The following is a 144,179-nucleotide window of genomic DNA, read 5'->3' as shown; positions in this document are numbered from 1 at the left end:
GTTACAAACGGAAAGGAAGTTGTGCATCTCTTACACTCCTCTGACCTAGACCGGGTGTAACATTCTTTCATACTTTCCACTGGATCAACACTGGAAAGATAATTCCACTGGAGTGAGGTCGAGGAGAACAGCACGTTCTCGATAAATTCAGGATAACAACAAGGAGAAATGATTTTTAGTCTGAAAATGATGAGTCTTTAGTGCGCACAATGCAACTGAGTGCAGAAGGCTCAGTCACTGAGTGTGTTCAAGAATATGATCAAAATATTTCTATATGTTAATTGCATCAATTGCTGCAGCAAGAGTCCAGGGAACGAGCATTGAAAAAAGGAAAGGCACAATTTTAATTCTGTTGGAAGAGGCTAAATGGGCTGAAGGCCTTATCCTCTTACTGTCACTTATGCTCTTATGGTCATGTAGCAATCCTGACTGCTTTACACTAAAACACACATCTCCAGTACGCTTGGTCTGGAAGTAAAATGGTATCTGTCACAATGTTCAGGAAAGGCTCATTGGCAAGCTTATTACACTGGGACTCTCTCTGTGCTGTGAGGTGAGCGCACAAAACTCAGTCAGAAGCTCTTGAAGCCAACCCCAGAGTTACTGTCAGCAGGTCCAGGCTGAAGGGGCCCAGTGCAGAGGGAGTGCTGCAATATCGACTCTACAAAGTGATATTACTTTGTGATTGCATCCATGGTCTCTTGTGGGAGGATTGAATCTAACTGTGTTATTGGCCCAAAAGCAATTGAACCGTTGATAGTGTCCTGGGCTGATATTCATCCCCTAAACATCATCAAGAAGAAAGTGTATCTATTCTCTCTCATTCTTCCTTGTTTACCAAGAAAACATGATGTTCATAAATTGGCTCCCATCGCTTGCTCTGTTTAAGACTGGCGATACCTCAGAAACTCCTCCCTCTGGAAGTTTCATTGTTTACATTAAATCAGTTATGCTCTCTATTAAAAGTAGGGCAAGACAAATTGCAGGTGAAGTGATCGTGTACAGTTGTACAGAATAATTAAAGTTGGATATGTTCTCATGATAGGTCACAACGTCTGTCACTTACCTCCTGATGTTGATTGATCAGTGGATGTCAGGGTAGGTTTTGAGCTGATGGTTCCCACTGTTGTGTCCACTGAAGTAGACTCCATTGTCGAGTCCTCAGTTGTTGTCTTTGTTTCTGTTTAAGATAATTTTCATGGTGTCAGATTTTATACTGTTACAAATGGAAAGGGACTTGTGCATCTTTTACACTCCTTCAGACAGAAACCCCAAACCCAGACTGAGTTTGCATTAATCCAGGCTGCACTCTCTCTGGAAGTAAAATGGTATCTGTCTTACTGTTCAGGACAGGCACATTGGCAGATGATTACATTGGGACGATCTCTGTGCTGTGGGGTGAGCGCATAAAACTCAGTCAGAACCTCATTAACTCAACGCCAGAGTTACTGCCAGCAGATCCAGGCTGGAGGTCAGCACTGCAGAGGGAGTGCTGCAATATCGACACTCCAAAGTGACATTACTTTGTGATTGCTTCCATAGTCACTTGTTGGAGAATTGGATCTAACTGTGTTCTTGCTTCAGGAGCTGTTGAACCATTGATTGTATCCTTGGCTAAACTTCATCTCCAAAATACCAACAAGAAGAGACAGTATCAATTCCACATATTTCTTCCTTGTTTTCTAAGTAATCTTGATGTTCATAAATTGGCTCCCATCACTTGCTTTGTTAAACATTGGCTATCCTTCAGAAACTCGTCCCACTGGACATTTAATTGTTTACAATAAATTTGTCATGCACTGAATTAAAATTAGTGCAAGGCAAATTGCAGGTGAAGTGGTCATGTACCAGTCTCTCAGAGACAAATTACAATTGGATATGTTCTAACGATAAGTCACAATGTTTGTCATTTACCTCCTGATGTTGACAGATCAGTGGGTGTCAGAGTAGGATTTGAGCTGATGGTTGTCACTGTTGTGTCCACTGATGTAGACTCCATTGTCTCAGTTGTCTTTGTTTCTGTTTAAGATAAATTTCATGGTGTAAGATTTGATACTGAATGCAGTTTTTTCAACCATTTCATCCTGTTTCCACATCGGAATGACATTCTGTTCAATGCTACGGTTTGATGTCAATTTCCATTTGTTACAATCGGAAAGGAAGTTGTGCATCTCCAACACTCCTCTGACCTAGACCGGGTCTAACAACCCCCGAGTTACTTCCAGCAGATCCAGGCTGGAGGACAGCAATGCAGAGGTAGTGCTACAATATTGACTCTCCAAAGTGACATTACTTTGTGATTGTTTCCGTAGTCTCTTGTGGGAGGATTTGATCTAAATGTGTTATTGCTCTTAAAGCAGTGGAGCATTGATAGTATTCTGGGCTGATCTTCATTCCCCGAAACATCATCAAGCACAGAGCGTATCCACTCTAGCAATTGCCACCTTGGTTTCAAAGTTATCTTGATGTTCATAAATTAGCTCCCATCGCACGCTCAATTAAACATTAGCCTTTCTTTAGAAATTCATATCTCTGGAAGTTTAATTTTTTACAGTAAATCAGTTATGCTCTCTATTAAAAGTAGGGCAAGACAAATTGCAGGTGAAGTGATCGTGTACAGTTGTACAGAATAATTAAAGTTGGATATGTTCTCATGATAGGTCACAATGTCTGTCATTTACCTCCTGATGTTGACGGATCAGTGGGTGTCAGGGTAGGATTTGAGCCGATGGTTGTCACTGTTGTGTCCACTGATGTAGACTCCATTGTCTCAGTTGTCTTAGTTTCTGTTTAAGATAAGTTTCATGGTGTAAGGTTTGATACTGAATGCAGTTTTTTCAATCATTTCATCCTGTTTCCACATCGGAATGACATTCTGTTCAATGCTACGGTTTGATGTCAATTTCCATTTGTTAGAAAAGGAAAGGAAGTTGTGCATCTCTTACACTCCTCTGACCTAGACCGGGTGTAACATTCTTTCATACTTTCCACTGGATCAACACTGGAAAGATAATTCCACTGGAGTGAGGTCGAGGAGAACAGCACGTTCTCGATAAATTCAGGATAACAACAAGGAGAAATGAATTTTAGTCTGAAAATGATGAGTCTTTAGTGCGCACAATGCAACTGAGTGCAGAAGGCTCAGTCACTGAGTGTGTTCAAGAATATGATCAAAATATTTCTATATGTTAATTGCATCAATTGCTGCAGCAAGAGTCCAGGGAACGAGCATTGAAAAAAGGTAAGGCACAATTTTAATTCTGTTGCAAGAGGCTAAATGGGCTGAAGGCCTCATCCTCTTACTGTCACTTATGCTCTTACGGTCATGTAGCAATCCTGACTGCTTTACACTAAAACACACATCTCCAGTACGCTTGGTCTGGAAGTAAAATGGTATCTGTCTCAATGTTCAGGAAAGGCTCATTGGCAAGCTCATTACACTGGGACTCTCTCTGTGCTGTGAGGTGAGCGCACAAAACTCAGTCAGAAGCTCTTGAACCCAACCCCAGGGTTACTGCCAGCAGGTACAGGCTGAAGGGGCCCAGTGCAGAGGGAGTGCTGCAATATCGACTCACCAAAGTGATATTACTTTGTGATTGCATCCATGGTCTCTTGTGGGAGGATTGAATCTAACTGTGTTATTGGCCCAAAAGCAATTGAACCGTTGATAGTGTCCTGGGCTGATATTCATCCCCTAAACATCATCAAGAAGAAAGTGTATCTATTCTCTCTCATTCTTCCTTGTTTTCCAAGAAAACATGATGTTCATAAATTGGCTCCCATCGCTTGCTCTGTTTAAGACTGGCGATACCTCAGAAACTCCTCCCTCTGGAAGTTTCATTGTTTCCAGTAAATCAGTTATGCTCTCTATTAAAAGTAGGGCAAGACAAATTGCAGGTGAAGTGATCGTGTACAGTTGTACAGAATAATTAATGTTGGATATGTTCTCATGATAGGTCACAATGTCTGCCACTTACCTGCTGATGTTGATACATCAGTGGATGTCAGTGTAGGATTTGAGCTGATGGTTCCCACTGTTGTGTCCACTGAAGTAGACTCCATTGTCGAGTCCTCAGTTGTTGTCTTTGTTTCTGTTTAAGTTAATTTTCGTGATGTCAGATTTTATACTGTTACAAATGGAAAGGGACTTGTGCATCTTTTACTCTCCTTCAGACAGAAACCCCAAACCCAGACTGAGTTTGCATTAATCCAAGCTGCACTTTCTCTGGAAGTAAAATGGTATCTGTCTCACTGTTCAGGTCAGGCACATTGGCAGCTTATTACATTGGGACTATCTCTGTGCTGTGGGGTGAGCGCATAAAACTCAGTCAGAAGCTCATTAACTCAACGCCAGAGTTACTGCCAGCTGATCCAGGCTGGAGGTCAGCACTGCAGAGGGAGTGCTGCAATATCGACACTCCAAAGTGACATTACTTTGTGATTGCTTCCATAGTCACTTGTTTGAGAATTGGATCTAACTGTGTTATTGCTTCAGAAGCTGTTGAACCATTGATTGTATCCTTGGCTAAACTTCATCTCCAAAATACCATCAAGAAGAGACAGTATCAATTCCACATATTTCTCCCTTGTTTTCTAAGTAATCTTGATGTTCATAAATTGGCTCCCATCACTTGCTTTGTTAAACATTGGCTATACTTCAGAAACTCGTCCCTCTGGACATTTAATTGTTTACAATAAATTTGTCATGCACTGAATTAAAATTAGTGCAAGGCAAATTGCAGGTGAAGTGGTCGTGTGCCAGTCTCTCAGAGACAAATTACAATTGGATATATTCTAACGATAAGTCACAATGTCTGTCATTTACCTCCTGATGTTGACGGATCAGTGGGTGTCTGGATAGGATTTGAGCCGATGGTTGTCACTGTTGTGTCCACTGATGTAGAATCCATTGTCTCAGTTGTCTTTGTTTCTGTTTAAGATAAATTTCATGGTGTAAGATTTGATACTGAATGCAGGTTTTTCAATCATTTCATCCTGTTTCCACATCAGAATGACATTCTGTTCAATGCTACGGTTTGATGTCAATTTCCATTTGTTACAAACGGAAAGGAAGTTGTGCATCTCCTACACTCCTCTGACCTAGACCGGGTCTAACATTCTTTCATACTTTCCACTGGATCAACACTGGAAAGATAATTCCACTGGAGTGAGGTCGAGGAGAACAGCACGTTCTCGATAAATTCAGGACAACAACAAGGAGAAATGTATTTTAGTCTGAAAATGATGAGTCTTTAGTGCGCACAATGCAACTGAGTGCAGAAGGCTCAGTCACTGAGTGTGTTCAAGAATATGATCAAAATATTTCTATATGTTAATCGCATCAATTGCTGCAGCAAGAGTCCAGGGAACGAGCATTGAAAACAGGTAAGGCACAATTTTAATTCTGTTGGAAGAGGCTAAATGGGCTGAAGGCCTCATCCTCTTACTGTCACTTATGCTCTTACGGTCATGTAGCAATCCTGACTGCTTTACACTAAAACGCACATCTCCAGTACACTTGGTCTGGAAGTAAAATGGTATCTGTCTCAATGTTCAGGAAAGGCTCATTGGCAAGCTTATTACACTGGGACTCTCTCTGTGCTGTGAGGTGAGCGCACAAAACACAGTCAGAAGCTCATGAACACAACCTCAGAGTTACTGTCAGCAGATCCAGGCTGAAGGGGCCCAGTGCAGAGGGAGTGCTGCAATATCGACTCTCCAAAGTGAAATTAATTTGTGATTGCATTCATGGTCTCTTGTGGGAGGATTGAATCTAACTGTGTTATTGGCCCAAAAGCAATTGAACCGTTGATAGTGTCCTGGGCTGATATTCATCCCCTAAACATCATCAAGAAGAAAGTGTATCTATTCTCTCTCATTCTTCCTTGTTTTCCAAGAAAACATGATGTTCATAAATTGGCTCCCATCACTTGCTCTGTTTAACACTGGCGATACCTCAGAAACTCCTCCCTCTGGAAGTCTCATTGTTTCCATTAAATCAGTTATGCTCTCTATTAAAAGTAGGGCAAGACAAATTGCAGGTGAAGTGATCGTGTACAGTTGTGCAGAATAATCAAAGTTGGATATGTTCTCATGATAGGTCACAATGTCTGCCACATGCCTCCTGATGTTGATAGATCAGTGGATGTCAGGGTAGGTTTTGAGCTGATGGTTCCCACTGTTGTGTCCACTGAAGTAGACTCCATTGGCGAGTCCTCAGTTGTTGTCTTTGTTTCTGTTTAAGTTCATTTTCATGATGTCAGATTTTATACTGTTACAAATGGAAAGGGACTTGTGCATCTTTTACACTCCTTCAGACAGAAACCCCAAACTCAGACTGAGTTTGCATTAATCCAGGCTGCACTTTCTCTGGAAGTAAAATGGTATCTGTCTCACTGTTCAGGTCAGGCACATTGGCAGCTTATTACATTGAGACTATCTCTGTGCTGTGGGGTGAGCGCATAAAACTCAGTCAGAAGCTCATGAACACAACCTCAGAGGTACTGTCAGCAGATCCAGGCTGAAGGGGCCCAGTGCAGAGGGAGTGCTGCAATATCGACTCTCCAAAGTGAAATTAATTTGTGATTGCATTCATGGTCTCTTGTGGGAGGATTGAATCTAACTGTGTTATTGGCCCAAAAGCAATTGAACCGTTGATAGTGTCCTGGGCTGATATTCATCCCCTAAACATCATCAAGAAGAAAGTGTATCTATTCTCTCTCATTCTTCCTTGTTTTCCAAGAAAACATGATGTTCATAAATTGGCTCCCATCACTTGCTCTGTTTAACACTGGCGATACCTCAGAAACTCCTCCCTCTGGAAGTCTCATTGTTTCCATTAAATCAGTTATGCTCTCTATTAAAAGTAGGGCAAGACAAATTGCAGGTGAAGTGATCGTGTACAGTTGTGCAGAATAATCAAAGTTGGATATGTTCTCATGATAGGTCACAATGTCTGCCACTTGCCTCCTGATGTTGATAGATCAGTGGATGTCAGGGTAGGTTTTGAGCTGATGGTTCCCACTGTTGTGTCCACTGAAGTAGACTCCATTGTCGAGTCCTCAGTTGTTGTCTTTGTTTCTGTTTAAGTTAATTTTCGTGATGTCAGATTTTATACTGTTACAAATGGAAAGGGACTTGTGCATCTTTTACACTCCTTCAGACAGAAACCCCAAACTCAGACTGAGTTTGCATTAATCCAGGCTGCACTTTCTCTGGAAGTAAAATGGTATCTGTCTCACTGTTCAGGACAGGCACATTGGCAGCTTATTACATTGGGACTATCTCTGTGCTGTGGGGTGAGCGCATAAAACTCAGTCAGAAGCTCATTAACTCAACGCCAGAGTTACTGCCAGCTGATCCAGGCTGGAGGTCAGCACTGCAGAGTGAGTGCTGTAATATCGACACTCCAAAGTGACATTACTTTGTGATTGCTTCCATAGTCACTTGTTGGAGAATTGGATCTAACTGTGTTATTGCTTCAGAAGCTGTTAAACCATTGATTGTATCCTTGGCTAATCTTCATCTCCAAAATACCATCAAGAAGAGACAGTATCAATTCCACATGTTTCTCCCTTGTTTTCTAAGTCATCTTGATGTTCATAAATTGGCTCCCATCACTTGCTTTGTTAAACATTGGCTATACTTCAGAAACTCGTCCCACTGGACATTTAAATGTTTACAATAAATTTGTCATGCACTGAATTAAAATTAGTGCAAGGCAAATTGCAGGTGAAGTGGTCGTGTACCAGTCTCTCAGAGACAAATTACAATTGGATATGTTCGAACGATAAGTCACAATGTCTGTCATTTACCTCCTGATGTTGACGGATCAGTGGGTGTCAGGGTAGGATTTGAGCCGATGGTTGTCACTGTTGTGTCCACTGATGTAGACTCCATTGTCTCAGTTGTCTTTGTTTCTGTTTAAGATAAATTTCATGGTGTAAGATTTGATACTGAATGCAGTTTTTTCAATCATTTCATCCTGTTTCCACATCAGAATGACATTCTGTTCAATGCTACGGTTTGATGTCAATTTCCATTTGTTACAAACGGAAAGGAAGTTGTGCATCTCCTACACTCCTCTGACCTAGACCGGGTCTAACATTCTTTCATACTTTCCACTGGATCAACACTGGAAAGATAATTCCACTGGAGTGAGGTCGAGGAGAACAGCACGTTCTCGATAAATTTAGGATAACAACAAGGAGAAATGAATTTTAGTCTGAAAATGATGAGTCATTAGTACGCACAATGCAACTGAGTGCAGAAGGCTCAGTCACTGAGTGTGTTCAAGAATATGATCAAAATATTTCTATATGTTAATCGCATCAATTGCTGCAGCAAGTGTCCAGGGAACGAGCATTGAAAAAAGGTAAGGCACAATTTTAATTCGGTTGGAAGAGGCTAAATGGGCTGAAGGCCTCATCCTCTTACTGTCAATTATGCTCTTACGGTCATGTTGCAATCCTGACTGCATTACACTAAAACACACATCTCCAGTACACTTGGTCTGGAAGTAAAATGGTATCTGTCACAATGTTCAGGAAAGGCTCATTGGCAAGCTTATTACACTGGGACTCTCTGTGCTGTGAGGTGAGCGCACAAAACTCAGTCAGAAGCTCATGAACCCAACCCCAGCAGGTCAGGCTGAAGGGGCCCAGTGCAGAGGGAGTGATGCAATATCGACTCTCCAAAGTGATATTACTTTGTGATTCCATCCATGGTCTCTTGTGGGAGGATTGAATCTAACTGTGTTATTGGCCCAAAAGCAATTGAACCGTTGATAGTGTCCTGGGCTGATATTCATCCCCTAAACATCATCAAGAAGAAAGTGTATCTATTCTCTCTCATTCTTCCTTGTTTTCCAAGAAAACATGATGTTCATAAATTGGCTCCCATCGCTTGCTCTGTTTAACACTGGCGATACTTCAGAAACTCCTCCCTCTGGAAATTCATTGTTTCCATTAAATCAGTTATGCTCTCTCTTAAAAGTAGGGCAAGACAAATTGCAGGTGAAGTGATCGTGCACAGTTGTACAGAATAATTAAAGTTGGATATGTTCTCATGATAGGTCACAATGTCTGCCACTTTCCTCCTGATGTTGAAACATCAGTGGATGTCAGGGTAGGTTTTGAGCTGATGGTTACCACTGTTGTGTCCACTGAAGTAGACTCCATTGTCGAGTCCTCAGTTGTTGTCTTTGTTTCTGTTTAAGATAATTTTCATGGTGTCAGATTTTATACTGTTCCAAATAGAAAGGGACTTGTGCATCTTTTACACTCCTTCAGACAGAAACCCCAAAGCCAGACTGAGTTTGCATTAATCCAGGCTGCACTTTCTCTGGAAGTAAAATGGTATCTGTCTCACTGTTCAGGACAGGCACATTGGCAGCTTATTACAGAGGGACTATCTCTGTGCTGTGGGGTGAGCGCATAAAACTCAGTCAGAAGCTCATTAACTCAACGCCAGAGTTACTGCCAGCTGATCCAGGCTGGAGGTCAGCACTGCAGAGGGAGTGCTGCAATATCGACACTCCAAAGTGACATTACTTTGTGATTGCTTCCATAGTCACTTGTTGGAGAATTGGATCTAACTATGTTATTGCTTCAGAAGCTGTTGAACCATTGATTGTATCCTTGGCTCATCTTCATCTCCAAAATACCATCAAGAAGAGACAGTATCAATTCCACATATTTCTCCCTTGTTTTCTAAGTAATCTTGATGTTCATAAATTGGCTCCCATCACTTGCTTTGTTAATCATTGGCTATACTTCAGAAACTCGTCCCACTGGACATTTAAATGTTTACAATAAATTTGTCATGCACTGAATTAAAATTAGTGCAAGGCAAATTGCAGGTGAAGTGGTCGTGTACCAGTCTCTCAGAGACAAATTACAATTGGATATGTTCTAACGATAAGTCACAATGTCTGTCATTTACCTCCTGATGTTGACGGATCAGTGGGTGTCAGGGTAGGATTTGAGCCGATGGTTGTCACTGTTGTGTCCACTGATGTAGACTCCATTGTCTCAGTTGTCTTTGTTTCTGTTTAAGATAAATTTCATGGTGTAAGATTTGATACTGAATGCAGTTTTTTCAATCATTTCATCCTGTTTCCACATCGGAATGACATTCTGTTCAATGCTACGGTTTGATGTCAATTTCCATTTGTTACAAACGGAAAGGAAGTTGTGCATCTCCTACACTCCTCTGACCTAGACCGGGTCTAACATTCTTTCATACTTTCCACTGGATCAACACTGGAAAGATAATTCCACTGGAGTGAGGTCGAGGAGAACAGCACGTTCTCGATAAATTCAGGACAACAACAAGGAGAAATGTATTTTAGTCTGAAAATGATGAGTCTTTATTGCGCACAATGCAACTGAGTGCAGAAGGCTCAGTCACTGAGTGTGTTCAAGAATATGATCAAAATATTTCTATATGTTAATCGCATCAATTGCTGCAGCAAGAGTCCAGGGAACGAACATTGAAAAAAGGTAAGGCACAATTTTAATTCTGCTGGAAGAGGCTAAATGGGCTGAAGGCCTCATCCTCTTACTGTCACTTCTGCTCTTACGGTCATGTAGCAATCCTGACTGCTTTACACTAAAACGCACATCTCCAGTACACTTGGTCTGGAAGTAAAATGGTATCTGCCTCAATGTTCAGGAAAGGCTCGTTGCAAGCTTATTACACTGGGACTCTCTCTGTGCTGTGAGTTGAACGCACAAAACTCAGTCAGAAGCTCATGAACACAACCTCAGAGTTACTGTCAGCAGAATCAATCTGAAGGGGCCCAGTGCAGAGGGAGTGCTGCAATATCGACTCTCCAAAGTGAAATTAATTTGTGACTGCATTCATGGTCTCTTGTTGGAGGATTGAATCTAACTGTGTTATTGGCACAAAAGCAATTGAACCGTTGATGGTGTCCTGGACTGATATTCATCCCCTAAACATCATCAAGAAGAAAGTGTTTCTATTCTCTCTCTTTCTTCCTTGTTTTCCAAGAAAACATGATGTTCTGAAACTGACTCCCATCGCTTGCTCTGTTTAACACTGGCGATACCTCAGAAACTCCTCCCTCTGGAAGTTTAATTGTTTACATTAAATCAGTTATGCTCACTATTAAAAGGAGGGCAAGACAAATGCATATAAAGTGGTCATTAACCAATCTCTCAGAGAAACATTACAGTTGGATATGTTTAAACTACAGGTCACAACGTCTGCCATCTACCTTCTGATGTTGACATATCAGTGGATGTCAGGGAGGATTGCATCTAACTGTGTTATTGTCCTAAAAGCAGTTGAACCATTGATTGTATCCTGTGCTATGCTACTTCATCAATAAGAGAGAGTATCCATTCTAGCTAAAAGTTGGATATACGTTCGATATGTTCTAACGATAGGTCACAATGTCTGCCATTCACCTCCCGATATTGAAGGATCCGTGGATGTCAGGGTAGGATTTGAGCCGGTAGTTGTCACTGTTGTGTCCACTGATGTAGACACCATTGTCTCAGTTGTCTTTGTTTCTGTTTAAGATAAATTTCATGGTGTCAGGTTTTATACTGAATACATTTTTTCATTCATTTCATCCTGTTTCCACATCAGAATGACATTCTGTTCAATGCTATGGTTTGATGTCAATTTCCATTTGTTACAAACGGAAAGGGAATTGAACATCTCTTACACTCCTCAAGACGGAAACCCGAGACCCAGACTGAGCTTGCACAAATCCAGGCTGCACAGTAGGTTGGCTAAGGGAGGACAACATTGCCACGTCATCTTTCAGAAAAGCCCAATTCGTACATTCTGACAGATATACTTTCCACTCGATCAACACTGGAAAGATAATTCCACTGGAGTGAAGGACAAGGGACCATTCTGTACAAATTCACGGCAAAGAGGCGGAGAAATGTTTTTTTGGTATGAAAACGAAGAGTCCTCAGTGCGCACAATGCAACTGAGTGCAGAAGGCTCAGTAACTGAGTGTGTTCAAGAATTTGATCAAAATATTTCTATATGTTAATAACATCAAGTGTTGCAGCAAGAGTCCAGGGAACTAGCCTTGAAAAAAAGGGAAGGCACAATTTCATTTTTGATACAACAGGCTAGATGAGCTGAATGGCCTCATCCTCCTGCTGGCACTTATGCCCTTATGTTCTGGAGCAATCCTATCTACATCACACTAAAACACACGCGTCCGGTGCACTTTGTCTGGGAATAAAATGGTAACTGTCACCCTGTTCAGGACAGGCACTTCAGCAACTTATTATATTGGGACTCTCTCTCTGTGCTCCATGGTGAGCGCAAAAATCTCAGGCAGAAACTCATCAAATCAACCCCAGAGTTACTTCCAGCAGATCCAGGTTGGAGGACAGCAATGCAGAGGTAGTGCTACAATATTGACTCTCCAAAGTGACATTACTTTGTGATTGCTTCCCTGGTCTCTTGTGAGATGATTGGATCTAAATGTGTTATTGCTCTTAAAGCAGTGGAGCATTGCTAGTATTCTGGGCTGATCTTCATTCCCCTAAACATCATCAAGCACAGAGAGTATCCACTCTAGCTATTGCCTCCTTGGTTTCGAAGTTATCTTGATGTTCATAAATTAGCTCCCATCGCTCGCTCTATTAAACATTGGCTTTTCTTTGGAAATTCATACCTCTGGAAGTTTAATTTTTAACAGTAAATCAGTTATGCTCTCTATTAAAAGTAGGGCAAGACAAATTGCATGTGAAGTGATCGTGCACAGTTGTACAGAATAATTAAAGTTGGATATGTTCTCATGATAGGTCACAATGTCTGCCACTTACCTCCTGATGTTGATACATCAGTGGATGTCAGGGTAGGTTTTGAGCTGATGGTTACCACTGTTGTGTCCACTGAAGTAGACTCCATTGTCGAGTCCTCAGTTGTTGTCTTTGTTTCTGTTTAAGATAATTTTCATGGTGTCAGATTTAAATCTGTTACAAATAGAAAGGGACTTGTACATCTTTTACACTCCTTCAGACAGAAACCCCAAAGCCAGACTGAGTTTGCATTAATCCAGGCTTCACTTTCTCTGGAAGTAAAATGGTAACTGTCTCACTGTTCAGGACAGGCACATTGGCAGCTTATTACATTGGGACTATCTCTGTGCTGTGGGGTGAGCGCATAAAACTCAGTCAGAAGCTCATTAACTCAATCCCAGAGTTACTGCCAGCAGATCCAGGCTGGAGGTCAGCACTGCAGAGGGAGTGTTGCAATATCGACACTCCAAAATGACATTACTTTGTGATTGCTTCCATAGTCACTTTTTGGAGAATTGGATCTAACTGTGTTATTGCTTCAGAAGCTGTTGAACCATTGATTATATCCTTGGCTAAACTTCATCTCCAAAATACCATCAAGAAGAGACAGTATCAATTCCACATATTTCTCCCTTGTTTTCTAAGTAATCTTGATGTTCATAAATTGGCTCCCATCACTTGCTTTGTTAAACATTGGCTATACTTCAGAAACTCGTCCCATTCGACATTTAATTGTTTACAATAAATTTGTCATGCACTGAATTAAAATTAGTGCAAGGCAAATTGCAGGTGAAGTGGTCGTGTACCAGTCTCTCAGAGACAAATTACAATTGGATATGTTCTAACGATAAGTCACAATGTCTGTCATTTACCTCCTGATGTTGACGGATCAGTGGGTGTCAGGGTAGGATTTGAGCCGATGGTTGTCACTGTTGTGTCCACTGATGTAGACTCCATTGTCTCAGTTGTCTTTGTTTCTGTTTAAGATAAATTTCGTGGTGTAAGATTTGATACTGAATGCAGGTTTTTCAATCATTTCATCCTGTTTCCACATCGGAATGACATTCTGTTCAATGCTACGGTTTGATGTCAATTTCCATTTGTTACAAACGGAAAGGAAGTTGTGCATCTCCTACACTCCTCTGACCTAGACCGGGTCTAACATTCTTTCATACTTTCCACTGGATCAACACTGGAAAGATAATTCCACTGGAGTGAGGTCGAGGAGAACAGCACGTTCTCGATAAATTCAGGACAACAACAAGGAGAAATGTATTTTAGTCTGAAAATGATGAGTCTTTAGTGCGCACAATGCAACTGAGTGCAGAAGGCTCAGTCACTGAGTGTGTTCAAGAATATGATCAAAATATTTCTATATGTTAATCGCATCAATTGCTGCAGCAAGAGTCCAGGGAATGAACATTGAAAAAAGGTAAGGCACAATTTTAATTCTGCTGGAAGAGGCTAAATGGGCTGAAGGCCTCATCCTCTTACTGTCACTTCTGTTCTTACGGTCATGTAGCAATCCTGACTGCTTTACACTAAAACGCACATCTCCAGTACACTTGGTCTGGAAGTAAAATGGTATCTGCCTCAATGTTCAGGAAAGGCTCGTTGCAAGCTTATTACACTGGGACTCTCTCTGTGCTGTGAGTTGAACGCACAAAACTCAGTCAGAAGCTCATGAACACAACCTCAGAGTTACTGTCAGCAGATCCAGTCTGAAGGGGCCCAGTGCAGAGGGAGTGCTGCAATATCGACTCTCCAAAGTGAAATTAATTTGTGATTGCATTCATGGTCTCTTGTTGGAGGATTGAATCTCACTGTGTCATTGGTACAAAAGCAATTGAACCGTTGATGGTGTCCTGGGCTGATATTCATCCCCTAAACATCATCAAGAAGAAAGTGTTTCTATTCTCTCTCTTTCTTCCTTGTTTTCCAAGAAAACATGATGTTCTGAAACTGACTCCCATCGCTTGCTCTGTTTAACACTGGCGATACCTCAGAAACTCCTCCCTCTGGAAGTTTAATTGTTTACATTAAATCAGTTATGCTCACTATTAAAAGGAGGGCAAGACAAATGCATATAAAGTGATCATTAACCAATCTCTCAGAGAAACATTACAGTTGGATATGTTCTAACTATAGGTCACAACGTCTGCCATCTACCTTCTGATGTTGACATATCAGTGGATGTCAGGGAGGATTGCATCTAACAGTGTTCTTGTCCTAAAAGCAGTTGAACCATTGATTGTATCCTGTGCTATGCTACTTCATCAATAAGAGAGAGTATCCATTCTAGCTAAAAGTTGGATATACGTTCGATATGTTCTAACGATAGGTTACAATGTCTGCCATTCACCTCCCGATATTGAAGGATCCGTGGATGTCAGGGTAGGATTTGAGCCGGTAGTTGTCACTGTTGTGTCCACTGATGTAGACACCATTGTCTCAGTTGTCTTTGTTTCTGTTTAAGATAAATTTCATGGTGTCAGGTTTTATACTGAATACATTTTTTCATTCATTTCATCCTGTTTCCACATCAGAATGACATTCTGTTCAATGCTATGGTTTGATGTCAATTTCCATTTGTTACAAACGGAAAGGGAATTGAACATCTCTTACACTCCTCCAGACGGAAACCCCAGATCCAGACTGAGCTTGCACAAATCCCAGGCTGCACGGTAGGTTGGCTAAGGGAGGACAACATTGCCACGTCATCTTTCAGAAAAGCCCAATTCGTACATTCTGACAGATATACTTTCCACTCGATCAACACTGGAAAGATAATTCCACTGGAGTGAAGGACAAGGGACCATTCTGTACAAATTCACAGCAAAGAGGCGGAGAAATGTTTTTTTGGTATGAAAACGAAGAGTCCTCAGTGCGCACAATGCAACTGAGTGCAGAAGGCTCAGTAACTGAGTGTGTTCAAGAATTTGATCAAAATATTTCTATATGTTAATAACATCAAGTGTTGCAGCAAGAGTCCAGGGAACTAGCCTTGAAAAAAAGGGAAGGCACAATTTCATTTTTGATACAACAGGCTAGATGAGCTGAATGGCCTCATCCTCCTGCTGGCACTTATGCCCTTATGTTCTTGAGCAATCCGAACTACTTCACACTAAAACACAGGTGTCCGGTGCACTTTGTCTGGGAATAAAATGGTAACTGTCACCCTATTCAGGACAGGCACTTCAGCAGCTTATTATATTGGGACTCTCTCTCTGTGCTCCATGGTGAGCGCAAAAATCTCAGGCAGAAACTCATCAAATCAACCCCAGAGTTACTTCCAGCAGATCCATGTTGGAGGACAGCAATGCAGTGGTAGTGCTACAATATTGACTCTCCAAAGTGACATGACTTTGTGATTGCTTCCGTAGTCTCTTGTGGGAGGATTCGATCTAAACATGTTATTGCTCTTAAAGCAGTGGAGCATTGATAGTATTCTAGGCTGATCTTCATTCCCCTAAACATCATCAAGCACAGAGAGTATCCATTCTAGCTATTGCCTCCTTGGTTTCTAAGTTATCTTGATGTTCATAAATTAGCTCCCATCGCTCTCTCTATTAAACATTGGCTTTTCTTTGGAAATTCATACATCTGGAAGTTTAATTTTTAACAGTAAATCAGTTATGCTCTCTTTTAAAAGTAGGGGAAGACAAATTGCATGTGAAGTGATCGTGCACAGTTGGACAGAATAATTAAAGTTGGATATGTTCTCATGATAGGTCACAATGTCTGCCACTTACCTCCTGATGTTGATAGATCAGTGGATGTCAGGGTAGGTTTTGAGCTGATGGTTACCACTGTTGTGTCCACTGAAGTAGACTCCATTGTCGAGTCCTCAGTTGTTGTCTTTGTTTCTGTTCAAGATAATTTTCATGGTGTCAGATTTTATACTGTTACAAATGGAAAGGGACTTGTGCATCTTTTACACTCTTTCAGACAGAAACCCCAAACCCAGATTGAGTTTGCAGTAATCCAGGCTGCACTTTCTCTGGAAGTAAAATGGTATCTGTCTCACTGTTCAGGACAGGCACATTGGCAGCTTATTACATTGGGACTATCTCTGTGCTGTGGGGTGAGCGCATAAAACTCAGTCAGAAGCTCATTACCTCAACCCCACAGTTACTGCCAGCAGATCCAGGCTGGAGGTCAGCACTGCAGAGGGAGTGCTGCAATATCGACACTCCAAAGTGACATTACTTTGTGATTGCTTCCATAGTCACTTGTTGGAGAATTGGATCTAACTGTGTTATTGCTTCAGAAGCTGTTGAACCATTGATTGTATCCTTGGCTAATCTTCATCTCCAAAATACCATCAAGAAGAGACAGTATCAATTCCACATATTTCTCCCTTGTTTTCTAAGTAATCTTGATGTTCATAAATTGGCTCACATCACTTGCTTTGTTAAACATTGGCTATACTTCAGAAACTCGTCCCACTGGACATTTAATTGTTTACAATAAATTTGTCATGCACTGAATTAAAATTAGTGCAAGGCAAATTGCAGGTGAAGTGGTCGTGTACCAGTCTCTCAGAGACAAATTACAATTGGATATGTTCTAACGATAAGTCACAATGTCTGTCATTTACCTCCTGACGGATCAGTGGGTGTCAGGGTAGGATTTGAGCCAATGGTTGTCACTGTTGTGTCCACTGATGTAGACTCCATTGTCTCAGTTGTCTTTGTTTCTGTTTAAGATAAATTTCATGGTGTAAGATTTGATACTGAATGCACTGTTTTCAATCATTTCATCCTGTTTCCACATCAGAATGACATTCTGTTCAATGTTACGGTTTGATGTCAATTTCCATTTGTTACAAATGGAAAGGAAGTTGTGCATCTCCTACACTCCTCTGACCTAGACCGGGTCTAACATTCTTTCATACTTTCCACTGGATCAACACTGGAAAGATAATTCCACTGGAGTGAGGTCGAGGAGAACAGTACGTTCTCGATAAATTCAGGACAACAACAAGGAGAAATGTATTTTAGTCTGAAAATGATGAGTCATTAGTGCGCACAATGTAACTGAGTGCAGAAGGCTCAGTCACTGAGTGTGTTCAAGAATATGATCAAAATATTTCTATATGTTAATCGCATCAATTGCTGCAGCAAGAGTCCAGGGAACGAGCATTGAAAAAAGGTAAGGCACAATTTTAATTCTGCTGGAAGAGGCTAAATGGGCTGAAGGCCTCATCCTCTTACTGTCACTTCTGTTCTTACGGTCATGTAGCAATCCTGACTGCTTTACACTAAAACGCACATCTCCAGTATACTTGGTCTGGAAGTAAAATGGTATCTATCTCAATGTTCAGGAAAGGCTCATTGGCAAGCTTATTACACTGGGACTCTCCCTGTGCTGTGAGGTGAGCGCACAAAACTCAGTCAGAAGTTCATGAACACAACCCCAGAGTTACTGTCAGCAGATCCAGGCTGAAGGGGCCCAGTGCAGAGGGAGTGCTGCAATATCGACTCTCCAAAGTGACATTACTTTGTTAAAAATCACACAACACCAGGTTATAGTCCTATAACCTGGACAATATAGACTATAACCTGGTGTTGTGTGATTTTTATCTTTGTACACCCCAGTCCAACACCTGCATCACCAAATCATGACATTACTTTGTGATTGCATCCATAGTCTCTTGTGGAAGGATTGCACCTAACTGTGTTATTGGCCCAAAAGCAGTTAAACCATTGATTGTATTTTGTGCTAATCTTCATCCCGGAAATATCATCAAGAAGAGAGAGTATCTATTCTCGCTATTTCCCCTTGTTTTCCACAAAATCTTGATGTTCATACAGTGGCTCCCATCGCTCGTTGTATTAAACATTGGCTATACTTCAGAAACTCGTTCTGTTGGAGATTTAATTGTTTGCAATAAATTACTTATGCTCTGTTAAAATTCAGGCAAGAAAAATTGCAAATGAAGTGATCATGACCAATCTCTCAGACAATAATTACAGTTGGATATGTTCTAACGACAGGTCACAATGACTGCCATTTACCTCCTGATGTTGATGGGTCAGTGGATGTCAGGGTAGGATTTGAGCCAATGGTTGTCACTGTTGTGTCCACTGAAGTTGACTCCATTGTCAATTCCTCAGTTGTTGTCTTTGTGTCTGTTTAAGATAATTTTCATGATGTCGGGTTTGATACTGAATACATTTTCTTCATCCATTTCATCCTGTTTCCACATCAGAATCACATTCTGTTCTATGTTATGGTTTGATGTCAATTTCCATTTGTTACAAATAGAAAGGGACTTGTGCATCTTTTACATTCCTACAGACAGAAAACCCCAGACCCAGACTGAGCTTGCACAAATCCAAGATGCATGGTAGTTCGGCTGAGGGAGGACTACAGTGCCGCATGTCATACTTTCAAATAGATCAACACTGGAAAGATAATTCCACTGGAGAAGGGTTAAGGACAAGGGAACATTATCAAAAATTCAGAATAAAGACAAGGAGAAATGTTTTTAATCAGAAGATGATGAATCTTTTGTGCACACAATGCAACTGAGTGCAGAAGGCTCAGTCAGGTCCTGCATCAATACTCCTGGGAAATAACGATGAAGAATTTAAGACACAGTTGTATTTTTGCTAGAATATGATTGATGGGCTGAATAGCCTCATCCTCCTGCTGTCACTTATGCAGTTCTGTTTTGTAGCAATCCTGACTGCTTTATGCTAAAATGCACATGTCCGATGCACTTCCTCTGGAAATAAATTGCTATCTGTCTCACTGTTCAGGACAGGCTCATTGGCAAGCATATTACATTAGGACTCTCTCTGTGCTGTGAGGATAGCGCATAAAACTCAGTCAGAAGCTCATTAACTCAGCGCCAGAGTTACTGCCAGCTGATCCAGGCTGGAGGTCAGCTGTGCAGAGGGAATGCTGCAATATCGACACTCCAAAGTGACATTATTTTGTGATTGCTTCCATAGTCTTTTGTGGGAAGATTAGATCTAACTGTGTTATTGGTCCAAAAGCAGTTGAACCATTGATAATATCCTGTGCTAAACATTATCTCTAAAACACCATCAAGAAGAGAGAGTATCCATTCTAGCTCTTTCCTCCTTGTTTTATAACTAATCTTGATGTTCATAAATTGGCTCCCATTGCTTACTCTATTAAAAATTGGCTATACTCAGAGACTCCTCCCTGTAGAAGTTTAATTGTATACAATAAATCAGTCATGCTCTCTATTAAAATTATGGCAAGGCAAATTGCAGGTGAAGTGATCATTAACCAATCTCTCAGAGAAGGGTTATAGTTGGATATGCTCTAACTAAAGGTCACAATGTCTGCCATTTACCTCCTGATGTTGACGGATCAGTGGATGTCAGGGTAGGATTTGAGACAATGTTTGTCACTGTTGTGTCCACTGATGTTGATTCCATTGTCATGTCCACAGTTGTTTTTGTTTCTGTTTAAGATAATTTTCATGATGTCAGATTTTATACTGAATACATTTTCTTCATCCATTTCATCCTGTTTCCACATCAGAATCACATTCCGTTCTATGTTATGGTTTAATGTCAATTTCCATTTGTTACAAATGGAAAGGGAATTGTGCATCTTTTACACTCCTTCAGAGTGAAACCCCAGACCCAGACGGAGCTTGCACAAATCCAAGCTGCACAGTAAAATGGCTGAGGGAGGACTACAGTGCCACATGTCATCTTTCAGAAAAGCCCAATTTCCACATTCTAACATTCATACTTTCCACTCGATCAACACTGGAAAGATAATTTCACTGGGGTGGGGTCAAGGAGAATGGTACTTTCTCGACAAATTCAGGACAAAGATGAGGAGAAATGATTTTTAGTCAGAAATTGATGAGTCTTTAGTGCACACAATGCAACTAAGTGCAGAAGGCTCAGTCACTGAGTGTGTTCAAGAGCATGATTAAAACTTTCTATAGGTTAATAACATCATGTTTTGCAGCAAGAGTCCAGGAAACAAGCATTGAAAAATGTAAGAAACAATTTAAATGCTGATGGAAAAGACTAGATGGGCTAAATGGTCTCATCTTCCTGCTGTTACTTATGCTTTTACGGTCATGCCGCAATCCTGACTGCTTTACACTAAAACGCACGTATCCAGTGCACTTTTTCTGGAAAGGAAATGGTAACTGTAACTCTTTCAGGACAGGCTTCTTGGCAAGCTGATCACATTGGGACTCTCTCTGTGCTCCATGGTGAGTACATAATACTCAGTCAGAAGCTCATCAAATCGACTTCAGAGTTACTGCCAGGATCCAGGCTGAAGGTCAGCAATGCAGAGGGAGTGCTGCAATATCGACTCTCCAAAGTGACATTATTTTGTGATTGCTTCAAAGTCTCTTGTGGGAGGATTGGATCTAACTGTGTTATTGCTCCAAAAGCAGTTGGAGAATTGATAGTGTCCTGGGTTGATTTTGATCCCCTAAACATCATCAATAAGAAAGTGTATCCAGTCTATTTCTCCCCTCCTTGTTTTCTGAGTAATCATCATGTTCATAAATTGGCTCCCATCGCTTGCTCTGTTAAACATTGGCGATACCTCAGAAACTCCTCCCTCTGGAAGTTTAATTGTTTATATAAGAAGTTTTGCTCTCTATTAAAATCAGGGCGAGACAAATTGCAGGTGAAGTGATCGTGTACCAATCTCGCAGAGAAAACTTTTTCTAACGATAGGTCATAATGGCTGCCATTTACTTCCTGATGTTGACAGATCAGTGGATGTCAGGGTAGGATTTGAGCCGATGGTGGTCACTGTTGTGTCTGCTGATGTAGACTCCATTGTCTCAGTTATTATCTTTGTTTCTGTTTAAGATAATTTTCATGGTGTCAGATTTTATACTGAATACATTTTTTTCATCCATTTCATCCTGTTTCCACATCAGAATCACATTCTGTTCAGTTCTATGGTTTGATGTCAATTTCCATTTGTTACAAATGGAAAGGGAATTATGCATCTTTTACACTCCTCCAGATAGAAAACCCAGACCCAGAGTGAGCTTGCACAAATCTAGGCTACACAGTAGGTTGGCTAAGGGAGGACCACAGTGCCACATGTCATCTTTCAGAAAAGCCCAATTTGTACATTCTAACATTCAAACTTTCCCCTGGATCAACATTGGAAAGATAATTCCACTGGAGTGGGGTCAAGGACAAGGAAGCATTCTCAACAAATTCAGGACAAAGACAAGGAGAAATGTTTTTAGTCAGAAGGTGATGAATCTTTTGTGCACACAATGCAGTTGAGTGCAGAAGGCTCAGTCACAGTGCGTTCAAGAATGTGATCAAAATATTTCTACATATTAATAAGATCATGTGCTGCATCAATACTCCTGGGAAATAGCGATGAAGAAATTTAAGACACAATTTTAGTTTTGCTTGCTGAATGGCCTCATCCTCCTGCTGTCACTTATGCTCCTACGTTCTGTAGCAATCCTGACTGCTTTACGCCAAAACACACATGTTCAGTGTACTTACTTTAGAAATGAAATGATAACTGTCACTCTGTTCTGGACAGGTATATTGGCAGCTTATTACATTGGGGATCTCTCTGTACTCTGTGGTGAGCAAATAATACTCAGTCAGAACAGCAGCATATCAACCCCAGAGTTACTGCCAGCAGATCTAGGCTGGAGGTCAGCAATGGAAAGGGAGTCCTAGAATATCGACTCTCCAAAAATGACATTACTTTGTGATTGCTTCCATGGTCTCTTGTGTGAGGATTGGATCTAACTGTGTTATTGGTCCAAAAGCAGTTGAACTGTTGATACTATCCTGTGCTAATCTTTATCCCTGAAACATCATCAAGAAGAGAGAGTATCCAGTCTAGCTCTTTCCTCCTTGTTTTCTAAGTTATCTTGATGTTCATAAATTGGGTCCCATCACTCGCTCTATTAAAATTGGCTATACTTCAGAAACTCCTCCCACTGGAAGTTTAATTGTTTCCAATAAATCAGTTATGCTCTATTAAAATTAGGGCAAGACAAATTGCAGGTGAAGTGGTCGTGTACCAATCTCTCAGAGAATAATTACAGTTGGATATGCTCTAACTATAGGTCACAATGTCTGCCATCTACCTCCTGGTGTTGACATATCAGTGGATGTCAGGGTAGGATTTGAGCTGATGGTTACCACTGATGTGTCCATTGAAGTAGACTCCATTGTCAATTCCTCAGTTGTTGTCTTTGTTTCTGTTTAAGATAATTTTCATGGGGTCAGGTTTTATACTGAATATACATTTTCTTCATTCATTTCATCCTGTTTCCATATCAGAATCAAGTTCTGTTCAGTGCTATGGTTTGATGTCAATTTCCATTTGTTACAAATTGATAGGGCATTCTGCATCTCCTACACTCCTCCAGACTAAAACCCCAGACCCAGACTGAGCTTGCACAAATCCAGGCTGCATATTAGGTTGGCTGAGGAGGACCACAGTGCCACATGTCATCATTCTGAAAAGCCCAATTTGCACATTCTGACATACATACTTTCCAATTAATCAACATTGGAAAGATAATTCCACTGGAGTGTGGTCTAGGACAAGGGATAATTCTATACAAACTCAGCACAAAGACAAGGAGAAATGTTTTTAGTCATATTAATCTTTAGTGCACACAATGCAACTGAGTGCAGAAGGCTCAGTCACTGAGTGTGTTCAAGACTGTGATCAGAATATTTCTATATATTAATAACATAAAGTGCTGCAGCAATAGTCCAGGGAACCAGCGTTGAAGAACGGTAAGACACAATTCTATGTTTGATGGACCAGGCTAGATGAGCTGAATGGCCTCATCCTCCTGCTGTCACTATGCTCTGACGTTGTGTAGCAATCTTTACTGCTTTACACTAAAACGCACATGTCCCGTTCACTTTCTCTAGAAGTAAAATGGTATCTGTCTCACTGTTCAGGACAGACACATTGGCAGCTTATTACATTGGGACTCTCTCTGTGCTGTGGGGTGAGTGCATAAAACTCAGTCAGAAGCTCATTAACTCAACTCCAGAGTTACTGCCAGCAGATCCAGGCTGGAGATCAGCAATGGAAAGAGAGTGCTGCAATATCAACTCTCCAAAGTGACATTACTTTGTGATTGCTTCCATAGTATCTTGTGGGACGATTGGATCTAACTGTGTTATTCGTCCAAAAGCAGGTAGTCCACTGATATTGTTCTGGGCTAATCTTCATCCCCTAAACATCATCAAGAAGAGAGAGTATCCATTCTAGCTCTTTTCCTCCTTTTTTTCCATGTAATCTTGATGTTCATTAATTAGCTCCCATTGCTCACTCTATTAAACATTGGCCATATCAAAGAAACTCCTCCCTCTAGGAGTTTAACTGTTTACAATAAATCAGTTATACTCTCGAATCAAAGTAGGGCAAAGTAAATTGCACGTGAAGTGATCGTGTATCTATATCTCAAAGAATGATTCCAGCTGGATATGTTCTAACTATAGGTCACAATATCTGCTATTTACCTCCTGATGTTGATGGATCTATAGATGTCAGGGTAGGATTTGAGCTGATGTTTGCCACTGTAGTGTCTACTGATGTAGACTCCATTGTCAAGTCCTCAGTTGTTGCCTTTGTTTCTGTTTAAGATAATTTACATGGTGTCAGATTTTATACTGAATATATTTTCTTCATTCATTTCAACCTGTTTCCACACCAGAATCACACTCTGTTTAGTGCTATGGTTTGATGTCAATTTCCATTTGTTACAAACAGAAGTGGAATTCTGCATCTCTTACACTCCTCCAGACTGAAACCCCAGACCCAGACTGAGCTTGCACAAATCCAGGCTGCACTGTAGGTTGGCTGAGGGAGGACTGCAGTGCCACATGTCATCTTTCAAAAAAGCCCAATTTGCATATTCTGACTTCCACTGGATCAACATTGGAAAGATAATTCCACTGGAGTGGGGTTAAGGACAACGGAACATGAGAATATGGAACATAGAACATAGAAAAGTACAGCACAGAACAGGTCCTTTGGCCCATGATGTTGTGCCGAGGATTAATCCTAATTTAAAATGAAATAACCTAACCAACGCACCCATGTTCATGTTCAGCAATCGCTTCAATGTCCCTAATGACTCTACTTCCACCACCAACACTGACAACACATTCCATGCATTCACAACTCTCTGCATAAAGAAACTACCTCTGACGTCTCCTCTCGACCTCCCTCCCAACACCTTAAAACTATGACCCCTCGTGGCAGTGAATCCTGACCTGGAGAAAAGTCTCTGGCTTCATTCATTTCAACCTGTTTCCACACCAGAATCACACTCTGTTTAGTGCTATTGTCCATGCCTCTCATTACCTTGTACACCTTGATCAGGTCATCTTTCTTCCTCCTTCTCTTCAGAGACAAAAGTCTGAGCTTAGTCAACCTCTCTTCAACAGATCCACTAATAGCAGTAGGGAGGATAATTAATCATAGGCGGGCAGATTTTGGAAAAATGCAGATATAGCAGGGTTGTTGTATTAGGTGACTTCAACTCCAGTCCAGGCAGCATCCTGGTAAACCTTCTTTGTGCCCTCTCCAAAGTCTCCACATCTTTCGTATAATAGGGCGATTAGAACTGGACACAATATTTCAAGTGCGATCTCACTAGGGTTTTGCAGAGCTGCAGCAAAACCTCGCAGTTCTTAAACTCAATCCCCCTGTTACTGAAAGCCAAAACATCACATGCTTTCTTGACAACCATATCCACTTGGGTGGCAAGTTTGAGGGATCTATGCACTTGAACACCAAGATTCCGCTGTTCCTCCACACTGCCAAGAATCCTGTCTTTAATCGTATATTCTGCATTCAAGTTCGACCTTCCAAAATGCATCACTTTGCATTTATCCAGGTTGAACTCCATTTGTCATTTCTCAGCCCACCTCTGCATCCTGTCTATGTTGCGCTGCAGCCTGCAGCAGATTTCGATACTATCAACGGCGCCTCCAACCTTTGTGTCATCAGCAAATTTATAAACCCACCCCTCAACTTCCTCATAAAGTCATTTCTAAAAACTACAAAGAGCAGAGGCCCAAGAGCAGAGCCCTCCAGGACATCACTCACCACTGACCTCCAGGCAGAATACTTTTCATCTACAACCACTTCATAGATAAGCTGAATAGCCTCATCCTCCTGCTGTCACTTATGCTCTTATGTTCTGTAGCAATCCTGACTGATGTACATTGCAACACTCATGTCCGGTGCACTTGCCCTGGAAATAAATGGTATCTGTCTCACTGTTCAGGACAGGCTCATTGGCAAGCTTATTACATTGGGAGTCTCTCTGTGCTGTGAGGTGAGCGCATAAAACTCAGTCAGAAGCTCATTAACTCAACCCAAGAGTTACAGTCAGCAGATCCAGGCTGGAGATCAGCAATGCAGAGGGAGTGCTGCAATATTGGCTCTCCAAAGTGACATTACTTTGTGATTGCTTCCATAGTCTCTTGTGGGAGGATTGGATCTAACTGTGTTATTGGTTCAAAAGCAGTTGAACTGTTGATATTGTCCTGGGCTAATCTTCATTCCCTAAATGTCATCAAGAAGAAAGTGTATCCATTCTATCTCTTTGTTCTTTGTTTTTGAAGTAATCTTGATGTTCATAAATTGGCTCCTATCGCTCGCTTTGTTAAACATCGACGATACCTCAGAAACTAGGAGAAAGTGAGGACTGCAGATGCTGGAAATCAGAGCTTAAAAATGTGTTGCTAGAAAAGTGCAGCAGGTCAGGCAGCATCAAAGGAACAGGAGAATCGACGTTTCGGGCATAAGCCCTTCTTCAGGACCCTGATTCCTGAAGAAGGGCTTATGCCCGAAACGTCGATACCTCAGAAACTCCACACACTGGAAGTTTTATTGTTTACAATAAATTAGTAATGCTCTGAATTCAAATTAGGGTAAGACAAATTGCAGGTGACGTCATCGTATACAATCTCTCAGAGAATAATTACAGTTGGATATGTTCTAACTATAGGTCATGATGTCTGCCATTTACCTCCTGATGTTGACGGATCAGTGGGTGTCAGGGTAGGATTTGAGCCGATGGTTGTCACTGTTGTGTCCACTGATGTAGACTCCATTGTCGAGTCCCCAGTTGTTGTCTTAGTGTCTGTTTAAGATAATTTTCATGGGGTCAGGTTTTATATTGAATGCATTTTCTTCATTCATTTCATCCTGTTTCCACATCAGAATCATATTCCATTCAATGCTATGGGTTGATGTCAATTTCCATCTGTCACAAATGGAAAGGGAATTGTGCAACTCTTACACTCCTCCAGGCTGAAACCCAAGACCCAGACTGAGTTTGTACAAATCCAGGCTGCACCATAGGTTGGCTGATGGAGGACTACAGTTCATCTTTCAGAAAAGTCCAATTTGTACATTCTAACATTCATACTTTCAAATAGGTAAACATTGGAAAGATAATTCCACTGGAGTGGGGTCAAGGAGAAGGGAACATTCTCGACAAATTCAGGACAAAGACTAGGAGAAATGTTTTAGTCAGAAGATGATGAATGCAATTAAGTGCAGAAGGCTCAGTCACTGAGTGTGTTCAAGATTGTGATCAAAATATTTCTATATATTAATAACATCAAGTGCTGCAGCAATAGTCCAGGGACCTAGCATTGAAGAAAGGAAAGACACAATTTTATTTTTGATAGAACAGGCTAGACGGGTTGAATGGCCTTGTCCTCCTCCTGTCACGTATGCTCTGATGTTCTGGAGCAATCCTGACTGCTTTACACTAAAACGCACATGTCCGGTGCACCTTCTCTGGGAATAAAATGGTAACTGTCACTCTTTTCAGGACAGGCACTTGCAAAATACTCAGTCGAAAGGTCATTAAGTCGACCCCAGAGTTACTTCCAGCAGATCCAGGCTGGGGGTCAGCAATGCAGAGGGAGTGCTGAAATATAAACTCTCCAAAGTGACATTACTTTGTCAATGCTTCCATAGTCACTTGTGGGAGAATTGGATTTAACTGTGTTATTTGTCCAAAAGCAGTTGAACCATTGATAGTGTCCTGGGCTAACCTCCACCCCCTAAACATCATCAAGAAGAGAAAGTATCCATTCTAGCTATTACTTCCTTGTTTTCTAAGTAATCATAATATTCATAAATTAGCTCCCATTGCTCACTCTGTTAAACATTGGCAATACCTCAGAAACCCCTGCCCTCTGCAAGTTTAATTGTTTCCAATAAATCAGTTATGCTCTATTAAAATAGGGCAAGACAAATTACAGGTGAAGTGATCGTGCACAGTTGTACAGAATAATTAAAGTTGGATATGTTCTCATGATAGGTCACAATGTCTGCCACTTTCCTCCTGATGTTGATACATCAGTGGATGTCAGGGTAGGATTTGAACTGATGGTTACCACTGTTGTGTCCACTGAAGTAGACTCCATTGTCGAGTCCTCAGTTGTTGTCTTTGTTTCTGTTTAAGATAATTTTCATGGTGTCAGATTTTATACTGAATACATTTCCTTCATCCATTTCATTCTCTTTCCACATCAGAATCACATTCCGTTCAGTGCTATGGTTTGATGTCAATTTCCATTTGTTACAAATGGAAAGGGAATTGTGCATCTCTTACACTCCTCCAGACAGAAACCCCAAATCCAGACTGAGCTTGCATAAATCCAGGCTGCATCATATTGGCTGAGGGAGGACTACAGTGCCACATGTCATCTTTCAGAAAAGCCCAATTTGTACATTCTGACATACATACTTTCCATTCGATCAACACTGGAAAGATAATTCTACTGGAGGGGGGTCAAGGACAATGGATCATTCTAAACAAATTCAAGAGAAATTCGAGGAGAAATGTTTTTACTCAGAAAATGATTCATCTTTTGTGCACACCATGCATCTGAGTGTAGAAGGATCAGTCACTGAGTATGTTCAAGTCTATAATCAAAATATTTCTATATATTATTAACATCAAGTGTGTATTAATAGTCCAGGGAGGTAGAGCTGAAGAAAGTTAAGACACAATTTCATTTTTGATAGACCAGGCTAGATGGGCTGAATGGCCTCATCCTCCTGCTGTCACTTATGCTGTTACGTTCTGGAGCAATCCGAACTACTTCACATTAAAACGCTCATGTCCGGTGCACTTTCTCTGGAAACGAAATGCTAACTGTCACTCTGGGTTAGGCACTTTGGCAAGCCCATTAAAGGTAACTAGAGTCATAAAGGTGTGAAAGCACATTTTCTATTCCACTCTCCCTGCAGTACTAATGGAATCTACAAGTTTTCCCACGGATGCCAGATCCAGAACTGCCCTCCAAGAACAAAATTTTCAATTTCTTTCCTTCCCCCGTCAACACGGTGGCTCAGTAGTTCGCACTGCTGCCTAATAGCACCAGAGTCCCAGGTTCAATTCCAGCCTCAGGCAACTGTCTGTTTGCACATTCTCCCCGTGTCAGCGTGGGTCTCCTCCGGATGCTCTGGTTTTCTCCCACAGTCCAAAGATTGTGCAGGTTAGGTGAATTGGCCATGCTAAATTGCCCATAGTGTTAGGTACATTAGTCAGAGGGAAATGGGTCTGGGTGAATTGCTCTTCAGAGAGTTAGTGTGGACTTGTTGGGCTGAAGGGCTTGTTTCCACACTGCAGGGAATCAAATCTAAATCTAATTAAAAATTGAGCCAATAGGCCACAATGTCTCCCATTTATGTCCTGATGTTGAAGTCTCTGCAGATGTGATTGAAACCCTGGACTGCTGGTTAATGTGGATACTGTGCTGTTGTCGATATTCCTCTTAAATATCACATTAGTTGTCGTCATTGTGGGTATATTCGCTGAGCTGGGAAGTTAATTTGCAGAGGTTTCGTCCCATGTCCAGGTGACATCCTCAACCCTCCTGTGAAGTGCTGCTGTACTGTGCCTTTTGGAATTTATTTGGTTTCATTTCTGCTGCTTCTGGTTGCTGGTTCTGGTTGTAGTGCCAGTATATTGGATCTATGTGCTTGTTGATAGAGTCCACGGATGAGTTCCATGTTTCTAGGAATTCTCTAGCTTGTCCTATGATTGAATTGCCTTTCTCCATTTCAAGAAACTCCCTTCAACTACAACTCTCTGTCTCCAGTTGCTCAACCAGTTCTTTATCCAAGGAGCAGGAAAATCAACATTTCGGGCAATTCAAATAGCTCTCCACAACCATCGCAAAGGCAGCTAGGGATTGAGAATAACATGTGGCCTTACCAATGTGACTCACAGCCAATAAAAGATTAAGAAAAGTTTGACAACTAATGGACACCAACTCTCGTCCAATACAGTCGATACTAGTATGCAGTATTGTGATAGGTCTGTCTTCCAAATGAGGTGTTAACCTAGTTCCAATTAAATGCTCGGTTGGATCATTTTCTCCAAATGCCCATACTGGATCTGTATTGCTTCCTCTTCTCTTTATGATTCTCAAGCAGGGACCTTTTCCATCTCCAAATCTCATAGTCATAGAGTCACAGACGTACACAGCACAGAAACAGACCCTTTGGTCCATGCCGAACAGCTGTCCTAAATTATTCTAGTTCCATTTACCAGCACTTGGTCCATATTCCTTCTAAACCCTTCCTATTCAATACAGAGAAACCTCAATTATCCGAACGAGATGAGCGGGCACTATTTCATTCGGATAATTGATTATTCGGTTAATTGATTCCCTCTTGGGCTCGGAGTTTTCTGTGAAGTCTGTTTCCCGTTCAGGAGACTAGGCAGCAGCACACAGCACACAAGCCCCCGCCCCCCCAACCCCACCCCTGCCCCCCCCCAACTCCGTCTGCCCCTGCCTGCCCCCCAACCCCGCACCACTATTCCCCCTAAGCCACCGTCCAACCCCCGTCCGCGTCCCTAACCCCAGCTGGCCCCTCCCACCCCCCTCCGGGGCAGCTGGTTTGGACACCAACAGTAATACTGCTGCTGCCTTTGTGGGGTATGTCTCCAAATAGCATATACACACTCACACTCACACACATGTGCACACGCACACAACTTTTTACTGCAACTTTTTGACCGGTTCCACCTATGCCCTGTACAGGACAATGTTGAAGAAATTATCTGGGAAGGGGGGGTTTAGGGTTCACCCCTATGTAGAACTCCATGGAAAGTGTGGGGGGAGAGAGAGAAGGCAGGACATCAGTCATTTAGAGACGGTGCCTGGACTGTCCAGGGCTGTTCTCGACAGCATTTCAGTGACCCAAGTTTGTTTTAAATCATTGTACCTGCAAACAAAAGATGCGATCAGGGTTGAAACAGCCCTTTGACATAATGTTTCTATCGGGACCTTGAGATCACCTTCGGATAATCCGAAATTTGGATAATTGATATTCAGATAATTGAGGTTCCTCTGTACCTATCCAGATGCCTTTTAAAATGACGTAATTGTACCAGCCTCCACCACTTCCTCTGGCAGCTCATTCCATACACGTACCACCTTCTGCGTGAAAAAATTGCCCCTTAGGTCTCTTTTAAATCTTTCCCCTCTCACCATAAACTTAATGTCCTCCAGTTCTGGATTTCCCCACCCTAAGGAAAAGACTTTATCTATTTACTCTATCCATCCTCATGATTTTATAAACCTCTATAAGGTCACCCCTCAGGCTCCGACGCTCCAGGGAAAACAGCTCCAATCTATTCTTCCTACAGCTCAAATCCTCCAAACTTGGCAACATCCTTGTTAATCTTTTCTGAACCCTTTCAAGTTTCATATTATCCTTCCTATAGGAGGGAGGGCAGAATTGAACACAATATTCCACAAGTGGCCGAACCAATATCTTGCACAGCCATAACATGACCTCCCAACTCTTATATTCAATGGTCTGACCAATAAAGAAAAATATAGCAAATGCCTTCTTCATGATCCTATCTACTCCATTTTCAAGGAACTATGAACCTGAACTCCAAGGTCTCTTTGTTCAGCAACACTCCCCAGGACCTTACCATTAAGTGTATAAGTCCTGCTCTGATTTGCTTTTTCAAAATGCAGCACCTCCCATTTATCTAAATTAAACTCCATCTGCCACTCCTCAGCCCATTGGCCCATCTGATCTATATCCCATTGTACTTGGAGGTCACCTTCTTCGCTATCCACTACACCTCCAATTCTGATGTCATCTGCAAATTTACTAACTATATCTCATCCAAATCATTTAAATAAATGATGAAAAGCAGTGGACCCAGCACCGATCCTTGTGACACACCACTGGTCACAGGCCTCCAGTCAGAAAAGCAACCCTCTGCCACCACCCTCTCTCTTCTACCTTCGAGCCAGTTCTGTATCCATATGGCTAGTTCTCCTTATATTCCATGTCATTTAACATTGCTGACCAGTCTCCCACAAGGAAGCTTGTCAAACGCCTTACTGAAGTCCATATAGATCACATCCACCGCTCTGCCCTCATCAATCCTCTTTGTTACTTCTTCACAAAACTCAAGCAAGTTAGTGAGACATGATTTTCCATGCACAAAGCCAAATCAGTATTCCTAATCAGACCTTGCCTTTCCAAATGCGTGTAAATCCTGTCCCGCAGGATTCCATCCAACAGCTTGCATACCAGCGATGTCAGGCTCACTGGTCTATAGTTCCCTGGCTTGTCCTTACCACCTTTCTTAAATAGTGACACCACTTTAGCCAACCTCCAGTTTTCCGGCACATCACCTGTGACTATCGATGATACAAATATCTCAGCAAAGGGCCCAGCAATCACTTCACTAGCTTCCCCTGATCAGGTTCTGGGGATTTATACACCATTACACACTTTAAGACATCCAGCACCTCCACATCTAACATATGGACGTTTTTCAGGATGTTACCATCTATGTCCCCACATTCTAGATCTTCCATGGCCTTCTCCACAGTAAACACTAACACAAAATACTTGTTTAGTATCTCCCCCATCTCTTGCAGCTCCACACATAGGCTGTCTTGCTGATCTTTGAAAGGCCCTATTCTCTTCATAGTTACCCTTTTCTCCTTAATGTAATTTATAAAATTCCTTTCGATCCTCTTTAACATAATCCTCCTTAATTTGCCAAAGGGATGTCATGTCCCCTTTTTGCCATCTTGACTTCCCTCTTAACTATACTCCTACTGCCGTTATATTGTTCTATGGATTAATCGATTTTCTGCTGTCCATACCTGACATATGCTTCCTTCTTTTTCTTAACATAAACCTCAATTTCTCTAGTCATTCAGCATTCGCTACACCTATCAGCTTTGCCTTTTACCATAAAAGGAACATACTGTTCCTGGACTTTTGTTATTTCATATTTGACGCCTTTCTATTTTCCTGCCGTCCCTTTACCTGCAAACATCCATGCCCAATCTACCTTTAAAAGTTCTTGCTAAATATCGTCAAAATTGGCCTTCCTCTAATGTAGAACTTCAACTTTTAGATCTGGTCTATCCTGTTCCATCACTATTTCAAAATTAATAGAATTATGGTCACTAGCCCTAAAGTGCCTCCCCACTGACACCTCAGTCACCTGCCCTGCCTTATTTCCCAAGTCTAGCTCAAACTTTGCACCTTCTATAGTCAGTACATCCACATACTGAATCAGAAAGTTTTTATGTACACACTTCACAAATTCATTTCCATTAAAACCCTTAACACAATGGTAGTCGCAGTCAACGTTTGGAAAGTTAAAATCCCCCACCATTACCACCCTATTATTCTTGCAGATAACTGAAATATCCTTATAAAGTTGTTTCTCAAATTCCTGCTGACTACTGGGGAGTCTATAACACAATCCCAATAAGGTGATCATCCCTTTCTTATTTCGCAGTTCCACCCATATAACTTCCCTGGACATATTCCCAGGGAAGACTGTGCCCTCCAATTGATTCCCTAATGTCCGCTAATGTGTTTGGTGCATGTGTCTACTTCATTTGTGCTCCCCAAATGGCTTATGGAATCTTTTGGAATATCTCCAGCAGTTGCTCTGTCACCTGTGGGCATTATTCCGTTAAGTGAGTCTCCTTCCTCAATTTAATCACAGAATCATATTGTACAGAAGAGATCCTGCCAAAACTAAGCTAAACTACACTGATCCCACTTTCTAGCACTTGGCCTATAACTTTGAATGTTATGATAATTCACGTGTTCATCCAAATACCTTTTAAATGTTGTGATGCAGTACATTCCAGATCTCCACGTCCTCTGGTTGAAAACACTTTTCCTCAACTCCTCTTGAAACCTCCTGCCTTTCACATTAGAAATGCGCCCCATTGTTATTGACCCTCCAACTAAGGGGAACAGCTGCTTCCTGTTCTCCCTGTCCATGTCCCTCACAATCTTACACACCTCTATCAGATTCCCTTCAGCCTTCTCTGCTCTGAAGAAACCAACCTGAGTTTATCCAACCTCTCTTCATAGCTAAAATGCTCCTTCCTAGGTAATGTTCTGGTAAATCTCCTCTGCATTACCTCCAGTGCAATCACATCTTTCTTTTGTCTGGTGACCACACTGCACACAGTTCTGCAGCTGTGGTCTCACCAAAGCCCCAACATGACCTCCTTGTTTATATAATCTGTGCTTTGACTGATACAGACAAGTGTCCTGGATGCTTTCTTTTCTACCTTATTAACCTGCCCTAAAACCTTCAGGAATTTGTGGAAAAGCACCCTAAGATCCTCACGTCCCTCCGTTTTTCCTAGTGTCTGACCATTCATTGAGTACTTCCTTGTTACTTCTTCCAAAGTGCATCACCCAAAACTTATCAGGATTAAATTCCATCTGTCACTGATCATGGAGTCACAGAGATGTACAGCATGAAAACAGACCCTTCGGTCCAACATGTCCATGCCAACCAGATATCCTAACCTAATCCAGTTCCATTTGCCAGCACCAAACCCATATCCTTCCTATTCATATACCCATCCAGATGCCTTTTAAATGCAATATTTGTACCAGCCTCCACCACCTCCTCCGGCAGCTCACTCCACATACGCACCACTCTCTGCGTGAAAAGTTGCCCGTTAGGTCCCTTTTATATCTTTCCCCTCTCAACCTAAACCTATGCCCTCTAGGTCTGGACTCCCACACCCCAGGGAAAATACCTTGTCTATTTACCCCATCCATGCCCCTCATGACTTTATAAATCTTTATAAGCTCATCTCTCAGCCTTCAACACTCCAGGGAAAACAGCTCAGCCTATTCAGCTTCTCCCTATAACATTATAGACCACCCCGAACCCCTCGATTAGATTCCAGTCTGTAACTCATTCCCAGCAATCTGTTATTCTATATATAAACCACCCTGAACCTCTCGATTAGATTCTACTTGGTAACTCCCTCCCAGGTATCTGTTATTCTAGACATAAACAACCCCGAACCCCTCAATTCAATTCCAGTTAAAACTTACATCCGGTATCTGTTATTCTACACAGACAATCCCGAAACCACCTCGCCCCTGATCAACTTCCTGTCTGTAAATCCCTCCAAGGCATCTCATGTTCTTTATATAAACAATCCCAAAACTGTCAATTAGATTTCAGGCTGTAACTCCATCCAGGGAATCTGTTAATCGAGATATAAACCATCCTGAATCACTCGATTAGATTCCAGTCAGTAACTCATGCTCCATATCTGTTATTCTATATATAAACCACCCAGAATCCCTTGATTAGATTCTAGTTCATAACTTATTCCCAGGTGACCAATTCATCTAAATCCTAACATAACTAAGACTTTATTCCTCGCTGTGAACCACCGAGCCGATCTTTACATCTCCCACAAAATTATGCATGCCACTCTCCTCACCCTCACATTCTCACTTATAACATTTATATATATCATGAGCAATAAGGGACCCAGCATTGATCCCTGCAGTACACAACTGGACATCGGTCTCCAGTCACACAAACAGCTTTCCACCATCACTCTCTGTCACCTTAGCCAATTTTGATCCAAATTGCCAAGTTACCCTGGATCCCATGTGCTTTTACCTTCATTATCAGCTCCCATGTGAGACCTTGTTAAAAACCTTGCTGAAATCTATATCTGTTTTCTAAGTTTCTATGCTTATACACCACTGCATTACTTTGTCACCTTTTCAAAAACTTAACCAGATTTATGAGGTATGACCTCCTTCTGACAAAGTCATGCTGACTATCCCTGATCAAACCTTGCCTCTCAAAATGAGACTAATTCAGAATAGTTTTCCGACCACTGGTATGAGACTCATTGGTCTAGAATTCCATCCAAACTCTTCTGAACTTCCTTCATTTTTAGATAATTAAATACTCTTGAAAAGTATTCGGTAAGCAATGTAAATGACTTTCTTTCCCTACAGCATTGTCTTGCTGTGCACTTTGACATTGAATAGTGTTGTACATGACCACTCACCTGTTGTCACTGAAATTGCAGGAGAAAGCAAACAGAATAAGACTAATGCCTTTTGCAGTTTGCATGGGGTCTTGTCCATTTTGAGTTGTACACGTGAAAATCCCAGCTCACAATTCAAGGACCAAGGTTTCCTTATGTAAATGTCCAAAATTAACCAGCAATGCTGCAATGGAAATTTTCAAGGCAACCCTTGCTGGTGCATGAAGTGACCCAATGTTGAAGTTGAAATGAGTTATAGCCCAGCGTTCTAAAAAGATCACTAAATGCCAAAGTTAATTGTCAACTGAGCATAAGTCACCTGAAGTTTGTTGTAAATATCTTTGTATCAGATGTGACGTAATGAGTCTGTCATGCATTAGGTCAGCACCATAAATTGCACAAAAACACATCACTTGAGAACATTGTACTGATAATATTGATGGGTGTGATATTTTGCATCTCAAGCCCAAAGCAGTCCCTTAGAGTATGTAATAATGGATGACATATTTATGGTTTCAGAGAACAGCCCAAAAACACAGATTAGCAAAATCTGTAGGAATTAAAATTTAATGTTCTGGAGAATACTGCAAGAAGACTGCAGAAAAAGGTTGTTGTCGCATTGAAAAAAACTTTTTGTTTCTTTTCCTTGAACACTTCTATATGTTTCTTTGAAAATGTTGGAGGTGGCTGATCTGATTGTGTAATTGGTGCTGGAACTTTTCCAATCCCTGTCCAACATCAACAATGGTGAGTCAGTTGGGAAGGTATGGCAAGAACAGAAAATTGAGATTCTTGACGTCAGGAGCAAAAAAATCCCAATTTCCACTGATGTTTTGTCAACAAGACTAGAATCTTGCTAGTGAGAGGTAAGGGTCTATGTGCATGCAATAATTTCATTATCACCTAATCCACATCTGTAATCATTCTCCAGCTCCTCAGATGCTGCCTGACCTGCTGCGCTTTTCCAGAACCACAATCCCAACTATGAATCCAGAAACCCAAGTAATATTCTGGGATCCAGGTTTGAATCCTGCTGTGGCAGATGGTGGAGTGTGAAATCAATAAAAATCTGGAATTAATTTCTAATTTTGACGATGAAACCATTGCCAATTATTGGAAAAGCCCATCTAGATCACTAATGTCCTTTAAGGAGGGGAACTGCCAGCCTGACTTTGTCTGGTCTCCATATTAGTCGAGACTCATAGCAATGGAGTTGACTCTTCACAGCCCTCTGGCCAATCAGGACTGGACAATAAATGCTGTCTGAGCCAAAGTTAAAAATCACACGACACCAGGTTATAGTCCAACAGGCTTATTTGAAAGTACAAGCTTTCAAAGCGCTGAAGAAGGAGCAATCTTTCAAATAAACTGGTTGGTCTATAACATGGTGTTGTGTGATTTTTACCCCAGTCTACCCCAGTCCAACCCCAGCAGCTCCACATCATGTCTAGCCAATGTTGTCCACTTCCCATGAGCATAAAAAGGTGAACAGTGTGCAGTGTTCAACTATGCTGAGTACAAATTCTGGCCATTAGCAATCTTGACCATGTCATTGATCATTACAAATTGACAACAGTCATCTCTGTGAAGCGGAATTAATCACAGGTATCCATAAAGGTCTCACCTGTGGGCCACTAGTCACAGAGACAATCCAAGATCTCCAAGGCTGCACATGGGAATGGAGCTGGTTTCCTTTCACCTTGAACAGTCAGTATTTGCCAACATGCTCATTTCTGCAAAGCTGCCTTTCTTAAGAAGTAAGGGTGGAGAGGGAGGACAAGGTGTTGTGTTTGTGATGTAGCTTGTGCTGTGTGTATTGGAATAATGTCATAGGTCCATGTACAGCCATTCAATGGCCCTCCGTGTCAATGTCCTACATGCACCATTGTATCAAGCTCTGTGGTATATTGTGCTTTGCGTGTGCTGTAACTGCCAGCTGCAACGAGGAAGCTGGTTTGATTCTGATATTCCTCACCCTGGTTCATTGGAACTGTCACCAATGGTGTCCTCATTGTTATGGCCACTGCACAGTGAATGTGCAGAGAAATTGATGCAGAATGAATGAATCAGCAGGTTCAGGACTAGCAGCAGGTTCCAGTCACAACTGAAGGGTCTCTACATGAAGACTTGTAACAGACGGTCCCCTCAGAATGTGCAGGAAGTCCGTAGTTTATCTCACACAATTCTACGCTGCTCACCCCCTACGCCCTACTCATCTACAGCCCTGCTCCTGCGTTATCTTGCACTCACCTGGACAGACATGCGCAATGCTGCTGCATTCTTCTGGGATTTCTGTATCTAGCAGCATTTTTGAATCTAGTTGTTCACTTGGTCCAACACTATCAATCAGGTATAGCCTTTACAGTTAACATGGTGGGAAAGAAAAGCTTCTGAAGGCACACAGATGGTACGGGTGACACCTCATTGTAAATAGAATATCATAATCATAAACATATTGGCACTTTGATATCATTCCTGCCTGATCCACTGCCACTGGAGCTACAAGGATAACATACACATCCTTAGCACCAGTACACCTTCCCCAACACCCAACATAACACAGCATCCTGTCAATGCTGAATGTAGGAGCATACATTTTGTAAAGCCTTCAGCCAGTTGTTAGCAATAACGCCTATTGAAGAACAGGAGATGTGAAGTAAGAATAAATGAAAAGGTTGCATTTGTTCTGGGACTAAACAGGGCTTGCTTGTCTTTTGAGCAAAAACATTTACTGTCAATGAATGATGACTTTACAAAACTCGAATCTATTGGAAGTGAGTATTAAGTTCTGTTGACCTATTGCGTTGCTCTATCCTGGTGAATTTACTGATCTTCCTGTTCAATGTCCTCATCTTCCTCCTTGGAAAATTGCTGCCACTCTCCCAGCTTTTCAGTGTCAATCACATCCCCTCTTTTCTTGCTGCCGATGGGCAGGGTGAATCACACAAGGATTAAGCAGCACACATTGTGTGGACTCTATTGGAAGCCAAAGGGGTGTTTATGGGGATGTTGCAGGTATTTGGAACAGAATCTTTAAGTTATGATAGAGTCGCTTGGGTTTTCAAATAGTTATGTTAATCGAAACTCGTTTTTTTTTGTTCGTGTGTAAATAAATTCTGTTTTGTTTAAAACCATATGGTTTGGCCAGCGGCATCACTCCTGGAATATCCACTTTACATCAACTAGATAAACAACTAGAAAAGTTAGGGTCTGGATTACCTTCTTGAAATGTACTGAGGGTGTCTGGCCTGGTCCATAACACACTTTTCTCACTCATCTGAATAAGAAGGCTTCGAGAACTTGCTAGAGCTCACATAGAGAAAAGTTCCACAAAACTCTCCAAAACTGACACTAAGCCAACGTCTGGGAAGATTCAACCTGACAAGTCTGCTCACTTTCCAATGAGCTTGGGAGACATAAAGAAGTACATTATGAGCAACCAATAGCAGGACATTAGGCAGGACAATTGGAGACAGGAAACCATGTAATTTAATCCTCCAGGGATATAGCCAACCAGAGTCTGCCCTCAGGCCACACAAGTTGCTAATTGATTATTTTGCTCGCATAATCTCATCACAAATCTGTAATGGCATTTGGTTTTCATGGTACAGCTTTAAGCTGCTCTCCTTACAAAGAAATCTTCCAAAGTAGAATTTGTCTTCTTGGGATATCTCAAAATGCATCACAGCCAATGAAACACTTTCAAAGCACAGTCATTGCTGTAATCTAGGAAAGACGCTACCAGTTTGCACATAGCAATTTCCCACAAACAAACAGATATGGGAGAAAGATGAGATAATCTGTTTTAGAGATGAGAGTTGATGCAGAAACATTAACAGGAAGTTACCTCAGGAGATAAACACTGCTGTCCTTCAAAATAGTGCAAGGGGATCTTACACATTGAGAGGAAAGACAAGGCCTCACTTTTGCTTCTCAACCCAAACAATAGCCTAACAATGCAGTAATGCATTGCAATTGTCACTCTGGATTATGTACTCAATATTTTGGTGTGGTGCTTAAACCTAGCATCCTCGGACACAGAGCTGAAAATACTACTCACTGAGCCACAACTGGTACCCAGCTAAGTTGGGTCCTCAGATCTCTATTTCAGGTCAATTGTAGCATTAGACCATAAGAAATAAGAACAGGAGTAGGCTATTCAGCCCACTCAAGCCCACTTCACCATTCAATAAGATAATAGCAAATTTGACATTCCTCACATCCATTTTCCTGCCCTTTCCTCATAACTCCTGACTCCTGACTGCTAAGAGTCTATCTATTTCAGCCTTAAGTATACGCAAGGACTCTGCCCCCACAGCTGTCTGTGTCAAGGACTCGCAAAGTTCAACACTCACAACCCTCTGAGAGAATTATGTTTTCTTACCTCAGTCTTAAATTGGTGCCCCTTTATTCTGAAACTGTGCCCTCTGGTCCTAGACTCTCCCATGAGGGTAAACATCCCCTCAGCATTGACCCTGTCAAGCCCCTGAAGAATCCAATCTGTTTCAATGAGATCACCTCTCATTTTGCGAAACTCCAACCTGTTTAATCTTTGCTCATGACAATCCCTGAGGAGAAAGCCACACCCGTACCAACCAACCCAACCACCCTGTGGCTCAACACTTCAACTCCCCCTCTCACTCCACCAAGGACATGCAGGTCCTTGGACTCCTCCATCGCCAGACCATAGCAACACGACGAAGGAAGAGCGCCTCATCTTCCGCCTAGGAACCCTCCAACCACAAGGGATGAACTCAGATTTCTCCAGTTTCCTCATTTCCCCGCCCCCCCCACCTTGTCTCAGTCAAATCCCTCGAACTCAGCACCGCCTTCCTAACCTGCAATCTTCTTCCTGACCTCTCCGCCCCCATCCCACTCCAGCCTATCACCCTCACCTTGACCTCCTTCCACCTATCGCATCTCCAACGCCCCTCCCCAAGTCCCTCCTCCCTACCTTTTATCTTAGCCTGCTGGACACACTTTCCTCATTCCTTATGCCCGAAACATCGATTCTCCTGTTCCTTGGATGCTGCCTGACCTGCTGCGCTTTTCCAGCAACACATTTTCAGCTCATGACAATCCCTCCATACCACAGATCATCCTTGTGAACCTTCTCTGAACTGCATCCATGGAAATGATATCTTTCTTGAAACAAAGGCACCAAAACTGCTCACAGTACTCTCAGTGTTGTCTTACCAGTACCTTGTATAGTTCCCTACTCTTATTCTCCAATGTCATTAAAACAAGGGCCAACATTCCATTAGGAGAAAGTGAGGTCTGCAGATGCTGGAGATCAAAGTTGAAACTTTATTGCTGGAACAGCACAGCAGGTCAGGCAGCATCCAGGGAACAGGAGATTCGACGTTTCGGGCACAGGCCCTTCTTCAGGAAACAGGGCCTGTGCCCGAAACGTCGAATCTCCTGTTCCCTGGATGCTGCCTGACCTGCTGTGCTGTTCCAGCAATAAAGTTTCAACCAACATTCCATTAGCCTTCTTGATTATTTGATGCACCCGTGTGCTAGCTTTCTATTTCAAGCCTAAGTCTCCCCATGTCCATTGTGTTGTAGCTTTTGTAGTGTTTCTCCATTTAAATAATATTCTGTTCTTTTGTTCTCCCTTCCAAAATGAACAACTTTGCATTTTCCCACATGATACTCCATTTTCCCACTTTTTGCCCACTCACTTAACGTATGAATATCTCTCTGTAAACTGTCTCCTTCTTACAACCTGCCTTTCCACCTGTTTTTGTGACATCTGCAAATTTGGCTACAGTTCATTGCCTTGCCTCCTCCAAGTCATTAACATGCAATGTAAACAGTTGTGGTCCCAGTACTGACCCCTGTGGAACCGTACTGGTCACAGGTCGCCAAGCTGAAAAAGAATCCCTTATCCCCACTCGTGTTTCCTGCCCTTGAGCCAATTCTCTATCTGTGACAGTTTACTACCTCGAATACAATGGTTCTTATCTTACAACTTAAACCTTTTGTGAGGTACTTTGTCCATGCTCACTTTCCACATAAACAATTTTTGATCAATTAAGTAGTAACTTAGCAACAATGGACAAATATTTAAAACAATCATAAATAAGGGAGGACATCAATTGCGTACATTACATTTTATTATCTTTAAGATTGTGTCCTCAGAATCACTTCAGCTAGTGTTAAATAGCCAACATAAAATTTTAATCAAGAGCTTGGAATTTGGGCTTGGCTTGAAGTATGTCAGAATGTAAATTATTGCATTAGACAATTCAATGATAACATAGACAAGCTAATTAAAAATAAGGCCAACTGTACCACTTAATCTCATCTCCTTCAAGTACCAGCCTGGCCATTTTAGATTTGTATTTTCAAGGCACAGCATGGTGAAAGGATATAACACATACAGTAAGAAAATATTTTCTATGGCAAGGGAATCAAGAGAAAAGGGATCTATGTGTAAAACCAGATCATTCAGAAAAGTAATTAGGAAATGTGTTTTTAATACAAAGGTGGTGAAAAATTGAATTTTTTCTTCCCAAATACAGTTGAGACACGATTTTTAGAAAGGGTAATTCAGACAGGTACAGATATTGGGAAAGAGGCAATGGGATACTGGAAGAAATTATTAAAGGAACTTTGAGAAATCCAAAGTCAAAGCCTTCAAACACTCTCACATTCACTGTGGCTTTGGCACTGATTCCATCACCCTTCTTGTCACTGTCTCCAGTTGTTTTGAACCTTAACATGCTTTTCAACTCCTTACTGAGGTTTTCACCCAACAATCATTCATCTCAATTTATTTCAATTTGTCATTTGTCTCAAGATGGTTGAAATATAAAAGCAGTGATGTGCTTCTGAGACTTTATAAAACTCTGGTTAGGCCCCGTTTTAGAATACTGTGTCCAATTTTGGGCCCCACACCTCAGGAAGGACATACTGGCACTGGAGCATGTGCAGCAGAGATTCACACGGATGATCCATGGAATGGTAAGCCTAACATATGACGATCAGCTGAGGATCCTGGGATTGTATTCATTAAAGTTTAGAAGGTTGAGGGGAGAGCTAATAGAAACTTACAAGATAATGCATGGCTTAGAAAGGGTGGATGCTGGGAATTTGTTTCCATCAGGCGGGGAGACTAGGACCCATGGACACAGCCTTAAAATTAGAGGAGGTCAATTTAGAACGGAAATGAGGAGACACATCTTCAGCCAGCGAGTGGTGGGACTGTGGAATTCATTGCTACGGAGCACAGTGGAGGCCGGGACATTGGGTATCTTCAAGGCAGAGATTGCTAAATTCTTGATCTTGCAAAGAATTAAGGGCTACGGGGAGAGTGCAGATAAGTGAAACACCCATCAGCCATGATTAAATGGTGGAGTGGACTCGATGGGCCGAATGGCTTTGCTTCCACTCCTATGTGTTATGATCTTAAGACTGACTGCTTCTATTTCCAAAATATGTCCTGTTCTTCATCATTCCCAAGTTCATCTGCAACTGAAATTCTCACCTTTGCCTTTGCTACCTCCGGACATGGCTACTGCGATGCGTTGCATTTCAACTCCACCAATCTCCAACTCCCTCAGCGGCCAACACCCAAACACCAGCCTCACCATTCATCCTCTGTAAACTTGTGCTTTTTCAAACTTTTCAGGACCTATTGATCCAAACCACTATGCTGACCGATCTACTATTGGTTCCTAGTCTCCAGTCACATCAGGGAGAACACAAAGGCATTTTACACTTATGTGAGGAATAATAGAATGGTCAAAGAAAGAGTAGGGCCGATCAGGGATAGCATATGGAACTTGTGTGTGGAGTCTGAGGAGGTAGGGGAAGCCCTAAATGAGTTTTTTGCTTTTGTCTTTATGAAAAAAACGAACTTTGTAGTGAATGAAACCTTTGAAGAGCAGGTGTGCATGTTGGAATTGATAGAAATAGAGGAAGCTGATGTGCTGAAAATTTTGTCAAACATTAAGATTGACAAGTCGCCAGGCCCAGACCAGATTTGTCCTCGGCTGCTTTGGGAAACGAAAAATGAAACTGCTTCGCCACTTGCGAAGATCTTTGCATCCTCGCTCTCCACTGGAGTGATTACCTGAGGACTGGAGAGAGGCAAATGTAATTCCGCTCTTCAAGAAAGGAAATAGGGAAATCCCCGGCAATTACAGACCAGTAAGTCTCACGTCTGTCGTCTGCAAGGTGTTAGAAAGGATTCTGAGGGATAGGATTTATGACCATCTGGAAGAGCATGGCTTGATTAAATGCAATCAACATGGCTTTGTGAGGGGCAGGTCATGCCTCACAAACCTTATCGAGTTCTTTGAGGATGTGACTAGAAAAGTTGATGAGGGTCGAGCTGTAGATGTGGTGTATATGGACGTCAGCAAGGCATTTGATAAGGTTCCCCATGGTAGGCTCATTCAGAAGGTCAGGAGGAATGGGATACAGGGGAACTTAGCTGTCTGGATACAGAATTGGCTAGCCAACAGAAGACAGCGAGTGGTAGTAGAAGGAAAATATTCTGCCTGGAAGTCAGTGGTGAGTGGTGTTCCACAGGGCTCTGTCCTTGGGCCTCTACTGTTTGTAATTTTTATTAATGACTTGGATGAGGGGATTGAAGGATGGGTCAGCAAGTTTGCAGACGACACAAAAGTTGGAGGTGTCGTTGACAGTATAGAGGACTGTTGTAGGCTGCAGCGGGACATTGACAGGATGCAGAGATGGGCTGAGAGGTGGCAGATGGAGTTCAACCTGGATAAATGCGAGGTGATGCATTTTGGAAGGTTGAATTTGAAAGCTGAGTACAGGATTAAGGATAGGATTCTTAGCAGTGTGGAGGAACAGAGGGATCTTGGTGTGCAGATACATAGATCCCTTAGAATGGCCACCCAAGTGGACAGGGTTGTTAAGAAAGCATATGGTGTTTTGGCTTTCATTAACAGGGGGATTGAGTTTAAGAGTCGTGAGATCTTGTTGCAGCTGTATAAAACTTTGGTTAGACCGCACTTGGAATACTACGTCCAGTTCTGATCGCCCTATTATAGGAAAGATGTGGATGCTTTGGAGAGGGTTCAGAGGAGGTTTACCAGGATGCTGCCTGGATTGGAGGGCTTACCTTATGAAGAGAGGTTGACTGAGCTCGGACTTTTTTCATTGGAGAAAAGGAGGAGAGGGGACCTAATTGAGGTATACAAGATAATGAGAGGCATAGATAGAGTCAATAGCAGAGACTATTTCCCAGGGCAGAAATGGCTAACACAAGGGGTCATAGTTTTAAGCTGGTTGGAGGAAAGTATAGAGGGGATGTCAGAGGCAGGTTCTTTACACAGAGAGTTGTGAGAGCATGGAATGCGTGGCAAGCAGCAGTTGTGGAAGCTAGGTCATTGGGGACATTTAAGAGACTGCTGGACATGCATATGGTCACAGATATTTGAGGGTGCATACATGAGGATCAATGGGCAGGCTCGAGGGGCTAGATAGCTGACTCCTGCTCCTATTTCTTTTATTCTTATGTGTCATTGTTGTTTTTAAATGCCTCCATGACCTTCACCTGACCTTCCTTCTCTGTATATACATAAATGGAAGGCTCATTGAAAAATAATCATGGGCTGAAGGGCCTGTTCTATGCTGTACTGTTCTATGTTCTATGTTCTATCATATTTCAAACTCCACCCTTTGTGGTTAGATCTTTGCCCCTCTTGATCTCTATAACACCTGTCAGCCCTGCAACTCCCCACCACTCTGTTCGTCTAACTCCTGTGGCCCACTGCCATTGGAAGCTGTAGCATGTGCCACATACATGCTCTGAAATTTCCACTGTTAGACTCTCCCATCTCTTAAAATCCAGCTCTTTGACTCAGTTTATGGTTCAGCCCCTCCCACATGAGGTCATAGAGATGTATAGCACGGAAACAGACTCTTCGGTCCAACTCATCCATGCCAATCAGATATCCTAAATTAATCTCATCTTTTGGCTTGGTGTCCTTTTATTTTACAATTAAGCCTCTTGTGACATTTTCCAATATTGAGGTGTAACATAAAAGTTATGAAACAGTTGTAAAAACTGACGTTAACGTGAATTTCTGATAAATATGTATTAAGATCCACATGAATACATCATCTTACCTTTTACATTTCCTTTTCATCCTTAATTGTTGATGACCTAATTTTATCAGCGTAGGCCAATTCACTGGCTGAATGATATTATAATGATAATTTATATATAACCATAGATGCAAAACATAGTCATATTTAATCTGGACAAAGGATTGCTTTATAAAGTAAGAGATTATTTTTCAATGAGCCTTCCATTTATGTATATACAGAGGAGAAAGGTCAGGTGAAGGTCATGGAGGCATTTAAAAACAACAATGACACATAAGAATAAAAGAAATAGGAGCAGGAGTCAGCCATCTAGCCCCTCGAGCCTGCTCCACCATTCAATAAGATCATAGTTGATCTTTTTGTGGACTCAGCTCCACTTACCCGCCTGTATCAAGAACCCTCAAATTCCTTTACTGTTCAAAACTCTATCCATTTTTGCCTTAAAAACATTCAACAAGGTAGCCCCAACTGGGCAGGGAAATCCACAGATTCGTAATCCTTTGGGTGAGAAAATTCTTCCTCAACTTAGTCTGAAATCTTCTCCCCCTTATTTTGAGGCTCTGCCCCCAATTCTAGTTTCACGTCCCCCCCCAAGTAGAACCAACTTCCCCACTTTTATCTTATCTATTCCCTTTATAACTTTATATGTTACTGTAAGATTCCCCTCATTCTTCTAAATTCCAATGTATATAGTTCTGAGTCAACTCAATCTCTCCTCTTAAGCCAACCATCTCAACTCCAAAATCAACCGAGTGAAGCTCCTCGGCACTCCTTCCAGTGCCAATACATCCTTTCTCAGTAAGGAGACCAAAACTATACACAGTATTCCAGGTGTGGCCTCACTAGCACCCTATACAGCTCAGCATAATTTCCCTGTTTTTAAACTCCATCCCCCTAGCAACGAAGGACAATATTCCCTTTGCATTCTTAAATACCTGTGTACCTGCAAACCAAGTTTTTGTAATTCATGAATAAGGACACCCAGGTCCCTCTACACAGCCGCATGCTGCAATCTTTCACCATTAAAATGTTATTCCTACCAAACTGGATGACCTCACATTTACCAACATTTTGCTTCATCTGCCCATTCACTTAACCTGTCCATATCCCTCAGTAGACTTTCAGTATCGTCTGGACACTTTGCTATCCTTTGTTATACTGGGAGAAAGTGAGGACTGCAGATGTTAAACCACCCATCTTGGTGTCAGCTGCAAATGTTGAAACATTACATTTGGTCCCCAACTCCAAATCATCTATGTAAATTGTAAACAGTCCCTGAGGCACACTGCTAGTCACTGATCACCAACCAGAAAAACACCCTCGGAGAAAAAGAACAGGAAATGACATCACCAAAGGAAATGACATCATCAACTCAAGAAAACCTAAACACATAAATAGAAAGTAGGCACTAATACCAGTGCTTCACCGGAGGCTCACTGATGATGTGACCTAATATGGTAACAAAACATCAGAAAACAAACCTTCCAGCTCAGCAAGCAAACTTACATTCAGAAAAAATACCCATTTATTCCTACTGTTTGCTTTTTGATAGTTAACCAATCTTCTATTCATACCAATACTGTACCCATGTCGCCATGCACATTTATCTTATGCTGCAGCCTTTTGTGTGGCAACTTGTGGAATGCCTTCTGGAAATACAGAGACACTACATCCACTGGTTCCCTGTAATGTCCTCAAAGAATTCCAGGAAATTAGTTAAACATGACCTGCCTTTCATGAACCTTTCATTGAACAAGTGCTATATTTAAACCTGAAAGCCTTTTGCCTGTGGCAGTATCTGTTTGCTATAACCAAATTGGGCCTAAATCCATACAAACCAGACACATTGGAATCTATACATTTACGACTCCTCTGGAAAGAAACCAAGGACAACCTAACTTTGTTAACTAGAAGCATCATCACTTGAGTGACTTCTGACCTTGTCCACCATAATCCAACACTGGCACCTCCACATTATGAATAAGCAAGGCAATACAAAGATGACGTGTTAGATAACCAGTGGTAGGATGACCTGGTGGAGATTTAAAGGTAATTGTCAGGTGCTGTGTTCCAGATGTAACTGGACTGGTCGCACTACTCAGCTTTACATAGAACATGCTTTATTCTTACACTATGGGCAAAGCACAAACTAAGGAAAGAAGAATTGGAATAATCGAGGAGTAGTAGTAGCAGCTTTTAATTTGTCATTTCTACCATATACAACTGATACAGTAAAAAAAGAGACAGCGTTCCTCCAGGACCGAGGGTGCTACATGGACAGCACAAACTACACACTTGTACATTACTCTGTTGGCAAACTTAACAGAATGAGAAGTTATTTAAGTACCCAATAGCAACTGTTCCAATGCAGTAACATCCCATAAACACATCTTTGGCGAAGGCAAAGTCAGTGAAAGAGATTGTCTGACGTGTGATTCTCGCAGCAAGAAGAGAACCCAAGCTTTTAGCTGTAACAACAGAGTGAACATTCTGAGAAAGAGAGAGAGAGAGAGAGAGCTTCCATAATCAACTTCAAAACCCCAACAACTGCTGAAAGCTGAACAAAAACCCCTGTTTCTGTGGGAGCCTGACTTCACCCATTCCTGCTGCTTCTATTATAACAATTTAAAAAAAATCCAAGGCCTCACAAGCTGTTAACTTTATCGGCTTCGAATAGACATCTCGACTCCGATGGCTCAAATCCTCTCTTCAAATAACAGCCAGAACAAAATATACCTTTTAAAGCCATTGTATTGTCAACCTCCCCCTAGAAAAGGGGACCATCAATCTACAATGATAGTTTCATTTTTATAAACATTTAGTCTTACACATTCAACACACTACAATACATATCCGTTACATTGACTTTAAGCCTACAGTCAATACTACAATCTATTCAATCCATTTCTTCTGCTGCCTAACATATTTGTCATCCTTTATCAAAGTTATTACATCGAATGGCAATTACATTCACTCAGCCTGCCATGTATGTAATTTTCAAACTGAATGGCTATGACAAGAAACTCCATCCAAACAGGCTGGTATTTTAATCTTTAAATTTTTCCAAAAAACATTAAGGGGTTATGGTCAGTACAGTAGAATTTCGATTATCTGAACGAGACGGGGGTGGGGGGGGGGGGGGGGGGTCAGAGTGTTTTGTTCAGATACATGATTGTTCGAATAATTGATCTGATTGTAAACAAGCGGTAATGTATGAGTGCTGGTTATCCGAACATTTCTCGGTTATCTGGCAATGCACACCATAATGCAGTTTAACCAATAACTGATCTACTGTAAACAAGTGGTCATTTGAGTGCCAGTTATTGAACATTTCTCGGTTATCCAGCAATCCATGCCATAATGCTGTTTAACTGATAGCTGAATGCTGAGTTGCATAATGCCATTTTACGGGACCTTGAAATCTTGTTTGGATAATCTGAAATTCAGAAAATTGATGTTCGGATAATCGAAGTTGTACTGTATTTACCACTGTTCAGACACATTGTTGGCAACATAAATGTTGAAAAGTTGCAAAGACAACACCAAACTGAAGGTCTCCTTCCCAATTGTGGAATATTTCTATTGATAAAGAATCAGCTTTCTGGAAAAATACCCAAATATGTCTTTCTACCTTCTTTTCATCTTCTTGCAAGAGTATAGAACCCAACACCCACATCACTCACATTGATAGCCATTTTAAATGGGTTTGCATAATTAGGTGTAGCTAACCACTCAGTCTCAGAATTGCTTCCCCATAACCTTTGTTTTCAAAAACCAGTCCTAGTACATGACTTGGGCTTTTGAGAACTCGCTGTCAGCCAGGTTTATCGCCAAGCCTGCCTTCTGAAATGGATTGAACAACTTTGACAGATATTCCAAATGTTCCTTCCACATGTGACTAATAATCACCTGATTGTCAACAAACACCACACAAATAGATAATCTCAAAATGACTTTATTCGTTAGTCTTTAACATGTAGCTGGTGCATTTTTTATCCCATTTCACAAAACTTTAAACTGGTGTGCTTTCCGTAATTGGTCAGAGCATTGAATATAGGAGTTGGGAGGTCATGTCGCAGCTGTACAAGACATTGGTTCGGCCACTTTTGGAATTGTGCATGTAGTTCTGGTCTCCTTCCTATCGGAGGGATGTCGTGAAACTTGAAAAGGTTCAGAAACAATTTACAAGGATGTTATCAGGGTTGGAGGATTTGAGCTACAGGGATAGACCGAGTAAGCTGGGGCTGTTTTCCCTGGAGTGTCGGAGGATGAGGGGTGACCTTACAGTGGTTTCTAAAATCATGAGAGGCACAGATAGGATAAATGGATAGGATGAGCAAGTTCTTTTCCCTAGGATGGGGGGGTCCAGAATTAGAGGGCATATGTTTAAGATGAGAGGGGAAAGATATAAAAGAGATCTAAGGGTCATCTTGTTCACACAGAGAGTGGTGCGTGTGTGGAATGTACTGCCAGATGAAGTGGTGGAAGCTGGTACAATTGCAGCATTTAAAAGGCATCTGGATGGGTATATGAATAGGAAAGATTTAGAGGAATATGGGCTGGGTGCTGGCAGGTGGGACTAGATTGGGTTGGGATATCTGGTCAGCATGGATGGGTTCGACCGAAGGGTCTGTTTCCATGCTGTACATCTCTTTGACTCTATAATTCCTGCACCAGCTGGGGTTACCATGAAGTACTGACCTTGCCTGAGGCTCAAGTTAAACCACCAACAGTCATCTCCCTCTAATGGGAGACCAGCCATATGGTCTGCTAGGACTATGGTGATTTTGGCTTTCAGAAGCAGACTAAGGGGAAGAAGGATGTTCCTGTTTGGTCATAGAAAGAAGCAACATGTTGAAATACATGGTTAAACAGACAGTGGTATGATGGGTCCTCACCCAAAACAATTAACTGATAAAAATGATAAGTTGGGTTTCACTTCTGAATCATATGTCACTCATGATTCATCATGAGATAATCACCAATGCCAGAGAGAGAAAGAAAATCTTGCATTTAACAAAGGTAAAGCAGTTCACAAATTCTCAGGCTATGTCTGTTTCCCGGAGTCTTGGGAACATACATAGTCAGAATCAGGACTAGGTGTGTGTGTGTGTGTGTGTGTAGAACACCTTCTTGTTAGCCTGTCTGTGGCCAAGCTACCTAGAAAGAAAAATCAGTCAAACCAGTGAAAGAGAGAGAGAGACTGTTCTGAATTATCTCAGATACTTCAGTGTTGGGAACCTGTATGCCCAATGTGGTTCATTTCCAAATATCATTGTTTTCTAACAGGTTTTTTTTCCTCAAGTGCCCATGGTGTATGGGAAATTGTGTCTCATTAATCTGATTGAGATTTTTGAAGAAGTAACAAAGAGGATTGATGAGGGCTAAGCGGTGGATGTGATCTATATGGGCTTCAGCAAGATGTTTGATAAGGTTCCTTATGTATACTGGTTAGCAAAGTGAGATCACATGGAATACAGGAAGGACTAGCCATTTGAATACAGAACTGACTCGAAGGCTGGAGGCAGAGGATGGTCATGGAAGGTTACTTTTTAAACTGGATCTCAATCAAATGGGCCAATGGACTGAGGAGTGGCAGATACAGTTTAACTTCGATAAATGTGAGGTGCTGCATTTTGGAAAGGCAAATCAGGGCAAGACTTATAGACTTAATGGTAAGGTCCTTGGAAATGGAGTGTTGCTAAAGAAAGAGATCTTGGAGTGCAGGTTCATAGTTCCTTGAAAGTGGAGTACCAGGTAGATAGGATAGTGAAGAATGTCTTTGGTATGCTTTCCTTTATTGGGCAGAGCATTGAGTACAGGAGACCTGTCTACCTTTAATCTCATTAGCTTGCCCAACCCTACCTCTTTAGAATAATGATCATTTATAGGTCCTCATCTGCTATAGCCTCTGTGTCATCAATTATTGACATGTTCTTTGTGTCTGAATATGTTAAATTGAGACCATCTAGGATTGTGGGCTTGATCTGAACTTCTGGTGGAAGTTGTGGGAGGATGGAGCATGGGCATGGGTTTCGGTGAGATGCTCTTTGGAGGGTCAGGGACACACCCAATAGTTCAATTGAGTTGGGAGGTCTTGTTGTGGCTGTATAGGACATTGGTTCGGCCACTTTTGGAATACTGCATGCAGTTCTCGTCTCCCTCCTATAGGCAGGATGTTGTGAAACTTGAAAGGGTTCAAAAAAGATTTACAAGGATGGAGGTTGGAGGGTTTGAGCTATAGGGAGAGGCTGAATAGGTTGGGGATATTTTCCCTGGAGCACCGGAGGCTGAGGGGTGATCTTGTAGTGGGTTATAAAATCACATGGGGCATGGATAAGGTGAATAGACGAAGTCTTTGCCCTGGGATGGGTGAGTCCAGAACTAGAGGGCATAAGCTTAAGGTGAGAGGGGAAATATTTAAAAGGGATCTAAAGGGCAATTTTTTCACACAGAGGGTGGTGCATGTATAGAATGAGTGGCCAGAAGAAGTGGTGAAGGCTGATACAATGACAACATTTAAAAGACAGATAGGACGGGTATATGAATAGGAAGGGTTCTGAGGGATATGAGCTAAATGCTGGCAAACAGAACTAGATTTACTTAAGATGTCTGGTCGGCATGGAAAGGTGGACTGAAGAGTCTGTTTCCATACTGTACATCTCTATGATTCTAGGAGGTCCAGGTAGTGGATAGTTGAGGGGGTCATTTCACCTGCCTGCCTGCTCCTCCTCTTTGGCTAACTCTGTGTCTGAGAGAAAGTGAGGGCTGCAGATCTCCTGCTGGAGATCAGAGCTGAAAATGTGTTTCTGGAAAAGCGCAGCAGGTCAGGCAGCATCCAAGGAACAGGAGAATCGACGTTTCGGGCATAAGCCCTTCTTCAGGATTGAGGAAAGTGTGTCCAGTAGGCTAAGATAAAAGGTAGGGAGGAGGGACTTGGGGGAGGGGCTTTGGAAATGCGATAAATGGAGAGAGGTCAAGGTGAGGGTGATAGGCCGGAGTGGGGTGGGGGCAGAGAGGTCAGGAAGGTGATTGCAGGTTAGGAAGGTGGTGCTGAGTTCGAGGGATTTGACTGAGACAAGGTGGGGGGAGGGGAAATGAGGAAACTGGAGAAGTCTGAACTTAGTACGGTGACTCAGTGGTTCGCATTGCTGCCTCACACAGCCAGGGACCTGCTTCAAGTGACTGTCTGTGTGGAATTTGCACATTCTCCCCATATCTTTGTTGGTTCCCTCCAGGTGCTCCGGTTTCCTCTCACAATCCAAAGATATGCAGTTTAGGCAGACTGACCATGCTAATTTGCCCATAATGTTCAGGGATGTGTAGGTTAGGTGGATTAGCCATGGGAAATGTAGGGTGATAGGGTAAGGGGGTGAATCTAGATGGGATGCTCTATGGAGAGTTGGTGTGGACTTGATGGGCTACATGGCCTGCTTCCACACTGCAGAGATTCAATGAAATGTCCCTTAAAAACGTATTTTAAATCAATTAAGCTTCCTGCAAAAGCTGGTGTTTAGATATTTTCAATTCAATCTGTTCAGGCAGGTCATGACACATTTTGGAGCAGGTGGGACTTCAACCTGGGTCTTCTAACTCAGAGATAGGGATACTACTACCACAGCAGAAGAGTTGTTTTTATTTTATTAACCAGTACAAATTACAAACAAACAGTTAACATGAACAGCCATATACAAGAAACAGCAATTTACAGAGGAAAGGGGTAGCAAACCCCACCTTACAACCAGCTCGCAGGGAAATGAGGACAAGCCTCGAATCCCACCTTATCATATCAAACAGAAACCAGTCAACGCCATCACATACAAAGAGTTGTTTTTAACTACAATGCCACTTTAAGAGGCTGTCAATTAATTAATAAGTATATTTGTGTAGTTGACTTAATCAAAAGAGTAAACTTTTCGTAACCTCAGAAACAAGAGGTATGCGGGTTTAAAGTGCAAACTCTCTCTTGGGTTTCCAAAGTTCCAAAGAGTCACAGTCTAATCAAAACATTAACTCTGTTTCTCTTGTCCTCTGCTGCTGCCAGACCTGCTGAGTTTCTCCAGCAATTTCTGTTTTTACAACACTGCATTGGCTGCTGTATGAAGTGGGAATTGGAGCTGTCAAAAATAATGCAGGAAGGAGTTGAATTGAAGGACAGCTGAGGCTGGGTCAACAGGCTTATCCCAGAAACAGGACAGTGTTGCTTTGATTGGCTAGAGTGAATAGGCAAAAAAATCACTGATTGGAACCACTCCATCACTAAGTCAAAAGTTCCCATGAAGATTAAACTCAGCAATGCAGAGGATAAGGAATTAAAAACATCAATAACATTGATTTCAAGGAATCAGCCAACACTATCAGTAATTCTTAAGTAGCAGGACACTAGTTGTAAGTTGATACCATCAATGCCAGAAGGGAGGAAAAGAAGACATATGAGGGAGGTGTTCAAAGGGTGGCATGTTACAAATTTCCTGTGATCCACACTAAGCTGGAAATATTTTTAATAATTAGCCCTGCTTGTCATGAGAGGATGTTGCATCCTGATCTCCAAAGGTACAGGACAATCATAAACTATTGTAGCTTCTCTCAACAAAGGGCACTGCAGATTTTTAAGCTTCATTGTTTGAGTGCCTCGGCATGTGGGAAACAAGTGATATCAAGCAAGAGAGTTTTGATGAGAGTGTTAACTAGACGAGACAATTATTTCTGCTCAGAGGGAAGGACCAATTCATTGGACTTGATCTCTAGAGTAGTTTGGGGTCTGTATTGCACTCAGTTTAAACGTTATCCCAGCGAATGACACCATGTGACTTCCAAAGAACTCAGAAAGACTCAAACTTTGTATCTAATCCTACCTCAATTCTTTAATCTAATTGGAGGGAGACTGAGAGTAAGGAAGTCTTGCTGCAATTGTCCAGGTCTTTACTGAGGCCACAGCTGGACTACTGCATGTAGTTTTGGAATCCTACTCAGACAATATAGATTAGTAGACCACATGAACAGGCCATTCAGCCCATCATGTCTGTGCCAATCAGCATGCCATTCTAAACTAATCCCATCTGCCCGCACATCCTTCTATTCCCTGCCTTTTCATGTGTCTGTCTAAATGTCTCTTCTTTAAAAATCATTCATGGGATTTGGGCATCACTGGCTTGTCCAGCATTTATTTCCCGTCCTTAACTGCTCAGAGGGCAGTTTGAAAGTCGACCACATTGCTGTGGGTCAGGAGTCACGTGTAGGCTGGATTAGGTAAGGATAGCAGCTTCCTTCCTTAAAGGACATTAGGAAACCAGATGGTTTTTTCCAGCAATCAATGATTAGCCTCCTAACTGCAGATTGTTTTTCATTTAATTCAAATTCCACCATCTGCCGTTGTGGGATTCTAAGCTGGATCCCTAGGACATTACCAGGGTCTCTGGATGAATCATCCAGCGATAAACCCCAGGAGGCCACTGCCTCCCTTATTGCCTCCTCTTAAACATTGCTATTGTGTAGAATTGCTTCCTAACTTTTCTCCTGAATTGTCGGCACTAATCCTCAGATGATGCCTCCAGTTCTAGAACTCCCAACCAGTGGAAATAGATTATCTTTACCTACCCTGTCTTTTCCTGTTAATATCTTAAACACTTTGATTAGATCATCTTTAACTTTTTAAATCCAACAGAAAATGGGCCTAAATTATATAACTTCTCTTCATAACCCCAAAGAGCTGGCACAGTACAGGAAGGATGGGCTGAACAGCCTTCCCACTTTGTCTGGCTCCGTGAGGCGAAGGATGTACTTGCTTTGTCAGGGGTGAAATGAAAGCTCACTAGATTGATTCCTGGGATGACAAGGTTATCCTATGAAGGGGGATGGAGAAGAATGGGTCTATAATTCTAGGTCTCATCTCTATCCTCTGCAATTGGATCCTCAGCTTCCTGACCCGCAGATCAGTCAGTGAAGATAGACAACTGCATCTCCTCCATGTTAAACCTCAACACTGGAGCCCCCCACCACCCCAGCCAAGGATGCATTCTCAGCCCCTACTGTACTCCCCGCACTCCCATGACTATGTAGCCAAGTTCCACACTAACATCATCTACAAATTTGCTAAGGCCAAATATCAATAATGATGAGTCAAATGATGAGGAAGGAGATAGAGTGCTTGATGTCGTGGTGCAATGATAATATTCTCTCCCTCAATATCAGCAAAACAAAAGAACTGATTGTTGACTTCAGGAAGAAAGGAGGATATACCCCTATCTACATTAATGAAGCTGAGGTGGAGAGGGGTGATAACATCAAGTTCCTAGGAGTGACAATCACCAACAATCTGTCCTGGTCCTCCCACATAGATATGATGGTCAAAAAGGGACAACACCTCCCTCTTCTTCCTCAAGTGGCTTAGGAAATCCAGCAGGTCCGTAAGGACCCTCACCAACTTTTACAGATGCACCATAGGAAGCCTTCTATCTGGGTGCATCACGGCCTGGTACGGCATCTGCTCTGCCCAGGACTGTAAGAAACTACAGAAGGTTGTGTGCACAGCCCAGTCTATCAGGGAAGCCAACCTCCCATCCATGGACTCCATTTACACAGCTCATTGCCACAGATATCTTTGTTTACTATGATCTGCTGGTACTGCTCGCAAAACAAAGCTTTTCACTGTACTCAGGTACATGTGACAACAATAAATCAAATCAAATCAAATTCTCTGAAATTTAGAAGAATGAAAGGTAATCTCACTGAAATTACAAGAATCTGTTTCCCATGGCTGCAGAAAGAACTCAGGGTCAAAGTCCAGGAAAAAGGACAAACTATTTGATACTGAGCTGAAGATCAATTTCTAACTTGAATTTTGTAAAACTTGTGACCTTCTGCCCTGAGAATTATGGATACCCCAGCTGTTGTGTATTTTTCAAGACTGAGAGCAATGAATTTTTAGACACTAGGGGGGAATCAATGGAATATGGTTCATGCAGGAAAATGGAGTTGACATGGATCAATCATCACCATTCTGACTGGCAGAGCTGGCTTGAGGTTACATCATTACAACAGGAAATTGATTCCACAAAGTGTCTCCCGTTCTTTCTGCAAGCTATATGTTGTGGGAAACCACTTTACACTGCATTGTAATTTGTGCTCAAATAGCTTCTTTTGACACTTAATAATTGGCTCCAAAGCACGATTACACATAATAATTGATAAATCACTTGTATTAAGGGAAATTAATTTCAATGTTACATTTGCTCTCTCCTTCTAGGCTCAGGATTTGAAACTTGACAGTAAATCAATAACTGTGACATTAAAGTCTGCTACTGACTGTGACTCAACTAATGGTATTTCAAAAGAAAAGGCCGGGGATCTAAACGAGTGGCAATGATTTGCCCAGGGAAGGTCTTCTGCTCAGTTCTTCATTTCCAACCTCATTGAGAAGTTAATAATAACAATACCACATAAAACAATACATAAGGTGGATTCCTGAATGCTGCACTTCTCATATGTGCGTAAAGGAAACACAAATGCCTTCTTTTGAAAGGATTCCTGCACCTGAAAGCAGCCATTATCCCTTAAGGCTCTCACTGTTCCACCACCACCAGCAAAGATTCACCGGTTTTTCCATTGACCCTAAGAATGAAATGACTTTCAAAAGTGCAGAAATGACCACCCACTGAGGTTTCAAATGATCCTACTACACTGAATCCAAATGCAATTATTTTAAAATGCTAATCAATTTCCTGTGAAACACAGACTGTCGTTCAAAACATATCGGCGAAATTGAGGACTGCAGATGCTGGAGATTAGAGTCAAGATTAGAGTGATGCTGGAAAAGCACAGCAGGACAGGCAGCATCCGAGGAGCAGGAAAATCGACATTTCGATCAAAAGCCCTTCATCAGGAATGAGGCAGGGAGCCTCTGGGTTGGAGAGATAAATGGGAGGAGAGGTGGGGCTGGAGCAAAGGTAGGTAAGAGTACAATAGGTGGATGGAAGTGGGGATGAAGGTGATAGGTCGGAGGGGAGGGCGGAGCGGATAGGTGGGTAGGAAGATTGACAAGTAGGACAGAACCTGAGGATGGTGCTGAGCTGGAAGGTTGGAACTGGGGTAAGGTGGGGGGGGGAAATGAGGAAACTGGTGAACTCCACATTGATGCCCTGGGGTTGAAATGTTCCGAGGCGGAAGATGAGGCGTTCTTCCTCCAGGCATTGGGTGGTGAGGGAGCAGCGGTGGAGGCGGCCCAGGACCTGCATGTCCTCGGCAGAATGGGAGGGGGAGTTGAAATGTTCGGCCACGGGGCAGTGGGGTTGATTGGTGTGGGTGTCCTGAAGATGTTCCCTAAAGTGCTCTGCGAGTAGGCGTCCAGTCTCTCCAATGTAGAGACGATCACATCGGGAGCAACGGAGACATTGGTGGATGTGCAGGTGAAACTATGATGGATGTGGAAGGCTCCTTTGGGGCCTTGGATGGAGGTGAGGGGGGAGGTGTGGGCGCAGGTTTTGCAGTTCCTGCAGGATTATATGTTTCAATCCCCTTAAAGAATAATACTATGTCCCCTGTTCAAAGGGAAGAAGAAATTGCAAAATTGAAAAGCAGTGATTGTGAAATTTGTCTTACACTCTAAAGTAGAATATGTAAAGTGGGTGAAGTTAAGAGTCAAGATTGGCAGACATTCAGAAATTTGGTATTTTTTAATGTTTCTTTCCATTATGCATCCCTTTGTTTTCATTTACAATGGTATTATGAGCCCAACTGATGTTATTACTGATCATTCAGATCCCAGACTGAAACCTGGCTTGATAAATGACCTAATGAGATGTTCTCTCACTGAAACACACTCAGGATTTAATAATAAAACAAAGGTTTATTGTGCAGAGGAAATTATGGTAAAATAGAATAAACCAAATTATTTACATATAACACATGTTTAAATCTTCCAAAACACACAATGAAATCATAATCCCGTTAATCCTAAAAAGCACCCCATTACAGTACTCACACCCTTCTTTATTGCCTCTATTGGGCTTAATTTAACTGCAGCATCAACTCTCAGGCCTGAGAATCTAAACACATCTTCCTGGAGATTTCATATAACTGAGCTTAAACTTTCTCAGATTCAAATAACCCTTCAGGGTTTTAATCAAACACATCTCATCTGAATTTTTTTTACTAAACTCCTTAAATTGAGGTAACCTTTTGTTTTTAGCAATTATAGGCCATGTTCTTCCTTTTTCAGGACCAAGTGCATTACACATGCATTTAAAAATCCTGAAAAAAAACAAAAAAAAGTATTTTTCTTCCTAAGCTATGTGTGTTTTCCGTAATCAAAAGTAAAATAACCAATCTCTTACCTTCTAAACTAAAGTTTAATGAACAGCTGTTTCCTTATTCACTCATAAAATTTTCCCAATGTAAACAAAAATAAATTATTTTCCAGGTCTTTCTCTCACACTAAGATAAATTACCATAGATATGCAGAAAATCTATATGCCACTCATTCAAATTCAAAAATCTAATTCAAGAGGTGTATAAGTGATGCCTTGTGAAAATTGTGATGATATTAAATTCTCTCACCAATTGCAATGGCAATGCAATGGCTCCATTAGGATGGTGAAATTAAAGTGTAACATATTTGCATGGAAGGTTCCTATTTTAAAGATGGCCGCAGGAATTGGTCATGGAAAAAAGTTGATCTGCTCAAATAAGCTGCTTAATCTTTTTTGATAGAAAGTGGAGAGAAGTGCCCAGTGTTTCTTTTTAAACAAGCTGCAATCTTGTAATAAAATCAAGATCATTTGTCAAGTATTTTCCTGTTTTCAGCAGTAGGTTTTGAACAAGATTGAAAAGCAATTTTGTTAATTAGGAAGGATATTTGGAAAGTCAGCCAAGTGCATCCAATGACATTGATTTACATTCCTCACAGATTAAATGGAAAGATATCAAGGATGAGTTTTTAACATAGCACACTGCTGAGCCACAGAACCTAGAAGTGCTGATAACTTGCGCTTTTTAGTTCTTAGAAAACATCTTTATACTGAGGCTCTGCAGGGATGATGTCATTGCCATTTGTAAATGAGCTATTTCAGAAGGCCAACTCATTGCATTTTCACCTCAAATTTGACCTCTCATTCCCTGACTTAATTATGCTGTGAGTTGTCAGGATCTGGATTTTACTACCTGAAAGTGTTATGGAAAAACATTTAATCATAACTTTCAAACGGACAATGTTGAAAAGAAAAAACTGTGGAATTATGAGAAATAACTCAAAGAGCAGGCATAACATGATATGCCAAATGGCCTTATTCTTTGCTGTATTGTTCAAATCTCTTTTTGGGCATGTGGAGGAAGTTAATATGAATGCCAGTAGTTAGCTGTACAAGAATTGTTTATCCCAGGGACCAAATGGGAAAATCTTCTCTAAAGGTTGTTATCACATACTAAATAAATATCCTTAGCTTCTGAAGGCACTAGAATAATGCTGCATACAACTTTTACTCTCAAAAATGAATAGTTTTAATGAAGGTGAGAGTATAATCAATGACACAAAAAGCAATTACATATTACGAGTAACGTAGGTGGAAAGAGCTTGCTTTTTCTCACCATTCTTCGAAGTTAACTGGCCTGCCAAGCACTCTGAAAAAACTTCAGATGGACTTCGCAATATGAACCAGGCAGGTTGATAAAAATGTTCTGGTAAGCAACAGGAATCATGCAGGATTAAATAACTGTCTTCCAGACATAAAAAAGAAGCTGCCAGTTCATCATCATTTAAATTTATCCCATAAAATATTCATTTATAAATTGAATGTTTGAGGCACTGCCTTGGACACCTGTGCTGTATGTGTTAAACTAATCCCGTGAGTGAAGCAAATTTAATGTTTAAGCTCCATGTTTATCACAATACAAATTAGATAAGCCAATATTCATATTGGAAAATGTTTCATAATTTGTGGGCACTAGTTCCTGACAAAATAGCTTGTTGTCTGCGAGATAAGCATGGATGAAATCAATGTAGTCTTTTAGTTCCTTACTGACCCATAAACAATTCTTGTACAGTTAACCACTGGATTCATATTAATTTCCTCCACATGCCCAAAAAGAAGATTTGAACAAAACAGCATAGCATGAGGCAATTTGGCCTATCATGGCTATGCCTGTTCTTTGAAAGAAGTTATTCTTCATAATTCCACATTTTCTTTTCAACATTCACCCATATTCCCTTTGAAAGTTATGATTAAATCTTTTTCCATAATATTTTCAGGCAGTAAAATCCAAATCCTGACAACTCACAGCATAACAAAATTTTCTCACTTTCCCTCTGCTTCTTTTTGTTAATTACCTTAAATTCGATATCCTACTGGTCCTTACCCTCCTGTGTGTTGGAGAAAGTGGGAAATGCAGATGCTGGAGTCCTGTGTGTTGAAACAGTTTCACCTTCCTTATTTCATCAAACCTGTCTTGTGACTTTGAAAAAGTCTTCTACATTTTACATAATTCCAGCATATCTGGTCTCTCCAGGTGTCTCTAAACTGAGATTTTAATGATTATTAAAGATTTTAAAATTTCAAACCTGAACAATCTATGAACTATGGAAGCAAGCAAATTAACATTGAATTTGTTGACCTGAAGGACGGAACACTTCAGAGCGCAATTCTAACTCTTGACAGCTCACCATCATCTTGGCCAACATGGCATTCTTTATCGGGGTACCTGGCTGGTGATTTGTTTTATTCATTCATGAGATCTGTGTGTCGCTGGCTGAGCCAGCCTTTATTGCCCCATCCCTACTTGCCCTGTGAAGGTGGTAATGAACTGCCTTCTTGATCAGCTTGGTGTAGGTACACACATAGAGCAGTGAAGAAGGGAGCTCCAGGATGTTGACACAGGAATGGCGACGTATTTCCAAATCAGGATGGTGAGGGGCTTGGAGGGAACTTGCAAGTGGTGGTGTTCCTATGTATCTGCTGCTCTTGCCCACCTAGATGGCAGTGGTCATGGATTTGGAGATTCAGTCTAAGCAGCCTTAGTGAATTTCTACAGTACATTTTGTACACACAGCCATTAATGAGCATGTGCGGTGGAGGGAATGTATGCTTGTGGATGTGGTGTCAATCAAGTGGATTGTACTGTCCTGGATGGTGACAAGCTTCTCGAATGTTGTTGAAGCTGCACTCATTCAGTTAAGTGGATAATACTGCATCATATTGCCGCCAGGTGGTTTGTAAATTGTGGACAGGCTTTGGGGAATCTGGGTCTTTTGGTGGGGGGGGGGGGGGACTAAAACTGATTTTGGGCATTGAGTTCCAAATTCAAAATCAAACTCTGTTGGCCGCTCGGCATTTTTTAATATGCCGACAAATTGTGTGTTTGATGCTGCACTCGATCTGATGAAGGAAGCTGTTTTATTAAGAGCATTGTCCAAAAGAATCAGCACAAAACCAAACTAACCACAGCTGGAGAGTTCCTCAATTATACCTGCTCCCTAACCCGACTCCTAATGTGGCTTTATTCCGTTCCAGAAAACCAGTCGTTTGTAAAATCTTCTCGGCAGGTACAATGTTAGCCCTGAACATCCAATGTAATTAATTCCCAAGAGGTTTAAAATACAGAACTAGAAGCTCTAATTGTTCAGACTTGGTGGTTAAATAAAGGAAAATTCCAAAATCAGGGGCAGCACCGAGATCTTCAAAGACAAAACACAGAGCAGGGAGCAATCATTTGCGTTATCTGTGCACAGTACAAAATGATAACTTTCAATAGGAAATATGTTTTTTTTTCATATAGAGAGAGCAAAATACCTTTTCAGCACAATTAAAAAGAAAGCCTTGAAACCTCGAGTGCTTCAACAGTTCTGAATGTGACATTAGTTTGCCTCCTGGTGGAACGGAGGAGCTGACTGACAGAATCAGTTCAACCAGACTTCTGCATCCTTCTCCCTGTCCTCAGCCCATTGCCTCCATGCCCATCCCTTACATTGTGGACAAATGCTGGCTCTCACCTCCCCCACCCCCCAGATCCTTTGCAAACATCGCGAGACTCTTCCCATTTGCTCATCATTCCCCCCCCCCCCCCCCCCAAAAGAAAAGCCCACACAAACAGGCAGAGACACAACCTTGAGCAGCAAACGGGTAGCTAGCTACTGTGTGTCTGCTGCTCCTGCTGCTGGTACCTCGCCTACCTGTCGCTGTCTGCATCCTCTGTCTGTGTGTGTGTGTGTCTGTGTGTCTGCCCTCACCATCCATTCAACCACAGGTAAGTCACCTGGCTTTCCTCGGCGTGGTATTTTTATTTTGCATCTTGCCACCCAATGCATTCGGCTTTGGCGGATCCTGAGCATCCTGGTTGGTGATGTGAGTGCCTCTCTTCCCTGACTGTGAGCGGGGATGTTGGGATATTCCGCTGCAAACAGCGCGAAAGAAATGGACAGAGGGGGTTGTGCATGCATTTGAAAAGGGGTCCAAGCCGCTCCAACAGCAATATGCATTCGAAGCGGGGTGTGTGTGTGTGTGTGTGTGTGTGTGCACGGCTCCAAACATTTGCAAAGCGTCTGCAATGTAAAGGAGACAGTGAGAGGAAGCAGTCGATCCGTCTCGGTGTCCATGACTACGCCACAATAATTAAGGCGCCTGAGCTATTTGTGGGTTGTTTTTGGACTGGTGCACGAAAACTTCCGATGATTTTGATCCCATAATCTCCCTGACCCCTTGGTAGATGCAGCAGGTGATGGGAGTGAGCGCTGGATCTAACTTTGCCTAATGCCTGTCATTTTGGAGTTGGGAGCTGTACCCTCTGGGCTCTGCTCGCCTATGGGCCTCAGTACTCAAAAGGTCTGGAGCTTTAAGATATCGAGGCTGGAATGTGTGGCCCACGGTAAAACTGTCTGTTGGTTACATAATCCTTTCCGGGCCTTATCTCCTTCCAGGGCTCTCAGCATGAGTTAGGTTGAGGGTTGAGTCCTGCCACTTGCTCATCCCGATAGCAGCACTGGCAACAAGGTGGGATCAGGACCAGGGAAATGTGACCCTTTTTTGAGCAAAAATGGTCAGGCTTTTTAACCTTCAGTGAAATGTTGCAATCTCCTCACCACCAGGGACAGTTTAAAGAGGGGGAGCTCTGAATAGGGGAAGTGTTCCCCGCTAGGTATTAAACATTGGCCAGATCCTGTGGAGAGAAATGTGTCCGGTTTAGCTTAATACAACAAAGGATGTGAAGGAAGGGTCCCTTACTAAAGGGAAGGGGGGAAATTGTAAGTTAATTAAACTGCAGTAGACCAACAGACCTGGAACCGGCTCCATCAGTTAGAACATGGCTGATCTGTACCTTAACTCTATTTAGCAGCCGTTCCTCGACACTCCTACCCAACAAAAAAAACTTACTCTTGAAAGACGTATGCATCCCACCATGCACGCAGTTTTAGCATTTCAGATTTCCACTACCTTTTTCCTCATTTGTGGGACGTAGGCATTGTTGGCTGGCCAGCATCTATTGCCGATCCTTGAGAAGGTGGTAGTGAGCTGCCTACTTGTACCGCTGCAATCCATGTGCTGTAGGTTGACCCATAATACACTAGAAGAGGGAATTCCAGGATTTTGACCCAGCAACAGTGAAGGAAAGGCAATATATTTCCAAGTCAAGACGGTAAGGGGTTCAGTGGGGAACTTGCAGGGGATGGTATTCCCATGTATCTGCTGGCCTCGTCCTTCTAGATGGAAGAGGTCATGGGTTTGAAAGGTGCTGTCTGAGGAGCCTTGGTGAACTTCCGCAGTGCACCTTGTAGATAGTACTCACTGCTGCTATTGAGCGTCAGAGGAGCAAGTGGATGTCAGTCACACCTTTTCTGTGACCTCGTGATTTTGCTGCTAAACATCTGGAGTTCTGACTTTAAACATTATGTCCCCTGGTAAACAGTTTCTTCAGGAGAGAAATTACTTTCTCCAAGTCACCTTTGATGAATTCTTTAACATATCTGAGAGCTTTCTTGAGACAGTATCATATCAGGAGTGCTTAATGGTTGCTCCCACCTTTTCTTCCACACGTCAACTGCACCATCCCTCAACACAGCAACAATCCTTCATTCCTGAAGTTGGTCAACTACCAAATCCCAAATGGGCTCTTTGTTCCCATGAAGGAAGGGCCTGGATTTGTTGAATGTTCATCCTTACTCCATATTTCACTCGTCCTGAATCCAGTGGAGCACTGGAAATTATGCAATGAAGTTGGAAACAGGAGGAGGCCATTCAGATCTCGTCATGCACTACTGGTTCGTATCTTACCTCCCCACATCTTGTAACCTTTACATCTTTGCCCATCAAAATCTGTCTCAACTGCAAAGCTTTCAACTTACCTCCAGCCTTGACAGATTTTTAGAACAGTGAGTTCCAGGTTTCTGCCATTTTTCAGGCAACCTGGCATCATAACTTTAACATTTTTAAAAATGTTTAATCTGCTGTGAGCACCACTGGCTGGGTTACCATTTAATCCTCATCCCTAATTATCCTGGAGAAGATAGTGGTGAGCTGCCTTCTTGAACTATTGCCATCCTTGGCCCATCGGAACCCAACAGTGCCACTAGGGAGGAATTTGACGTAGTAATACTGAAGGAATGGCAATATATTTCCAAGTAAAGGTGGTTTGAGTTCTGGCAGGGAACTTGCTGATGTTTCCAAGCCTCTGCACCTCGTCCTTCTGAAGATTAATTCCCGGGGCTGTGTGCTACAGTCCAGAGGTGAGCTGACCAAAGTGAATGTGAGGCTGATCTTGTTGAATTGATCTTGTCCTGAAACAAAAGATCTATGTGCAATTCAACAGTTGAAGCAAATGAGTGTTTTTTCCAACATACCAGTACTTAGCTCTGTGGTATTGTGGGGAACATTTAACAATGCATGATGGGGAAAAATGTTAGTCAATTCTCGAGTTATAATTCTGTAAGTTAAAAAACTGTGAAGAGAGGTCGGAAACAGTAAACATGACACAGGCTGATTCTTAACCTTGTAACAGCTCCTTGAACATTTTGAACATTTTAGGCAGATCTTAGCCTAAACAAAAGGTCCGTATAATAGAAACAGAATCATGGAATGACCCAAATGATTAATTTTGTTTTAGACTAAGGTTCAGTGTTACAGATGATGCACATTTCATGGTAATCTGTAATTGTTTAGCATATTTTAAAATATATAATGTGTTCCTTTTCTTTTGTAAAGGTGCGAAACTTGGAAGGGAAATAGGGAACGATCTGAATCCCTCCTCTTGCTAAGTTTCAGCCAAGTGCTGCAGTACTTACAATAAAGGCTGATTATTGTCAGTTCAATTGATTTTTTTTTTGAGTATTGTTGATTTCTTTTGCTCTCATAGATCCCTGCAAATTAAGTTCTGCTACGACAGCTGTCCAACCAGAACCTGCTGCAAATGCTTTTTCAATATTTTGTGCAGAAGCAGTCAGTCAGTGGCTATAGGTGAAAAGACAATCTTACTGCTGTCTATCTTTCTAACCTCCTCCAATCTCACATTGCCCTGAGAGTTCTGTGTCTCTTCAGTTCTGACTTCTTGTGTGGTGACAGGTTGTGCATTTTGCTGCTTTGGCCCTGAGCTCTGGAATTCCATCCCAAAACCTCTGAACCTTTTTCTAATTCACTGAGTAAATCTGCATCTTCGATCAAGCTGTTGGCTGCCTACTGCCATATTTCTTTGTGACTCTTGGTGCCAAATTTTGTTTGATGGAAGCATTTTGGAAAGGTTAATTAAATTATAAGTGCTCTATAAATGAAGTGTTGTTAAAGGAAAGGGAAGGGGTAATTGTGTTTTAATTAAGCACAAGCAGTCTAACAATAGAGAGGCAGTGGAAGGAGTGGAGAGTAGACATGAAGAGGCAGAGCTGAATGTTGTCATTATACATGTGGAGGTCAAACCCTTGCCTTTCATGATATCACCAAGGGGAAACATGTAGATAAGGTACAATAAAATTGGGGATTCCATAGTAACAGTGTAAGGTAGATAGAGAAGTCAAGACTGGAGATGAGCTAACTATGATTGCATAGGTAAGGATTGAAACAAATGAGGACAATCCCACTAAATTGGAAAACAGAGAGGCATTGGCTGACCAGGTCAGAGCTCACCCCCATTCACCATTGTCATACTTGCAGAGGATGTCATTTGCAGCTGAAAGAGAGGAGGGTGTTGGCAGAATCACAGAATTGTTACGGTGGAGGAGAAAGCCATTCAGCTCATCGTGTCCAAGTGTGTGTCATGACTTAGTGCCACTCTCTTGTCTTTTCCCCTGAACATCATATCTATTTGAATAATTATGCAATGCACTCTGGAATGCTTCCACTGAACTTTCAGCAGTGCATTCCAGTTGTCATGATAGGACCAAAAATGAGGTAAGTACCTAATATGGAGTGGTGGGGGTGGGAGAACTAGGCTATTTAGGAGCAGACTGGGAGATTGGGGAGGAGGAGGGAGGAATCAGGGATAGATCTCATAGATGAAAGGTGCTCAGAGAGAGAGAGCTTGAGGGTAATAGTGGAGAAACTACAGAATAAGATGGGATGTGTCTGAGAGCAGTGGGGGAAAGGTAAGAGATTGACTTTATTTGGAGGAGGGGAGCTTGCACTGATCTGTCAGCACCTTGTGTATACAGTACTTCAGTTTTGTCAGAAGTTGGAATTGTTCATCTTAAAGCAGAGAAAGGAATGTGTTAGGAGTTTTGAAAAAAAAAACCAAGGGTTTTAATAAACTAAATATAGAGAAACTGTTTCTATTCACAAGAGGTTTGATAATTAGAGGATATAGATTAAGAAAAAAAATCAGAGTAGGAGATGATTTTTTTAACAGCAAACTTGAAGTGCACTGCCTGGAAGTATAGTGGAAGCAATTTCAAAAGTAACTTTCGAATGTGCAAAGGGGATGCTATAAATGCTTGAAAAGGAAAGACTACAGACTGTGGGGAAGAAGAGAAGGCTAAGAAGCTAAGCAAAAAGAGTCAATGCAGGAACAAGGGGCCAAATTGCCTCCTCCTATGCTGAGTGATTTTACATCAATGTACATTTATTTTAACTGCTATATCAAGTACATGCACAAACCATATTGAATATCTTTATACAAACTGCACATAGATATTACCTTACCTTTGCATTAGTGTCAAAATTATTCATAAATTCAAATATTAGATATAATTGAAACAGGATGCATATTTCAGACATGAATATATTACACTACATCCATCTTCTAGCAATAAATATAACTATGACATAACAACTTGAGATTTTATAGCATCTTAACATAAAACCTCTGAAGGTCCTCTGATGCCTTTAGCCATCTCAGCCTTAATTCTAGAATTCCTTCTTCACCTCCCTCCTTTAAGATGTTCCTTAAACTTACCTCATGGTCCAAACTTCTGATCTTCGGCCCTAATATCTCCTTATTCGGCTCGGAGTCCGTTTCTGATTAATCTACCACGAAACCCCTTGGGATATTTCAGTACCAAAGTGGCGCTCTATAAATGCAAATTGTAGTTTGTATGAGGTTATTCACAATGCTGGGGCAACAAGAGAAACTCCTTTTTTATTACATTATTTAACAGCAAATGTGACACTCCTGGGGGGGATTCATCAACCCATGTCATATTCCTTTTGGACTTGTCAGTTTGAACATAGCTGTCAAAAATCTGAAGAAGGTTCCAGAAGATTACAGAAGCATTCAACAGATCTTAAATATAAAATTAGATGTCATATTTTGTACCAAATGGCAAAATGTTTCCCCTAAACTCAGTTTCCTATGAATGGGATGTGTAAATCCTCTTGTTATTAATAGATAAATCTCTCTTTCGCATGGAAGATTCTGTTACTAAAAATATAATTACTTTGCATCACTTAATGCAGTAATGCCACATTGACCTAGCCCTTGACAGGAGAATTAAAGGAGTGAGTTCATTGACTTGTGTGAACAAACTGAGTAAACAGTCCTATTCCATTGGGTTTCCAGTCCACTTTCAGCCCATATTCAGATTTGAAAGAAATAGCCAACAGGATAGCCAGGCAGAGAGGCAGGTATCATCTGACATGGTTGGACAGAAATAGAGATTACAGCCCAAAAGGGGGAAGTCAGAGCGAGAGAGGCACAGATAGGGAACCTGAAATGGACAGGGACCAAAATAGGGACAGTCAGACAGAAATAAAGATTGCAAATCCAAAAAGAGAGTCCCAGTCCGGAAAACTGATATTCATAGAGAGACAGTCAAACAAAAATAGCGCGGTAAGCTAGCAAAACAGAAGGAGGGAGTTACAGACTCAGAGAAACAGGAAAACTAGCTGGAAATAACAGTTCAAAGAGGAGGAACGGACAGAACTAAAATGTGCGGGTACAATTAAAGGCAAAAGGGTCAGTGTGGCTCAATCCTGACAGCAGAAGCCTTTGTTTTACTCCCGGTCCAGATGGTCCCCTTCTGTCTCCACACACACTGGGAGAGATCGACCGTTGTTGTCTGCTTCCCAAATCCTCCCTTTATTTAATTCCTCCTGTGTTGTTCAGTTTTACTGTCAATTTGTGGGAGTTTACGGACATTGTAGCAAAAGTAAGAGTCACTCCGATAAAAGAAAAATCTGAAGCCACCCGGCTGGCAGCAAAGCATTCCCACCTACACAGATGAAGAGCACTGGGAGGGAATCCAGTTCTTGTGAAACCCCAGTTGGATGCTGATCTGTGTAAATGTAGCCCAGCCATTTGCAGCTGCTGTTTCTGTGAACACTGGCTCTGAAGTCTCCAGGGTGTCAATAACAGGACACATGGAATCCTTGCGGAAATGCCACCGGAAAACAGCCCCAGCTTACAGAAAGGCACAAGGAACTTTTGTTACCCCTCCCCCAGGGTATAATTAGACCGAAAGCTCGCCCAAAGTTCACAGGCAGGTCTGACCTGACAAGAGTGTTTGGATCTTGGAAATGCCTGTCATTTCATTCTCGCACTGGGGTGCACTCTTGGTTTGTACTTTCTCTCTTTTCGTGAACTGCCAGTCAGTCCGTTATAGATGAAGGCATTTACAAATGCAGCAGCTCTGAAAAACAAAGAACTTACATTTCTGTGGCACCCTATCACCACCACAGGAGAGCACAGAGTGCTCCGCTGTCAATGGAATAGCTTTTTGAAAGGTCCAAGTGGTTAAGGTTCACAAAGCGCGGAGCAAACTGCGATAGTTGCCTGATAGTCTATTTGTTCACTGATTAAAAAAGAGGTTCGTGCTGGGAGCTTGAGCAGGTCTGGCACCACCTGAGGACAGAAAAATGGTTAATATTGTAAATCCAATGTGACTCTGCAGCACATTCTGTTTTATTTCAGAGTTTCAGCATCCACAGTCTTTTGCTTTACATTTTTCAGTGATTTAAGTGAAGGCATTGAAGACAGCACGGGAGAGCAGGGAGAACATTTTCTTTTCAATAGTGCCAGTGGCGTATTCACTTCCACACAGGAACATCTGTGCTGGGAATGGTGCTGTGGCAGAGGCCTCTGTAGAAAGCCTCATTAAAAAGATAGCACTGCAGCACTCCCATGGTACTGATCGTCCACCAGTGAGGGCTCCCTCGGGACTGATCCTCTGTCAGTGAGGGCTCCCTCGGGACTGATCGTCCACCAGTGAGGGCTCCCTCGGGACTGATCCTCCACCAGTGAGGGCTCCCTCGGGACTGATCCTCTGTCAGTGAGGGCTCCCTCGGGACTGATCCTCCACCAGTGAGGGCTCCCTCGGGACTGATCCTCTGTCAGTGAGGGCTCCCTCGGTGCTGATCGTCCACCAGTGAGGGCTCCCTCGGGACTGATCCTGTGTCAGTGATGGCTCCCTCGGGTCTGATCCTCCCGGAGTGAGGGCTCCCTCGGGACTGATCCTCTGTCAGTGAGGGCTCCCTCGGGACTGATCCTCCAACAGTGAGGGCTCCCTCGGTACTGATCGTCCACCAGAGAGGGCTCCCTCGGGACTGATCCTCTGTCAGTGAGGGCTCCCTCGGGTCTGATCCTCTGTCAGTGAGGGCTCCCTCGGGTCTGATCCTCCACCAGTGAGGGCACCCTCGGGACCGATTGTCCAGTGAGGGCTCCCTCGGGACTGATCGTCCAGTGAGGGCTCCCTCGGGACTGATCCTCCCCGAGTGAGGGCTCCCTCGGGTCTGATCCTCCACCAGTGAGGGCTCCCTCGGGACTGATTGTCCAGTGAGGACTCCCTCAGGACTGATCGTCCAGTGAGGGCTCCCTCGGGACTGATGCTCCCCGAGTGAGGGCTCCCTCGGGTCTGATCCACCAGTGAGGGCTCCCTCGGGACTGATCGTCCAGTGAGGACTCCCTCGGGACTGATCGTCCAGTGAGGGCTCCCTCGGGACTGATCGTCCAGTGAGGGCTCCCTCGGGACTGATCGTCCAGTGAGGGCTCCCTCGGGACTGATCCTCTGTCAGTGAGGGCTCCCTCGGGACTGATCCTCTGTCAGTGAGGGCTCCCTCGGGACTGATCCTCCACCAGGGAGGGCTCCCTCGGGACTGATCCTTCACCAGTGAGGGCTCCCTCGGGACTGATCCTCCACCAGTGAGGGCTCCCTCGGGACTGATCCTCCACCAGTGAGGGCTCCCTCGGGACTGATCCTCCACCAGTGAGGGCTCCCTCGGGACTGATCGTCCACCAGTGAGGGCTCCCTCAGGACTGATCCTCCACCAGTGAGGGCTACCTCGGGACTGATCCTCTGTCAGTGAGGGCTCCCTCGGGACTGATCCTCTGTCAGTGAGGGCTCCCTCGGGACTGATCCTCTGTCAGTAAGGGCTCCCTCGGGACTGATCCTCCACCAGTGAGGGCTCCCTCGGGACTGATCGTCCACCAGTGAGGGCTCCCTCAGGACTGATCCTCCACCAGTGAGGGCTACCTCGGGACTGATCCTCTGTCAGTGAGGGCTCCCTCGGGACTGATCCTCTGTCAGTGAGGGCTCCCTCGGGACTGATCCTCTGTCAGTGAGGGCTCCCTCGGGACTGATCCTCCACCAGTGAGGGCTACCTCGGGACTGATCCTCTGTCAGTGAGGGCTCCCTCGGGACTGATCCTCTGTCAGTGAGGGCTCCCTCGGGACTGATCCTCTGTCACTGAGCTCTCCCTCGGGACTGATCCTCCACCAGTGAGGGCTCCCTCGGGACTGATCCTCCACCAGTGAGGGCTCCCTCGGGACTGATCCTCTGTCAGTGAGGGCTCCCTCGGGACTGATCCTCTGTCAGTGAGCGCTCCCTCGGGACTGATCCTCCACCAGTGAGGGCTCCCTCGGGACTGATCCTATGTCAGTGAGGGCTCCCTCAGGACTGATTGTCCTCCAGAGAGGGCTCCATCGGGACTGATCCTCGGTCAGTGAGGGCTCCCGCGGGACTGATCCTCTGTCAGTGAGCTCTCCCTCGGGACTGATCCTCCACCAGTGAGGGCTCCCTCGGGACAGATCCTATGTCAGTGAGGGCTCCCTCAGGACTGGTTGTCCTCCAGAGAGGGCTCCATCGGGACTGATCCTCTGTCAGTGAGGGCTCCCTCGGGACTGATCCTCCGTCAGTGAGGGCTCCCTCGGGACTGATCCTCCACCAGTGAGGGCTCCCACGGGGCTGATCCTCCACCAGTTAGGGCTCCCTCGGGACTGATCCTCTGTCAGTGAGGGCTCCCTCGGGACTGATCCTCCACCAGTGAGGGCTCCCTCGGGACTGATCCTCCACCAGTGAGGGCTCCCTCAGGACTGATCCTCTGTCAGTGAGGGCTCCCTCAGGACTGATCCTCTGTCAGTGAGGGCTCCCTCGGGACTGATCCTCTGTCAGTGAGGACTCCCTCGGGACTGATCCTCTGTCAGTGACGGCTCCCTCGGGACTGATCCTCCACCAGTGAGGGCTCCCTCGGGACTGATCCTCTGTCAGTGAGGGCTCCCTCGGGACTGATCCTCCACCAGTGAGGGCTCCCTCGGGACTGATCCTCCACCAGTGAGGGCTCCCTCGGGACTGATCCTCCACCAGTGAGGGCTCCGTCGGGACTGATCCTCCAAAAGTGAGGGCTCCCTCGGGACTGATCGTCCACCAGTGAGGGCTCCCTCGGGACTGATCCTCTGTCAGTGAGGGCTCCCTCGGGACTGACCCTCCACCAGTGAGGGCTCCCTCGGGACTGATCCTCCGTCAGTGAGGGCTCCCTCGGGACTGATCCTCTGTCAGTGAGGGCTCCCTCGGGACTGATCCTCCACCAGTGAGGGCTCCCTCGGGACTGATCCTCCGACAGTGAGGGCTCCCTCGGGACTGATCCTCTGTCAGTGAGGGCTCCCTCGGGACTGATCCTCCGTCAATGAGGGCTCCCTCGGGACTGATCCTCCATCAGTGAGGGCTCCCTCGGGACTGATCCTCTGTCAGTGAGGGAACACTCGTGACTGATCGTCCACCAGTGAGGGCTCCCTCGGGACTGATCCTCTGTCAGTGAGGGCTCCCTCGTGACTGATCGTCCACCAGTGAGGGCTCCCTCGGGACTGATCCTCTGTCAGTGAGGGCTCCCTCGGGTCTGATCCTCTGTCAGTGAGGGCTCCCTCGGGTCTGTTCCTCCACCAGTGAGGGCACCCTCGGGACCGATTGTCCAGTGAGGGCTCCCTCGGAACTGATCGTCCAGTGAGGGCTCCCTCGGGACTGATCCTCGCCGAGTGAGGGCTCCCGCGGGTCTGATCCTCCACCAGTGAGGGCTCCCTCGGGACTGATCGTCCAGTGAGGGCTCCCTCAGGACTGATCGTCCAGTGAGGGCTCCCTCGGGACTGATCCTCCCCGAGTGAGGGCTCCCTTGGGTCTGATCCTCCACCAGTGAGGGCTCCCTCGGGACTGATCGTCCAGTGAGGGCTCCCTCAGGACTGATCCTCCACCAATGAGGGCTCCCTCGGGTCTGATCCTCCGACAGTGAGGGCTCCCTCGGGACTGATCGTCCAGTGAGGGCTCCCTCGGGACTGATCCTCTGTCAGTGAGGGCTCCCTCGGGACTGATCCTCTGTCAGTGAGGGCTCCCTCGGGAATGATCCTCCACCAGTGAGGGCTCCCTCGGGTCTGATCCTCCACCAGTGAGGGCTCCCTCGGGACTGATCGTCCACCAGTGAGGGCTCCCTCGGGACTGATCGTCCACCAGTGAGGGCTCCCTCGGGACTGATCGTCCACCAGTGAGGGCTCCCTCGGGACTGATCCTCCACCAGTGAGGGCTCCCTCGGGACTGATCGTCCACCAGTGAGGGCTCCCTCGGGACTGATCCTCTGTCAGTGAGGGCTCCATCGGGACTGATCCTCTGTCAGTGAGGGCTCCCTCGGGACTGATACTCCGTCAGTGAGGGCTCCCTCGGGACTGATCCTCCACCAGTGAGGGCTCCCTCGGGACTGATCCTCCGTCAGTGAGGGCTCCCTCGGGACTGATCCTCCGTCAGTGAGGGCTCCCTCGGGACTGATCCTCTGTCAGTGAGGGCTCCCTCGGGACTGATCCTCTGTCAGTGAGGGCTCCCTCGGGACTGATCCTCTGTCAGTGAGGGCTCCCTCGGGACTGATCCTCCACCAGTGAGGGCTCCCTCGGGACTGATCCTCCACCAGTGAGGGCTCCCTCGGGACTGATCGTCCAGTGAGGGCTCCCTCGGGACTGATCCTCCCCGAGTGAGTGCTCCCTCGGGACTGATCCTCTGTCAGTGAGGGCTCCCTCGGGACTGATCCTCCACCAGTGAGGGCTACCTCGGGTCTGATCCTCCACCAGTGAGGGCTCCCTCGGGACTGATCGTCCACCAGTGAGGGCTCCCTCGGGACTGATCCTCCACCAGTGAGGGCTCCCTCGGGACTGATCCTCTGTCAGTGAGGGCTCCATCGGGACTGATCCTCCACCAGTGAGGGGCTCCCGCGGGACTGATCCTCTGTCAGTGAGGGCTCCATCGGGACTGATCCTCCACCAGTGAGGGCTCCATCGGGACTGATTCTCTGTCAGTGAGGGCTCCCTCGGGACTGATCCTCCGTCAGTGAGGGCTCCCTCGGGACTGATCCTCCGTCAGTGAGGGCTCCCTCGGGACTGATCCTCTGTCAGTGAGGGCTCCCTCGGGACTGATCCTCTGTCAGTGAGGGCTCCCTCGGGACTGATCCTCTGTCAGTGAGGGCTCCCTCGGGACTGATCCTCCGTCAGTGAGGGCTCCCTCGGGACTGATCCTCTGTCAGTGAGGGCTCCCTCGGGACTGATCCTCCACCAGTGAGGGCTCCCTCGGGACTGATCCTCTGTCAGTGAGGGCTCCCTCAGGACTGATCCTCCACCAGTGAGGGCTCCCTCAGGACTGATCCTCCAAAAGTGAGGGCTCCCTCGGGACTGATCGTCCACCAGTGAGGGCTCCCTCGGGACTGATCCTCTGTCAGTGAGGGCTCCCTCAGGACTGACCCTCCACCAGTGAGGGCTCCCTCGGGACTGATACTCCGTCAGTGAGGGCTCCCTCGGGACTGATCCTCCGTCAGTGAGGGCTCCCTCGGGACTGATCCTCTGTCAGTGAGGGCTCCCTCGGGATTGATCCTCTGTCAGTGAGGGCTCCCTCGGGACTGATCCTCCGACAGTGAGGGCTCCCTCGGAACTGATCCTCTGTCAGTGAGGGCTCCCTCGGGACTGATCCTCCGTCAATGAGGGCTCCCTCGGGACTGATCCTCCACCAGTGAGGGCTCCCTCGGGACTGATCCTCTGTCAGTGAGGGCTCCCTCGGGACTGATCCTCCGTCAATGAGGGCTCCCTCGGGACTGATCCTCCATCAGTGAGGGCTCCCTCGGGACTGATCCTCCGTCAGTGAGGGTTCCCTCGGGACTGATCCTCCGTCAGTGAGGGCTCCCTCGGGACTGATCCTCTGTCAGTGAGGGCTCCCTTGGGACTGATCCTCTGTCAGTGAGGGCTCCCTCGGGAGTGATCCTCTGTCAGTGAGGGCTCACTCGGGACTGATCGTCCTCCAGTGAGGGCTCCCTCGGGACTGAACCTCCGTCAGTGAGGGCTCCCTTGGGACTGATCCTCTGTCAGTGAGGGCTCCCTCGGGAGTGATCCTCTGTCAGTGAGGGCTCTCTCGGGACTGATCCTCCGTCAGTGAGGGCTCCGTTGGGACTGATCGTCCTCCAGTGAGGGCTCCCTCGGGATTGATCCTCCGTCAGTGAGGGCTCCCTCGGGACTGATCCTCCATCAGTGAGGGCTCCGTTGGGACTGATCGTCCTCCAGTGAGGGCTCCCTCGGGACTGATCGTCCACCAGTGAGGGCTCCCTCGGGACTGATCCTCTGTCAGTGAGGGCTCCCTCGGGACTGATCCTCCACCAGTGAGGGCTCCCTCGGGACTGATCCTCCACCAGTGAAGTCTCCCTCGGGACTGATCCTCCACCAGTGAGGGCTCCCTCGGGATTGATCCTCTGTCAGTGAGGGCTCCCTTGGGTCTGATCCTCTGTCAGTGAGGGCTCCCTCGGGACTGATCCTCCACCAGTGAGGGCTCCCTCGGGACTGATCGTCCACCAGTGAGGGCTCCCTCGGGACTGATCCTCCACCAGTGAGGGCTCCCTTGGGACTGATCCTCTGTTAGTGAGGGCTCCCTCGGGACTGACCCACCGACAGTGAGGGCTCCCTCGGGACTGATCCTCTGTCAGTGAGGGCTGCCTCGGGACTGATCCTCTGTTAGTGAGGGCTCCCTCGGGACTGACCCTCCAACAGTGAGTGCTCCCTCGGGACTGATCCTCTGTCAGTGAGGGCTCCCTCGGGACTGATCCTCTGTCAGTGAGGGCTCCCTCGGGACTGATCCTCCACCAGTGAGGGCTCCCTCGGGACTGATCCTCCGTCAGTGAGGGCTCCCTCGGGACATCCTCCGTCAGTAAGGGCTCCCTCGGGACTGATCCTCCGTCAGTGAGGGCTCCCTCGGGACTGATCGTCCTCCAGTGAGGGCTCCCTCGGGACTGATCCTCCGTCAGTGAGGGCTCCCTCGGGACTGATCCTCCGTCAGTGAGGGCTCCCTCGGGACTGATCCTCCGTCAGTGAGGGCTCCCTCTGGACTGATCCTCCACCAGTGAGGGCTCCCTCGGGACTGATCCTCCGTCAGTGAGGGCTCCCTCGGGATTGATCCTCCCCCAGTGAGGGCTCCCTCGGGACTGATCCTCCGTCTGTGAGGGCTCCCTCGGGACTGATCCTCCACCAGTTAGGGCTCCCTCGGGATTGATCCTCTGTCAGTGAGGGCTCCCTCGGGACTGATCCTCCGTCAGTGAGGGCTCCCTCGGGACTGATCCTCTGTCAGTGAGGGCTCCCTCGGGACTGATCCTCCACCAGTGAGGGCTCCCTCGGGACTGATCCTCTGTCAGTGAGGGCTCCCTTGGGACTGATCCTCTGTCAGTGAGGGCTCCCTCAGGACTGATCCTCCGTCAGTAAGGGCTCCCTCGGGACTGATCCTCCGACAGTGAGGGCTCCCTCGGGACTGATCCTCCACCAGTTAGGGCTCCCTCGGGACTGATCCTCTGTCAGTGAGGGCTCCCTCGGGACTGATCCTCCGTCAGTGAGGGCTCCCTCGGGACTGATCCTCCGTCAGTGAGGGCTCCCTCGGGACTGATCCTCCACCAGTGAGGGCTCCCTCGGGACTGATCCTCTGTCAGTGAGGGCTCCCTCGGGACTGATCCTCCACCAGTGAGGGCTCCCTCGGGATTGATCTTCCGACAGTGAGGATACTGTCAGTCTGTCACAGCAGCTCTAATGCAATCATAGCCCTGAAATGGCTACAATTAGCGACAATCCTCTGATTCAAAGGCAAGAACCTTGAGACACTGACATTGAACAGTCTCTTGGACGAGAATGAACATTTACGGATCTTTGTGGTGTAGTGAAACTGCTTGCATACTCAGTATTACAGGATAAGGACATTTGTAATGGTTTGTGGCAGTGAGCTGGACTCCTGGTACTACATCATCACAGCCTCTCCCTTGTATTTAAACAGCCAGTGAGCTATAGGATCCAATGTGACCGTTCAGGTGGAGTGAATGACAGAATTAGAAATCAAGAGCTGACTTGCAGATGGGAGAGGTCAGTATTCATGATAAATGCTTTGTTTGTGTTTTTGTGTGTGGAATGTAGGAGTTGAATTATTTTTCCTGAGCAGGTTGAATTATGTTGAGAATTGCAGTAGGTCATACATTGGCAGACTGACAGCTAGTTAGAAATCAAGGCAATGAAATTAACCAATAGGCAAGAGACAACAGCAAAGTAGAGAGGGAAAAATATAGAGAGAATGAAACACTCTTTGTGGACAGAAGTAGACAGATTGATGTAGGGGCATCAGATAGAAGAACAATAGGATGGGCAGGAGTTGGTGTAATAGTAAGGTCAGTCACCTAGTAATGTAGAGGCCCCAGCAAGTCCCCTAAGAACACGAGTTCCTGTGGTGGAATTGTAGCAGCTTTTTCTATTGCTATGTACATGTGGAATGTGGGTGTCACTGGCTGGGCCCAGTCCCTAGTTGCCCCTTGAGAAAGTGGGGGTGAGCTGCCATCTTGAATCGCTGCAGTCCACTTGTTGTGGGTTGACTCACAATGCCCTTCGGGGTAGGAATTCCAGGATTTTGACCCAGTGACAGTGAAGGAACAGGAGTATATTTCCAAGTCAGGATGGTGAGTGACCTGGAGGGAAGCTTGGTGGTGTTCCTATGTATCTGCTGCCCTTGTCCTTCTAGATGAAAGTGGTTGTGGGTTTGGAAGGTGCTGTCTGAGGATCTTTGGTGAATTGCTGCAGTGCATCTTGTAGATGGTACACACCTACTACTGAGTATCGGTGGTGGAGGGAGTGGATACTTATGGATATAATGCAAATCAAACAGGTAGGATGATGTCAAGCTTCTTGAGTGTTGTTGGGACTGCACTCATCCAGGCAAGGGGGGAGTATTGCATCACACTCCTGACTTGTGCCTTGTTGATGGTGGACAGGATTTGGGAGTCAGGAGGTGAGTTACATGCTGAGGTATTCCTGGCCTCTGACCTGTTCTAGTAGCCACTATATTTATATGGTGAGTCCAGTTGAATTTCTGGTCAAAACTGGTGGAATTTAAACTGAATTAACAAGAAAATCCAGAATTAACAGCTAGTTTCATTAACAGTGAACACAAAAGTACCATTGGTTATTGTGAAAACCTACCTGGCCCACCAGTCACCTTCAGGGAAGGAAATCTGCTATCCTTACCCAGTTTGGCCTAGCATTTCCCATGGCTAGCCCATAGCCAACATATCCCTGGCTACTATGGGCAATTTAGCATGGCCAATCCACCAAACCTCTGGAGCAAACCCACGCAGATATGGGAAAAACACGCAAACTGTACACAAATAGTCACCTGAGGTTGGAATCAAACCCTGTTCCCCCGGCGCTTTGAGGCAGCAGTGCTAACCACTGAGCCACCCAGTCTCAATCCTCTGTATTTAGTCTTGGCTTTGTGACATCACTCCCAGCTCTGAGGCAGAAGGTGTATCATCCAGGCTGACCTTCCCAGTGTAGGATTGAGGTGGAACTGCATTGATGTGCTGTCTCAGTAACTTCAAACAAAGGCTCCATCTGCTTTTGCAGTACAAAAGATTCCACAGTACTATTTCAGAGAAGAGCATGGAAGGTCTACCTGATGTCCAGGCCAATATTTATCTTGCACCAAAAATAACTGATGGTGCTGTTTCTGGAACCTAAAAACTTCAAAAGGCTCTGCTTTGGGACATCCTGAAGGCACGTACAGTGCTATATAAATGCAAGTCATTGTTCAACTTTTAAAAAGTCATATTACAAGTGGTAGATTGTCCAATAGTATCCAGCTGTATTTTAATATTTTAATACATTCATTAGATACCTAATTAACACGATACAGTGAAATGTCAGTGACAAGCTGATGTCAGGAGGTCAGCTGAGACATTGGGAAGTTACATTTTTCTTGACGGCTTTTTGAAAGCTGGCCTGTCCATTTGAACAACAGAGGCCCTGTCACTTTAAAACAGTGCAGCCTCTCACTGGCCAAAGGACCCTCATACCCCTTTATTATCAGACACTAAATCTCCTCTTCAATTTGCATTCATGCTTAAACCTCAATGTGTTCCTGTGGGACAGCTGCAGCCTTTAAATAGCTTCAGCTGGTCAAGGGAGCTTGAAACGTTTCAGACTGTTGGGATCAAGTGCTTGGTAGGTGCCGTCTTCTTATTCATTTCTGTTCTGTCTCTAGGTATTGATTATCAGGCCATGTCAGGAACAGTGAAGCATTTTAAAAGGAAGAGAAAAAGGGAAGGCTGGAACTGTTCTCCTTAGGATAGAGAAGGTTGGAGGAGATGAAATCGGGTTTGCAGGAAGCAAAAAATTTGTTAAGACCGGGTAGGCTGAAACTGTTTCCACTGCCAAGAAGTGTCAGTAACTACAGGGTGTGGTGCTGGAAAAGCACAGCAGGTCAGGCAGCATCTGAGGAGCAGGAGAATTGACGTTTTGAGCAAAAACCCTTCGTCAGGACATACATCCTGACCGATGTATGTCTGAAACGTCAATTCTCCTGCTCCTCGGATGCTGCCTGACCTGCTGTGCTTTTCCAGAACCACACACTTTACTCTAATCTCCAGCATCTCCAGTCCTCACTTTTGCCCAATAACTACAGGAACCCATTTAAGATTACTGAGGAGAGAAACAGAGGCGCAAAGAAACTTTCTTTCAGGCGGGGCGTAGTTGTGATCTGAAAGGGCAGTGGAAGCAAATTTAAAAGGCACTTTCAAAAGGGAATTGAGTGAATAAGGGACAGGTCTATGGGGTGTGGTGAAACTAATTGGATAGCTCATTCCAAGGGGGCAGATACATATCCGACGGACTGAATATCTTGCTCCATGCTGTATGTTTCTAAGATAGTGAGTGGATGAGGAGGGGGAGGGGGCTGCTGGCAGCTGTTGAAGATTTTCTTTATCTTGTCCCACAGTCAGTCTTATTCCCAGAACCAGTTGCTGCTACTTATGGTGAAAGAGTGTGTAGACCATTAGTTTGCCGTCCTGCAGTGGTGAATTGCAACTTAAGATTGAGCTCTTTATTAATGATTCTTTCATGGGATGTGAACATTTCCAGCAAGGCCAATGTTTATTGTGAATGCCTCTGAAAAAATGCAGAAGAATGAGGAAAAAAGGGATCAGTGTCGCAGGCAACACTGATTTCAAGCTCTTCTTCGTAACTTTAGGTAAATTTACCAACGGTAAGTGAGGTAGGAATGATGCACCAATGCCCTGTCTTTTAAGAATTATCAGGTAAACCATGATCTCATTGACTGGCTGAGCCAGCTTGATGGGCTGAATGGCCCTTGTCTGTCTTACATCTTACAGCTCCTATTCAGTGGCATTTTTAATGAAAGTTCAGGGGCAAAATAAGAAGAGTAACCTCCATAACACTTTAGAGCTGTTTCTGAAGTGCAGTGTAGAAAATACAGCAGCTAGTGTCTGTACAGCAAGTTCTCACAAAAGAAATAACAACAAGCAGCTAATCTGTTTCTTATTGCTATTGGATAATTGTCAGCAGTGACATCAGGGACTTCACCCTTGTTCTTCCTCAGCTTATTGCTGTGTGATCCTGCGCATATACCTGTTTTTATCTGCTCACAAATGCCCCCTACTGGCAGCCAGCTAATTTCCGACCTTCGGCTTTGAGACAAAGATGGAGGCCATTCAGTCCCAGGAGCCTGTTCTGTCATTCAATTAGATGGTGACCGGTCTGTGTCTCAACTTCACTCTCCTACCTTTTGATTATAATTACCCCCTTATCCAACAGGCTTGACTCCAGACACTTGTAGATTTTAAGATTTTGTAGGGAAATTCCAAAATTCTGAAACTTTCTGAGAGTCTGACATGAGGTGCAAGGGTGGGTCAACTTAAGTAGATTAGATTCCCTACAGTGTGGAAACAGGCCCTTCGGCCCAACAAGTCCACACCAACCCTCTGAAGAGTAACCCACCCAGACCCATTTCCCTCCAACTAATGTACCTAACACTACGAGCAATTTAGCGTGGCTGATTAACCTGACCTGCACATGTTTGGACTGTGGGAGGAAACCGGAGCACCCGGAGGAAACCTACGCAGACACGGGGAGAATGTGCAAACTCCGCGCGGACAGTCTTCTGAGGTTGGGATTGAACCTGGGTCCCTGGCGCTGTGAGGCAGCAGTGCTAACCACTGATCCACCGTGCAATCCGAAGTTCAATCCTCCAAGGCAAAATAACTCACTAGCTGGACAGGCAGTTATAAACCTTTTTTTAAAAAAAACTTGCATTTACTCCAATGTCCTTTCATTTAAATAGGTAAAGAAAGAATATTGAGCATGCAAAATAAGGAAGAAAGAGTCAACAGAGGCAAACTGAGTAAAGTAGCAGGGCATTCTATTGTAGTAATGAACGACAGTGTTATCAATCAGTCTGCCATCTCTATGTTTGGAATGTAATTATGCAAGTGTTGTTTCGGAATGAGTCCCAGATGTTGTCTCCATTCCCCTTTCACAAGTTCTTGTGTTTGCCTGCGAACACAATAATCACTTTCATGTCCCTCCTGCCTTGTGAGTTTCTGAGGTGGGGTGGGTGCTGTCCTTTTCTGTCTATAAGCTTGACTTGGACAGTGGTTGCACAAGCTGAGAAACAGCAAACCAAACTGCATGTGAAAGCCAATTTCACCTGTTCTGTTTTCAAACAGGAAACAGAAAATCTCCCTGTTTCAATAAACAATGACACCCCTCAAATGGGATTCTGCTGTGTCCCCAAACCTCATCCCTCCGGGCAGATCATCTGACTAAAAAGAAGATTTAGTACTTGTATGGTTTATTTATAAACAGTAAGTCCGTGTATATGGACCCAGAATACCTAACCAGTCACTTCAATCAAGGTACCAAACAATAGTATGTTCTGAGAAGTACATTTAATGCAGCTGCAGCGTTTTGAATTTAAAAGTTATTTTGAACTTGTCAGACCACAAGGCACAAAGCCTTCCACGCCTAAGGGACATTGCAGAATGTTTCAGGTCTAACAATAACAATTATGTAGACAAACATGGCAATTATTTAGCACGCAGCAAGGTCACACAAACAGCGGATGAGAGAAATAGCCCACAGCCACCTATATTTTTTGTGTTGTAATATTAGTCGAGTGATAAAATTGGTCCAGGGCATTGGAGGAATTCCTCCTGCAATTGGCTGGAGAAAACAGTCTTTAAAGAATGCCTTGATTTAATGTCTCAACTGAAAGTCACCTATCACCACGTTTGAAAACTGATGGATATGGTCAGACATTGACCTTCATTACTGATGATAGTTACGTGTTACTATGTGGCACAGATGTAGGAAGTTCCCCTTTTTGATCAGTGGCCTGCATTTATTTAGATAATCTCAGATAATATATTAATCCCATTAACCTAAATCCCTCTGTGGTGGTGAAGGGTGATCCCTTTGCATTTCTTCTCAAGAGCATTAATCAGTGACCATCACCAGAAACAGACCCTGTGCAGATTTCAAATGAAAGCAGTCATCCTCAGCTGCTTCAGTCCAATAGCCCAGGATCCATTTACAAATGGACAGTGCACAGTTCTGACAGTTTTCTTCCCAAAACTCTCTTGGAAGGATGAATTGGGCTGGATGTCTGTCAGCAGGCTATCATACTGTGGGTGGAATCACAGTCATGCCTCATCCATTCCACACAGGCACAAAGTGTGTGGATTTTTGCTCAGTGGGTTGCACTCCCATGCTCTGAGGCAGTGGTTTGTGCATTCAAACTGCACTCCAGAAACTTATAGAATCATAGAGTCATACAGCATGGACACAAACCCTTCGGTCCAACCAGTCCACACTGACCATGTTCCCAAACTAAACTAGTCTCACCTTCCTGTGCTTGGCCCATATTCCTGATGAAGGGCTTTTGCCCGAAATGTCGATTTTCCTGCTCCTCGGTTGCTGCCTGACCTGCTGTGCTTTTCCAGCACCACTCTGATCTAAACTCTGTCCTCACTTTTGCCCATATCCCTCCAAACCTTTCCCATTCACATACGTACCCAAATCCAAAGAAATGCCGCACAGTCAGAGACGTTATCTTAAAAATTAGCTGTAAAACTAATCTGCCATCTCAGAGGGACACAAAATGGCATTACTCAAGAGGAACAGAGGTTTTCTCTCCTTTGTCCTGATTAATACTTACTCCTTAATAAACATCTCTAAAGTCTTGTTGTTTGATAGGGCATGACATGTGGAAGTGCACTGTCCCATTGCAACTTTGAAAGTACTAAGTTTGCTGTAAATTGGTTTGTGTTCAGCACTTAAGCGTCAGGTTTCTGGGAAAGCGAGAGACATTGTCCCGAACACTAACTTCGTTGTTTTTCTCTTCACAGGACAGACCAACCTGCTGAGTGTGTACAGATTTTTCTGTTTTGGGTTTCATTTTCCAAGTCTCCCTTATTTAAAATAATTTTTGTCCACTGGTGAGTCCATTCATAAACTTGTGGAAGCTTACACAAAGTAGCTGTGTGGTCTATCGTACCCCAGCCCTGTTCTGGAGATTTCTCCTCCAATTCTGAACTTTAATCCAATCCCCCTCCGTCACTACTGGCAGCTATCCCTTCAACTAGACTCTAAAATTTACTCCTTAAACTTCTCTATCCTTTCTCTATTTCACTTTACAACTCCCTTCAAACTGACCTGTTCAAATGTTTAGCCGTTTGCCTAACATGTCTGTTGTTGCTGCTTTGAAGTGGCTGGGAATTTTGTTCATGAGGCTGTAGAACTGAAGGCCATTGTCATCACATTCAATTCTGAAAAATTTATTGTGAGAATGAACAATTTAGATGTGCTGATAATCCCAGTTAATGATCTATAATGTACAGATGAAATGGGGTGGCATGGGCTTTGTCAGATTCATTATTTATTGTTCCACAGAATTCATGTCCCCTGTAAAGGTGCTGACTCATGTTTGTTTGCTGGTACAACTGGCTTTTAACGAGCCAGCACAGGCACAGTGGATCAAATGGCCTCCCCTGTACTGTAAGATCCTAAGTAGGAGTAGGACAACCATCAAGTGACTATTGCAAGTGTCCATCACAGAAGTAGCTGTGAGCCTGACCTAGGAAGGGAAAATGCCATTCAGATTGTACAAATGTGTTGATTTTCTCTTCGTTGAAGGCTTTTCATTACCAGTTGCATAATGACAATTAGTGTATAGGAGAGGGAGCTGTAAACATCCAGTTGGTAACAAGGTTCACTTAGTGCAGGAGGGATGTCAGGCCTCCTAAGCTGGGCAGGCCAGCTAGCCAATTGCAAGAATGGGAGCAGTGGGTGGCAGGTAGGTGACCAACAGAGTTCAGGATCAGTGGTGCTGGAAGAGCACAGCAGTTCAGGCAGCATCCGACGAGCAGCAAAATTGACGTTTCGGGCAAAAGCCCTTCATCAGGAATAAAGGCAGAGAGCCTGAAGCGTGGAGAGATAAGCTAGGGGAGGGTGGGGTTGGGGAGAAAGTAGCATGGAGTACAATAGGTGAGTGGGGGAGGAGATGAAGGTGATAGGTCAGGGAGGAGAGGGTGGAGTGGACAGGTGGAAAAGGAGCTAGGCAGGTCGGACAAGTCCGGACAGGTCAAGGGGACAGTGCGGGCTGGAAGCTTGAAACTAGGATGAGGTGGGGGAAGGGGAAATGAGGAAGCTGTTGAAGTCCACATTGATGCCCTGAGGATCAACAGTGTTGCTGACCCTAACCAAACTGCTGTTCTTGTGTGAGTTTAAGGTGAACATTGACAGCTTTCAAACATGATACTTGTCAGCAAATGTAAATGAATAAATTATAGGGAGCGAAGAGTCATTAAGGGCTCTGCTGCATGAGTAAACTCCGCAGCATTTTTTTCAGTATTACAGAGATCTTAGTTCAGTGCTTGATCCTCCTCAGGATTAGTTGCCCCCTTCTCTCTTAGTTATCAATCACCTCAGATCCACCTTGCTCAACAATCAGATTTACCCATTTGACCAATGCACATGACAACTTTCCTGATTGGGAGGTTTTGTCACTTGGACCCCATTCTTTACAGATATTTAAACAGCATTCCCACCCAAGTAAGACTATTCATGATCACTGGGAGAAGATGCCAAAACACAAGCATAATTTTGACCCTCAGCCAATATTCTGGCCCACACAAGCTCCTTGTTCAGGGACCTAGTCTCTGCCTTACTTATTTCCATTCCATACCCTAGGGCTCTCTAACATGCCTAGTAGCATCTGCAAATCCAACAGCCAACCAGCCTAAATGCTCTGTAGCTCAGGAGAATCCACTGAGATTATGACACCAACCATGACCAACTGAACCAATCCCCAAAACGGCAACTCTGCAACACCTCAATAAAAAGAAAAATCTCGTCAAGCATCTATCTCCACGACAAATAAGTCTAAATGTAAGAAAACTTCCTCTATCAACTATGATTTAGCAGGTAGCACTCTCTCTTACCCAATTCAGACATGTGGGTTCAAGTCTTACTCCAGAGACTTCACCACATAATCCAGGTTGACTCACCTAGTGCAATAGTGGAGTGTTTCAGTGTTGTATTTTTTAAATGAGATATTAATCCAGGGATCTACCAGCATGACTCTTATGTCAACATCACCAAAAAAAACAAGATAACCTGATCGTTATCTCATTGCTGTTTGTGGGAGCTATGCACAAACTAGCTGCTAAATTTCCTGTTTCAACAATAAGAAGTATTTCATTGACTGTAAAGTGTTTTGGGACATCCTGAAATTGTGATGCAAGTCTTTTCCTCTTCCTCCCTACATTCCAGCACCCTCTTCTGCTGATGCTTTTCGGAGGTAAATTTGAGCTGTGATATGTCCTTCAACAGCATTGCTGATGTGTTTAAGGACAATGACTAGCCCTTTCAGAACACAGAGATTGGGTGGAGAGTTCTGAAATCTCCAGGAGTAGGATGGTGGGCAAGGTGGGCTGGAGGAATAAGGGAATTTGAAAATAAAAATGATAACTCTTAAAGAAAGGCAGCTACTAAAAGTCTGAAACAAATACAAAACACATTGCATGAAGTCAGCAGGTCTGGCTGCATCTGTGGAGAGAAAGACATTAATTACTCTGAAGAAGAGTATTGCAGACTCGAAACATTAACTCTGTTTCTGTCTCCACAAATGGTGCCTGACCTGCTGACTTCCTGCAGCGTTCTCCGTATTTGTTTCAAAACCATTTAAATTGAATCCATACTTAATATATAACCAGCCAGAAAGATCTCACGTGGGATTTTCTGCAGTTATTCATTCAGTTGTAAAAAAAAATCAATAAGCACTGACATTTTAAGCTCACTGGAGCGGATTGGTATGTCCTTGCCCAGGTCTTTCCGCATATTTGAACTGGTTCAGCCATTTCTGTTGGGTGAAGGCAGTAAGAAAATTCCGAATGAAAGAAAGATGACAAATCTGGAAGAAGTCTGAAGGGGCCAAATGACAATCTGCTCAGAAAGATATTGGCAGCTTGAAATCATGCCTCTGCTCTGTGCTGGTGTTTCTGCTCCTTCCATCCCCTCCACCTCCCCCCACCTTTGACCTCACCCCATCAGCATGTCCTTCTCACCCTTTTGCCCTCATGTGCTTATCCATCTTCCCCATTAAATGCGTCAACATGAGGCACCTCAGTGACTCCCTGTGGGAGCAAGTTCCACGTTCTGAGTAAATATGTTTCTCCTGAATCCCCCAAGGGATTTATTAGTGCCTGATATTTGTAGTGTCATAGCTACTGTATTCACACAAATGGAAACAACGTCTTTACGCCAACCCTGTGAAAACCCCTTCTGAATATTAACGTCTTCTATCCTTTAACCCTCAGCCTTCACTTTATTGCAGAAAAGAATGTCAGCCTGTTCAGCCTTTCCTGATATGTAGAACTGCAAACCAGACTGAGCTTGTTTGATTTAATCTCGCATTGTGCGATCTACTAGGTTCGCACTTCACTCAGGAGTTGGGTTGTGTTTGGACTGAGTTTGAGGAGACTCGACATACATCACAGAACTGAAAGCTTGTGTGGTGGGAGGGTTGCTCTATGATAACTAGTCCTGAGTGCCCTCTCCACTTGCGGGACGTGACATTGGCTGGCAACGAGAACCCGCAGGAAGCCTCCGCGCATGCGTATACTGGTGTCACCAGCTCAGGGTAAGGAGGCTGGCGCCAATGAGTGGTGAGTTGGAGCACCTGGACACTGTACTACCTGTGAGCCATGGAAATTGTGCCCAGGGGAATTTGGTAACTGCACTTGATATCCCACACCTCCAGCTGCCAAAAAAGCCATTAAACTAGCTTCCAGTACATGGCAGTATCATTGTCTGGCCATGACATCATTTTCCTTCATTCCTTGTACATCTTTTGGTGGCATTCACTATAAATTGTGTGGAGTATCTCTCTCTCTCTCTCTCTCTCTCTCTCCAATGAGTTGCAGACAGAGGCAATACTGTGGGACAACAGCACCACCACTATTAGCAGAATGGTAATTACAGATTAATTTATTTGGTAAACTCTGGTAGAAACGTCAATGTAGAATTCAAAGAAGAATTAACACAAAATATGGTAAAAAAAAAAGTAGTTCTTCAGAGAAGAACATAAATGAGAAATAATTCCGATAGTGGTTTTACAGCATTTAAGATATGCCAAGGAATGAAGTGAATTTGAAGAGTCATCAGTCTCCTGTTGTAAGAGCCAGTATCTGTGTAGCAAACTCCCATAGACAATCAAATAATCTGTTGTTAGTGATACTATCTGAGGAATAAATATTGTACCAGGGTATCCGTTTGAGAGTGATTGGGAGGAGGTTTGATCCATTGGGATTCTATACAGTGGGAAAAGGTTTGATCCTTTGGGTGAGTAATTCAGCTCAGTAGCCTCGAATTGGAGGGACCAGATGGTAAACCACTGGCATGTTACAGAAGTCCTATTGACGTTGTTGTCAACGTACATTATTTTGTTCACATTGTTGCACATATACAGATTCCCTCACTTTTCTTTATTCATTTGTGGGATTTGGGTGTTGCTGGCTGGCCAGCATTAATAGACCATCCCTGTTTGCCTCTTGAGAAGGTGGTGGTTAGCTGCCATCTTGAATCGCTGCAGTCCACGTGCTGTGGGCTGACTTATTACAGTTAAATATATTAACCTCCCACCACCCTTTTTTTTAAAAGTTGACATTGAATCTTTATATATTGTGACTATTTAATTACACCTTCCTAAGATGTCACATGCACTTCTATTCCATTCTGAGCTGAACAACTGGCTCTCCATTTCTGGTATCACATAGTATTCATGCATGCCAACTTAACAAGTCCTGGGAATGATTCACGTCAGCTTTTCCGAAGATACATTTATCCAGAGCTATTTCCACTAGCCGTGCTGCGGATGCTGTTGGAAACTGGCATTTTAAACTGAAGGATGGTTACTGACAGGTCAGTTATTTCACCATGATGTCACAGAACAATGCTTTACATTACTCACTACCAGACAGCCATTCATCTCTTTCCTTGGATTTATCGCTCATCCTTAATTACTCTGAGAAGGTGGTTCGGAACTTTCTCCGTCATGGTTTCAGACAACTGAGTAGATCACTCTTAAAACAAAGCGCTGGAGAAATTCAGTGGGTCTGGCAGTTCCGTGGAGACAGAAAGAGTTAACTGCCTAATTATCCACTTTCTCAACCTAAGCTGTCTGCTTCAATGGTTTATGCTTAGGTCTATCTGCGCAACCTTTACAATTGGATTCTTTATTTTAAAATGCCCTTCTTCGTACTTGTTATCAAAATGCATCACTTTACACTTCTCAGAATTAAATTTAATCTGCCATCTGTCTTCCAAACCCATCATCCTGTGCCTTCTTGAAATCTATCACTTCTCTTCAGAGTTCGCAAGGTTTTGTGTCATAGGCAAATGTTGAAAGCCCACCCTCTGTGCAAGTCAGGAGCATTAATCAAGGAAGGCAGTGGTCCTATTGGCAATGCCTGGGAAATTGTTGTGTGTACAACCCTGCAGTCTGACAAATACCCAATCCCCGCTACTGTACTTCCTGTTGCTCAGTCATGCTGTCATTGTCCCTTTTATTCCAAGGAGCTGCTAATTTGCGAACGTGTCTGTGATCTGGCACTTTATCAAACATCTTTTCTGAATCCGTGCAGATCACATTAATGGCACTACCATGATCAACTCTCTTTGTTACTCATCCAAAAACCCAATCAAAAACAGAAATTGCCGGTGAAACTCAGCAGATCCGGCAGCATCTGTGGGAAGGGAGCAGAGGTAACATTTCAAGTTACCGAACCAAAACATTTCACAAGCAATTTGTTTTTATTTCAGATCTCCTGCATACGCACTTATTTGTTTTAAAAACTCAATTAAATCAATTAAGCATGATTGTCAAAGATAAATTACTTCTAGTTTAACATTTGAACCTATAAATAATGTTATATATGTAAAAATAGGGTAATATCAATATACAGTTAACTCAGAGAGTAGTGGGGAATGAAACGCATTACCTGCAATAGTAGAAGACTCACCAAGTTTGAGGGCATTTAAATGGTCATTGGATAAATATATGGATGGGAATGGAATAGTTTAGGATAGATGAGCTTCAGATTGGTTCCACAGGTCGGCGCAACATCGAGGGCCGAAGGGCCTGTCCTGCGCTGTCATGTCCTATGTTCTATATACATGAAATAGATATGTGTATTGGATAAAAAATACATGTCTGTGTGAATTTATATGAAATCTTATTGCCCAATGTTTGATCCTTCCTGTTCATGCCAGTTGAATGACCTATCCATTAAATCTAACTTCACTGTTCTTTTCACAGCTCTGCAAATTCTTCCTTTTCAAGTATATGTTCGAAACCCTATTGGAAGTTGTCATCAAATCTACTGCCAACACACTTTCAGGTAACTTCACTGACAGTTTCAGGGTGTGGCCGTTCTGTAGAATGCCAAGTGCCCAACTCAACCAATGATAGCTAGTGAGGCTCATCAGCAATGAGGCTGCCAATGCTGTTGGAAAACCTGCCGGTTTTCATTATCAGCAATTCAGAACACCACGAGTTCAGCTCTTGCAGAACTTAAAAACTGAGCTATCCTGCAACCTTGCAACTCTCTCGGCTGCTAACTTACTTTAAAAATAAAATTATTGGTCCCCAAGCAGATATAAAGTGGAACAAAAACAATGAGAATAAAACCAAGAGATTTCTCTTTCCCCTTTGTCAACGGTATTAAAAAAGAATGCAGTTCTGAAGAAGAGTTGGATTCAAAACAAATTCTGTCACAGATGCGACCTGATCTGCTGAGTTTCTCCAGAGTTCTGTGTTTCTGATATCACTTAAATTGAATTCATACTTAACATATAACCAGCTAGAAAAAAACTGAGTTTTGCAAACTTTTCTGTCAGTCAACTGAATGTTATCTTAAAATAAAACAAAGTACGGCTGGAGATGTTAAAGAACAGAAGCAGAAAATGCTGGAGACACACAGCAAGTCTGACTGTGTCTATGGAGAGAAAGTTGTGTTAATCTTTCAGGTAGTCAAAATCTATGTACCAGACTTGCTGAATTTCTCGAGTAATTTCAGTTTCTGTTTCTGCGTCTTACCTTGTCTCATGAATTCGGGTGTGGGGACAAAAGAAACACAATAAGCACCAACATTTTCAGTTAAGTGGAGCAGTCAAGAATGTCCTTGACTAGATCTTTGATCAGATTGGAATCACCATGTGCAGTTTACTGGGTGTGTCACAGAGGTCCTTGTGCAAGGTTCAGTAAACAGCAACCAACACGTCACGTTGCTGCACTTCAGACTTGGTTCACCCCCTCCACACCCTGCCCCGCCCCACTGTTGCTATGTGTCTATTGATGGTGGCCTAGTGGGACTTGTCACCACTTTGTCAGGTGGGGGCATCAAGAAGATATGGAATGACAGACAGGTGAGTGGAGTTTCCTGTGATCTGGAAGAGGTTTGAGGGGCCAAATGGGCCCACCCTTGAAAGTCTGCTCAGAAAGTCATTTGCATCTCGGAATGAGGCCATGTTGCCCACTTGCTCTGTGCTGGTGTTTCTGCAGCACACAATCCTCCTTCCACCCCTCCTGTTCATTTCACCTGATCAGCAGATCTTTCTCATTCTTTTACCCTCGCATGCATGTCCAACTTCACCTTTAAATGCATCAATATTCGTCACTGCCTGTGAGAACAAGTTCCACATTCTCATAACTGTCTGAGTAAAGACATTTCTCCTGAATTCTCTAAGGGATATATTACTCATTGAGTCATAAGTTAAAAATCACACAACATCAGGTTATAGTCCAACAGGTTTAATTGGAAGCACTAGTTTTCACAGCGTCGCTCCGAAAGCTAGTGCTTCCAAATAAACCTGTTGGACTATAACCTGGTGGTATGTGATTTTTAACTTTGTACACCCCAATCCAACACCAGCATCTCCAAATCATTGAGTCATAGAATCATACAGCACAGAAACAGGCCCTTTGGTTCAACTTGTCCATAACAACCAAGTTTCGCAAGCTAAACTAGTCCATTTGCTTGCATTTGGCCCTATCCTTCCAAACCTTTCCTATTCATGTACCCGTCCAAATGTCTTTTAAATGTTTTAACTGCATCTGCATCAACGACTTCCTCTGGCAGTTTACTCCACATATGAACCACCCTCTGTGTGAAAAAGCTGCCCCTCAGATTCCCTTTAAATCATTCTCCTCTCACCATAAAATTATACCCCCTAGGTTTAAACTCCCCAACCCTAAGGCTTTATCTATGCCCCTCATGATTTTATAAACTTCCATAAGGCCTCCTATTCTCCAGTGAAAAAAGGTATACTGCAGACAGTTCTGGTCGCCACATTACCAAAAGGATGTGGATGTTTTAGAGAGGGTGCAGAGGAGGTTCACCAGGATGTTGCCTGGTATGGAGGGTGCTAGCTATAGGAGAGGTTGAGTAGCTTAGGATTATTTTCATTGGAATCAAGGAAGCTGAGGGGGGACCTGATTGAGGCCTACAAAATCATGAGAGGTTGGATAGAAGAAACTTTTTCCCAGAGTGGAGGAGTCAATTACTAGGGGTCACGAGTTCAAAGTGAGAGGGGAAAGGTTTAGGGGGAAATATATATGCAAAGTTCTTCAGGCAGAGGCTGGTGGGGGCCTGGAATGCGTTGCCAGTGGAGGTGGTAGGGGCGGGAACGATAGCGTCATTTAAGATGTATCTAGACAGATACATGAATGGGCAGGGAGCAGAGGGATACAGATCCTTAGAAAATAGGTGGCAGGTTTAGATAGAGGATCTGGATCGGCATGGGCTTGGAGGGCCAAAGGGCCTCTTCCAGTGCTGGAATGTTCTTTGTAAGTCATGGTTTATCCAGCCTCTCCTTATATCTCAAACCCTAATGACTACCTGATATTTATAGTGCCTTAGTTGTTGTATTCACACAAATGGAAACAACTTCTTCATGCCAACCCTTAAGAAATTCCTTCTGAATATTCAAATCTCCTATCAAAAGGCCATCAGATCATTAAAATAGCAACAGAGCACTTGGTTTGGCCCATCAAGCCTGCTCTGCCTTTCAATAGGCTCATGGCTGATCTGACATGCCTCACACCCACTTTCCTGCATTTTCCTCATAACCCTTATTTCCTCCATTGATCAAGAATCTCTCTATCTCAGCCTTAAATATACACAAAGACTCTGCCACCACAGCTCTCTCTGGCAAGGAGTTCCAACTCTTTCAGAGAAGAAATTCCTCCTCATCTCAGGCTGAAATTGGTGCCCATTTATTCTGAGACAGTGTCCTCTTGTCCAAGACCCTCCCATGAGGGGAAACATCCTGTCAGCATTGACCTTGTCAAGCGCTTATGAATCTGATATATTTCAATGAGATCATCTCTCATTCTTGGAATTTCCAGTAAATTGAGTCCCAACCTGTTTAGCCTTTGTTCATAAGACTCTACCCCATGCAAATGGTCACCCTCGTGAGCCTTCTATGAACTGCCTCCAATGAAATGATATTTTTCCTTAAATAAGGGGAGCAAAACTGCTCGCGGTGCTCCAGATGTAGTTTCATCAGCACATTGTACAGTTGCTCCCCTACTCTTACTCTCCAATGCCAACACTATTAGCCTTCCTGACTAGGAGTATAGGAACAGGAGGAAACCATGCAGCCCCTTGCGCCAACTCTGCCATTCCGTCAGATCAAGGCTGATCTGTGGCCTAACACCATGTGCCTGGCTTGGGGCCATAATCCTTGCTTAATAAAAAAAATTGTCTAAGTCGGAATTTAACAACTGAGTGAGCATTGACCACCATTTGAGGAAGAGGGTTCCAAACCTCCTGTGTGCTCCTTGTGTGTAGAAGTACTTTCTAACATCTCTCCTGAATGGCCTGGCTTTAATTCTTAGACTATGCCCCCATTTCTAGAATCTTCAACCAGTGGCAATAGTTTATCTTTATCCACCCTGTCTTTCCCTGCTAATATCCTGAACACCTCAATTAGATCACCAATTAACCTTCTTAATTCTAGAGAATAAAGGCCTAATTTGCCTAATCCCTCCTCATAATGTAACCACTGAAGTCCAGGTAACATCCTTGCAAACCTGCGTTGAACTCCCTCTCGGCCAAAGTATCCTTCTTATGGTGTTGTGCCAAGATCTGCTCATTGTACTTTAAGTGGGGTCTAACTAGTGTGTTGTATAACTGCAGCATAATATCTGCATTCATAAATCCAGCCCTTTAGATATGGAGGTAAAAACAAGGACTGCAAATGCTGGAAACCAGATTCGAGATTAGAGTGGTGCTGGAAAAGCACAGCAGTTCAGGCAGCATCCGAGGAGCAGGAAAATCAACTTTTCGGGCAAAAGCCCTTCATCAGGAATAGAGGCAGAGTGCCTGCAGAGTGGAGAGATAAATGAGAGGAGGGTGGGGTTGGGGAGAAAGTAGCATAGAGTACAATAGGTGAGTGGGGGAGGGGATGGAGGTGATAGGTCAGGGAGGAGGGTGGAGTGGATAAGTGGAAAAGAAGATAGGCAGGTAAGACAAGTCATGGGGACAGTGCTGAGCTGAAAGTTTGGAACTGGGGTGAGGTAGGGGAAGGGGGAATGAGGAAACTGGTGAAGTCCACATTGATGCCCCGGGGTTGAAGTGTTCCGAGGCAGAAGATGAGGTGTTCTTTCTCCAGGCGTCTGGTGGTGAGGGAGCGGCGGTGAAGGAGGCCCAGGACCTCCATGTCCTCGGCAGCGTGGGAGGGGGAGTTGAAATGTTGGGCCACAGGGCGGTGTGGTTGATTGGTATTGGCTATCCATGGTGAAGATGAGGTGTTGGAGGCCAGGGAAACGGAAGTCTTGGAGGAAGTGGAGGATGTGGGTGGTGTCTCAAACATATGTGGGGAGTTCCTGGACTAGGGGGGATAGGACAGTGTCGAGGTAGGTAGAGATGAGTTCGGTGGGGCAGGAGCATGCTGAAACAATAGGTCAGCCAGGATGGTCAGGCTTGTGGATCTTGGGAAGGAGGTAGAACCGGGCAGTGTGGGGTTCCCGGACTATGAGGTTGGAAGCTCTGGGTGGGAGATCTCCTGAGGTGATGAGGTTCTGTATGGTCTGGGAGATGATGGTTTGGTGATGGGGGTGGGGTCATGGTCGAGGCGGTGGTAGGAGGAGGTGTCTTTGAGTTGGCATCTGGCTTCAGCGGTGTAGAGGTCAGTGCGCCAGTCTACCATCGCACCCCCTTTATCCGCTGGTTTGATGGTGAGGTTGGGATTGGAGCAGAGGAATTGGAGGGCTGCGCGTTGTGAGGGGGAGAGGTTGGAGTGGGGGAGGGAGGTTGAGGCCGTTAATGTCTTGGTGGCAGTTGGAAATGAAGAGGTCGAAGGCGGGTAATAGGCCAGCGCGGGGTGTCGAGGTGGATGGAGTGTGTTGGAGGTGGACAAAGGGGTCCTCGGAAGGTGGGCGGGAGTACTGATTGTAAAAGTAAGCTCAGAGGCGGAGGCGGCGGAAGAAGTGTTCGACGTCACAGCGTGTATTAAATTCATTGATGCGTGGGCAAAGCGGGATGAAGGTGAGTCCTTTGCTGAGGACTGATTGTTCGTCCTCAGTGAGGGGGAGGTCTGGGGGAATGGTATGGAAGCCAGCATGCCATTAGCCTTCTTGACTATTTTCTATCCTTGTTCATGGCATTTTAAAGAGCTAGTCAACTGAACTCACAAATCTTATTGAACATCCACTGCATTTAACTTTCTGCCTTCCAAATTAATGCCCCAATCCATTCTTTTCCAGTCCAAAATGGATAACCTCACATTTGCTTCTATTAAAATCCATCTGCCACAACTTTGCAAATTCACCGAATCTGTGTATATCCTGTTGTAATTTTATGCCGCCATCAACACTGTCTACAATTACTGCCCAATTTTAGGTCATCAGAAAATTTGGATATTTGATTTTTAATAATATTATCAAAGTAATTTATGAATATTGTGAATGATTGACAGCACTCCTCATGTCCTGGCAATTTGAGTACTTACCCATTATTCCAACTCTCTGTTTCCTGCCACTCAACCAATTTTCTATCCCATGTCAGTAATTTGCCCTCAATTTTTTGGGGCTTCCACTTTAGCTAACAGTCTCTTCTGTGAGACTTTATGAAGTCCACATAAACAACATCCATCAATATACGGGAGAAAGTGAGGACTGCAGATGCTGGAGATCAGAGTCAAGAATGGTGAAGAGCTTCATCATACCTGGTGAAATGTCAATTCTCCTGCTCCTCGGATGCTGCCTGACCAGCTGTACTATTCCAGCACCGCACTTTCGACATCCATCAACATACCCCTGTCCACCACCTTTGTCATCCCTTCAATAATCTCTGAGGTTTGTCAGACATGACCTACCCTTCATGAATCTATGCTGACCGTACCTGTTTAACGAAACTTTTTCGAAGTCACCAGTGACCCTATTCTAGATGAAAAGCTCCAACAATTTCCCCAACACAGAGGTTAGGTTGGACAGGTCTGTAATTCCCTGGTTTCCCTCAGTCAACCTTCTTAAAGACATAAGGAAATTCCCAATACTGAGATACAACTCCTGTATTCCGGGAACTCCAAAAGATTATAGTGACCTGCATCTGTGTACGAGCTTTGTGCACAATTACCTCCAAGTCCTTTTGTGTTGCACCTTTCTGCAGTTTTTCTCTATTTAAATAATATTCCAGTCTTTAGTTCACGCTATCAAAATGAACAATTTCACATTTCCACATTATACTACATTTACCAACTTCTTGCCCACTTACCTAATCTAAAATATATCTCCCCATAACGTGCTTGTATCTCTCTCACAATCTGCCTTCCCATCTGTTTTTGTTACCTGCAAATTTGGCAGATTCCCTTTCTTCCTCCAAATCATGACAATATATCATATACAGCTGTGGTCCCAGCAGTGATCCCTGTGGAACCGCACTGGTAACAGGTCACCAGCCCGAAAAGGAACTCCTCATCCCCATTCGCTGTTTCCTATCCATCAGTCAATTTTCTATCCATATGAATATATCACCTCCAACACCATGGTCTCTCACATTATGACTTAACCTATTTGTGAAGTATCTTGTTGAATGCCTTCTGAAAGTCCAAATACAATATATCAACTGCTTCCATTCTATCCACTTTGGTTAAGATTTCCTCAAAAAGCTTTAATAAATTAATCAGGCATGATTTCCCTTTCATGAAGCCAAGCTGATTATTGTGATTTTCCAAATGTTCTGCTATTAATTCCTTAATAATTGATTCCAATGCTTTCCTAACAATACATATTAGGCAAATGTTTTGAATAGGGGTGTCATGTTGGCAGTCTTCCAATCTTCTGGATCTTCTCCAGAATCCAAGGACTTTTGGAGAATTATAATCAATGCATTCATTATCTCTGTAGCTACCTCTTTTAGGATTCTCGGATGCAAGCCATCAGGGACTAATCTGCTTTTCGCCCCATTAGTTTGTTTAATACTAACTTGCTAATGACGGTAGTGGTACTTAATTCCTCCCCAGTATTCTTTAATATTAATGAGATGTTTAGGTATCTTTCACCATTAGACTAATGCTAAATATCTGTTTAAATCCTCTGCCACTTCCTTGTTCCCTAAAACAGTCTTGTCAAGCAGCATCAGAGGAGGAGAGCTAAAGTTTCAGATTGGAACTTTTCAACAGGTTCCGACCTGAAACGTCAACTGCCCGTTCCTCTGCCACTGCTTCACCCGCTGTGCTTTTTCCGGTTCCACTCTTTATCCACTCGGACTCTCCAGCATCTGTACTTCTCACTATCCCCAAGTCCCTAAAACAGTCTGCCCTGGTTTATTTTCTAAGAGGCTTATGTTCATATGATCCCTCTCTTTTTATATATTTAAAGAAGCAGTTATTGTCAGTTTTTTTAAATTTCTCACCAGTCTTCCTCGGAGATCTTGTTAAATCTCCTTTGCTGGATTCCGAATTTATCCTAGTCTTCGGGATATCACTGACTTTGGCCTCTCTATAAATGTCTTTTTCTTTCACCTTAACACTTTGTTTAACTTGCTTGGTTGGTATAGTTTATCCTTCACTTAGCGTCTTTCCTTCTAACTGGGATGTATCTTTGTCTTCACTTTATTAGAGAATAGAATACCAGCCCTGTTTGGCCTTTCCTGCTAATTAGGAACGGATGAACTGATCCTGCTTGTACCTTTCACTGTGCTAGCTTCTAGGTTCACAGTTCACTCAGGACATCTGGATTGTGTTGGAATCAATTTGAGGAGACTTGACATACATCAGAGAGCTAAAAGTTTAGTGTTGTCGGAGGGGTGGTTTGTGATGTCTAGTGCTGAGTTTGGACTCAGTCCATGATCACCATGGAGCTGTTCAAGGCCCTTAAGAGACGTTTGCAGATCAGAAGGTGAATCCTGTCAAACGAATTAAGACTCGACCTTTTGAGGAAGCCAATGGATACAAGACTTGCTTTGAACAATCTCCTTATCTCATTTAAATAAAAACCGAAAGAACTGCGGGTGCTGTAAATCAGAAATAAAAACAACAGTTGCTGGAAAAGCTCAAGCAGGTCTGGAAGCATCTGTGAAGAGAAATCAAAGTTAATGTTTCGGGTCCAGTGACTTTTCCTCAGAACTGATGGTAGCTAGGAAAATATTGGTTTATATGCAGCAGATAGGGTGGGGGAAGGGGTAAGAAGTAAATAATAGGTAGGGATAGAACCAGTAGAGAGACAAAGGAATTGATAATGATCTGACTGGGAGGGTGCATAGCTGTTAATGGAGACTGTTAGTGGCTAACAATAGGTCATGTATAATGGCTATATGATAACAAGGCCTGGTGTGTATGGTGGGGGCTTAGCACATGGAGAGCTCAGTCCATAAAATTATTGAACTCGATCTCGAGTCTGGAGGGCTACAGGGTCTTCCAGAGATGAACAACAGTCATCTAGAATTGAAACGTTAGCTTGCTCTATCTCCATGGATGCTGCCTGACCTGCTGTGATCTCTAGCATTTGTTGTTTTCAGTGCAGATTCCAGTATCAGTTTCTCCACTAACAGCTATTCACCCAAACGGATTGTTATTGACTCCTTTGTCTGTCCAACAGCTGTCTCTCTATGGACTCCAAGTCCACCTATTGTTTACTCCTTCACCCTCCCTCACCCTATCTGCTGCATATAAACCAACATTTTCCTAATTTGGAGATGCTGGTGTTGGATTGGGGTGTCCAAAGTTAAAAATCACACAACACCAGGTTATGGTCCAACAGGTTTATTTGGAAGCACTAGCTTTCGGAGCGACGCTCCTTCATCACAAACACCTGAAAAAAGGAGCAGCGCTTTGAAAGCTAGTGTGCTCCCAAATAAACCTGTTGGACCATAACCTGGTGTTGTGTGATTTTTAACTTTGGACATTTTCCTAGTTTCCATCAGCTCTGAGGAAGGGTCACCGGACCCGAAACATTAACTTTGAGTTCTCTTCACAAATGGTGCTAGACCTGCTGAGCTTTTCTAGCAACTTCTGTTTTAGTTCTTTATCTCATTTGTTGTTCAGTCAAGATCACATCTGAATGAGTATTGAGATGAGAGGGTGGGGTCAGTTCATACCAATGGTAGGGTTCTTACTATGATCTGGAATTTGTCCTACATGGTTAATTTGATCGGATTCTTGAATCTCAGAGAAGTTCCCGTTTTCTAACTTTCACAAACCCAAGCTTGTCTAAAACTGTTCTGCCTGTAACTGTACCCGTACAGCTCCTGGTCCTGCAACAGCTCAGTTTTTAAATTCTTGTTCTTGTTTTTCAAATCCTGCCTGAGTCACACTCTTTTCTATCTCTACAATTCCCTCCAGGCTTATAACATATTGAGATCTCCGCTTACCTCTAGTTTTGGTCTTGATAGAATCCACAATAACTTTAAATAAGGTCATAAGACATAAGAGCAGAAATGGGCCGTTCAGCCCATCAAATAAGCTCCACCCTTCAATAAGATCATGCCTGAACTAATAATCCTTAACTCTACTTTGCCCCACTATTCTGTGCTTTCATCTGCCTCCATCCCTCACCTGCCTGCCTCACCTCCTATGGGTCAGTGCTGGAAAGCTATCTCCCTGACCATACGTTTGATCAGCTGGCCTAAGATTTTTGATCAGAACGAGCATTGCCAAGTGTGGTTGGACATGTATTTGATGATGGTATAGTACTCTAACTTCCATGTTCAACTGCATCCCCCTCCTCACCCCCCCCAGGGAAAAAAAGCACTTTTCCTTCAATATTCTGCTAATTAGTAAAGGAAAAATTAGTTTTAAAGAAGATAAACAGAACTCCCCTCATTTTTACTGCCCAGATTTTCAGCATTCCCATGACTTTCCCTTTATGATACAACATGTAACAGTAAATATATTCTTCAATGCATAAATAACTAATTTCTAACAGCCAGAATAAATGTGTGGCAAACATGGGTGACCTACAGTGATGAAACAATCCACAGTGCACATCAAACAGCATGTGTAATTGAGACAAATATGATAGACACCCCCCATTCCATAACATGAATTTCACAGTGTCTTCAAAGTCTTACTTTTCTGTCCTGGCTGTGAAACTCTCTTGGCTGGAGCTGTCCTGATATGGAGTACCTCGATAGCTGTCCCGTCCTGGGTCCGCACTCCCTTTAGATTACAAACACTACAGTTTGAAACACTATATCACAAGCATAATTCCAGTCCTTCCCAGTGACAGCTAATTTCACCAAGTTTTAGCCTGTCCCTGTGTTTTCTGTGAGATCTAATCTTGCATGAAACAAATACAGTTTTTCAAGATCCACTCTTACAGCTGCCCTGACATGTTAATTCCCATAAGCTTCTTCCGACCTGCTCACCCAAACAATGAGTGACCTTCTAACTTCTTCCGTGTTTGTCTAACAGAGTTGAAAATCACACACCGGGTTATAGTCCAACGGGTTTATTTGAAAATACAAGCTTATGATTTCAAATAAACCAGTTGGACTATAACCTGGTGTCATGTAATTTTTAACTTAGCCCATCCCGGTCTAACACTGCCACCTCCACAATTTGTCTAATCGCACAGAGTCATCCAACTGTATGGCTCCTTTCTTGCATGACAGCTAAAAATCAACACTTAACAGGGTATCCACTGTCTCTCTCCAACTGTCAGCCCAATGACCCCTGATCTGTCCTGATTGACCTATCGAAAACCTTGCAGCAAGCCCTGCCCTCAGTGCAGGAAATCTCTGTATCCCTGAATATTACAATGTTGCCTTTCTCACAGAATGGTGGCTTTCCGTTCAAATAAGGCTTACAAGAAGAAGGATTTATCACTAAAAAAATCTGCACTATTTCAATTCTGGACTCTTGCATGTACCATTGCTGACTGCCACGCCTTCAAAATTCAATTCCAGCCTTTGCTACCTCAGTGTCTTTCCTTCTCTCTTATCCTTTAAGATGTTCTTTTAAAACCTAACTCTTTAACCAAACCTTTAGCCTGCTATCCCAATATCAGATTGTGTCTTATAATTATTACTCTGAAATACTTAAGGACATTTACTGCATTAAAGCTTCCCTGTATAAATATAGGTTGTTGTAGTATGAGAATCAAACAGTTAGGAAATAATGTTTTTTTTCTCTCTCTCTACCTCCTTATTTTCCTTTTAGTTCTATTGAACAAGAAAAAATGAAGCTGCTTGTTGTCTGTCCCCTGGGCGTGCTTCAGCTTTTGATAGCCCTTTGCCTATCACAGCATCACTCAGAGCTCCTGGTCAGCACCAAGCTGGGGAAAGTGATGGGAACAAGACTACCAGTTCTGTCCAGCTACCTCAGCGCTTTCCTCGGGATACCATTCGCCGAACCGCCAGTTGGGAACTTACGGTTCAAAAAGCCCGAGGCCAAGAGACCGTGGTCGGGGATCTGGAACGCTTCCTCCTATCCCAAGATCTGTCAGCAATACGTTGACACTCAGTTTCCCGGATTTCCTGGCTCAGAGATGTGGAACCCTAATAAAGAGATGAGTGAAGACTGCTTGTACCTCAATGTGTGGGTCCCCTCCCCTCGGCCAAGAAATGCTACTGTCATGGTGTGGGTCTACGGAGGTGGTTTCTACAGTGGAGCTTCAACATTGGATGTCTACAATGGGAAGTATCTTGCTCACACTGAACAGATGATAGTGGTCTCCATGAACTATAGGGTTGGCGCTTTTGGTTTTCTTGCTCTCCATGGATACCAAGAGGCACCAGGAAATGTTGGGCTTCTGGACCAGAGGCTGGCATTGCAATGGGTACAGGAGAACATCCAATTCTTTGGTGGAAATCCAAAGATGGTGACTATTTTCGGAGAGAGTGCTGGTGGGGCTTCTGTTGGCATGCATCTCCTTTCCCCAGGGAGCAGAGACCTTTTCACTAGGGCCATCCTACAAAGTGGCTCACCAAATTGTCCGTGGGCAACTGTTTCTGTAGCAGAGGGTCGCAGGAGGGCAGTCGAATTAGGAAGACTCCTGAACTGCAACATCAACAGTGATGAAGAGTTAGTTGATTGTCTTCGGGCAAAAGAGCCTCAAGAACTCATTGACAAGGAATGGTCTGTCCTTCCCTACAATAGCGTCTTCAGGTTTTCATTTGTTCCAATCATTGATGGGGACTTCTTCCCAGATTCCCTGGATTCCATGCTGAACTCCGGTAACTTCAAGAAAACTCAGGTCTTGTTAGGGGTCAACAAGGATGAAGGTTCCTACTTCCTTCTGTATGGAGCCCCAGGCTTCAGCAAGGACTCCGAAAGCATTATTACTCGTGAAGACTTCATGGCAGGAGTTAAGTTAAGTGTCCCTCATGCAAGCGAGTTGGGGCTGGAAGCCGTTGCCCTTCAGTACACTGACTGGATGGATGAGCACAATGGCATAAAGAACAGAGATGCAATGGATGACATTGTAGGAGACCATAATGTCATCTGCCCTTTAATACACTTTGCCTACAAGTACTCTGAGTTTGGTAATAGCATCTACATGTACTTCTTCAATCATCGAGCGTCAAACTTGGTTTGGCCAGAGTGGATGGGAGTCATCCATGGCTATGAGATTGAATTTGTCTTTGGGCTACCTCTGGAACAGCATCTAAACTACACGGAGGAGGAGGGGATGTTGAGTAGAAAGATAATGCACTACTGGTCGACGTTTGCAAGAACTGGGTAAGAATAAAATTGGATGAATCCACAAAAGGAAAATTTTTTTTTTCCTTTCCTGCACTTCTCTTCTGTTTTCATGACTTTGGGACACCTCAAAACACTTTGCAGCCATTGAAGGACTTTGGGAAGTCAGATGTTGTAGTAGAAAATACAATGGTTCTATTTTCTGCATAGCAAGCTGCCGCAAAACAGGAGTTCAATAAATGACCAGAGAATTTGATCGATCAATATTAGTGAAGGCCAGGCAATTCAAACAGTGCTGAGAGAGCTATTGCAACTGTCTGAGCGAACAGACATATCGGTTTAACATCTTGTCCCAAAGACAGTGCAGTGTCACTGATAGCACTGCAAACTGTACTGTTACTTCAGGCTGGATGTTGTGCTTAAATTTCTGCAGTGAAATCTGAGCCAGTAGCCTTCTGATGTGGAGGCAGGACAGCTGTCCACTAAGCCTCAGCCATAAAAAAACTCCAACTAGGGTACTCTCCTGTCCTCCAGACCTTGAGATTACTAGCCCTGTAATATAATCAGCAACTCCAGCAGAAATAAGCTCAGGTCAACACAAACAAATCTCCAGTGGGCGGCACGGTGGCACAGTGGTTAGCACTGTTGCCTCACAGCGCCAGAGACCCGGGTTCAATTCCCGCCTCAGGCGACTGACTGTGTGGAGTTTGCACGTTCTCCCTGTGTCTGTGTGGGTTTCCTCCGGATGCTCCAGTTTCCTCCCACAGTCCAAAAATGTGCAGGTTAGGTGAATTGGCCATGCTAAATTGCCCGTAGTGTTAGGTGAAGGGGTAAATGTAGGGGAATGGGTCTGGGTGGGTTGCGCTGCGGCAGGTCGGTGTGGACTTGTTGGGCCGAAGGGCCTGTTTCCACACCGTAAGTAATCTAATCTTTACCAAGTATAAGGGTGAAATGAGTTTCACACAGACTCAGCTTAGTTTGTTACGAACAACTGGAGAAAGTGCACTGATTCTCCTGTCCCACTACTCCCAGGGTCACCACAAACCTGAATGATTTAATCAAAGTGTGCAAAGTTTAGCAGTCTGTTTTCCAGTTTATAGAAAACACTGGTGCCACTATTTAAGAAAGGTGGTAAGGACAAGCCAGGGAGCTATAGACCAGTGAGCTTGACATCGGTGGTGGGCAAGTTGTTGGAGGGAATCCTGAGGGACAGGATGTACATGTGTTTGGAAAGACAAGGATTCGTTAGGGATAGTTAATATGGCTTTGTGTGTGGGAAATCATGTCTCACAAACTTGACTGAGTTTTTTGAAGTAACAAAGAGGATTGATGAGGGCAGAGCAGGAGATGTGATCTATATGGACTTCAGTAAGACATTCAACAAAGTTCCCCATGGGATACTGGTTAGCAATATTAGATCTCATGGAATACAGGGAGAACTAGCCATTTGGATACAGAACTGGCTCAAAGGTAGAAGACAAAGGTAGTGGTGGAGGGTTGTTTTTCAGACTGGAGGCCTTTGACCGGTGGAGTGCCATAAGGATCAATGTTGGGTCCACTACTTTTCATCATTTATATAAATGATTTGGATTTGAGCATAAGAGGTATGGTTAGTAAGTTTGCAGATGACACCAAAGTTGGATGTGTAGTGGACAGCAAACAAGATTACCTCAGATTACAACGGTATCTTGATCAGATGGGCCAATGGGCTGAGAAGTGGTAGATGGAGTGTAATTTAGATAAATATGAGGTGCGGCATTATGGGAAAGCAAATCTTAGCAGGACTTATAACACTTGATGGTAAGGTCCTTGGGAGTGTTGCTGAACAAAGAGACCTTGGAGTGCAGGTTCATAACTCCTTGAAAGTGGAGTCGCAGGTAGGTAGGATAGTGAAGAAGGCGTTTGGTATGCTTTCTTTTATTGGTCAGAGTATTAAGTACAGGAGTTGGGAGGTCATGTTGTGGCTGTACAGGACATTGGGTTAGGCCACTGTTAGAATATTGCATGCAATTCTGGTCTCCTTCCTATCGGAAAGATGTTGTGAAACTTGAAAGGGTTCAGAAAAGATTTACAAGGATGTTGCCAGGGTTGGAGGGTTTGAGCTATAGGGAGAGGCTGAACAGGCTGGGGCTTTTTTCCTGGAGCGTTGAAGGCTAAGAGGTGACCTTATAGAAGTTTACAAAATCATGAGGGGCATGGATAGGATAAATAAACAAAGTATTTTCCCTGGGATGGGGGAGTCTAGAACTATAGGACATAGGTTTAGGGTGAGAGGGGAAAGATATAAAATAGACCTAAAGGGCAAAATTTTCACACAGAGACTGGGTACGTGTATGGAATGAGCTGCCAGAGGAAGTGGTGGAGGCTGGTACAATTGCAACATTTTAAAGGCATCTGGATAGTTATATGAATAGACTGGAGGGTCAACATCCGGGAATTCCCTCCCCAGCATTATTGTTGGTCAACCTACAGAAAACGCACTGCAGCAGTTCAAGAAGGCAGCTCATCCCCACCTTTTCAAGGGGCAACTAGGGACAAGCAAGAAATGCTGGCTTGTTTGCTGTCCACTACACATCCAACTTTGGTGTCATCTGCAAACTTACTAACCATACCTCTTATGCTCACATCCAAATCATTTATATAAATGATGAAAAGTAGTGGACCCAACATCGATCCGTATGGCACTCCACCGGTCCAAGGCCTCCAGTCTGAGGTTTGGAGGGATATGGGCCGGGTGCTGGGAGGTGGGACTAGATTGGGTTGGGATATCTGGTCGGCACTGACAAGTTGGACCGAAGGGTCTGTTTCCATGCTGTACATCTCCACGACTCTATGACTAAACCAGGTTTGTGTACTTTACAAGAACTGCAATTTATTACAAATAACTTTTAGCCTCAGATAAATGAAATTATGAGCGCTCAACATATGACAATTGAAATTCTAACCCACTTTTTAAACCCTAACACAAAAACATACAGACACAAACAAACGATATTGGTTTACTGGTGGAGGAATAAACACTGAGGAACACAATAGCACAGAATTGATGAGATGTTCCTTTTGCTTCCCAAGACGACCTACAATCTCCTTCTCCAGATTTTTTTCAGTTCTTCGCAGAATGCAAAGGGTAACTGACAGTGTATAAAATCTCTTAGCTACTGGTGAAAGACAACAGGAAGGGGAATCTAACTGGCATTTCTCAAGCTTCAGTTACTTTTGCTGCAGAGAGATAAGAGTCGCAGGATCTTCTCCTTCAGAAGTCCTCTTTTAATTCATTTATGGAATGTCAGTATTGCTGGCTGGGCCAGCATTTCTTGCTTGTCCCTAGTTGCCCCTTGAAAAGGTGGGGATGAGCTGCCTTCTTGAACTGCTGCAGTGCGTTTTCTGTAGGTTGACCAACAATGATGCTGGGGAGGGAATTCCCGGATGTTGATCCAGCAACATTGAAGGAATGGTGATATATTTTCAAGGCAGGATGGTGGGTGGCTTGGATGGAAACTTGCAGGGGATGGTGTTCCCATGTATCTGCTGCCTTTCTCCTTCTAGATCCAAGTCCAGTGGCTTCTGTCCCTCAGTCATAAACACTCAAGCTGTTTACTTGCCCAGAAGCCAATCAGAGAGTCATCAGGCAGATGACTTCCAGCATCTACCACTGATCACAACTGCACAAACCAATCAGCAATTTGTTGCTGGACGAATCTTACTCTGCACACACATCCAGGTGCCATTGCATCTTATGTCTCCTCCTACCAATTTGTTTCAGCAATATTCGTTGAAGGAAGAATATAAGGCCACAACTCACAATCAGTTCCAGTAACCTGTTTTGAAAAATGCGGTAATTTTTCCTTCCCAGTCCTTGACTTTTAAAATAGTTCTTTCCTACCTCAGTCGACAATCAAAAGAAAGATTAAAAAGATGTAGACTTACAAGTTGAAAATGGGTCTATGTTCCACCAAGGCTCTGGATTAGAGGTGCTGGAAAAGCACAGCAGTTCAGGCAGCATCCGAGGAGCAGTATGTCCCACCAAGATGTAACTATTCTTTCACAGTTAACATTAGAAATTCCTCTCAGACTGTTAATATTAACAATTAGTTCACAGACTGAGATGGAATCTCTACATGTACATAATTGGAACAAACCCAAGCCATTTTATATTGCCCTGATGGATAAGTTATAAGATCAAATTGCCTCTTCTTGGCTTGTATTGCCCAAAGATTATCCAAGACAATAATATTATTCAGGAGAAAGTGAGGTCTGCAGATGCTGGAGATCAAAGTTGAAACTTTATTGCTGGAACAGCACAGCAGGTCAGGCAGCATCCAGGGAACAGGAGATTCGACGTTTCGGGCACAGGCCCTTCTTCAGGAAAATTCCTGAAGAAGGGCCTGTGCCCGAAACGTCAAATCTCCTGTTCCCTGGATGCTGCCTGACCTGCTGTGCTGTACCAGCAATAAAGTTTCAACAATAATATTATTCAATAAGGCGAACTGAGAGGAACTATTCCCTTTGATCCTGTGAGCGGAGAACAAGGCTTTTTCCACAACCTTAAAGTTAGAGCTAAGCCATTTATAAATGAAGCATTTCCCACAAGCAGAGATTGTAATCCAGAACCCTTTATCTTAAATGGCCATGTGTGCGGGGAGATCAATTACAGCTTTCAAGACAGAGATTGTCAGATTTTAGTTGAGGCGATACTGAGTGATATGAAGCAAAAAGATTGAAAATGGAGTTGGCATACTGATTACCCACAATCTATTAGAATGATGGAACGAGTTCACAGAGCTTAGTGACCTCCTAATCTTAGGTACTTATGTCTGAAGCACAATAGCTAAAGGTTCATCAAATAAGTATCTGACCGTCTGATTTTATCCTCTCTAGAAACCCAAATGAGCATCATGTGCAGAAAAGAAAATGGCCACCTTTCACCACCACTGACCAGAAGTTCATTGACCTTAATTTGGAGCCTATCAAGGTCAATAAGGGTCTACGAGTTCAGATGTGTGCCTTCTGGAATCAGTTCCTCCCCAAGCTCCTCAATGCCACAGGTAATGCTTTTCCCTCCTTAGTACAACAGGATTCTAATCCGCACCGAAGCCTAAAGCCTGTGTGTTCCATCGATCCTATCTCCTTGCTTGTCCCTTGTCAAAGACACTGAATGAGCCTGGTTTTGTACCTTGCCTGCCTGCCTCTGTCATGGGCGATCTCTACAAGCTCAGTGATCCCCTTGTGTTCAAACAGGCAGCAGTGGGCAAGGAAAATTCAATTTTATCCCTCTCTGACAAGAGTAAGTTACCGTTTAATTCAGTAATGACATGTGCCCACATTGGCCCAGCTCTCACTCAGCACAGTCCGGGATCCAAGTCTGGGACCTTCCAATGGGACTCAGTTCCACACTGTGTAGGATGATTACCACTAGAACCTGTGTATCTATACAGTGGGTAATGCATTCCTGTGTATGCTAGTGAATGATGTGGAAGGAGCCTGATATTTACTATAATGGGATTCAGGAGTCCAGATTTACCTCAGAGCTTTGGAGTTGGGTGTTTCCAGCTCATGCACCATTTGAAAGTAGGACGATAGCACAGCACAGAAGACCATGTAGCCCATCAGTCTGTGCTGATTCTTTGAAAGAACTCTAATTAATCCCAACCTGCGCTACTGTCTCTCCATGGTCCAGTATTTTTTTATTCCAAATAATAATCGATTCCCTTTTGAAATTTCCAATTGGACCTGCTTTTACTAATTTTTCAGGCAGATCATAACAACATGTTAGGCTAAAAGAGAGAAGGAAGTGAGGGTTGCCCTTGGCAACTACCTTTTGTGGGATAGGGGCTTGGAATTTGGAGGAAAAAGAGACAGCTGATTAATGAGAAGACATTCCTTTAAACTTAAATTTTTTAATTTATTTCTCCTAACTATATAATTTTGCTTTTGTTTATATTTTGAGTTAATTTAATAATTGTTCCCTTTTTGTTTTAGCCTGTGATGGAGAACTTTCTAGCAACAGAACACCTAGTTTGAAAGGGAATGGTTTCTGTGTTGGTTTATTGACCCTTCTCTATTTCTTTCTCAACTAACCAAGATGCATTAATGTCTGCCCTGACATCAGAAAGGCATTGCATGATTAACACTGAAAAAGAGAAACTGTTTATTAGGAGTTTGGAAAAGATTCAGAATCAGTGATACTCGAATTACAGATGGGGAGGGGTTAATTCGGGACTCAGTTCATTCTTTAGCCTTGGTCTGATGGTGAGTTGAGTTGGTAGAGGAAGGTGGGGAGCTCTTTATACAACTATCGCCCCACTTTAGAACGAGGAACAAGATAATAAGCAAACACAAAATTTAAAGCTGTAAGGCTTTATGAGTTTAGAGCTGAAAAATGTGTTGCTGGAAAAGCGCAGCAGGTCAGGCAGCATCCAAGGAGCAGGAGAATCGACGTTTCGGGCATAAGCCCTTCTTCAGGAATGAGGAGGGTGTGCCAAGCAGGCTAAGATAAAAGGTAGGGAGGAGGGACTTGGGGGAGGGGCGTTGGGAATGTGATAGGTGGAAGGAGGTCAAGATGAGGGTGATAGGCCAGAGAGGGGGTGGGGGCGGAGAGGTCGGGAAGAAGATTGCAGGTCAAGAGGGCGGTGCTGAGTCCGAGGGTTGGGACTGAGATAAGGTGGGGGGAGGGGAGATGAGAAAACTGGAGAAATCTTCATTCATCCCTTGTGGTTGGAGGGTTCCTAGGTGGAAGATGAGGTGCTCTTCTTCCAGGCGTCGTGTTGCCATGGTCTGGCGATGGAGGAGGCCAAGGACCTGCATGTCCTTGGCGGAGTGGGAGGGGGAGTTCAAGTGTTCAGCCACGGAGCAATTGGGTTGGTTGGGCCGGGTGTCCCAGAGGTGTTCTCTGAAACGTTCCGCAAGTAGGCGGCCTGTCTCCCCAATATAGAGGAGGCCACATCGGGTGCAGCGGATGCAGTAAATGCAGTGTGTGGAGGTGCAGGTGAATTTGTGATGGATATGGAAGGATCCCTTGGGGCCTTGGAGGGAGGTGTGGGCACAAGTTTTGCATTTCTTGCGGTTGCAGGGGAAGGTGCCGGGAGTGGAGATTGGGTTGGTGGTGGATGTGGACCTGATGAGGGAGTCGCGGAGGGAGTGGTCTTTCCGGAACGCTGATAGGGGAGGGGAGGGAAATATATCCTTGGTGGTGGGGTCCATGGCCAGACCATGGCAACACGACGCCTGGAGGAAGAGCACCTTATCTTCCGACCTCTCTGCTCCCACCCCCTCTCCGGCCTATCACTCTCACCTTAACCTCCTTCCACCTATCGCGTTCTCAACGCCCCTCCCCCAACTCCCTCCTCCCTACCTTTTATCTTAGCCTGCTTGGCACACCCTCCTCATTCCTGAAGAAGGGTTTATGCCTGAAACGTCAATTCTGCTGCTCCTTGGATGATGCCTGACCTGTTGCGCTTTTCCAGCAACACATTTTTCAGCTCTGATATCCAGCATCTGCAGTCCTCACTTCCTCCTTTATGAGTTTAGAGTCAAGAAACATTAGGGACATTTAAGCGACTGCTGGACACACACATAGATGGCAGTAAATTGAGATGTGTGTAGGTTAGGTTGATCTTAGATTAAGATAAATGCTTGGCACAACATCATGGGCCGAAGGGCCTGTACTGTTCTATGTTCTAAGGCCTGCTCGTCTGAGTTTTCCAAAAGCTTTTGGGATTGTTTCTGATTACCTTCTGAAAAAGGCAAATATGTAATTTCAGTGAAATTTCCCCATCCCTTTCAGGCAGCTTTTATGATCTGATGAGGCCTTGAGTGCATTGGCCGTACCTCACTGATCTTCAAAGGGCAGTCAAAACTAAAGATCTACATTTTCTTTTGCAATTCTGCACTCCTAGCTGCAACACTCAGCCTCTCCTCAATAGCCTTCCTTCCACTAGACTGGTCTCCACTCTCTAGTCAAGTCAGTCACTGGCTATACTGGAACCTCTTGGGCCTAACCGATCAGCTTTAAATCAAACTCCCAGATGGAGTGCTTTCTTGTGATCTGTGGAAGGCCATTGAGAATTGTCTCCTCAGCACTGCTGTAATGTGAGCAGAAGATCCAAGGAAAACCATTCACTGAGATAATTGGGCCTTGCGGTTGGGAGTCTGGGTAGCCACTCCCTGATTGTGATATCAGGGGGAACATCAGTCTTTTGTCCTATCCCAGAGGGCAATTCCAGCACTGGCCTGGCACTAGATTCACTTTCCTGGTTGGAAGTAGTATATTGGAGTGAGGAAGGCAGTAGAGAGTCAAAGGAAGAAAGGAGAACCTTGATGATCTACCGTGGACCTTGGCTTGAGGATGGTTCCTCAGTCTTGCTCAGCGAGTTACCCAGCAGGAAGTGAGTTACAACAGGGATGATCTCAAGGTGTAGAAAAACAAAGTGAGTCAGAATCAAACCACCAAAGAAACTCCTGCTAAACCCGCTGCACTTAATCTTTTCAATCTGTGTAAAATTTGCTCAAACACTTAACTGAAAGCAAGCTATTTGATTTTGTAAATTGCTTTTTTAGCTACTTCAGAAAGCAATATATCAAAACATTTCTGTGGCACATTTACCTGAAACATTGAAATATGTCCCAAACTAAGTTTAGACCCTGAGGGAATGAGCTGCTTCTCAGAATAGTTTGACGTTTGACCTTTAACCAGTCGTCTTAAGTCGAAGTTGCTTTGCTGCTTATGAAGTTTCACACATAGCTAACTTCTATCAGTGTGGTTTGTGGCACCAAATTCTACCCTTCCAAAATTGAGAGTGCACGTGTGTTACCTGCCCCTACCTACTGCCTGCATTGTGTAGTTCTGTGTCAGTCAGTGTCAGGCCCTGTCTCTCTCTGTCACTCTCACATGTCAGTCAGGGTTCAAGATGAAATTAGTTGATGCACAATCGGACCAATTGAATCACTTGGGACACCAAATGCTGCAGCTACCACGCAGAGTCAAAACATGCCTGGTTTGGAAAACGCAAATTTCCCACTGGAATGTTTCTTAATGGCCTGATTTCCTTATATGTTCTGTACAATTGCTGTCCTTTGGCATTTAGCTGGGAGACACCTGTGGTGGGGTTTGTGAGACCTGTTGAAACATAGTTTTCTGACATATTGCGCCACCTTAAACGTTTGAGTGAGTGATCATTGAGAAAGTGGCAACCAAAATACTCCTGTGACCCAGGAATTGTTCTAATGCCAAAGTAAACATATCAATAGCTTGCTGCTCGTAAGTAATTTACTGAATGATAGAATCTTAAGAGCACAAATGGAGGCCATTCAGCCCATCGTGTCTAATTAAGTTATTTCGAAAAAGTGATTAAATTTATTCCACCCCTGTTCTTTTGCTTCTGTTCTATACATTTTTTTTTTCTTTTTAAGTATTTATGTAATACCTCTTTGAAAGTTGCTAGTGAATCTACTTCCACTGCCCTTTCAAACTGCACTTCCAGGTCATCCAACTTAGTCCACAAATGGAACAAATTTGTCTTCCTTTAAATTCATTGCTCTGGATACTGACCTTCCTCTCAGTGAAAACGTTTTCTCCCACTCTGTCGAAAGCCTTCGTAACTTTGAATACCTCTATCAAATCTACCTTACATCTTCTTTACCACATGGGGAACAATCCCCAGCTCTTATTCCAAGTCTTATCATGTGACTTTATCAAAACTTTTCTCAGTGTCACTCTATGAACTTGCAGTGAACCAGGTAGATTCAGCAACACCCTCACGGAACGCCAGAGTTTAAAAATAAGTCCGTCAAACATTAACAAACCCAAACCCGTAAGGTGTTTGTCTGTCAACTGGACACATTGGTTCTGCTGTCATCAACTTAACTTGGAAAAATTGAACACGTTAAAATTACGACAAAAATAAATTGTAGCACATTTTGTGTGTGTAAGTATGATTAATAACATTCTTAACATTCTTAACAAATGAAAGAAGCCAAAAGAACAATATGCTGTAGAGCAACTTATTTCATTTATGGCATACATGATTTACAGTAGAAACCAAAATTCCAGTGTCTAAAATTGGTTGACGCCCAAGCGTATCCTGGAGGCAAATTACCTTGCAAACAGTTGTATTTCTTTAAATACACTGTATATCTGGGAAGCAAACTAGTATGATGCTAAAACAGTAAAATTCCTAATTCTCTACGAGTCTATGACTCTATTCGACTGGTGCAATTGGAGATACATAAAGCAGAGAAGTATAAGAGATGTAAGTTAGTTTATTTTTTTAATTGTTAAGCTTTTAGTTCCATAGGTGTATCAGTGGAAAGGGATCAACAATGAAAAATAACCTCAGACACAAGTGAGATTGGAAGAATGTTTTCATGTACTGTTACTAGAATGGGAAATGCTTTGCAACAGGAAATAGTAGAGGAAGGTTGTCGTATCCTTTTAAGGGGAAGATCAAAGAATCCTTCAGTGTGGAAGCAGGCCATTCGGCCCATTGAATCCACACCAACTCCTCCAAAGAGCATCCCACCCAGACCTAACCCCCTATCTGATCCCTGTAATCCTGCACTTCCCATGGGTAACCCTCCTAGTCTGCACATTCCTGGGCACTACGGGGTAATTTAACACGGCCAATCCACCCTAACCTGCACATCCCTGGGCACTACGGGGCAACTTAACACGGCCAATCCACACTAACCTGCATACCTTTAGACTGTGGGAGGAAACCGGAGCACTCAGAGTAAACCCACGTAGACACTGGAAGAAAATGCAAGCTCCACACATACAGCGACCCGAGGGTGGATCAAGGTCAGAGGGGAACATACAAGACTATCCATGGAGCAACAAAGTAGTGGGTCTGGATCTCAATGACTCTATGAAACAGCCAGCAGAGATGCTAAGGGCCGAATGTTATCTTCTACACTTTAAATCTCCTCACAGGCCTCTATATCACCCATGTTTTAGGCTTCAAGAAATGCCGTAATAAGTGACACGCTTGCTTCTGTGTTGGAAGTTGACTTGTTTACAGGTTCACATGTCACTGCAATACAAAGGGAGTGAGGGAATTCCCCTTTTTGGATGAGATGCTACGCTGCCCTGCATGGTAGATGGTGAAAGAATCTACTGTGTTATTATGGAGAAGTAAGGAGTTCTCCTCTCAACACGTATCCCTCAACCATTATAAAACCCATCACAGAGGAACCCCAACCGTCCGAAGGACACGGGTGGGGAGTATTTCGTTCGGATAATCGAATTTCGGACAATCGAATGCCGGATAACACAGTTCAGCCAAACATCGGGATCTTGCGATCTTGCCAGATAATCCAATATTCGGATAATCGTAGTTCCTCTGTAATTATGATCTGGTATAATTGTCAAGTTGATGCAAATAAGCCAGCACATTTCTGGCATTAGATCAATAACGCCACTTCAATAGGTATTTCATCAGCTGTAAGCTGCTTTGGAACATCCTGAGGTGGTGATAGATAGTGGGGGAATACAAGCACTTCCTTTCTTTATCACTCTCACAGCAGAATTGTGTTACATTGCTGGAGAAAATCTTCCGAATGAACAGACTCTGCGTTGCTCTCTGTGCTCCCTATCCAGCGTCCATTAAAATGTGTAAGTTCAGAATAAACATGACAATGACTACTGATAACACAACTTCCAAATGGCACAACCTTCCCTGTTCTTGTAGATCAGAATGACTACTCAATCTTGGAACTCTCTCTCTTCATCCCAACTTCCTGTTTCCACAATAGGATGATGAGAAGGAAAATGGAAATACATCCTGCAAGATCACTGAAAGAAAATCAACACAGCGTTCTGAAAATGTTCTTTAAGAAACAATTCTTTGAAGTTTTTGGCTGTAAAGATATCGGAGATGGGCAGGGAAAGAAGCTATTTGAGAATAAGAAAACCATCCAACCAGGTCATGAACACTTGCTTCGCTTTCTGATTAGCCACAAATAAGCAAGGCACTGCAAAGTGGGAGTGTTGTGTGACCAAGTGGTAGGACTATGGGACAGCCTGGAGGAGATCATCTGTTAGAGCTTCCAGAAATGCATCTTGCCAAAGTTGGTAACATGTTGCAATGGAACAGGACAAGAGCCACATGCACCTCGACAGAGGAGGATGATGCACCAAAAGACCATGAACAAAGGGGCCAGAGAAACCCACAAAAGAGATGAACTAATCCCACACCAATTCAGTCTTCCTCCCCCCCACTACCCCTGTCGGATGTAAAACCAATCCAATAGGAACGGCATTTATATATCACCTTGGCACCTTGCAATGCATTTAACAACCAATAAAAGTTCTGAAGTAGAGTCACTTGCAATACAGCGTGATCCCACATGCAATACAGCGTAATCCTCTGCAAATTGACACTCCAAACAGGGACTTCTAGTTGCAAGCTGTGTTCCAGTTTCATTACTGAGCTGTCGGCATGTGGAGAAGGGAACAATAAAACTTGCCCTCCCATATGTTTTTAACCTAACTAATATTATTTCCTCTCAGCCACATAATCTCCTTCCTTCATTTTACAAGTTACAGATCATTGAAGATGAGGATAACTCATTCTGAAAGTGCAAGAGCAGCACGAGCAGATAAGAAATGAGTGATTGTTGACACTTCAGGAAAGAGAAAGCAAGCAATAAGCATATGTCACTGTACCGTGGCCAGGTATCCGGCTGGTCCTCAAGATTCCCAAAATGATAATCGCACTCTCTCATGGAGTAGATGCAGGGCAAAATTAGTAAAATGAAACCTCATAAATGACATGATACATAAAACTCTCACAGAAAACTAACAGGACATCAAAGAGCCATTGGAAATCGAGAGGGGTTGTCCCCAGATGCAAAATGAGGGAAGTACAATGAAGAGTGTGAATTTGGAGAGGTACAAGGTTTGCTTGTCGTCTGCAGAATATGTGGTGATCTGATTAATGAGTTTAAAGGTATTTGAAACAAATGAACTAAAACATCTGGGGAACCATCAATAATAGCAGAATGTTAAATTGTAAATAGGGATTTAAATTAACAATGGCGCACAAATAAAGGAATTTGGAAAAATAGGAGGAGGTTTTTGTAACTGACACACCAGATAAGGTACAATAATCGAAAGATGGGAAGCAGGGATTGATAAACAATGATGGACGTTGTGACAATGTGTCTGTGAGAGACCAGGAGGAATGAATAATTAACTGTATTTTGTGGCATCTCTGACATCTTAAGCTTCTTCATAATGAGTGAATCAATTTCTGAAACATAGTTACTGTTAGCAGGTCACGTTTAGAGATTTAGACTTGGATTTTCCACTGGCCAGTCATTCTTGCACTGTACATAGGAGTTGCACATGGGGACTACTGGGCAATCCTCCTACATCTGGGATACTCCAACATTCTCCATTTAAATTGAAGTATTTGGGGGACTCCAATGAAATTAAGTAAAATAGTTATTCAGGAAGTGTTAGTCTATCAAATATACAGTCAACTCCTAACTATGTACCGTTATGTACCTTGTACCCCCCCAACTACACCTCCCCAAGACCACTTACACTGCCCCCCAGATCCTGAACTGACCCTGCTTTCCTGGCCATCTAACCCCATTCCTCCCTTACCCATCTCTGCATCTGACCCACCCTTTCACGCCTGCTGGAGTGACACTGCAACCAATTATGCCAGGCTGGACCCTAACCAATGTGCCCCACCCCTGCCAGACCAGACCCTGCTGCACAACTCAAACCAACTTGTCAACCACATTCCCAGTTCCCATGAGGACCCAATTTCTCCAACGCACCCCAACCTACTTTAAACACCACCGCACACCTGGCCGCCTTGCACCCTCGTAGCGTTGCCATCTGGCACCCTAACCCCTTCTCACTTGGCACGCTACACACCTGGTACATATTCCTGTCCATCCAGCATTCTACACTTGGCACTGCACCACTACACTTAGTTTAAGTGGTTACCTTTTGATGGGAGATGTTAGGTGGCTGTCAGGGCCTTTGGATTTCAGAACAGGGCAGCCCACAAGGGTATGCCTCCCCCAAAGGTTATGCATCACTAAAGAACTGACTGAATGGAAATACAGCTCTGTGGTTCTGAAGGAGCCCCAGTCAGAATCTCCCTCTCAGAAATGCAGAACTCCTTCCTTCCATGAAAAAGAATGGCTGGAGTGGCAAGCTGTATGAGTTTGCCATTCCTCAGAAAATCCTGCCCTGGAGCTCAAAACTGAAGTCAGCTCCCCAAAGTGTAGTACCTGAGGGAGTGCCACACTGTCACAGATGCCATCTTTCATTTAAGATGCTAAAGCAAGGCCCAGTTTGTCCTTGTGTGTTAATGAAGAAAAAGGGCTTTCTTTCCAATTGCCTCACCAATATTTATCCCTCGTCCAATATCACTAAAAACAAATTACCTAGTCAGTGTCTCAGAGCTGCTTGAGAGAGAAAGAGATCTAAATGCCAACTGGCTATCACAGCTCCAACAACCGAGACGGCAATGAAGGTGATCAATCAATAAAGCAATTATCCATTTGGGGAAATCCCAAGTTCTTGAAAGGCACTACAAAAATTCAAACCTTTTCTTGCTGTTCTGCACCGATTCTGAGCCCCATCTCAAACCTTACGGGTTTGTGGATCTCACGACTTTCCTATTTAAGTTTGATTGAGTTTTTTGAAGAAGGAACGAAGAGGATTGATGAGGGCAGAGCGGTGGGCGTGATCTATATGGACTTCAGTAAGGCATTTGACAAGGTTCCCCATGGGAGACTGATTAGCAAGGTTAGATCTCATGGAATACAGAGAGAACTAGCCATTTGGATACAGAACTGGCTCAAAGGTAGAAGACAGAGGGTGGTGGCGGAGGGTTGCTTTTCAGACTGGAGGCCTGTGACCAGTGCAGTGCCACAAGGATCGGTGCTGATCCACTACTTTTCATCATTTGTATAAATAATTTGGATGTGGACATTGGAGGTATAGTTAGTAAGTTTGCAAATGACACCAAAATTGGAGGTGTAGTGGACAGCAAAGAAGGTTACCTCAGATTACAACGGAATCTTGATCAGTGGGGTAGAGGATGGAATTTAATTTAAATAAATGTGAGATGGTGCATTTTGGAAAAGCAAATCAGGACAGGATTTATACACTTAATGATAAGGTGCTGGGGAGTGTTGCTGAACAAAGAGACCTTGGAGTGCAGGTTCATAGCTCCTTGAAAGCGGAGTCGCAGGTAGATAGGATAGTGAAGAAGGCGTTTGGTATGCTTTCCTTTATTGGACAGAGTATTGAGTACAGGAGTTGGGAGGTCATGATGCAGCCATACAAGACATTGGTTAGGCCACTTTTGGAACATTTATGTGCAATTCTGGTCTCCTTCCATCAAAAGGATGTTGTGAAACTTGAAACGGTCCAGAAAAGATTTACAAGGATGTTGCCAGGGTTGGAGGGTTTGAGCTATAGGGAGAGGTTGAATAGGCGGAGGCTATTTCCCTGGAGTGTCAGAGGCTGAGGGGTGACCTCATAGAGGTTTACAAAATCATGAGGGGCAAGGATAAGGTAAATAGACAAGGGGGAGTCCAGACGGCATAGGTTTCAGGTGAGAGGGGCAAGTTTTAAAAGGGACCTGAGGGGCAACCTTTTCATGCAGAGGGCGATGCATGTAAATAATGAGCTGCCAGAGGAAGTGGTGGAGTCTGGTACAATTACAGCATTTAAAAGGTATCTGGATGGGCATATGAATAGTTAGGGTTTAGAGAGATATGGGCCAAGTGCTGGCAAATCAGACTAGAATAGTTTAGGATATCTGGTCGGCATGAACGAATTAGACCGAAGGGTCTGTTTCCGTACTGTACATCTCTATGAGTCTAAGTGATGATCCCTGAAGGAATTGTCAGATCTGGAACCAGCTACATCTAGTGGAGAGGTGACTAACCATTTCCTACACCGTTCCCAGAGGTGTTAACAAACCTCTCCCCTCACCGAACAGCACTCAGAATTTCCCAGCTGAGGTCAGGTCATTGAAACAACAATGGAAATGTTGCCATGATAGAAGTGAAACTGTCCACCAAGGTACGGAAGTGGAATTTAAATGGCTGGATCTGGAAAACTAGCCACCAGGATACGTGTTCATCAACTAGCCACAAAAAGACATGACCCACTCTCACTAGTATCCTCTCATACAGATGAGGAAGGACACCACTTCGACTGGGACAATACATCAATCCTAGGACAAGCCAAACAGAGACATGCACGAGAATTCCTAGAAGCTTGGCATTCCAACTGGAACTCTATCAACAAACACAGCCACTTGGACCCCATCTACCACCCTCTGAGAAAAAGAACAGGAAATGACATGACCAACCCAAGGAAACCTAAACACATAAATAGAAAGCGGGTCACTAAAACCAGTGCTTCATCCGGACACTCAATGATGTTTCCGAGTATGGTGACAAAACGTCTGAAAACTAACCTTCCAGCTCAGCGAGCAAACCTACATCCATGGCTGGATCAATTAGCGTGGCACAGTGGCACATCAGAATTTCTTATCACTACAGGGAAGAAAAATTCAATTGGACGTCTCAAACCAATGGTGGGGGATCAAAAGTTGACCCCCAATGAACGAAGCACAAAGGTTTGAGGCTATGTTTGTCTCAACCCAGCAGTAAGATGTTGAAGCTAACAGCACAGCCCTGGGAAGCGGGACTTGGGAAGACTAGTCCCTCACTACCAATTCAGCAGCTATCCCAAAGCTGAGGTAGCTATGTGCCATGAACTCTCGCAGCGATGAAGGGGGGAATACCGAACCATTGCTCATGGGTGGAAGGGGTGGCGTGAGCTGGATGTTTTACAGAGACTGACCTTCTTGATCAGATAACACAGACCTATTCAAGGCAGAAGAGGCAGCAATGTAAGTGTAGGAGAGCAGAACCAGTCTTTATTATCCAAGCCCTTACACTTACATCCTGATGTACTCCCGTTCAGTTTTAGATGCTGTTTAAATCAGTATTCTCTTAATACTGGCATTCTCTGTAAGTACAGAACTTTACAATGTTATTTTGAAGGGAGGGATTCAATTGCTGTACTTATTAAGTTTCTTACTCAGAATTATACATTAACCAAAAGAGAGATTTAGATCACAGTGGTGCTCCAAAATTCTGGTAGGAGTTTATCAGAAAGAGACTGCATAGAGACTACTTGTATTCTGTAAGGCCATATGGGTATAAATGTAAAGGGAGAGAAAAAAAGTCAATGCATAAAATCATCAGGACTCATTCTGGTGGCTAGAAAGGTGATGTAGAGTGTTACATCAGTATTTGACAACAATAGCATTAGATTTGATTTCTCTTGATAGCTACAGTTCTCCAAGAACTTTGTATCAATGGTTACCAAGGGGCAGCCTTTTGTCAAAGTTACAGAGAGCAAGGAAGCTGTTAGGATAATGGGTAACAAGTGAAAATGAATGAAGGGAACACAATCAAATTAACAAGTGTTAGGATAGCTCACAGGGTTGGATGGTTGCTGTTGTGCTATGATTCTATGAGTTTGCTCTCACCCCCTTCCTACCAATCCACTGTACCAAAACCTGTTGCTCCCTCTCTTTCACATCTCACACTCTGCACCACTTTGTTGTTTTTCTCTTGCATTCAGTTTCTCTCATTCTCTTGCTCCTTCTTTCACTTAGTTTTTCTCACAGCTGGCATTCTCAAGTTTCATTTATATTTTAATCAAAATTTCAGCAGCTTTCCCTGCACCCTCAAACCATCAAAATACTTTTCATGCAGTATGATTTTTATAAAGGAGCACTCGCTTTGTTAGAAAATTATTTTACTTACGCTATGATTTGTATTTTCATTCTCCTACGGTAAAATTTCTATGTCATTTTGCTTTATTTTGAGTTATGCAATTGTACAAGTTATTTTCTATGTTATATAAACATTTGATTTGATTTTCTGATAAAAAGAACGTACAACAATGTGAACTATTTCCTGCATGTGTAAACATTGTCAATAAAACAAAAGAGCCTGAAAACCCTCTGGGTAATCCTATACACTGACATCCTGGGTTCAGTCTTTCCATCTTTAATAGTGTTTCATGTGGAATTTTATATATAACTTGGGGCAGGGATACAACAGATTTTCCAATGTGTTTCAGGTCTACACAAATCAGATAGAGGGGTGAAACGGTGGCTCAGTGGTTAGCACTGCTGTCTCACAGCGTCAGGGACCTGGGTTCAATTCCAACGTCGGGTGACTGTGTGGAGTTTGCACATTCTCCCAGTGTCTGTGTGGGTTTCCTCCAGGTGCTCTGGTTTCCTCCCACAGTCCAAAGATGTGCAGGTCAGATGAGTCGGCTATGCTACATTGCCTCCGGTATTCAGGGATGTGTAGATTAGGTGCATTAATCAAGGGAAAATGTAGGGTAATGGGTCTGAGTGGGATACTCTTTGGAGGGTTGGTATGGACTTGTTGGGACGAAGGGCCTGTTAATTCATAAAAAGATGTTTAATTCTGTTAGGGGTTAGAGTGAGTTTGAACTGACAGTACTAGAGATAATTGTTGATATCTGCTGGAGAGGATGCACAAATGCTTCAAGAGATTGAGTCATCTCTGATGTCCTCTACACACCCTGACCATGGCTTGCCATAGGGCTGAATGTTGATGAGTAATGCTCCTCAAAGTTAACGCTTCTAACTGAGTGAGAAGCTTATGTTTTAACCTGTTTTCCTAATCAACCTGTTCGGAGGTGTCATTATGGACCTCTGGAGCAGGTGGAACTTGAGCCTGGGGTCTCCCAATTCAGGGATAGGGACCATTCCAGAGCTCTGAGCACAGTATTTAAACTGACATTCAAGTGCTGACTCTGTTGCATCGTCAAAAGATGCCATCTTTTGGTGAGATGTCTAACCTCTCAAGTTGGCATAATTTTTTCCACGGTCTGCATTTCAAAGAGGTATGCTAAGGCCAATGTTTATCCTTCAAGATACAGATTATCTAGTTATTACCATTACTGTGGGAGTTTGCTGTATACAAATTGGAGCCAACATCATAACCATAATGAGACTCCAGACAACGCAATGCTTCCTGGAAAGTGATTTAGGAAGTCCTGAAGTTATGAACGTGCATCTTCCTTTCCCACACATCAAACTGTTCATGGGGTAGTTGATGGAATCACTCATTTACAGCACAAAGATCATTTGGGCTCGACCCAGTTTCCAATTCTTTGTCCAAAGCCCTATAAGATTGCACCTCAGGTACATATCCAGGAAATTTTAAATAAAAGAATTGTGCCTCAAATACAATTGCAAGCAGAGAGTCCCAGACCCTCACTACCACAGGGAAAACTATTCTTCTCATCTTCATATAAGTACTCCAAATACATGGCCTTGGTTTATTCACTTCTTTGCTAAATGAATTCTATCTAATGTGAACAGATTTTGTAAAGTCAAAATCTACAGACAATCGGGGAATCTTGGGAATGCGCAGGGCTGTGAGGATTGACATTTTGATCAGCCAGTAGCAAGGGTCTGGGAGGGGCATTTGAAGGGAGAAGGTCATCCTCTGGAATTTGTGCAGCCAGATTATTTAAAAGGTGCCATCAGCAAGGAGCCTTCAGCACTGAAAAGCCCTCTGAGACATGAAGGGGGAATGTGGGGAGGGATACACTGTGTACAATGCAAGGCACTTTCAGGAAGGAAGAGCATTTACATTTATTCCACTCCCCACCAAACCATGCTCAACCGGGACAATCACACAAGTTTAGGAAATTGTAGGGAGACCAGGACATTTAATGAAAAACCTGGGACATTCCAGTCAAATTGGGACATCTAGTCCTTTCTGTTCACTCTATCCAAGCTTTCCTAATTTCATGCACTTCAATTAATTTTCAACTCACTCTTCCTCTATTCGAACAAAAACACACTTAATCTCTTCTCATTGCTGAAACGCTCCCGTATCTATACTGTACACCTGCCAGTGTGCCCATATCTTTTCTGATTTGTAGCAACCAGAAGTGAATGAGTTCTGTAGTTATGGCCTAAAGCCCCATAGGTCTAACATAACCTCACACCCTACATTCTGTGCCTTGGGCAGTAAAAGGAGAACAAGCTTCCTTAACCACCTGAGGGAGAAAGGAAGAGGTGGTATCTAGAAAATTATCATCCATCAGACTGGATAGAATTAGAGTCATTGGAGATGTACAGCACCCTTCGGTCCAACCCGTCCATGCCGACCAGATATCCCAACCCAACCTATTCCCACCTGCCAGCACCCGGCCTATATCCCTCCAAAACTTTCCTATTCATATAGCCATCCAGATGCATTTTAAATGTTGCAATTGTACCAGCCTCCACCACTTCCTCTGGCAGCTCACTCCATACACGTACCACCCTCTGCGTGAAAAAGTTGCCCCTTAAGTCTGTTTGTTCAGCAACACTCCCCAGGACCTTACCATTACGTGTATAAGTTCTGCTAGGATTTGCTTTCCCAAAATGCAGCACCTCACATTTATCTGAATTAAACTCCATCTGCCACTTCTCAGACCATTGGCCCATCTGATCAAGATGCCAGGTAACAGTCTTTGCTGTCCACTACACCTCCTATTTTGGTGTCATCAGCAAACTTACTAACTATACCTCTTTTACATAAATGATTTAGATTTGAGCATATGATGAAAAGTAGTGGACCCAGCGTCTACGTTTGAGCCAAATCTGTATCCAAATGGCAACTGACACTGAATCTGAAGTAATTCTGAGATTTAACAGTTAAAAAAATCACACACCAGGTTATAGTCCAACAGGTTTAATTGGAAGCACACTAGCTTTCGGAGTGACGCTCCTTCATCAGGTGATTGACAAAGCTAGTGTGTTTCCAGTTAAACCTGTTGGACTATAACCTGGTGTTGTGTGATTTTTAACTTTGTACACCCCAGTCCAACACTGGCATCTCCAAATCATGAGATTTAACACAGCCTGGAAGCAAATACAGAGCCACATCTATGTGCAGATGCAGGGCAAGGCAGGGATTAATGAGGTGGTAAGGATAGGGCAATTTCAGTACTCCAGTCTGTTCATGCACAGCTGGGAGTCTGGGCTAGTGGGGGTGGGGGTGCACATTGGAGAAGGGCCTAGAAGAAGCCTAAACCTACAGTCAGAAGTTCCAGAGCATCGTCTGACACTGATGTTTAAGGACCCTCCCCCAGTTTCAGTCTTCATCCTTGCCCATTGAGAAGAGTTAGTTAAAATGGAAAGCCAACTGGACATTGGGATTTGAGTCATTCAGCTGATTTGCTGTGCTCACCTTGTCAAATAAACTGTTCAAACAACACATCTGCCTGAGAATATCACCATAGTGCATTCATTTCTGCTCTGGTGAGGAAGTGGTCCTCACTGGTGGACATGATCACATGACAACTATTCTCAGGTTAGGGGGGTTCACCTCAGGTGTACTGGCCAAATTTAAATAATATAATAATGACTAATTAGTCTTATCTACAGGATCTTGCTGTGCAAATTGGCTGCAGTATTTTTATGTCTATACCTCAACCAGCATAATGTTTTCATTAGATTCCAGACTACAACTTACACATAATGTAAATCACCCAGATGCCTCAGTAAGATTCTGGTCTGTAATTCATCAAATATCCATGAATTTTTATGTAACCTCTGCCCTCCACACGCCGTTTTGTTTATGTGCTCCAGCTGTGACTCAAACCAGTGACCTGAGACCCACCCACTAAGCTGTCAGTCTGTGGGTGGGTGTGAGGTATGTTACAGCAAAGCACCTACATTAAACAGATAAACTCTGACTCAACTTCTCTTCCTTCCCTTCCAGGAACCATCGATGAGGCTGAACGTCAGTGGAAGATGGAATTCCATCGATGGAGCTCCTACATGATGCATTGGAAGAATCAGTTTGACCATTACAGCAGACAGGAGCGTTGTGCTGACCTGTGACCTCCTGCACTTCAGGTTGCGTGATGAGGGAGAAAGTGGAGCCCAAAAATGACCAGCCACCCAGTCTAGTTCCTAACATGCTCCTCTGTGCCCCACCATAAAACTTTGCCAGTGTGTGTATCATCTAATGGCACTCACCTTTCCAAGGCCCGCTCACAGGATTTACTTCAGTTTTGCAAATCTCACCATCGTGCATAATCCTTTCTATACACTGCAACTGGTCATTTCCACTGACATTTTCCTCCTCTGCTCTCCTCCACCCCCAATAACCCACTCCCCTGGCTATGCTCTCATTTTCCTCCTCGCCATTCCCCTCTACTGTTCTCTCCTTACCCCCATCAACTCTCCTCCACTCCACATCCATGCTCTGTTAAATGGCCTACAAGAATACTTTAGGCCACATGACCTCAGACAAGACTCCAGCCTGAACAGCCACTAACCCAGTGAATCACCCCCAATCAGTTAAACTGACTCCTCAGCACTCGGTACTGCATTATTATAGCTGAAACTGGTTTTCAGAACACTGGGAATGGATGTCCACAATTATCACTTGCATTCGTAAAGTGTGAAACAAAACCCTGAGATGCATCACAGTGAAAAAATTTTAATTAATGGTGGTTCATAATAATAACATTTAACAAGCCAATAATCTGCTCAACCCTGACTTGAAGTGGGATAGTTTTCCATTCCCCAGCACTTGACATTAGTATAGCCACACAGAGGTTTTTTTTATTGACAATTTCAACTGAGCTCCTTCATCTTCTTGACTGATCAAGTCTCACACTCTATTCCTAGCATTTACTATTTCCCTAATGTATTTAAGTAAAAATTCCTGCCAGAAACTGGGCAATAGCACTCCTACCTCTGGATCAGAACGTTATGGAGTCAAATCCCAATCCATAGGCGTGAATTCATAAGGCAGGCTCACATCCTGCTGCACCGCACCACACCACAACGAGTGTCACTTGTCAGATGATTCACAAAACTGAGATCCTGTAGAGAGTTGGGGTTGAGAAAGGGATTCCCATACTAACCTTGAATCTTCCCGTCACTCTGATAGTGAGGAATAAGACCATAACTCATAGCAGCAGAAGTAGACCGTTCAGCCCATTGAATTTGCACTGCTATTCAATGAGATTATGATCAATCTGCTAATCTCAACTCCATTTTTCTATCTTGTTTCTACAACCTTCGATTGCCTTACTGATTAAACTAGATTCTGTGGAGTATGGAAACAGGCCATTTGGCCCAACAAGACAACACCGACCCTCCAAAGAGTAACCCACCCAGACCCATTCCCCTACCCTATATTCACTCCTGACTAATGCACCTAATACTATGGGCATGGCCACTTCACCTGACATGCACATCTTTGGACTGTGGGAGTAAACCCTCGCAGACACGGGGAGAATGCGCAAACTCCACACAGAACAGTCACGCGAGGCTAGAATCGAACCCGGGTACCTGGCGCTGTGAGGCAGCACTGCTAACCACGGAGCCACTATGCCACCCCAAAAATTTTATTTTAAAAAATGTCTATCTTAGCATTGAATATTCTCAATGACCCAACCTCGACAGTTCTCTGTGGTGAAGAATTACACATATTCACTAACCTCAAGAAACTCCTCATCTGCCTTTAAACGGGTGATCCCTTGTTCGAATACATTGATAAACATTCATTTCCGAAACAAACCATCTCAGTTGGAGGACGGAATGGGGAATTGCAGGTCCTTTAAGAATCAGATTGTTGCCCCCCCACCTGCAATCAAAAACCACAATCAAGAAAGACTACCCCTCCCACATATTACAGCAAAATCATTCTAGGTACATATACCACCTTCACTCACTGGAGTTGTGCAAAGTTAACTTGTGGATGGATGCAATAGAACCGGTACATCTATGGATCCCTGCTGACACCCTATTATACCACTGAATTGAAACTGACTGTTCCTCAAACTTCCCTGTGAAAGACACATTGCTCCAAGATATATATTGTACAATTATTTATTTAAGTGTTTTTTGTCTGTTTTTTTGTAAGAGGCAGTGTCTGATGTGTTTTGGGGTTCTTTAATGTTGCTACTGTGATGACATTATGACAGATTTAAACAAGGACAGTGGAGTTTGTGCTGGAAATACGGACAATGTGCGACTGAAAATGGAATCACATCCATGCATTCTGGTCCAACGATCCCAGGTCGTTTCCTCCGCCCTGAAGTTCTTCACCTACGTCCTGAAGCAGACCCGCTACTGCAGCCACATCTTCCTCCTCAATACCTGCACAACCAACTGAACCCGCACGGACTCCAGACTACATTCAGACCATCACAATTTGGACCTGATCAGGACAAACAAATACATGGTTCTCCCTTCGGATCCTCTGCTCCACCCTCGCAGCCATGCGCCGGCACCTACTCTCCCTGCAGTCAGCCCTGCCCCAGCTCAGGGCCACAGTCTCCCAGACCTTCCGAGGACCTCTGCTATTCCTCATCCCGAGAAGGATCCACACACAGCAAATGCTTTCTCTCCAGCTTATCGAACATTAAGGAACACAAGTACACCAAACTCTCAAGTACTCCCTTCCAAACTTGGGATTCCTCGACTACTCCAGACCGTTACCCTGGCCTCCGGAACAGGTCAGAGGCCATTCCCACACGGCCGCTACAGCCACTGCTACTGCTGTTAATGACGACATCACTTTACCCCCCCCCCCCCCGCCATCCCACGGACTGCGGCCACTACCGACCCTACAACCTCTATGATCACCACCAGACCCACTGTCGCCAAAACCTCCATGAATACTGCCCTCTACATCACTTCCAACCCACAGTCACTGGTACACCGACAATGAGCATGTGACCCCCGCACCTCCCCCGCCCAGTGGTTGCTGCCGACTGCACCATTTCTGCCTCACCCACACTGCCACTCACCTCAGCCCCACCAACCAGGTCGCGTCCACAGGCACCTCTCCTGCGAACACCACACAGAACGTCCCTTCAGCCCCTGCGGGTGCCACTGAACACACCGTTGCTGTTCACGTTACTTCCTCCCATGACCACACCTACTCCAGAGACACACAATCTCCACCTCCATTCCTAACTCCAGCTCTACCCTTTCCCCCAGCCCTGCCGAGTTTTTAACCGACTTCCCCCTCACTGAAGATAAACGATCAGTCCTCAGTAAAAGGTCTCACCTTTATCCCACTACGTCCCCGGGTCAACAAATTTCACACACGTTGCAACATCAAACTTCTACACTGTCACTGTGCTTCCTTTTTCAATTGGGACCCCCACCCAGAGGACCCTTCCCCCCCACCTCTAACAATCCATCCATTTGGACACCCTGTGCTGTGCTGGTCTGGTACCTGCCCTCAACCTCTTTGTCTCCAACTGCCACCATGACACTGACTGCCTCAACCTGTCCAGCCCTCTCACCCACTTCAACCTCTGACCCCCCCACCCAAAACACAGCCCTCCACTCCCTCTGCTCCAACCCCTACCTCACCTGCGGGGAAGCGCAGTGCTAGTTTGGCACACCAACCTCTACACTGCTGAAGCCTGGTGCCAACTCACAGACACTGCCTCCTGTTGCCCACTCGACCACAGCCTCACCTCCCATCACTAAACCATCATCTCCCAGACCATCCACATCCACAGCCTCCATCCTCACTGTCTGGGAACTCCGCATGGCCCGGACCTACCTCTTACCCAAAATTCAAAAACCTGACTGCCCAGGGTGAACCATTGTCTCAGTCTGCTCCTGCCCCACTGAACTTGTCCCCTCATATCTTGACACCATTCTGTTCCCCCTTGGTCCAGGAACTCCCCACATACATTCGGGACACGATCCACGCACTCCACCTCCTCCATGACTTGCATTTCCCAGTACCCAACGCCTCATCTTCACCAAGGATATCCAGTCCCTATACACATCCATGCACCATGGTGAAGGCCTCCAAGACCTCGGTTTCTTCCTCTCACGCCAACACAACCAGTATCCTCCACCAACACACTCATTCAATTGGTAGAACTGGTTCTCACCCTCAACAACTTCTCCTTCAAATCCTCCCACTTCCTTCAGACCAAAGGGACAGCCATGGGCCCCAGCTATGCCTGCCTCTTCATCGGATACGTGGAACAGTCCATCTTCCGCAGTTACACCAGCACCATCCCCCACCGTTTCCTCCACTACATTGATGACTATCAGCGCCACCTCATGCTCTCATGAGGAGGTTGAACAGTTCATCACCTTCAAGAACACCTTCTACTCTGACCACCTGGACCAAATCGGATACCTCCCCTTCCTGGACCTCGCCACGTCCATCTCTGGCAAACGACTCAAATGTTGATTCTCCTGCTCTTCGGATGCTGCCTGACCTGCTGCGCTTTTCCAGCACCACACTCTCGAAAGGAATGAATAACCATAGGTAGATGAATAGATTAAGGACAATCCCAAATTCTCCAAAGGCAGGCCAGAATAAACAGAGAAATTGTTCCCTTTGGTGGAAGGGTCAAGAACCAGAAGACAGGATTAAGGTGATTGACAAAGAAACTAAATTCAGCAGGTGGTCAGGATCTGAAATGCATATAGAAGGCAGTAGAGACAGATTCAACCATGACTTTCAAAACGGCGCATGGACTCAATAACCTCCTTGTGTGCTATGACCATTGTGTAATTCTAAGATAGGATCTCTATGTTCAACATCTTCACATTGGAATGCAGGAGTCCTGCCAGTGAAATCCCACTGACACCCACATCAGATATTGCCCCTTCTTTTAAAGTATTCAGTCAAGACATTGCATATTAAGCATGTAAAGTGAATGTATATTGTCATGATGCAAATAATTGTGCACTTTTAAATAAATCTATTCTATCTATATTAATAAATAGATGAACTGTTCTTCAATAGAGTTCATTGCTGTAATGACCGAGCGGACATATGCCCTAATAGTAAGTGACCAATTTGGTTGGGAATCAGGTAAACTGGTCTGCCCAAATCAGAATGTCAAGGTTGGAGTCCAACTCCAAATTTGAGTGTGCAATGTAGGCCGATATACTTTTACTGCTGTGCTGTCCCTGCAGCAAGGTCTGACTCCCTAGGATTAACTTTGCCTTCCCTACTGCTCCCAGTTCAGCAGGTACTGCTGTTTTTATCCAACACAACTCCAAAGGGCTCCCATTTACCCAATCCTGGACCCCCATGCTTTAGTCTTCCCCATTTTGCATAAGACAGACAGCAGTCAATTTGCTTTCCAATAAGATATTATAGCCCTAACTTCCACCTCTGTTGGAGTGATCCAACTGCAATTGGTCCCACAGCTACTGTCTGTATAACAAGTTGATTTAATAATTTCATCTCAACATCTGATACTCCACACAAATCAACTGAATATTTCCTACACAGCGACGAGCATCCAAAAGTTCAAAAATAAACTATCCAAAAAGTGTTGGGGATATTGAAATTGTGAAGGACACTCAACTCCAAAGAACCTGTACACACATTAGTAAGTTTACACTGAATGCAACCGATCCCAGACAGGCCCTGACAACAGTTCTGAAGATTTCGCTCAAAATCTCGCCACGTCCCCAGCCAAGCTGTTCCAGTACAGACACAGTATTGGCAACTGTGAGACAATGTGAAAAATTGTCCAGGTATTTCCTATACACAAACCCAGCCCAATTACCGCTCTGTCAGTCTACCCTCCATCCATGACAGTGCTATTCAATGGTACTTGTCGACTAATAACCTGCTCACGGACACGTGGCTTGGGTTCAGTGCAGCTCATTTCCTGAACTCATTACACAAGCTTGACATCAAGACAGCACTTCACACATCAAAAAGCCCTAGCAAAACAAAAAACCACAGTCATTGGGAGCGATGGGGAAAAACTTGCCACTGGTTGGAGTCACAAATGATGTTAGTTGCGGTCATTGAAGTTAAATAATTTCAGCTCCAGTACATGTCTGCAGTTCTCCGGACAGTGTCCTAGTCCAGCCACCTTCAGCTGACCCATCAGTGACCTTGCCCCCATCATAAGGTTAGAAATGGGGGATATTCGCTGATGATTGCATAATCTTCAATACAGTTTGAAACTTCTCAGATGACAAGAAACATTCACATCACACAAATGCCAAGCCATATCCAATAAGAGAAAATCTAATCATCATTCTTTGATATTTACTGGCACTGCCTATTAATTACTGACCAGAAATTAAGCTGGACAAGCTGTATAAATACGGTGGTGACAAGCGTACACCAGAGGCTGGGGTTCTTGCAACGAGTAACTGACCATGCATCTCCCCAGACACCTTCGCCAACAACAAGGCACAAATCAGAACTGCGACAGGATACTCTTCACTTACCTGGATGAATGCAGCTCCGAAAACAAATCAAAAACATTCACACCATCCAGGACAAGGCTGCCTCCATGTTTAGCATCCCATCCACCAACTCCAACGTTCACTCCCTTTCCTATTGATGCAGTGACAACAGCATGTACTCTCTCAAAGATGCACTGCAACAACTCACTAAAGATCCATCAATTGTGCTTTCCAAACCCACGAACTCTCCAGCCTGGAAGGACGTGGGCAGCAGATACGCGGGAACACCACCCACTGAAGCTCCTCTCCAACTCACTCCCCACCCTGATTCAGAACTATACCTTGCTGGGTCAAAGTTTTGGAATTACCTTCCTAACAGCGCTGCTAAGCCACACTGACTGCAGTAATCCAGGGCAGTAACTTGCTACCAGCTTCTCAAGAAGATGGGCAAGACATGCTGGCCGAGCCAATGACACCCGCATCCTGCAAATGAATAAAAGAAACACACTTAACTGTACATTGAAGGTCTGATAAACTTTATTCCGGCAGGCTTCACTCTGGTAATCAAGCAGATTAAGCTTCCCACTAACCTGGTTAAAGTATGGAGGAGCACAGAGGAAAGCAGACCAAGACCTCACAAAGTCAAATGAGTTCATACCAAGACAGGAAATAAATTTCTTCAAAATTAAATAAGTATAAAAGATGCAAGAGTGTAGGGTGTTAACATAAGTGAGACCCACTGTCATAGTGAAAGACAAACAATTATACAGGAAGTTTACAACTGGAGACAGTGACAAAGTTGTAGAACTATTTAAACAGGCACCAAAGTGTCCAAACTCATCAGTTGAGGCTGTATCAACTTTTATCACCATTACGGTCAGTCCAAGGTGCATCCATCAAGTGATCAGCTATTTCCAAAAGAGTTAGCTTGGTTCGGTCTGGCCAAATATTGCAGGGCTCTCATCTCAGACCCTGCCCAGGGTCACAGGTCTTGATATGAAACCAAACCCCAGTCAGCTCCTGCAATTTCGGACGGAAGTTGTACTGTGAAGCCTTCAGGGCAATATCACACAAGTTTTTTTTTATTCAAACAAACATTAAAAAAAATGAAACAGAGAATTGTCCACCAACAGTTCACAGGCCCACTGGCATTTTCTGGGTCCCCCAGCCCCAAGATTGATGTCAGGTTCAAATCAGACTCGAAAGGAGGATGTGAATAAAAGAACAGGCTGTTTCGATAATTCAGGAGGGTTATAATTGCTGTCTCCTGGACACAGGCTAGACTCCAGACTTCATACTGTCCACTTCAGACACCTGCACAGAAGATCATTACAGTCAGTCTTCAAAGCTGTAAAAACAAAACCCCTCCAATTTTCTAAAGTCAGTGGTGGCATTCAGAATCAAAGTGATGTCCACAGAGGAGGCATTTTGAGCATTTTCTTTGTAATGGACTTTCCTAATAACTATCTGGGTGATACAGAGCTCACATAATGACTAATCAGGGCTCCAGGGCTTTAACCTATCCAGTGTCCCTCCACAATCAGAAGGTCACTTGAGGCAGTGTCAAGTGAGGACGCCACTGCATTGTGCAGCTGAATGATTTGTCAGTTCTATTCTGCTTCCAATCTCAATCAAACCTTTGAGGGTCAGCTGGAAAATGAGTTAGCGACTTACTAACTGGCTCGAAGCCAACACCAAATGAAACAGGAACGAGGAGCTCTCATTTCTTGACTTCTACAGTTTGCCAGACTCACCTCAGAATAGCCCATCAGGCAATAACTTGAAAGGATGAAGCTGGCAGAAATTCAATATCTCACAGTCAGTTAAAATCAGTCAGTGAACGGCATACAATAACCCGTGCTCTACCTGTCCTGGGAGTCCTTTCTCCCCCTATTCATTCATTCTTGCAATGTGGGCAATGCCAGCATCTATTGCCAGTGCCTTTGAGAAGTATTTGATGGGGAGCAGCATACAGGGAGCTTTACTCTGTATCTAACCCTGTGCTATCCCTGTCCTGGAGTGTTGGATGAGAGACAGTGTAGAGGGAGCTTTACTCTGTAATTAGGAGGAAAACGTACCTGGTTTCCTGATGTGTGCCCAGGCACTTGACACAACAGTATCGGGCTCCACATGACACACAGGTGTAGTTGGATGGAAAACCACAAACTGCACAGAAATGGCGCTGCGGCAGCTTGGAAGGACCAGCACACGTTGTCAAATAGTTCGGCCCCTCACTTGTACTCAAGTTCTGTTTTGGCAGAAATCAAAATAAGTTTGTTAACATTGTTATGCTCAGTATATTCTGAACTTTCAGTCAATACTTCTTAAAACTATATACAAGTTATTAAAATAGCTGTGCAAATCCTGTGATACTCCGCTCTTGAGCTCAAGGTAGTGTTATGAAGTGTGGTGTTATGAAGGCGCGTAGGAGAGAGTGACGGCTGTTTTAGCAGTGAGAGTTTGCAGGCAACTGTCATGTGACTGATTGGCAGTCTCGGAATGTACTGGAAAATTGAAAGTATGTAACATTTGGCTGTAGGCTGGATACCTCAGTTGTTTTGACCATTTGAAGCTAACCAATCAGTTTAAATTATGTCCCAGGATACTAAAATCCAATCAAATTTGAATTTTACTGTTTTGACAACATCAAACTAATGAGACGATCTGATGTTTAGGGTATGAAGTAGCCAGCATTTTGAGAGTCAGCCAGAGAGAGAGCAACCTACCATCTAGAGACTGCTATTCAAAACACTCCTTCCTGAAGAAGAGCTCATGCCCGAAACGTCGATTCTCCTGCTCCTTGGATGCTGCTTGACCTGCTGTGCTTTTCCAGCAACAGATTTTCAGCTCCCGTGACATTCACCAGCATTACCAAAACTGAATCCTCCAGGGATTACCATTGATCAGAAACTGAACTGGACTAGCCATATTAAATACAGTGGCTACAGGAGCAGGTCAGAGGGGAGGAAAACATCAAATGCTGGAGTTCATGGTGGGTTAGATGGTATCCAGAGAGAGAGCAAACTAACTGAGTCGAGACGACTCTTCATCAGAGCTGAAGGGAAGTGTGGAGGGGACAGCACTTATGCAATAGTAAGGGAGCGGCTTTGGTGAGGGATGGTAGGATAGAGTGCTGAGGGAGAAAAGATGTTAGTAGTTCCGATTACATGATCAGAACATGAGACTGACAGAATAATGGCATGTCTAACGGTCAGACCTGAAAGAGAAAACAGTTCCACTGAGGTAGGGGGAGGACATGGGGACACCGATCACTTAACCTAAACTATCAACATCTTTTCTCCACCAGTGCCCTGCACCCCACCACCCTGACATTCCCCACTCCCCTCCGCTCCCCCCCACACTTCACTTCAACTCCGAAGAGTCAGTAAATTCCACCTTCAGAGGTGAGGAATTCTGGAGCTCCAACAACATTCGAAGTTTGATACCACCCAGAACAGAGCACCACACTAACAAACATTCACTCCCTCCACTTGCTCAGTAGCAGCAGTGTGTACCATCTACAAGATGCATTGCAGCAATTCACCAAAACACCTGAGACACTCATTCCAAAGACATGACTGATTCCACCCATAAGGATAAGGGCAGCATGTATGTCAGAACACCCTATGGGCAGCACAGTGGCTCAGTGGTTAGCACTGCTGCCTCACAGCACCAGGGACCCAGGTTTGATCCCAGCCTCAGGCGACTGTCTGTGTGGAGTTTGCACGTTCTCCCCGTGTCTGCGTGGGTTTCCTCTGGGTGCTCTGGTTTCCTCCCACAGTCCAAAGATGTGCAGGTGAGGGTGGATTGGCCGTGTTAAATTGTCCCATCGTGTACAGGGATCTGTGGGTTAGGCACATTAATCAGAGGTAAATATAGGGCAGGGGAATGGATCTTGGGTGGGATACTCTGCAGAGGGTTGGTGTGGATCGTTGGATCAAATGGCCTATTTGTAGGAATTCTATGATCTATGTCAAGATTGGAGGAGTGGTGCTGGAAAAGCACAGCAGGCCAGGCAGCATCCGAGGAGCAGAAAAAAAAATAAATCAACATTTCGGGCAACAGCCCTTCATCAGGAAGGGCTCATCACTTTTGCCTATTCTATGATATATACCCACCACCAGCATATCCCTTCTGAGCCACTCACCATCCTAGCCTGAAAATATATCACCATTCCTTCAGTGAATTCTGGAATTCACTCCCCAAGAGTATCATGGGCCTCTCCACAGAACACAGACAGCAGCAGCTCACCGGGGAGGAGTCAGGGGTGACTAGGGAGGGACAATAAATGTTGGCTCAACCAGTGACATCAAATAATAAAGTGGGGCAGGACAGAGTCTGCAGAGGGACTGAAGGCAGGGGTCAGGGAACAGCCCACACATAAACCATCACCTGTTCTTCCAAGAGGGATTGGAAATTCTTCCTGAAACGCTGTTTGAAGTGATCACCTCGTGTCTTTTTCTTCTTCTTTGCTAAAACACAAACTCATCAGCAGCAGCAGCTCAGTCAGCAACAGCAACACCAGCTCCCACTTTCGTACATCCACACCCCTTCTCAAATAACAACCAGGAGCCACCCCCCACCTACACAGATTCAAAATAGGGACTCCACCACCTCATCGCCATCGCTCACACCAACAACAACCTGCACCCCACACCCTCCCAGAAACCCCCCCTCTCCCCGGGATCAGCCCCTTTAACATCCCCAATACACTGCACCCCTCCCCCCGGGCCCCTGTCCTTCCCCCCCCCCCCCCCCCGGGCCCCTGTCCCCCCCCCCCCCCCGGGCCCCTGTCCTTTCCCCCCCCCCCCCCCGGGCCCCTGTCCTTTCCCCCCCCCCCCCCGGGCCCCTGTCCTTCCCCCCCGGGCCCCTGTCCTTTCCCCCCCCCCCCCCGGGCCCCTGTCCTTCCCCCCCCCCGGGCCCTCACCGGACTCCGTGTGGTCATCGAACTGCGGGAGCCTCTTGAGCTGCGGCAGGTTGGCGTGTGGGTCATCCTGGAAGTTGTCCTTCTCCAGGGCGTCCAGCTGCCGGTTGAGGCGCCGCTGGCGGGTGGCCTGGTCCAGGACCCGCCGCTGCCCGCCCTCCGCAAACCGGCCTGGAGACAACAACAACACCGGGGTCAAACACCGACCGGGCCAGCAGCCTCCCCCATCACCGCCCAACTGCCCTTACCCACACTCTCCCGCTTCTTCTCCACCATCTCTCCCGGCGCTCTGGGCCGGAACCGGAAATACCCGGCGGAACCGTTATGATGCTGCGCTCCCGCCTTCTCCAACGGCGACGCCGATCACCCACCAATCAGAGACATCACCCGTCTCACCAATCAGAGATGCCCACCGACCCACCAATCAGAGACATCACCGTCTCACCAATCAGAGATGCCCACCGACCCACCAATCAGAGACATCACCGTCTCACCAATCAGAGATGCCCACCGACCCACCAATCAGAGACATCACCGTCTCACCAATCAGAGATGCCCACCGACCCACCAATCAGAGACATCACCGTCTCACCAATCAGAGATGCCCACCGACCCACCAATCAGAGACATCACCGCCTCACCAATCAGAGATGCCCACCGACCCACCAATCACAGACATCACTGTCTCACCAATCAGAGATGCCCACCGACCCACCAATCACAGACAGCATCGTCTCACCAATCAGAGATGCCCACCGACCCACCAATCAGAGACATCACTGTCTCACCAATCAGAGATCCCCACGACCCACCAATCAGAGACATCACCGTCTCACCAATCAGAGATGCCCACCGACCCACCAATCAGAGACATCACCGTCTCACCAATCAGAGATGCCCACCGACCCACCAATCAGAGACATCACCGTCTCACCAATCAGAGATGCCCACCGACCCACCAATCAGAGACATCACTGTCTCACCAATCAGAGATGCCCACCGACCCACCAATCAGAGACATCACCGTCTCACCAATCAGAGATGCCCACCGACCCACCAATCACAGACATCACTGTCTCACCAATCAGAGATGCCCACCGACCCACCAATCAGAGACATCACCGTCTCACCAATCAGAGATGCCCACCGACCCACCAATCAGAGACATCACCGTCTCACCAATCAGAGATGCCCACCGACCCACCAATCACAGACATCACCGTCTCACCAATCAGAGATGCCCACCGACCCACCAATCACAGACAGCATCGTCTCACCAATCAGAGATGCCCACCGACCCACCAAGCAGAGACATCACTGTCTCACCAATCAGAGATGCCCACCGACCCACCAATCAGAGACATCACTGTCTCACCAATCAGAGATGCCCACCGATCCACCAATCAGAGACATCACTGTCTCACCAATCAGAGATACCCACCAATCAGAGACATCACTGTCTCACCAATCAGAGATGCCCACCGACCCACCAATCAGAGACATCACCGTCTCACCAATCAGAGATGCCCACCGACCCACCAATCAGAGACATCACCGTCTCACCAATCAGAGATGCCCACCGACCCACCAATCAGAGACATCACCGTCTCACCAATCAGAGATGCCCACCGACCCACCAATCAGAGACATCACTGTCTCACCAATCAGAGATGCCCACCGACCCACCAATCAGAGACATCACCGTCTCACCAATCAGAGATGCCCACCGACCCACCAATCAGAGACATCACCGTCTCACCAATCAGAGATGCCCACCGACCCACCAATCAGAGACATCACCGCCTCACCAATCAGAGATGCCCACCGACCCACCAATCACAGACATCACTGTCTCACCAATCAGAGATGCCCACCGACCCACCAATCACAGACAGCATCGTCTCACCAATCAGAGATGCCCACCGACCCACCAATCAGAGACATCACTGTCTCACCAATCAGAGATCCCCACGACCCACCAATCAGAGACATCACCGTCTCACCAATCAGAGATGCCCACCGACCCACCAATCAGAGACATCACCGTCTCACCAATCAGAGATGCCCACCGACCCACCAATCAGAGACATCACCGTCTCACCAATCAGAGATGCCCACCGACCCACCAATCAGAGACATCACTGTCTCACCAATCAGAGATGCCCACCGACCCACCAATCAGAGACATCACCGTCTCACCAATCAGAGATGCCCACCGACCCACCAATCACAGACATCACTGTCTCACCAATCAGAGATGCCCACCGACCCACCAATCAGAGACATCACCGTCTCACCAATCAGAGATGCCCACCGACCCACCAATCAGAGACATCACCGTCTCACCAATCAGAGATGCCCACCGACCCACCAATCACAGACATCACCGTCTCACCAATCAGAGATGCCCACCGACCCACCAATCACAGACAGCATCGTCTCACCAATCAGAGATGCCCACCGACCCACCAAGCAGAGACATCACTGTCTCACCAATCAGAGATGCCCACCGACCCACCAATCAGAGACATCACTGTCTCACCAATCAGAGATGCCCACCGATCCACCAATCAGAGACATCACTGTCTCACCAATCAGAGATACCCACCAATCAGAGACATCACTGTCTCACCAATCAGAGATGCCCACCGACCCACCAATCAGAGACATCACCGTCTCACCAATCAGAGATGCCCACCGACCCACCAATCAGAGACATCACCGTCTCACCAATCAGAGATGCCCACCGACCCACCAATCAGAGACATCACCGTCTCACCAATCAGAGATGCCCACCGACCCACCAATCAGAGACATCACTGTCTCACCAATCAGAGATGCCCACCGACCCACCAATCAGAGACATCACCGTCTCACCAATCAGAGATGCCCACCGACCCACCAATCAGAGACATCACCGTCTCACCAATCAGAGATGCCCACCGACCCACCAAGCAGAGACATCACTGTCTCACCAATCAGAGATGCCCACCGACCCACCAATCAGAGACATCACTGTCTCACCAATCAGAGATGCCCACCGATCCACCAATCAGAGACATCACTGTCTCACCAATCAGAGATACCCACCAATCAGAGACATCACTGTCTCACCAATCAGAGATACCCACCAATCAGAGACATCACTGTCTCACCAATCAGAGATGCCCACCGACCCACCAATCAGAGACATCACCGTCTCACCAATCAGAGATGCCCACCGACCCACCAATCAGAGACATCACTGTCTCACCAATCAGAGATGCCCACCGACCCACCAATCACAGACATCACCGTCTCACCAATCAGAGATGCCCACCGACCCACCAATCACAGACATCACCGTCTCACCAATCAGAGATGCCCACCGACCCACCAATCAGAGACAGCACCGTCTCACCAATCAGAGATGCCCACCGACCCACCAATCAGAGACATCACCGTCTCACCAATCAGAGATGCCCACCGACCCACCAATCAGAGACATCACTGTCTCACCAATCAGAGATGCCCACCGACCCACCAATCAGAGACATCACCGTCTCACCAATCAGAGATGCCCACCGACCCACCAATCAGAGACATCACTGTCTCACCAATCAGAGATGCCCACCGACCCACCAATCAGAGACATCACTGTCTCACCAATCAGAGATACCCACCAATCAGAGACATCACTGTCTCACCAATCAGAGATACCCACCAATCAGAGACATCACCGTCTCACCAATCAGAGATGCCCACCGACCCACCAATCAGAGACATCACCGTCTCACCAATCAGAGATGCCCACCGACCCACCAATCACAGACATCACTGTCTCACCAATCAGAGATGCCCACCAACCCACCAATCAGAGACATCACCGTCTCACCAATCAGAGATGCCCACCGACCCACCAATCAGAGACATCACCGTCTCACCAATCAGAGATGCCCACCGACCCACCAATCAGAGACATCACCGTCTCACCAATCAGAGATGCCCACCGACCCACCAATCACAGACATCACCGTCTCACCAATCAGAGATGCCCACCGACCCACCAATCAGAGACATCACTGTCTCACCAATCAGAGATGCCCACCGACCCACCAATCAGAGACATCACTGTCTCACCAATCAGAGATGCCCACCGACCCACCAATCTGAGACATCACTGTCTCACCAATCAGAGATGCCCACCAACCCACCAATCAGAGACATCACCGTCTCACCAATCAGAGATGCCCACCGACCCACCAATCAGAGACATCACCGTCTCACCAATCAGAGATGCCCACCGACCCACCAATCAGAGACATCACCGTCTCACCAATCAGAGATGCCCACCGACCCACCAATCAGAGACATCACCGGCTCACCAATCAGAGATGCACACCGACCCACCAATCAGAGACATCACCGTCTCACCAATCAGAGATGCCCACCGACCCACCAATCAGAGACATCACCGTCTCACCAATCAGAGATGCCCACCGACCCACCAATCAGAGACATCACCGTCTCACCAATCAGAGATGCCCACCGACCCACCAATCAGAGACATCACCGGCTCACCAATCAGAGATGCACACCGACCCACCAATCAGAGACATCACCGTCTCACCAATCAGAGATGCCCACCGACCCACCAATCAGAGACATCACCGTCTCACCAGAGATGCCCACCGACCCACCAATCAGAGACATCACCATCTCACCAATCAGAGATGCCCACCGACCCACCAATCAGAGACATCACTGTCTCACCAATCAGAGATGCCCACCGACCCACCAATCAGAGACACCCTACAACTCCACCAGACATCCCACGACCCCACCAATCAGAGCCAGTTACTGTGTCACCTATCAGAGTCTTGCCAAAATCTACCAACCAGATGCATCCCACAACTCCACCAATGAGAGACATGCTGCAACCCCACCAATCAGAGACACCCATTGACTCACTAATCAGAAAGACATCCTACAACTACATCAATGAGACTCAACCAGATCAGAGACACCAACTGATCAACCAATCAGGCACCCACTGAGCAACCAAACAAAGGCACTCCTACTGAGCCACCAATCAGATATACCCCACAACCAACCAATCAGAGACTCCCCAAGATCACCAGAGACATTCTCTGAGCAGACAATCTGTTGCCCACTAAGCCACCAATCAGAGACACCCACTGACCCACCAAAGACACCTGCTGAGTCACCAATCAGAGACATCCTATGATCACCAATCAGACACAACCAATGACCCACCAATCAGAGACACCCACTGACCCACCAAAGACACCTGCTGAGTCACCAATCAGAGACATCCTATGATCACCAATCAGACACAACCAATGACCCACCAATCAGACACAACCAATGACCCACCAATCAGAGACACCCACTGACCCACCAATCAGAGACATCCTGGTGATTCATTAATCAGAGATACCCTACATTCCACCAATTACAGACACCCACTAACCCATCAAACCCGCCAATCAGCATTACCCACTGACCTACCAAACAGTGTTAAAAATCACACAACACCAGGTTATAGTCCAACAGGTTCATTTGGAAGCTGTGGCTTTCTAAACACTGCTCCTTCATCAGGTGGTTGTGAAGTATTAGATCAAACTAGGGGAAGACAGAATTTATAGCAAACATTTATAGCAAACGGTGTGATGCAGCTGAACTTATATATTGAAAAAGACCTGTATTGTTTGTAACTCTCTCATCTTTTAGAATGACCACGTTAGTTTCAGTTCATTCATATATAAATCCCAGACCTTTTTTTAAAGTTACATTCTCAAGTGAACTTTAACAATAGGTACCATGTCAGCCCAGGCAATACAGTTAAAGGTCTGGGATTTACATATGAAAGAACTGAAACCAACGTGGTCATTTTAAAAGTTGAGAGATTTAACGAATACTCCAGGTCTTTTTCAATATATAATTTTAGCTGCATTAGACTGTAAACTTTTGCTCCAAAGGAGCAACACTCCTAAAGCTAGTGCTTCCAAATATGCCTGTTGGTTTATAACCTGGTGTTGTGTGATTTTTAACTTTGTACACACCAGTCCAATACCGGCATCTCCAAATCATGACTACCAAATGGAGAGATCCAAGTGACCCATTAATCATACATCCCATGACCCACCAATCAGAGGGGCCCTACACGCCACCAATCGGAAGCACCACACAACCCACCAGTCAGAGATACCCCTTGCCCACCAGACACACCTCATGATCCACCAGTCAGAGACATCCACTGACTCAGCAATCAGAGACAGCCCACAATCAGATGCAGACATACCACCAGAGACACTCCACCATTCAACAATCAGAGGCACACACTAAACCACCAGAGGCTCCCTTTGACCCACCTACCAGAGATACCCACTGACCCACCTACCAGAGATACCCACTGACCCACCAATCAGAGGCACCCACTGGGGCAGAAAACAATTGTTCAAAAAGGATGGGCTTCACCTGTACTGGAAAGGTCCCAATATCCTAGTGGATAGATTTGCTAATTCTGTCTTGACAGACTGTAAACTATTAGACAATAGACAATAGGTGCAGGAGTAGGCCATTCTGCCCTTGGAGCCTGCACCACCATTCAATATGATCATGGCTGATCATCCTCAATCAGTATCCTGTTCATGCCTTATCTCCATAACCCTTGATTCCACTATTCTTGAGAGCTCTATCCAACTCTTTCTTAAACGAATCCAGAGACTGGGCCTTCACTGCCCTCTGGGGAAGAGCATTCCATACACCCACCACTCTCTGGGTGAAGAAGTTTCTCCTCATCTCTGTCCTAAATGGTCTATCCCGTATTTTTAAGCTGTGTCCTCTGATTCGGGACTCACCCATCAGCGGAAACATGTTTCCTGCCTCCAGAGTGTCCAATTCTTTAATAATCTTATACGTCTCAATCAGATCCCCTCTCAGTCTTCTAAACTCAAGGGTATACAAGCCCAGTTGCTCCAATCTTTCAACATAAGATAGTCCCGCCATTCCAGGAATTGACCTCGTGAACCTACGCTGCACTCCCTCAATAGCCAGAATGTCTTTCCTCAAATTTGGAGACCAGAACTGCACACAATATTCCAGGTGCAGTCTCACCAGGGCCCTG

At 44.4% G+C, this 144,179-nt stretch overlaps 2 protein-coding genes and 1 long non-coding RNA gene across 5 annotated transcripts; 1 reads left to right on the top strand and 2 right to left on the bottom strand.

Moving 5' to 3' along the window:
• Nucleotides 1-63,331: 63,331 nt before the first annotated feature.
• On the top strand, nt 63,332-130,705 carry ache (acetylcholinesterase (Yt blood group)). Of its 3 annotated transcripts, none has more exons than XM_043683432.2 (5): nt 63,332-63,466; nt 91,047-91,128; nt 102,392-103,912; nt 108,752-108,918; nt 109,853-110,259. In XM_043683432.2, the coding sequence occupies exons 3-5, from the start codon at nt 102,411-102,413 to the stop codon at nt 109,948-109,950; spliced, it is 1,767 nt and encodes a 588-aa protein (XP_043539367.1). In that variant the 5' UTR covers nt 63,332-63,466; nt 91,047-91,128; nt 102,392-102,410; the 3' UTR covers nt 109,951-110,259. The 3 variants fall into 3 exon arrangements, with proteins under 3 accessions (XP_043539367.1, XP_043539362.1, XP_043539364.1); XM_043683427.2 differs by lacking the exon at nt 109,853-110,259 and adding an exon at nt 125,687-130,705 and having other exon boundaries at nt 63,334-63,466; XM_043683429.2 differs by lacking the exons at nt 63,332-63,466; nt 109,853-110,259 and adding exons at nt 84,587-84,666; nt 125,687-130,705.
• On the bottom strand, nt 63,421-101,592 carry LOC122544297 (uncharacterized). The gene is made up of 3 exons (XR_015754351.1): nt 101,302-101,592; nt 68,591-68,705; nt 63,421-65,990 (listed from the first exon to the last, which is right to left on the bottom strand). It is a non-coding gene; the product is annotated as an uncharacterized LOC122544297 (long non-coding RNA).
• A 1,936-nt stretch (nt 130,706-132,641) lies between the features above and the next one.
• znhit1 (zinc finger, HIT-type containing 1) lies at nt 132,642-137,413 on the bottom strand. Its single transcript, XM_043683666.2, has 5 exons — nt 137,299-137,413; nt 137,054-137,221; nt 136,519-136,598; nt 134,205-134,374; nt 132,642-133,440 (listed from the first exon to the last, which is right to left on the bottom strand). The coding sequence occupies exons 1-5, from the start codon at nt 137,324-137,326 to the stop codon at nt 133,419-133,421; spliced, it is 468 nt and encodes a 155-aa protein (XP_043539601.2). The 5' UTR covers nt 137,327-137,413; the 3' UTR covers nt 132,642-133,418.
• Between the last annotated feature and the right edge of the window lie 6,766 nt (nt 137,414-144,179).

This window comes from Chiloscyllium plagiosum, unplaced genomic scaffold (genome assembly GCF_037043375.1).
Source record: "Chiloscyllium plagiosum isolate Xiang-an unplaced genomic scaffold, Cpla_swu_hap1 HiC_scaffold_44, whole genome shotgun sequence".
NCBI lineage: Eukaryota > Metazoa > Chordata > Chondrichthyes > Orectolobiformes > Hemiscylliidae > Chiloscyllium > Chiloscyllium plagiosum.
The sequence above is the reverse complement of the archived record's forward strand: the minus strand, read 5'-3'. Positions and strand labels throughout refer to the sequence as shown.

Coding starts and splice junctions, on each gene's coding strand:
- ache (XM_043683427.2), top strand. CDS start 102,411: ATGAAGCTGCTTGTTGTCTGTCCCCTGGGCGTGCTTCAGCTTTTGATA. Junction 103,913..108,751: donor TCGACGTTTGCAAGAACTGG/GTAAGAATAAAA, acceptor TATCCTCTCTAG/AAACCCAAATGAGCATCATG. Junction 108,919..125,686: donor CAAGCTCCTCAATGCCACAG/GTAATGCTTTTC, acceptor CTTCCCTTCCAG/GAACCATCGATGAGGCTGAA.
- znhit1 (XM_043683666.2), bottom strand. CDS start 137,326: ATGGTGGAGAAGAAGCGGGAGAGTGTGG. Junction 137,222..137,298: donor GAAGAAGCGGGAGAGTGTGG/GTAAGGGCAGTT, acceptor TGTTGTCTCCAG/GCCGGTTTGCGGAGGGCGGG. Junction 134,375..136,518: donor AATCCCTCTTGGAAGAACAG/GTGATGGTTTAT, acceptor CTGCCAAAACAG/AACTTGAGTACAAGTGAGGG.